This window comes from Emys orbicularis, chromosome 9 (assembly GCF_028017835.1).
Source record: "Emys orbicularis isolate rEmyOrb1 chromosome 9, rEmyOrb1.hap1, whole genome shotgun sequence".
NCBI classification, from domain to species: domain Eukaryota; kingdom Metazoa; phylum Chordata; order Testudines; family Emydidae; genus Emys; species Emys orbicularis.
This window is the reverse complement of record NC_088691.1, coordinates 18,456,297-18,600,475: the sequence shown is the minus strand read 5'-3', so window position 1 is coordinate 18,600,475 and position 144,179 is coordinate 18,456,297. Positions and strand designations below refer to the sequence as shown.

At 41.9% G+C, this 144,179-nt stretch overlaps 1 protein-coding gene across 2 annotated transcripts; it reads left to right on the top strand.

Annotated features, from left to right (window-relative positions):
• The first annotated feature begins 34,232 nt into the window (after positions 1 to 34,232).
• Positions 34,233 to 140,742, top strand: AMMECR1 (AMMECR nuclear protein 1). 2 transcript variants are annotated; one of them, XM_065410359.1, is made up of 6 exons: positions 34,233 to 34,693; positions 79,488 to 79,598; positions 114,142 to 114,256; positions 122,984 to 123,074; positions 124,999 to 125,095; positions 136,343 to 140,742. In XM_065410359.1, the coding sequence occupies exons 1-6, from the start codon at positions 34,233 to 34,235 to the stop codon at positions 136,455 to 136,457; spliced, it is 990 nt and encodes a 329-aa protein (XP_065266431.1). In that variant the 3' UTR covers positions 136,458 to 140,742. The 2 variants fall into 2 exon arrangements, with proteins under 2 accessions (XP_065266431.1, XP_065266432.1); XM_065410360.1 differs by lacking the exon at positions 79,488 to 79,598.
• The last annotated feature ends 3,437 nt before the right edge of the window (positions 140,743 to 144,179 follow it).

Here is a 144,179-nt window from a genome sequence, read left to right as displayed (position 1 = left end):
TCCATGTTGTAGCTTTACAAAGCTCTATTTGATGGGAATGACCTTAGGTTAACTACTGACGCCTCAATGGATATGATTGACTGAGCCTTGACAAGATGCTATTATTTCTGGATGCACTCATCCATCCTCTTCTCATTTATGAATTGGTTTATTCCCTGCTTGGATTAGGATTTAGGTCAAAAAGAAACTGACAGTAATGCAAATGGAAGAAGTAGTATTTATACCTCTAAGGCACCAGATGTATCTTTAACGGTTTTGCTTTAACTAATTGAGCAATGAATTGCTCCCCAGAGCTAGGCCCTGTAGGCCATGTAGACCTAAAACATCTATCTTCAGCTAATACAACTTTCAGAGAACACCATATGCCCCTCCACTTTTAATTGTATTACCGTAGAACAATGAGAATTATTAGCTACCTTATTAACCAAATAGGGTTTCATCAAATATAACAGATGCCTAGACTTTAAAGTTACTTGTCTGCTTCAGCTTTAATCTGAACTTTTTTTTCTAGGTGAGCTCATGTCTCAGGTTTCATGAAGATGGGCATGAGGAAAAAACACTCTATAGCAGACCAAATAACCGATTATAATGGAATTACACAAAACCATATTGGGCCTACTTCATTCAGTGAATAAGCTTGACTCCAGTATAAGCTTCACCTGTTTGCACCAGTTCTGAATTTGGTCCAGTGTCTTTCTAGTATTTAGTATTGAATTACACCTGCCTTAGATAATACTCATTCTTTTAAACAAAGTAACCATCCCCAAAGAGAAGCAAATTTTCACTGTGCTTTTAGAGAGTAAGATTGAGTTCAACCAACAAATGAAAGACTGGATGTTATAAATAAAAAGCAATTAAAAAAAACACACACAAACGTAGAGGAATGGTAGAGAAAACTAGTCTAAAACCATCCATCCTTTTGCTGCCAGCATCAAACAGAAGGACTTAAAGGTTCCTTATTGGCCAAACTAAGCAAGATCTAACACTCAACAAGTTAATTTAAAATTTAAAAAGTGAAAACTGGAATGAAACTTGTTGATTTTATCAAAATGGGATATTTCAATTGACCCAAAATGATTTTTTTTCAAAAATTTTGTTTTGTAGAACATTTTCAAATATTTTAGTTTCATTCCAATCAGCAACAAAAGCAAATTTAGAGGCATCAGAATTTCCTATAGAATGGAAATTCTGAGTTTCAACCAGCTCTATTAAAAATATTTTATTTTAGGGAGTAGATGAATTGAGTTACTGTGTCTATTGCACCAAAGTGCCTGATTCTTCATTCTGCCCCAGCTCCTTTTGGCTGTGACAGACTGTCAAGGCTGATTCCCCACTCTGACACTTTGAGTGCAGAAGGTGGGGGCCAGCAAGGATTCTAAAAAATAATACTGGCCACTACAGGCTTGTATTAAACTCCCAAGGTTACAGCTTCTCTCTGACCTTGGATGGGTAGATGCTGCCACCACCCAAATGCAAAACCCCTTGGAACCCAAGAAAGCGCACTTGGGAATTCCTTCCTGTGGGGTACCCTCGAGCCCTTTCACACACGCCCCCTCTGGGGAAGAGCTGAGAAAGAAAACAAAGGGAATTAGCTGTTGCCCCCAGCTAACTAAACAACATATGCACAAACCTCTTAGGACACCAAAAATCCAATCTTGTTCTTAAAAAAGGTAAATTTTATTAAAAACAAAAAGAAAGAAAATACATCTGGAACTGAGGCTTTTGCTAGATTTAAAAAACCCACTTACAAAAATTAAACATCAAGAATAACCTTCTTGAGATCCAGCTTAAAGGTTACAAGCAAAACAAAAAGCATTTGGGGTTAGCACAGAGGACTCCACAAGCCAATAAGAAATAAACAAAAATAAACCTAATCACGTCTTTCTAAACATTCCTGATCTACTTACATATCTGTGTTGTTAAATAAGTAGTTCTAGATAGGATCTGATGATTTTCATATCTGGCCTTCAGCTTCTCACAGCATAACTGCTCCCTGTTCCCCTCTTTCCTGGAGAAGAAAAACAGCACACAAAGGGAAAGCTTTTTTCCCAATTTTAAGAAGTTCTAGCCTTCTCATTGGCTCTTTTGGTCAGGAGCCCACTCCCTTCCTTTTACCTGGACTTTTTTAACCCTTTACAGGTAGAGCAGGTAGAGAACAGCTACCTAGAGAGGCTTTATAGCTAACTGGCTGGCTAGGTGTCTATAAAAAGGAGCCAACCCTGCCCCCCTTCATTTATCACACAAACATAAGGCTACTCTTACACAGGGAGACACAATAGCTCCCAGCCAGACCAAGAACACTGTAACTGCCAGTGTCTCCAAGCTCTTGATCCTATATAAAAGATTTTTGGTCATGCCAATTGTATGTTCCATAGATTGGATTTAATAGAGTATCTATCCAGATACTTATATGGTTGTCTTCACTATAACTGAGTGTCTTTAGCCACACAACACCCCCGGTGAGGTAGGCAAGTATTATTCTCATATTTGACAAAATAACAACTGTGGGACAGCATAAATTAAGTGATTCTCCCAAGGTCACACAGGAAGTCGTGGGCTGAGCGAGGAAATGAACTCCAGTCTGTTGAGGTCCAACCCAGTGCATAGTCCACTAGACATGGGGTTCTCAAACTTCATTGCACCACGACCCCCTTCTGACAACAAAAATTACTACATGACCCTCAGAGGGGGGACCAAAGCCTGAGCCTGCCTGAGCCCCGCTGCCCTGGGTGGCGGGGCCAAAGTCAAAGCCCAACCCCCACTGTCCCAGGCGGGCGGGGGGCAAAGCCCCAAGGGCTTCAGCCCCAGGCAGGGAGCCTGTAACCTGAGCCCTGCCACCCAGGGCTGAAGCCCTCGGGCTTCAGCTTTGGCCCTGGGCCCCAGCATTAAAATGGGGTCCCGACCCACAGTTTGAGAACCACTGCACTAGACTATCCTTCCTACCTTTAAGGAGAATCTCTTCCTCCACTGCACCATGTACCAGTTTCTCCTGGGCAATGCTGATATTAATTATTATTGTATTTCATATGTGTATCATGGTGGGGCCTAGGATCCCCAACCAGAGATTGTGGCCCCTTTGTGCTAGGTGCTGTACACACATACACCCCCCAAAAGACATTTTCTGCCTCAAAGAGCTCACAATCTAAGTTTATGAGGATAGACAACAGGTGAATATGACAAACAGAAAGAAGGAGCACAATGAGACATTTATGATTAGTTCAATAAGCAGAACACCAGCTTTGGATGGGGTTTGGCTATAAATGAGTAGGTTCTATGTGGAATGGTTTATTGGTTTGTTATTTGATGATGGTTGGTTTATAGATGAGGCTATCTGAGTAAATTCCTATGTAAATTGTAGATGTAGCTAAGTAATGGGTAGGTGCCCAGAGTTTGTGTTATTTATTATTATTAAACTTTTGTATTGTGACAGCACCTAGAGGCCTGAGCCAGACTGGGACTTGCTGTGTGAGACTCCATCTGAGCATACAGTCAACAAAAATCCTGGAGCTAAACTTTTATAAATTAAAATAAATAAGAATAAAATGACTTTGTACTAAAGTCAGGATTTGAACAGTAAATTCTCAACTGTCAGGCTGTTTACTGTACTATAATAATAACAGACTAAAGGTTAATTCCAGTTTAACAATTACTGCACAAGGAAAAGAAAAAATAGATTGGCACAGAGTCAAGTCTAACCTTGATTGGGCTCCATTGCATAAGCAGAATTGCAACTTCCTGCCACTAGAGTGTGTCAAAGCATGCATGAGAAATAAACCTCTTTATACTTTGTGTAATTTCTTTCAAGTTGCTACCAACACATTAGATAAAGTCAAACTGCATGAATGTATCATTTGTGCTGAAAATACATTGCTGCATGAATTGCTATAAATATTCCTAAAGGTTACATAAATATAGGACAGAGTCTCATGACTTCAGTCTGCTAGTGCAGGGCATAGGGATTTTGACAGGAATATTGAGCAACAATACAGTAATCCAGAAGCAATGCAGCCAGTTTTAAGATCCATTATATTATGATTGCCTTTTCACTTAAATGTCAATAAAATATCCCTTTCAGGCTGAGACTCTCACAGTGGTGTAATACAATGACCCAATTATTTTGTACCGAAAAACTAGCACATCCAGTGTGTGTGTGTGTGTGTGCGCGCGCGCGCACTGCCCATGAAATGGATGGGTGTAGCTGAATAGTTACATGTATAATGGAAGGAAAACATTACAGGACTGATTTTTTAAAAGTTAGGGATATACACAAACTGAAAATTTGCTACTTTACTGACAGTCTAGCTACTATACTGTATTTAGACATCTAGTAACCAAATTGAATACCACCTGCAAAATCTGCTGATTTTTGCCATCAGCCATCAAAACAGCTAAGATTAGAAATCTGTGCATATAAAATGTCACAAGTCAAACTTAATACACTGAAAAATTCAAGTATGTAGAGTCCTCACTGATTTCAAATGGACTACCCATGTGCTTAGAGTTAGGCACATGACTGAGTGCATTGTTGAATCAGGGCCTTAATCTCTCCGGGTATGTCTGCACTGCAATAACACACAGAGTTGGGCTTGCAGGGCTCCGTCTGCGGGGCTATAAAACTGCCAAATCTCCCAAAACTCTCTGTGCTGTTGTGACAAAGAGGACCACAGCTTCCTCTGAAGTCCATCAGGATCGCTCCTGAGTTGACCCACTGGGGTCATTACCGAGTAACAGGTGATGCGTCTATTAATTTCCCATCCAGCGCCTGAAGATCATAGAATCATAGAATATCAGGGTTGGAAGGGACCTCAGGAGGTCATCTAGTCCAACTCCCTGCTCAAAGCAGGACCAATTCCCAGCTAAATCATCCCAGCCAGGGCTTTGTCAAGCCTGACCTTAAAAACCTCTAAGGAAGGAGATTCCACCACCTCCCTAGGTAACCCATTCCAGTGCTTCACCACCCTCCTAGTGAAAAAGTTTTTCCTAATATCCAACTTAAACCTCCCCCACTGCAACTTGAGACCATTACTCCTTGTTCTGTCATCTGGTACCACTGAGAACAGTCTAGATCCATCCTCTTTGGAACCCCTTTCAGGTAGTTGAAAGCAGCTATCAAATCCCCCCTCATTCTTCTCTTCTGCAGACTAAACAATCCCAATTCCCTCAGCCTCTCCTCATAAATCATGTGCTCCAGCCCCCTAATCATTTTTGTTGCCCTCCGTTGGACTCTTTCCAATTTTTCCACATCCTTCTTGTAGTGTGGGGCCCAAAACTGGACACAGTACTCCAGATGAGGCCTCACCAAGTCGAATAGATGGGAATGATCACATCCCTCGATGTGCTGGCAATGCCCCTACTTATACAGCCCAAAATGCTGTTAGCCTTCTTGGCAACAAGGGCCACCGTTGACTCATATCCAGCTTCTCGTCCACTGTAACCCCTAGGTCCTTTTCTGCAGAACTGCTTCCTAGCCATTCGGTCCCTACTCTGTAACAGTGAATGGGATTCTTCCGTCCTAAGTGCAGGACTCTGCACTTGTCCTTGTTGAACCTCATCAGGTTTCTTTTGACTAGGTCCCTCTGTATCCTATCCCTACCCTCCAGCACTCCTCCCAGATGCAGCCTCTGAAATGTTTGAAGCCCTTTTCAGCTGCATAGCATCAGCTAACTGCGGATCTTGAACTCTGATCTTCCTCTTGGTAACTTTGTGTGTAATTTTGTAATGTAGCTATTGAAACAGCCTCACATCAGAAGAGGTGTGCAAAGTGTAGGGAAAAGAACAGTGACTGGCAAGCTCTCATTTTCACAGCCTATGTTTAGAAAGTACTTCATACTTCAGGGGCCTGATCCTGCAGATCTAAGTGGCCACCCATGCAGAGCCCTACTGAATTCATAGGATTTTCCAGACTACATCCTAATTTCCCCAAAGAGTAGGACAGGACACAGGAACAGTAAGCAGCTAGGCTCTGTGGGAGTAGTACAATGAGAGGTATGTGTCATGCACATAGCAGCACAGAGGAGCTTGACCTCCACTACGGAAATCAAACAGGTGGAACCAAAGTTCTTTATATGTCCTCTGGTAAAAATTCTGAGGAAAGATAAACCTCACAGAATGCCCAGCATCTTTGTTTTACTCACCTACAGAATACATAGTAGTATGGAAAGTTATGACCCTACTATCTTGGCTAGGAAATGAAATGCTTAAGAAACTACTTCCATATACCTTTGCGTTTCATGCATTGTTCACTTTAGTCATGTCCTTTCCAGTGGTAGCTGTGCCCACTGTAAATGTCCTCACTAAACATTTTGTAGCCTGAGACAGATAAGGCTAGGAATTGAACTTGCGGCTTTTACACAGAAGGAAAAACACCCAGCAGTCGATATTTAAATTCTGTCCTGAGGCAGAAAGAATTTGATGTATGTGAAGGATTATTTTTACCCCTCCAGTCATCTGGAAGTTATGCAGCAACCTTTGCATAGTCACAGACATGCAGCACTTCACTGTACAAGTGGTATGATGAGGATGGCTACAATCTGAAACTAAATTAAGGCTATCAGCAGGTGGAGCTCTGCCCTTCCCCAGGCTCTTTTGTTTAGTTCTTCTGGAATAAGGTTTTCTGACACTATATGCTAACAGCCACAGGCGCCGAGTACGTTGTCAACTTTGGGACAGATTCTCCATTACAATCTAGCTACTTTGCACTACTTAGGCCTGGTCTACACTATGACTTTAATTCGGATTTAGCAGCGTTAAATCGAATTAACCCTGCACCCGTCCACACAACGAAGCCATTTATTTCTAAATAAAGGGCTCTTAAAATCTATTTCTGTACTCCACCCCGACGAGCGGAGTAGCGCCAAAATCGATTTTGTCATTTCGAATTAGGGGTAGTGTGGCCGCAATTCGATGGTATTGGCCTCCGGGAGCTATCCCACAGTGCACCATTGTGACCGCTCTGGACAGCAATCTGAACTCGGATGCACTGGCCAGGTAGACAGGAAAAGTCCCGCGAACATTTGAATTTCATTTCCTGTTTGCCCAGCGTGGAGAGCACAGGTGACCACAGATAGCTCATCAGCACAGGTAACCATGCAGGCCGATAATCAAAAAAGAGCACCAGCATGGACCGTACGGGAGGTACTGGATCTGATTGCTATATGGGGAGAGGATTAAGTGCTAGCAGAACTTCGTTCAAAAAGACGAAATGCCAAAACTTTTGAAAAAATCTCCAAGGGCATGATGGAGAGAGGCCACAATAGGGACTCAGATCAGTGCCGCGTGAAAGTCAAGGAGCTCAGACAAGCCTATCAAAAAACAAAGGAGGCAAACGGTCGCTCCGGGTCAGAGCCGCGGACATGCTGCTTCTACGCCGAGCTGCATGCAGTTCTAGGGGGGGCCGCCACCACTACCCCACCTCTGACCATGGATTCCCAGGCGGGGATAATCTCATCAGCTACACCTGAGGATTCTGTGGACGGGGAAGAGGAGGAGGAGGAGGAGGACGAGCTTGCAGAGAGCACCCAGCACTCCGTTCTCCCCAACAGCCAGGATCTTTTTCTCAGCCTGACTGAAGTACCCTCCCAACCCTCCCAACCCAGTATCCAAGATCACGACCCCATGGAAGGGACCTCAGGTGAGTTTACCTTTTAAAATATAAAACTTGTTTTAAAAGCAAGGGTTTTTAATGATTACTTTGCCCTGAGGACTTGGGATGCATTCGCAGCCAGTACAGCTACTGGAAAAGTCTGTTAACGTGTCTGGGGATGGAGCAGAAATCCTCCAGGGACATCTCCATGAAGCTCTTCTGGAAGTACTCCAAAAGCCTTGCCACAAGGTTTCTGGGCAGTGCAGCCTTATTCCGTCCTCCATGGTAGGACACTTGACCGCGCCATGCTTGCAGCAAGTAATCTGGTATCATTGCATGACAAAGCCTGGCAGCGTATGGTCCCGGTGTTTGCTGGCATTCAAGCAACATCCGTTCTTTATCTTGCTGTGTAATCCTCAGGAGAGTGATATTGCTCATGGTAACCTGGTTGAAATACGGGAATTTAATTAAGGGGACAGAGGTGGCCGTTCCTACTGGGCTGTTTGCCTGTGGCTGAAAAGAAATCCTTCCCTGCAGTTAGCCAAGCGCGGGGGGGGGGGGGAGAATTGGCCCAGAGCTTTTCGCGTTTGGCTAGCAGGGATCTTCCCTGATACCAGCCACGCGGTGGGGGGAGGGGTAAAGCGATCATCCCAGAGAATTCATGGCGGGGTGGGGGGTGTTAGTTTGGTTCCTGCAGGGATCTTCCCTGATACCAGCCACGCAGTGGGGGGAGGGATAAAGCAATCATCCAGAGAATTGGATGGGGGGGGGTTAGTTTGTTTTCTGCTGCTGAAGGTTAACAGGAAAACCGCAGCACTCAACGGGCTTTGCTTGGTATGTGGGAAAGGAGGGCACAGAAGCCGAAAGACAATGGCTTACCATGGCTGCATGCAAGCCGAATTCTGTTGCCCGGACCTGCGTCTGTGATCTCTAGCAGCAAAGCCACAGGCACTCAATATTAAGAGGCAAAATGCGACCTTGCACAGAAATCACATGTGCTATGTAATGTGAATAGTGTTGGTCACCATGAAAGAGTATAAGCATTGTTCTGCAAAATGTATCTTTTTAAAAAATTCTCTCATTTTTTCCCTCCCTCCAGCAGCTGCAAATTCTTCAAGCCTCCCTCCTCCGTCCCGAAGGCTATCACAGATAAGGCGTCGGAAAAAGAAGACGCGAGACGATATGTTCGCAGAAATCATGGAATCCACCCGCAGTGACAGAGCTCATCTGAATGAGTGGAAGGACACGATTTCAAAGTATAGGAAAGAAGCCAGTGAACGTGAGGACAGGAGGAACCAATGTGAGGACATGAGGGACCAACGTGAGGAGAGGAGAGACGCTCGAGATGAGAGGTGGCGGCAGGAAGATCAGAGGAGGCAGGATGCAATGCTGGGACTGCTGCGTGAGCAAACAGACATGCTCCGGAGTCTGGTGGAGCTTCAGGAACGGCTGCTGGAGAACCGAGTGCCGCTACAGCCCCTGTATAACCCCCCCTTCCCCCTCACCATGTTCCATAGCCTCCTCACCCAGACGTGAAAGAACGCGAGGGGGGAGGCTCCGTACACCTTCCCATTCCACCCCAGTGGACAGCCCAAGCAAAAGGCTGTCATTTTTTTAACCTTTTTGTAGTGGCCTTTTCCTTCCCTCCTCCCAAACCCCACCCGGGTTCCCTCCCTCTTTTTATAATCTATGAATAAAGAATAAATGATTTTTAAACGATAGTGACTTTATTTGGTTTGAAAGCAAGCTGGGGGAAGGGGAAGGGTGGGTTCCTTACAGAGAATGAGTCAATAAAGGGGGTGGATTTTCATGAAGGAGAAACAAACAGATATTTCACACTGTAGCCTGGCCAGTCATGAAACTGGTTTTCAAAGCTTCTCTGATGCACAGCGCTTCCTGGTGTGCTCTTCTAATCGCCCTGGTGTCTGGCTGCGCGTAATCAGCAGCCAGGCGATTTGCCTCAGCCTCCCACCCCGCCATAAAGGTCTCCCCCTTACTTTCACAGAGATTGTGGAGCACACAGCAAGCAGAAATAACAATGGGGAGATTGGTTTGGCTGGTCTGAGCGAGTCAGTAACGATCGCCAGCGACCTTTTAAACGGCCAAATGCACATTCTACCACCATTCTGCACTTGCTCAGCCTGTAGTTGAACAGCTCCTGACTCCTGTCCAGGCTGCCTGTGTATGGCTTCATGAGCCATGGCATTAAGGGGTAGGCTGGGTCCCCAAGAATAACTATTGGCATTTCAACATCCCCAACGGTTATTTTCTGGTCCGGGAAGTAAGTCCCTTGCTGCAGCCCTTTAAACAGAGTAGTGTTCCTGAAGACGCGAGCGTGATGAACCCTTCCCGGCCAGCCCACGTTGATGTTGGTGAAACGTCCCTTGTGATCCACCAGTGCTTGCAGCACCATTGAAAAGTACCCCTTGCGGTTTATGTACTGGCTGCCCTGGTGCTCTGGTGCCAAGATAGGGATATGGGTTCCATCTATCGCCCCACCACAGTTAGGGAATCCCATTGCAGCAAAGCCATCCACTATGACCTGCACATTTTATGAGGGGAGGGATAGCTCAGTGGTTTGAGCATTGGCTTGCTAAATCCAGGGTTGTGAGTTCAATCCTTGAGGGGGCCACTTAGGGAACTGGGGTAAAAATCTGTCTGGGGATTGGTCCTGCTTTGAGCAGGGGGTTGGACTAGATGACCTCCTGAGGTCCCTTCCAACCCCCATATTCTATGATTTCCCAGAGTCACTACCTTTCGTAGCAGCACCTCAGTGATTGCTTTGGCTACTTGCATCACAGCAGCCCCCACAGTAGATTTGCCCACTCCAAATTGATTCCTGACTGACCGGTAGCTGTCTGGCGTTGCAAGCTTCCACAGGGCTATCGCCACTCGCTTCTCAACTGTGAGGGCTGCTCTCATCTTGGTATTCTGGCGTTTCAGGGCAGGGGACAGCAAGTCACAAAGTTCCATGAAAGTGCCCTTACGCATGCGAAAGTTCCGCAGCCACTGGGAATCATCCCACACCTGCAACACTATGCGGTCCCACCAGTCTGTGCTTGTTTCCCTTGCCCAGAATCGGCGTTCCATGGATAGAACCTGCCCCATTAACAACATGATCTCCAAATCACCGGGGCCCGCGGTTTGAGAGAATTCTGTGTCCGTGTCCGTGTCCATGTCCTCATCACGCTTGTCGCTGTGCTGCCACCGCCGCCGCCTGCTCGCCTCGTTTTTCTGGTCCTGGCTCAGCATAAACTCCACGAGAACGCGCAAGGTGTTTACAATGTTCATGACTGCTGTCTTGAGCTGAGCGGGCTCCATGCTTGCCGTGGTATGGAGTCTGCAGTGTTCACCCAGGAAAAAAGGCGCGAAATGGTTGTCTGCCGTCCGTTGCTTTCATGCAGGGAGGGAGGGAGGGGTGAGGCTGTACCCAGAACCACCTGCGACAATGTTTTTTGTCCCATCAGGCACTGGGATCTCAACCCAGAATTCCAATGGGCGGGGGAGACTGCAGGAACTATGGGATAGCTATGAGATAGCTACCCACATTGCAACGCTCCAGAAATCGACGCTAGCCCCGGTACATGGACGCACACCGCCGAATTAATGTGCTTAGTGTGGCCGCATACATTCGACTTTATACAATCTGTTTCCCAAATTCGAATTATATAAATTCGGATTAATCCCGTAGTGTAGACATACCCTTAGGCAGGGCAGAGGAGCTGGATTCTGGCTGCAAATGACCACTGGAGAATTCTACTGGAGGAGGGGAACTCTCGTAAAGTTGGCAGAATTGGCTCCTGGGCCAGCCACACTACTCTTGGCATAAGAGGCATGTTGGGGACAAGAAGGGGGCATGGCAGAGCTTTACTAAACTACTTTGATCCTCCATTGGCATAGGGTCCCTAGGCTGCTCTAATTTACACGGGGTCCGGCACAGACTAGCTCCCAGAATCTCTGATGTTCCCATCCCTCCCTTTCCCATACCAGCTCAAACACAGCAGGGAATCCAGCCCCTTTTCTCTAAGGCCCCAATTTAAACCCATTGTCATGAATGAGAGTCCTTCCATTGATTTCAGTGGTCTTTGGATCAGGCCGTAAGTCCATTCGTTCCACAGAATGAAGAGAGAGAAAAATAAATTGTTACTTATGAAATTATCTCTGGAGGATGAATGCTCACTGCCATGGTACTTCTCCCTTTGAGAATATGGGCAGGTCTACACTACGGCATGGATCAATGCTCTGAGATCGATCCACCAGTGGTCAATTTAGCGTGTCTAGTAAAGACCCACCAAATCGACTGCAGATCACTCTCCAGTCTATCCCTGTACTCTACCCAGATGAGAAGAGTAAGGTAAGTCGACAGGAGATTTTCTCCTGTTGACCCCCCGCGGTGTAGACCCCGTGGTAACTTCACCTAAGGTACATCGACTCCAGCTATGTTATTCACATAGCTGGAGTTGCGTAGCATAGGTCGACTTACCGTGGTAGTGTAGACATAGCCTAAGAAACTTAAGCACAGAATTGTATACCTTGTAAAGGCCTGTATTCAGCTCTTTGAAGGCATGTTATTTCCATGTATAGATTATGCCTAAAATTTAGGTTAAAAAAAAAAAAAACCCAAACAGTAAAATGCTTTTAGAAAAACTAATATATAAACAAATATTTCCATGTAATTCAATAAATTAAATGAAGATAGTTTTTGTTTGGATTTTAAAATTCCCCTCCCATGTTTGCAGTGCAGGGAGAAGAGAATGCCTATGGAAAGGTAGTTTTACTTTCCCTTGAACTACTTTCTTGTTAAAAATCCAGACTATTTTAGAAAAGACCTTGACTATTAATTAAAGTTAGCTCACTGGTGATTGCAATTGTTTTAAGAAGAAAGGTAAACTAGTATAATAAAACAATAGCTACAAGGAATTCAGCTTTCATGAGCAATGTCCCACCCGTACATTAATATAACATTGATCCAAAATACTTCAATATCTTGGAAAGTCAGGAGACAGAACTATCTGAACATTTCAGACTTGATTTTTACCTGTTATTTGTGTGTCTCCATATCAGATAGATATCCATGTTTTCCAAAATGTAGCTCTTTCTTTGAGCCCTGCACAGCTGGAATCATGATAACAAAGGGAATTTGGTTTAGGGTGACCAGACAGCAAATGTGAAAAATCGGGACGGGGGTGGGGGGTAATAGGAGCCTATATAAGAAAAAGACCCAAAAATCGGGACTGTCCCTATAAAATTGGGACATCTGGTCACCCTAATTTGGTTATGTACCTGAAGTGACACAAAACATATTCCCAACGAAAAAGACTAAAACTCTAGAACATTTCTAAACTATCTTTTCTATTAAATATGTGGTATGTGTATATATATATATAAAATACACTAGCATGTTCTTTCCTTGTTGCCATGGAAGGGAAACTGAGTATACTCTATCTTGTAGATATATGTAATTACATATGAATAATTAGTTTGCTACATATTAAAATCAAACATTTTATCTTTCAGCCCACTACTGTGTTTACTTATTTTTTTCCCCATTAGAGGAATCCTATTTTATTCCCAGGAGATCCTGAATAATTAACATGCAGGTGGAATTTGCTCAGTAGTCTCTAAGAAATTAGCCTACTTTTTTAACCCCATTTTGCATACACAAACCTGATAAACAGACCTTCTGTGAGTGAGTTATTAGCAATTAGCCCTAATTTGTTTAGAGTGTACTGCTGCAGCATTACAGTGGTAGACAAATGCATTTTGAGTGAGGCTTGTTCTTTAGCAGTAAAATAACAGGCTGAGGTCACTGTAATTATAAACAAATGTTTGAAATGCAGACTATTATTATTATTATTACATTCACTGCCAACAGCCTTTACTTACTGTAATTACTTTTTCATAAGATTAAAACCCCACCATGTTCTGCTATATATTGCAAGCCAACAGCTCACAGAATGAGGTGATTCATAAACTGCGCCGCTTGTCTTGTTATGAGCATGCTCTAAAGCCAAGCCAATCCCATTGTAAGATGGTGGAGCTCCCTCCTAGTGCCACAAAAAACCTATATGCTCTTGTAGAGCCAAAAATGCACCGCACCAATGGGGCAGTTTTATGTAGTATTATTTTGGAATTCCATTTTTTAATCTCCTCAAGCATGGCTACTCCTAGGGTTCCTTTACACAAGATATGCCCATCCCAAGCCCTAACGCCTTCTGTATGAGAGCCACCTCCCTACATTTCAATATGGAGTCTAATGAGCTATACTTGCCCCAAGTTATCAGCAATAATTAATCTGTAGCTCCTTGCAATCTTCCATCACCTGCTCACTGGGTGGGTTCTGTCATTTGCTCTTAGAGTGGGGCAACCTGCCACCATTTCACCCAGCACAATTAATGTAAAACTGGAATAAAACAGTGGTGAATCAGGCCCTTGGCACTGAAATGGGAAATTGACTGACTGCTGCTAGTATTTTTTTTTTTAATTTGCCCACTGAGCCATTTGGTGGCCAGCAGTGGTCAAAATGGATTGAGCACAGAGCCAGGAAACCAGTGACCGTGGTGAAATCTTGCCCCATTGAAGACAATGGAAGTTTTGCCATTGACTTCAGGGGGGCCAGGAGTTCACATCTGGATTTTATTCCTGACTCTACTGTTGACTTGCTATGTGACCTTGGGCAAGTCACTACGGACAACATTTTTAAACGATGGTCCAGCTTTTGAGTGCCCTGCTTGAGACACTGTGGGTCTGATTTTGAGAGGCGAGGAGTAACCACAGCTCCCATTGACTTCAGCAGCAGTTATGGGTTACTCGGAATTTTGAAATAGCTGTTTCCAGATTTTTCTATTTGAGCATTTGATATCCGTAGCCCACTTTTGAAAATGTTCCCTGTAGTCTCTCTGGGACAGAATGTGGTATCAATTTTTAGCAGACTCCCATTGATCTCAATGTGATGATATGGTTGTCTCTGCATCAGTTATACAGACAGTTAACTTATATGGAGCTATTATAAGGTGGGTGCATAATTGTTTGGAAAACCATTCCCAGAGAGTAGTTATCAGTGGTTCACAGTCTGGAAGGGCATATCAAGTGGGGTCTGGTGGGAACAATTCTGGATCCGGTTCTGTTCAATATCTTCATCAATGATTTAGATAATAGCATAGAGAGTACATTTATAAAGTTTGCGGATGATACCAAGCTGGGGACTGGACTAGAAAACCTCTTGCAGTCCCTTCCAGTCCTACGATTCCATGATTCTATATATTCTGTAAAATGGGGATAATAAAAATTACCTCAAGTATTTAGGTATTGACATCTGTAAGTAGTAGTTAATAAGTAAGTAAGTAAATATGTAGGTAAGTAGTATTAAATACTGTATAAATAAATAAACGCCTTTCCAAAAATTGCAGTTAATTTTTTTTATTTTAATAAAATAAAAATATAAAGTCTCATAGCAAGTATATTCATAAGAGCCCGGTTTTGCAAAAGGAATTAGGCAGGTATTTGCTATCCAACCTAGAGATAACCATAGAGAGCCAAATTAAAAGTAATACAATCCAACTGTTAATCAGATTTACCCATGGACAGCTGTGCTACTTTAAAGCTCAGCTGGTGTTTCTTATTCTAGAGCAGTACAAAATCTTCCTGAATCTCTTTCATTCCCTCAGTACAATCTGTGTAGTACAGGGGTGCTAGAACTACGGCTGCTCGGCGTGTGGGAGCACCCCCTCACTTGAAGTGGTTTCCATCATATTTACAGTTTTGTTAATTGGCTTTCAGCCCCCCAACTATAAAATTGTTCCAACACCACTAGTGTGGTACCTTTGTTTCTAAAGGACTTTCACAATTGTTTTAAATAGCACAAGTTGCTTTCCCAATACTTGTCTTCATTTCCCTAACAAGGATAGTTATCTAGGACCAGAGCAGGAAATTATTAAATTATATGACTCTCTTTTGGTTAATTTGCTTCCTGACTCCATGACTCACTCATGATTGTATCACACCATGGCCTTCACTTTCCTCAGCACTACGAGCCCGCACTGTTTTTGCTTTTGCAGCCCTTCAGAGACAGAACTTGTAGAATGTCTGTAGTTTCAGGCCTCTGAATGAAACTTAAAGCAGGTCACATTTTATATGGCAACTTTCCTTTCTGATGTAAACAATGTAAGGACTCTATGGCAACATGGCTCCTACAAGAGCAGGGCTGCCATGGGAGCGGGGGGATGAAAACTCAGGGAATTCTGTGGGCAATTTTCTCCATGTCAATGCTCCTATCTTGTACGGATGTCCTAAAATCCTCACATATTCTAGTTCTCTGTGGCTTTCTGGGATGGAACCACCAGCCAGTTTCATGGGGGAGTGAAAACAACCCACTGATAGAATTATTCAAAGGAAACTAAGAAACATGCTGGTGGGGTTTCCCACCCCCTATAAAAAATGTGAGGAACCATGTGGCCAGATCATGCCCTTGAAATCTGTTTGCAGACAGGGCCTTCCACACATGTATTCCCCTGCTCTGCGTAGTGGTAGAGAGAGAGTCACATCTAGCATTACCTTCCTTATTCCTTGGAGAATCACAGAGGCCTCTCCAATGGGTCAGAATCCATGTGGTGGAAGTGGATGGACCTGGACTGGAAGATGGTGACCATGGGTGGGCCAAGGTGCTGAATCCCTGCCCCTCCACCCCTATCACCAGCACTACACAAATCACTAAGGGTATATCTAGACTGCAATCACTGGATGTGGTTGTAGCTCGAGCCAACATACCCGAACTCACTTTAATCTAGCTAGATCAGGTCCCAGAGCACTGACACTTTGGCAGTGTGACCTCAGCACAGACTAGCCCTGTTTCTAATTACCCAGGGTTCAGGGTGGGTTTGGATAGCCTGTGCTGAAGCTTGTGCTGATGTGGCTTCCCTGCTCCAGGACCTGAGCTAGTCTAAGCTAGATTTTAAGATTTTGGGGGCAGGGTTTCTGCTGTCCATGTGGACAGCACCCAGCACAGTGTGTGTGCTACTGAAATTTTAGTGATCAGGTGATCTGCCTCTGATCTCTTTTCTGCTGATCCTTTTGGTGCTGGGAGTTCCAGGAGCAGCCATAGTTTTTCCCTATATAATTTTCCCCTTTCCTCTCCTTCTCCTCTGCTCTTGCTCTGTGTTGTCCTCTATCCTCTTCTCCTTGGGCTGTCTCGCTTTCTTCCATGTCAATCCATTCTCTTCTTTGCCTGGGAAGGCAGAAAAGTTAACCTTACTGTTATGCTCTTAGTGTCACCACAGAGCAATGCAGAGGTCAGAATTCAAGTAAGAGACATTCTCCTGCTAGACGATCAGCAGAGTGTTAATGCAGTGGTTCTTAACCCACGTACCCCTGGGGGTAAGCAGGTACATCAACTCATCTAGATATTTGCCTAGTTTTACAGCAGGCTACATAAAAAGCACTAGTGAAGTCAGTACAAACTAAAGTTTCATACAATGACTTGTTTACATGGCTCTATATACTATACACTGAAATGTAAGTTCAATATTTATATTCCAATTGATTTATTTTATAATTATATGGTAAAAATGAGAAAGTAAGCAATTGTTCAGTAATAGCGTGCTGTGACACTTTTGAATTCTTATGTCTTATTTTGTAAGCAAGTAGTTTTTAAGTGAGGTGAAACTTGGAGTCCACAAGACAAATCAGACTCCTGAAAGGGGTATAGTAGTCTGGAAAGGTGGAAAGCCACTGTGCTCATGTGAGGCCGCAGCAAGCATTTGAAAATGTTGCTCCCAGGAAAGTAATAATTTTCCTCAGTGGTATTCATTGTATGTATAGGCCCATACCATGAGCAAAATAACCCTACAAAAATTCAGGTCCAAAATATATTTCAAACTGAGTGTTCAAAGGAATCAGAACTTCAGACTTTATGCATGTCAGTGACCAGATGCCTCTATCTCTTATCATATACACACACTATTCCTTTTATGCTCCATACGCAGTTATCCACACCCTCCTCCTATTTCAGGCACAAGATCTATCTGTAAGTTTCATACCTAATTCAAACACATTAAACAGAGTAGTAAGTCTTCATTAGTTTGATTAACAACCAGCTAAAAGCATGTAGCAAATGACTGAATTCTCAGTCTGTCATTCAGTTTCAGCTACATGCATTGCTACAATTTCATTTCATATTCTTCGTAGCCCTGCAGCTGAATTACAGTCTGGGATTTAATGCAGTACTGGAGAATATGTTATTTTAAATGTCTAATCATTATGAATTCATTTGCCATTCTTTTTAGAAGCACAGATCATAATGAACTCATCTGTTATTCATGTGAATGTCACATGTATTCCCACAGGAGTTTTATTCTAATTCACTATGAGTTAGTGGACTCTTAAAATAAAATGCTATCCCTTTTCCACACTGAACATGTTTCACTTTATAATTGTTCATCAAAGGGCAAATGTAATACTTTTCTTTGATAGTTTTCAGGTCTGATATAGTTAGGTGAAGAGCTAGTTCTAAAAAAATAAAGGCCACTTTGGAAATGTTTTAAACTATTGCTTTATATTGTAAACGTCAAATTTAAAATGTAATGAATGAGATCACTAAGTTAGAAATTTAAAAATGTATATGTGTTCTACCATAAGCATCCATACTTAAGTCACATGCATTTTAGCTTTGTAAAATAGAGTACATAATAAACTACACTGTACCCCTTCATATAATGGTGAGTGGTAAACAATGAAATACACATGAATTCAGCACTTTCAGTATTCATGTTGTGGTCACATGGACTTCCATACAGCTGTTCTATTGTATTATAGTTTAGAGATTGGACACTTACAGGCTACCGTAGGATCTGAATGTGATGAAAACTGGACAATGGGACTTTGCCCTATGAAAACAAACACAGAATAAGCAAAGTAGAAAAACTGAAAACTCATACAGTGCAATTGCTTTTCACAGAGGTCAAATTGTCTCTTTGGGGTTTTTTAATGATATGATAGAAAAACATTTTAGAAGTCCCACATCTGAAACATTATATGCAAGAACAAAACCTATGAAAGTAGAGTCCTGAAATGTTCCAGCATTTGGTTACATTTGACATGCTAGTTTTGATTTCACAGTAAACTCTCCTTTGTATGTCACCCTTCAAATATTGTGCCACGTCACAATGACCCTTCTGCTCCTGCATTACGCTTCAGAAATTCAAACTAAAAAATGAAAGATTTATTATAAAGAAATGTTATCAGTGGAGATGGTACCAAACTAAAGCCTCGGTTGCAAATGGAATATAATGGCTTCATTATAGGTGCAGCTACTAGTTACTCACAGCCAAAGGAGATATCTTTTAGTTTTTAGTGTTTGAAGATCCAGGTTCATTCCCCACTGGTGACTATTTAGTCTGGATAAATGTGGCCACTATTCATTAAGTAACCACCCCCACCCCAAGCTTGTGATGTTTGGATCCAAACTTTGTAGCTCTGGACCATATTTTAAGGTTGAGGGCTCAAAGATTATTTAACAAAACAGATGAGCAACAATGTTTTTCTATTCATTTACTATGACTTACTTCATTGTTCAAGAAATATGATTTACTTTACTTTTTTTAGACTAAATAACAGTCGAGTTAAAAGAAAATAAGTTTTGTTTTTAAGAAAGCAATGATGTCAGGTGGAAATGATTACAGGATGTAGTTCATATACAAAAAACAAAAAGAAAAGCTGTTAGGGGTAACAGCCAGCTGTCATTCAGGATAAATGTAAAAAGCAATTAACCTCCTTTATAGCAGAAATAATAGGCGCCACCTCCCAAAAAACAGGCAACATGCAAAGCTGGCATAGGAGTTGAGTCACATGGTGTGAGGCTTTTTCCATGGGGTCTGACTGCAAATGCAGGGGCACTGGGGATTGTTTGATGGAGAGGTGTATGTGTGTGAGGAAGGGAAAGGGAAGAAATGCCACAGAAACACACAAATAAGGCAACAAGGAATTCCCAGAGAAAGCCAGAGAATCAGATCACTTGTAGTGTCACTTTGAGAAAAAGCTAAGACAGACTTTTGGGTAAAATGCTGGCTAAAAAGAGGCTTGGAAATGTGAGCAAAAAAATCTGTCTCCTGTTCTTGGATTCCTTCCATCTTGAGAGAAACAGAACTTTATATTCTTTGTAAATAAGCAGGATGGAGTCAGGTATTTCTTTGATGCAACCATCAATTTCTGCTAACAGAAACAACCCACAAGATCCCAAATATTGGCTAACCGCTCAAGTCAAAAAGGGTAACAATACATTTATCAAGTAGATAAGCAACAAGAGAACAGTGAATGAGACAGGAGAGCCTCTACAAGAGACCACTGGTAGTTTATTAACTAAGGGAATGTTCAGAAGGGTGACGAAAGGAATGCACATATTTTACAAGACAGTAAGAAATATAGAAGGAAATCAGGGCCACAGCATAAGATATTAATAGCTAACTTGACATAGGAGAATCTTAGCAGGAATATTTAAAACTTCATTGGAGTCAGGAGATGTCTCAATAGACTGAAGGGTAGCTAAATCACACCTCCATTTAAGATGGGAAACTACAGATTTATAAGATATACACTTATTTTAAGTGTATAAGATACAGATATACACTTGTTTTATATCCATGAAACTCTATTGACTTCAGTGGATTTACTCTTATTTATACATGTATGAGGGCAGATTTGGCTTTAGCAATAGAAAATATAGTAGAAAAGAAAAACAGGGATACTGCAGAAGTTACTACTCCTACATGAATATTACCAGAAAGCTATGATTTGGGGTATGTCTACACTACGGGATTACTCCGAATTTACAGAATTCGATTTTGGGCAACCGATTGTATAAAGTCAAGTGCAGGCGGCCACACTAAGCACATTAATTCAGCGGTGTGCGTCCATGTACCGAGGCTAGCGTCTACTTCCGGAGCGTTGCACTGTGGGTAGCTATCCCATAGCTATCCCATAGTTCCCGCAGTCTCCCCCGCCCATTGGAATTCTGGGTTGAGATCCCAATGCCTGATGGGGCAAAAAACATTGTCGCGGGTGGTTCTGGGTACATCCTCCCCCTCCCTCCGTGAAAGCAATGGCAGACAACCATTTCGCGCCTTTTTTCCTGGGTGAACTGTGCAGACGCCATACCACGGCAAGCATGGAGCCCGCTCAGCTCAAGACAGCAGTCATGAACATTGTAAACACCTCGCGCATTATCGTGCAGTTTATGCTGAACCAGGACCTGAAAAACCAGGCGAGGAGGCGGCGGCTACGGCAGCGCGGCGACGAGAGTGATGAGGACATGGACACAGAATTCTCTCAAACCGTGGACCCCGGCGCTTTGGAGATCATGTTGTTAATGAGGCAGGTTCTAGCCGTGGAACGCCGATTCTGGGCCCGGGAAACAAGCACAGACTGGTGGGACCGCATAGTGTTGCAGGTGTGGGATGAGTCCCAGTGGCTGCGAAACTTTTGCATGTGCAAGGGCACTTTCATGGAACTTTGTGACTTGCTTTCCCCTGCCCTGAAGCATCAGAATACCAAGATGAGAGCAGCCCTCACAGTTGAGAAGCGAGTGGCGATAGCCCTGTGGAAACTTGCAATGCCAGACAGCTACCAGTCAGTCGGGAATCAATTTGGAGTGGGCAAATCTACTGTGGGGGCTGCTGTGATGCAAGTAGCCAAAGCAATCACTGAGCTGCTGCTACCAAAGGTAGTGACTCTGGGAAATGTGCAGGTCATAGTGGATGGCTTTGCTGCAATGGGATTCCCTAACTGTGGTGAGGTGATAGATGGAACCCATATCCCTATCTTGGCACTGGAGCACCAGGGCAGCCAGTACATAAACCGCAAGGGGTACTTTTCAATGGTGCTGCAAGCACTGGTGGATCACAAGGGACGTTTTCACCAACATCAACGTGGGCTGGCCGGGAAGGGTTCATGACGCTCGCGTCTTCAAGAACACTACTCTGTTTAAACGGCTGCAGCAAGGGATTTACTTCCCAGACCAGAAAATAACCGTTGGGGATGTTGAAATGCCTATAGTTATCCTTGGGGACCCAGCCTACCCCTTAATGCCATGGCTCATGAAGTAGTCAGGAGCTGTTCAACTACAGGCTGAGTAAGTGCAGAATGGTGGTAGAAGGGTCGCTGGCGCACGTTACTGACTCGCTCAGACCTCAGCCAAACCAATATTCCCATTGTTATTGCTGCTTGCTGTGTGCTCCACAATCTCTGTGGGAGTAAGGGGGAGACCTTTATGGTGAGGTGGGAGGCTGAGGCAAATCGCCTGGCCGCTGATTATGCGCAGCCAGACACCAGGGCGATTAGAAGAGCACACCAGGAAGCGCTGCACATCAGAGAAGCTTTGAAAACCAGTTTCATGACTGGCCAGGCTACGGTGTGAAAGTTCTGTTTGTTTCCCCTTGATGAAAACCCGCCCCCTTGATTGACTCATTCTCTGTAAGCAACCCACCTTCCCCCTTCGATCACAGCTTGCTTTCAAAGGAAATAAAGTCACTATCATTTAAAAATCATGTATTCTTTATTAATTGATTATAAAAAGAGGGAGAGAACTGACAAGGTAGCCCGGGTGGGATTTGGGAGGAGGACAGGAGGGAAGGAAAAGGCCACTAAAAAAGTTCAAAATAATGACAGCCTTTTGCTTGGGCTGTCCACTGGGGTGGAGTGGGAGGGTGCATGGAGCCTCCCCCCCCCCCCCGTGTTCTTACACGTCTGGGTGAGGAGGCTATGGAACATGGTGAGGGGGGAGGGTGGTTATACAGGGGCTGCAGCGGCACTCTGTGATCCTGCTGCTGTTCCTGAAGCTCCACCAGACGCCGGAGCATGTCCGTTTGCTCATGCAGCAGCAGCAGCGTTGCATCCCGCCATCTCTCATCTTGAGCATCCCTCCTGTCCTCACGTTGGTCCCTCCTGTCCTCACGTTCACTGGCATCTTTCTTGTACTTTGATACCGTGTCCTTCCACTCATTCAGATGAGCTCTTTCATCGCGGGTCGATTGCATGATTTCCGAGAACATGTCATCTCGCGTCCGTTTTTTTTGCCACCTTAAACTGAGAGCCTTCGGGACAGAGGAGGGAGGCTTGAAAAATTTGCAGCTGCGAGAGGGAGGGAAAAAAGGGAGAGAAGTATTTAAAAAGATATATTTTACAGACCAATGCTTATACTCTTTCACGGTACAAGACTATTCACATTACACAGCACATGTGATTTCGGTACAAGATCGCATTTTGCATCTTAATATTGAGTGCCTGCGGCTTTGGTGTTAGAGATCACAGACGCAGGTCCGGGCAACAGAATTCGGCTTGCATGCGGCCATGGTAAGCCATTGTCTTTCAGCTTCTGCAACCTTCCTAAAAGCAGCGCCCTCCTTTCCCACATACCAAGCAAAGCCCATTGAGTGCTGCGGTTTTCCTGTTAATGTGCAGCAGCAGAAACCAAACTAACCCCCCCCCCTCCAATTCTCTGGGATGATCGCTTTACCCTTCCCCCCACCGCGTGGCTGGTATCAGGGAGTCAGTTATGGGTCCCTGATCTAGGGGTTAGTTTTCAGCTGGCCCAGTCTCTGGCATAGTTTAGAGCAGCTTACCCCTTCCAAAACCTGACACCCTTTTCACAGGAGATGAGGAGGAAGCAGAAAGAGCCCAGAAGCTGAGTGAGGTCCCAGTCCGCTCCCTCCTTTCTCCTCCCCTCCCATAAGCAATGGGACATCTCCTCTCCCCTCCCTCTCTGGGTACCACATTTCAGCCCCAGAACACCCAGGCCTGGGAAAGTGTGGGGGGGAGGGAGGGGAATGAAGAACCACAGGAGCTGAGCAGATGTGGGGGTGATGAGACCCCCCACATTTTCAGACCCCTTAGCACTGGGAGGAGGAATCTGGGTCTACCATAGGTGGGGAACTCTCTATGTTCAGGGAATCCTTAGTGGGAAGATCTGCTAGCTTTATGACAGACTGGGCAATGGAGGCCATAAGCAGGGGGTGAGAATCTGGCCTTCTGAAGGTAGAATTTGACCTATGAATTTTGGAGACTGTGGTAAGTAAAAGGCCTCTCAGATTAAAAATATCTTGTCTTTGATATAACAAAAACATGGGTTCCAAAAACGTACATTTTACACTTGTTTTGCAAGGAGGTATTCATAGAATAAAGTTAGAACTGCTGTTGTGTAATATCTTCTACAATCCAGGAAAATGGAAAATAAAAATACTAAATTTTGAAAAGACCTTTTCCCCCTCTCCATTCCTCCATTTTTCCACTGCATCATACACAAACTACACATGCTAATTTTTAAGGCCCTGAATGGTCTATCCCCACTCTACCTATCTTCTCTCATTCACTATCAAGATGTTGACTCCCACCCTGTTCTGCCAATGGTGCTAGTCTTCATTGCCCCCTTGTTACATTTTCAAACAAAACACCTTTGTGATTTCTCCCGTGCTCCCACTCAAGAATGAGAGGAGCTCACTGTAAGCATTAGCAAAGCCACCTCATTGCCCCCCTACAAATCCCTCCTTCGAATTATCCTCTGCCATGATCCCTTCAGAAAACTTGACAATGATTAGGCAGCTGGTGTGCTATGACTTCTGCCTATCATGCTGATCAATTCTGTCTCATTGTTTCCTGTGCTTCTGTCTGTTTGTTGAACCCATTTTCTGGCTCTTTCCTTATAATTAGATTGTAAACTCCCCACAGCAGGGATTATCTCTTTATGTGTCTATACAGCGCCTAACACAATGGGGTCCTAACCTAGGACCGTAGTCCCTAGGCACTACCACAATAAATAATCACAATGAAATAAGTATCACAAGGTATATTTTCTGCAATGCATCCAATAAAGTTTTATATCATATTTTTCCTTTTAAAAATGTAGATATTAAAATTGCACTTGGCTGCAATAAATATTTTATAAGAAAGCTTTTAATAATTATTTTCTAAATTTCTTGGACAGCCTGAGCAATCTTTTTAAATCTAGTCATGCTAAAATGTGTAAGCAAAGAGACCAAGGGAGACAAAGGGACTGATCCTACAAAGCTTCCCCATGCAAGTAGTCCTTTTGGACAATTTTTGTACACAAATTTCAACTGGTTCCTCTTGATCACTAGTGAGGCCAAATAGTGGGTAACTCTAGGGCAGCTTTCACAGCAACTACTTGTAATGTACCTGTTCTGTGGAGAAAGAGAGGACTATGGTTGTCCAGGGCTGTCATGAAGAGCCCCATTAAAGTGAGTGGCAGTTTTCCCTTGATTTCAAAGGGAGTTGGATTGCCTTCTGAGATACCCCCTTTTCTAAGCACTAAATTTGCTTAATATTTTTAGAGAAGAGTAATGCTTGGGAGTATCCTTAAATCACTTGGAAGTATCTTCACACAAGTAAGTAAGCGCTTCTTGGTTTAATTTGTCCCATCAGTATTGGTCTAACAGGATTGCCAAGAGCATTGCCGTTGACCCTGAATGTGAAAAATCAATTTAATTCAGTCCATAGGTTTTTCCTATCTTTTCCCTGGATTTTTAAAGTCATCAAGTGGCAAACTCTAGATTCTTTGTGACTTTAGAATATGAGGCTGATCTTGAGGTGAACTCAAGGGAAGAAATAGTGCTCATAAGTACTGGTAGTAAGGAAAAATTACCACATTTACCATTTGTGACTGGACAAATCAGGTCTAAATTGAATTCATTTCACTGAACCACAATGCTAGTGTCTGCTCATATCTTTAAAAGATTTACATTGATGTTCATACTGATTTCACTTACTATATGTAAAAGCAGAGCAGAATCAATATGCAACAGGAAAAGATCTTCTATAGTTAGCAAAATAAAGAAGCACTGTATAAAAAGAAGAAAAAGAATGAACTCAGAGTTCCCTTTAACAAGAAATGTAAAGGGAATTGAACGCTAACAACACATGCACAAGATTTAACTTAAGCTAGGGGCTAATAAAAACAAATCTTAGCGTTTTGCAAAGCTGGCAGATTCTGGGGGACAAAATAACCCTTTTTTTCCAAGCATCAATGGAAATTTTCCACTGAACTTGGCACATTTTTCCACAGGTCTAAATTTCTCTCCAAGCCAAGAAGCTGATAAAAATATTTTATAATACACTTGAATTCTATTGCACTAAAAATACAATTTCACATGTTCTACTTTCTCTATGATAATAAAATTTGACTTTATACATAACCCTGCATACTCAAGGTATGCATACAGAAAAGCTCTTGAATTAGGGAGGGTAGTAGTTCAATGACTACTCAGACTAGTAAGTTTTCAGGCAAATGGAGCAGCCAATGTGGGCTCAAAAATAGCTCATATGCAGCAATGGACAATAAAATACATTTTACTGAGAGAGAGAATGAATATTGCCCAGGATATTGAGTTTTTTTAAAATAATTTGCTTCTCTATTCAAGAAGCGCCATGGACTCTTTAATTTTATCTGGGATAGCCACAGGAGATAAGCAGAAAGCACACCCAAGGGACATCACTTCTATATAATATAGTATTGTTCTCAGTACTGCACTTTGGAGTATCAGCTCTAGGTAAGAACGCCAGGCCTGGGGGAACAACCTGAGCCCTACAATTTTCTGTCCCAAAAGGCAGAATGATCTGACCTGTGCTGTACTGACAACAGTCATGAGCACCATTTCACTATGTGGTTGCACAAGCTAAGCAAATCTAAGTATTAAACTTTTATAATTACTTGGTGAATATTTTTATCCATGCTAATGTTAAATAATGTAGTGTGTTTAAAATCTAGAAAGAGCCAGAACTCAATACCTGCAGAGGCTGTTCCTCCAAAAGCAACAGAACGTGTCACTACTATGAATGAATTTAATAAGTGGAGAAGACTGCCCTTTTTGGAAGAAGGACTTAAATGTTACTTGAGAAAGGAGAAACTGAGTTTCTTCTTTTTTAACTATTCACCAATCCCAACTAGAAACAAAGAATTCAAAGATGGGAAAGGCTAAATTATATAATTTAATTCCTCTCCCTGCCTATATGGGACTGTTCTCTTCATTATTATTGCTTGCAGCTGTGATTGTAACTGGTCTCATAAACAAAGCAGAGTAAGTTTTAGGCAAGCAGCAGATATCATCAATCTGGTCCTCTTAATGTACACTTTCTACACACATGCACATCATCCATCACTTGAAATTTTATCATGTCTACTTTAAAATTAGATATGATGTGGAGTTGTCAAATGTCGTGGTTACCATAGAAATGGGGATAGACGATATCAACATGCAAATATTTCAAAGTGGTCATTTTAACATTTGTTTCTGTTAGTTTAATGATTTTATGTCTTATTTCAAGACATAAAATTGGATTTCTTTTTGACCTGAAAGCATAACTGCAATCTCAAGGGTAAAACAAAATCTAAGAATAAATTTGTACAGGTATCGTGAAAAAGTAATAGCATTGGTGACATTTCTAGTCATCGTCATCAAGATCTTTTTCGTCATTATAATCTCTGGTGAGAACGTGTGGGTTACCACAGTCTTCATTACCTCGACATGTACACAGTTCTGTGCAGGAAAGATTTTTCTAACTACAGACATAGTTGATTGTGCAGTGACCCCTACTGGCACAGGCATAAATAAGGTTTTGTAGACCGTTAAATGCCACTAGCCCCTTGAAGAATAAAGGAAGTAGTTCACCCATCCACATTTTCCATCCATGTTGCAATGGTGACTCAATATTTGGTTTATCTATATGCAAAGATATCCAAATCTTTGTTTGCCAAGATGCTCTTTTGACTTGTTCTGGAAAACTGTCCTCGTACGGTGTGAATTTGCCCAGTGACTTTTTGTTTTTCATGGCTAGATTGAGGAACAAGCAATTCAGGTTTCTGTGGTTTCCTCCTTTTCTTTTTTATTCTGGTCATACAGAACTGCTACCAACTTCCTTGCTGCAGAAATTGTGATCTGTCCATCACACTCTCCAAAGCAGAAGCTCCCTTTGTTTTGACGTTAAACATAGATTTTTTTCCCAATACCAAATATTGATGACAGAGAGTCATGTCCTGTTAATGCACATACAGCAGGAAGTATGTTGCAGAAATCAGGAGTGAGTGCACCATAAATTGCATGCACGGGTATGAAGGGACGCTTGTCTGTTGTGCTGATAATGGTGCCTGTTTCAATCCAGATGTTATCTAAGTGTTCCAATTTTGGAAAGCAGTGAACGGCAAAGACCAAAATATCTGCAACAGGTGACCTAATTACTATGGCTCCTTTGACACCAAAAGATATGGGAATATACAGTATGAAGAAGCATCCTTGTGTCCACTTCGTCTTGAGTACTGTACAAGTCTTGAGCTTCTTCAAAAACTCTACTGCTGATGGACTTTGCTACTTCACCATTGGAAAAGCCTCCAGCAAAAAGGAATGTTTGTGTTGGGTGTGCTCGTACACTCTCAAGTGCATTTTGAACCATATATTCACAGAGCAATCTTACAAGTGACTGATTGTTGAATGCCATGTTTAGAAGCTTTTTACAGGGCTTCCATCAATCACGTGGTATTTCTTGCATCTAATGTTAGATACTATCTGGCACGGTCTTTCTGCAGTTTTCACAGAATTACTGTTGTCATATATGTCAAAGACTTCAATTACAGAATTAGCTTTGTTAAATCCTTTTAGGACCTGCCTCAAGTACTCAGCAGCCAATTCATCGAATGTGTGGAATTTGTCTCCAGCCATTATTTCTATGACAGCGATGGCATCTCTGATGAACACTGCGGTTTCTTGGTTGCTCTTAGCTCATGGATTCTTTCAGTTTTAGCTTCCAGCTGATGCCCTAATTCAATTTTGTCTGTTCTTCTCATTGTTCCATCAGCATAGAAGAGGGACGTAGGTACAGGCCTTATTGGGTGTTGATCTGAATTTATGGGCTAGTTTATTATGGCTCACCAATGATCTGACCAGAAGATATTTAGGTTCTTGTCCCAATTAGGGCTCCAGGGTTAGAGAACACAGAGTTCAGTGTCATGAGAGGACCCTCGGGTTGTGTGGCAAGGACACTTATACTGAGGACAATACCAAACTGTTAAGATCTTTATTAAAATGAATGAAAGAATAATAAACTATATAAAACACAATCACAAAGAAGTAATACAATTCTATGACCCCTAGTAGTAACATCTCTATTCCAAAAGACTACTTAAACTAGCATACTCACACCCTTCCCTGAAGACCTGGTAGTGGGAGACAGAGGACCAGTCTTGTCTCTGGCATGCCCGATGAATGCGATGGTCCAGGCTTCCCAAATTGGTAGGGATTAGGTTCAAGTGTTGAGTAACTAAACTACATTGCAAAGCTGAGCTGATAGCTTGACAGAAGATAGGAAAAGAGCGACCCTCTTGCATGGTTTTTAATTAATTAATTAATGGAGATATCCTATCTCCTAGAACGGGAAGGGACCTTGAAAGGTCATCGAGTCCAGCCCCCTGCCTTCACTAGCAGGATCAAGTACTGATTTTGCCCCAGATCCCTAAGTGGCCCCCTCAAGGATTGAACTCTCAACCCTGGGTTTAGCAGGCCAATGCTCAAACCACTGAGCTATCCCTCCCCCCCAGGTTCTAGCAATCTTGGATGATGACCCAGCATGTTGTCCGTTTTAAGAACACTTTCACTGCAGATTTGACAAAACGCAAAGGTACCAAGGTGAGATTTCTAAAGATAGGTACAGGACTCCACCCAAGATTTAATAATCTGAAGTGCCTTCCAAAATCTGATCGGGATGAGGTGTAGAGCATGCTTTCAGAAGTCTTAAAAGAGCAACACTCCGATGCGAAAACTACAGAACCCGAACCACCAAAAAAGAAAATCAGTCTTCTGCTGGTGGCATCTGACTCAGATGATGAAAATGAACATGTGTTGATCTGCACTGCTTTGGATCGTTATCGAGCAGAACCCATCATCAGCATGGACTCATGTCCTCTGGAACGGTGGTTGAAGCATGAAGGGACATATGAATCTTTAGCGCTTCTGGCACGTAAATATCTTGCAATGCCGGCTACAACAGTGCCATGTGAACGCCTGTTCTCACTTTCAGGTGACATTGTAAACAGGAAGTGGGCAGCATTATCTCCTGTAAATGTAAACAAACTTGTTTGTCTGAGCGACTGGCTGAAACAGGACTGAGTGGACTTGTAGGCTCTAAAGTTTTACATTGTTTTATATTTGAATGCAGTTTTTTTTTTACATAAATCCATACGTGTAAGTTAAACTTTTGTGATAAAGAGATTTCAATTCACTTAATACAAGTACTGTAGTGCAAACTATTTCTTTTATTTTTACAGTTCAAATATTTGTAATAAAAAATAAATATAAAGTGAGCACTGTACACTTTGTATTTTGTGTTATAAATGAAATCAACATATTTGAAAATGTGGAAAAAAATCCTAACATATTTATATAAATAGTATTCTATTATTGTTTAACAGTGCAATTAATTTTTTTAATCTCTTGACAGCCCTAGTTGTAAGGACTCAATGTCTTCAAACTCAAACACCTTTTAAGTGTCAGCCAACATTTTCCAGACAATTGCTGAAACTACATGAATACCTCCTCCCTGCTCACACCATTTAGTAAATAAATAAAGTTTTAGAGCACTCAGGCCTCAAATGCTAGAGCTAAGCCATACAGAACACATTTGAATTGTGTACCATCAAGCATTTGATCTGCAGTGGCCGCTGCATAAACATAAGAATCAACAAGAAAGTCTAGCAATCCTGCATCTCCCCAAATTTTCCCATGCAATAGAACAGCACAGGGTGTAAAAACCACCCAGGCAAATCACATTGTTACCCAGTTAATTTCAGACACTCCATTTCACTTGTTGAGCAACATGCAGCTGCTGATCCGTGGTCTGAACAGCATGCTGCTCTCCTAGAGCTCCTGACATTTCCTTACATTTCAGCACTGTATTATCATCTCAGCTAATCTGGCATCCCCAATAGGTGCATATGCAACTCCTGTGTAGGTGGTCTTCTTTGTTTCAAGCTTGTGGTTAAAACCAGTCCAAAATGGAATCACCTGAGTTTGAACAATAGCAACATCATTTGGTGTTGGTATGACATCATGAGGTAGTCTTAAAAGACACCAGGAGAGATCTTGGACAGCATTCATTTGTAGGTGACAAGAGTTTATTTTCTAGAGTATTTTTTCATGTAGAGTCAGTTCTGGATGTGTTCTAGGTTTTTCAAATGCTGCACACTGTATAAGAGACTCTGATTGCCTGTGGAGATTGCCTGTGCTTCCCACGCTTCAGTGATATTTCTTGTGACATTGAACTATCTGCAGGCTGTCCTTGAATTACCACTCTAACCATTGAACGGAACATATTCTTTCCATCAATGGTCTCTACGTTGATGTCTATATTAGCATCTCCTTCATGGATGAGATTTCTGTCAGCATGAAGTGGTACAATTCCATTTGGAATGAACACGATTTTCTAATTCAGTTTTTGCAGCACTAGTGATGAACAGCCTCAGCTCATTATAACTGTTGCAGAATTCATGAAAGTGTAGAATGCCAATTAAATTGTGAGACCCAAGCTCACGGTGTAGCTGTGCAGCAAGGCTATTACGTGCAGTGGTATAATAATTTTGGAACTGTTAAATACTACGCACTCTGAAACGGAGAGCACCTTCTCTGAATGTTTTCTGAAGGGTGGTACTCATTTCTGGCTGAATTATATGCTGCTTTATCTATCAACCAATATACAAACTCTTGCACCACAAAGGAAACAAAAGTACTGACCTCTGTAAACTACAATCACCTGGCTTTGGATAAGATTTTGAGGCTTTATTTTGGCTATTTCAGCTGAGGGACTGAAGCAACATTATAAAAAACCACTTGTTCATCTGAAATCTGTTCATCAGGCTCTCTCAACAGAACATCCACAAAACATTTGGATGACTTAAGTTCCTGCTTCAGATTACTAGCAGCTTGAATAGCATCAGATAATGTTATTGTGCTGCATGGAACAGTGATAGATTTGCCTTGTCCATGCTGTGAATGAAATGAACTTGCAGAACCATAGCGTTTTTCTAAGCTTGCCTATTATGTGCTACTGGAATAGCTTGCAGTTTCTACATCTGAGGGAAGTAGCATCTTGGACAGAGAAGAGCCCTCTTGTTATATATCATTCTCTCTCTCTTCAATCAGCTAATAAAATGCAATGTCATAAGGTGACTGTGTTATCGCAGTATAACTAGACAGTTTTTTAAGATTTGTTTTACTCAAGTAGGAAGAAAGGCATGTTGTGTTATAAACTGCCTTCTTAGCAATCAAGACTTCCATAGATATTCCATGCAACATGTCATCATCTCTTCTTTAAAGTGCTGCTCGCCCTTAGATTGATTGCTCTCTCAAATGTTTCTATTTTATGAAGTTTCTGTCCAGCACTGGTGACTTTTGACAGTTTTGCATTCTTTTAATTTTCTTGACAAATAACACATTTTTCAAAGTTTTTGAAGATTTTTTTCTTTGATGTAAGCAGAGAGGAGGTATTCATGTAGTTCCAGCAACTGTCATCTCTAAAAGTAACGTGGCCTGTACATACGTGTCACTGAATTAAAAAGCTAGTTTCTAGAATATTTCAAAGGCTAGTACTGCATGCGTAGGCAATTACAAATTAAAACCTTCTACCAGCAGACTAGATGCTACATTGTATGTACAAAAATTTACTAATGGAGAGCCTTTACATTAGGAATTCACATGCATTTACATCTATCCACTATGCAGCATAAACTATGGACATGCAATCTACTGGTGCACAATTTTCAGCATGAGCCTGATCTGGATAGCAAATTTTACTGAAAATATAGAACACTATTATAATCATGTGTGAGATACTTTGACAATTAAGAATATGTGATGTGAAAACATTTCATGTTAGTATATTGCAAAATGCTCATATTTGCTATTTTTGCTGCACACTAAACAGCTGCATCATTTTTGAAAAAAATACTTGCCCATGCAAAACCAATAAAACTCTACACTGTCATTTGGTAGCTTTGACCAATGTACACCACAATTTGGTGTTGATATTAACTTAAACATTAAAAATGTAGTCAGAGTCATGTGGTAGTGTTTCTGGAACTGTGCAATAAATGACACTTTCTCATTTTGGATACCATTGTTTCACCTCGCCTACAGCTTATGGCACCACTTGACAGCTCCACATCAGAGCTCATCTAAATGTACATATGTTTTAAAATGATATATGATGTGGGTGGTGTAGGGTGGGTACATTAAATTCCAAAAATATGGCCCTTTTCTGAGAATTGCTGCATGCCTATTTAGGCCACTTTTTGGATGGAAGCCTCTCCAACTGACCAGGAAGTGGAGTTGTAGATTTAGTAAGTGGTACTCTGATAATAGGCCACCTTAATTGATTAGTTTCGTTAGAGTTAGTATGGCAACACCCATTTTTTCATGTTCTCCGTGTATATATATCTTCCTACCTTTTTCCCCCACTGCATGCATCCGATGAAGTGGGTTTTAGCCCACGAAAGCTTATGCCCAAATAAATTTGTTAGTCTCTAAGGTGCCACAAGTACTCCTCGTTCTTTTTGATGATACAGACTAACACGGCTACCACTCTGAAACCTCTTCCCTTTAAGTCCACAATGAATCAATGCCCAGGATTGTGGTAGGACATTGCTGTAATGCTGTTTTCAACATAAGATGTAAAACTGAGCTCCTGACCAGTCGTGGCCCTAAAAGTGCCCTTAAGATTTTCTGAAGCTGTATTCTAATTTGGATAACGATTTTCTGCCTATATAAATATCCCTGGTTGTTTCAACTACATATGATATTCTTCATTCCCTGCCTAAATAGTTTGGTAGCATTGCTATTCTATGTTAAAAAGCTGCCAGTTTCCACGTCTGCGATAGCTGCCTTTTAGTGATGGGTGAGGCTAGTCCTCTCTCTATATATAGTTTTTAAAATGCTTGATGCTCCTTTGAAATGTAAGGTATAAACATAAACTATTATTCTTCAGTGTTTTGGCCTGGGCAGTTTTAACTGTCTCAAGCAATGGCACTTCCATGTTCCATCAATTCCCTTGGGACAGATCTCATCTTTAGGAACTATAGATTAAAGAAGGGAAGCACTAGACTAGTCCACCAGGGTCACACCCGCTTGCCCCCTTGGCTGCTGGCCTCAGCAAAGTCTTAACTGAAACCCGTCCCCGCTGCCAGCCAGCACAGGACTGCCGGGTTTGTGGGTGCAGCAGTCAGTGCGCCCTGCACTGCTCCCGCTGGCTGACTCAAACACATCCCTCGCTTCTCCTTTTCCCCTCCGAAGCAAAAGCCAACCGAGGTCATTTGCATTGTGCGAGTCGGGCATTGTTAGCCGCCTCCTCGGGCTCGCGCGGCCGGGGCGGGGTTCTTCGGCACGCGGGTGGGTTTCGGGCCCTTCCCCGGCGGGGAGCTGCCGGGCAGGGGCCAGCGAAGGTGGCTGCGCCCCGCGAGGTGCGGGGCCTGGCACGCCGCGGCGGCTCTAACTCCGCTCTCTCTTTCTCCCCATTCATCCTTCCCTGCCCCCTCCCAGTTGCAGGCGGAGCGGGCCCGGGAGGAGGCGGAGCAGGCGGCCGCACGTCCGCCGGCCGGCCGGCCGGCCCCCCCGCTATGGGTCGGAAGCGCTGCGTGGGGGGAGACGGCTCCAAGATGGCGGCGGGTTGCTGCGGGGTGAAGAAGCAGAAACTCTCCAGTTCCCCTCCCTCGGGCTCGGCCGGCCCGGGGGGCGGCGGCAGCAGCTCCCACTGCGGAGGGGCGGCGGCAGCGGGCGGCGAGCCGGGGGCGCTACCCCCGCCGGGGATCGCCCGCCTCAACGGCCTAGGGGGGCTGGCGGGGGGCGCCGCCGGCTGCGTCCTGTCCCCGTCGCTGCCGCCCAACTGCGGCGGGGGCCCCGGCGGCCTCTCCCCCCCGGCCGCCTCGCTGCTCGCCTCCCCCGGGGCCGGCTCCGGCGGGCCCGGCTGCAGGAAGATGGTGGTGTCGGCCGAGATGTGCTGCTTCTGCTTCGATGTGCTCTACTGTCACCTGTACGGCTACCAGCCCCCGCGGAGCCCCCGCTTCACCAACGACCCCTAGTGAGTACCCGGCTCCGGCCCCTGACATGCCCCCTAGTGAGTGCCCCGCTCCGGCCCCCGACATACCCCCGCAGCGCCCCCTAGTGAGTGCCCGGCTCCGGCCCCTGACATACCCCCGCTGCGCCCCCTAGTGAGTACCCGGCTCCGGCCCCTGACATGCCCCCTAGTGAGTGCCCCGCTCCGGCCCCTGACATACCCCCGCAGCGCCCCCTAGTGAGTGCCCGGCTCCGGCCCCTGACATACCCCCGCTGCGCCCCCTAGTGAGTACCCGGCTCCGGCCCCTGACATGCCCCGTAGTGAGTGCCCCGCTCCGGCCCCTAGTGAGTGCCCGGCTCCGGCCCCCTGACATGCCCCCTAGTGAGTGCCCCGCTCCGGCCCCTGACATACCCCCGCAGCGCCCCCTAGTGAGTGCCCGCCTCCGGCCCCTGACATACCCCCGCAGCGCCCCCTAGTGAGTGCCCGGCTCTGGTCCCTGACATACCCCCGCAGCGCCCCCTAGTGAGTGCCCGGCTCTGGTCCCTGACATACCCCCGCAGCGCCCCCTAGTGAGTGCCCGGCTCCGGCCCCTGACATACCCCCGCTGCGCCCCCTAGTGAGTACCCGGCTCCGGCCCCTGACATGCCCCCTAGTGAGTGCCCCGCTCCGGCCCCTGACATACCCCCGCTGCGCCCCCTAGTGAGTGCCCCGCTCCGGCCCCTGACATACCCCCTAGTGAGTGCCCCGCTCCGGCCCCTGACATGCCCCCTAGTGAGTGCCCCGCTCCGGCCCCTGACATGCCCCCTAGTGAGTGCCCCGCTCCGGCCCCTGACATACCCCCGCTGCGCCCCCTAGTGAGTGCCCTGCTCCGGCCCCTGACATACCCCCGCTGCGCCCCCTAGTGAGTACCCGGCTCCGGCCCCTGACATGCCCCCTAGTGAGTGCCCCGCTCCGGCCCCTGACATACCCCCGCTGCGCCCCCTAGTGAGTGCCCCGCTCTGGCCCCTGACATACCCCCGCTGCGCCCCCTAGTGAGTGCCCCGCTCTGGCCCCTGACATGCCTCCTAGTGAGTGCCCCGCTCCAGCCCCTGACATACCCCCGCTGCGCCCCCTAGTGAGTGCCCCGCTCCGGCCCCTGACATACCCCGCAGCGCCCCCTAGTGAGTGCCCCGCTCCGGCCCCTGACATACCCCCGCTGCGCCCCCTAGTGAGTACCCGGCTCCGGCCCCTGACATGCCCCCTAGTGAGTGCCCCGCTCCGGCCCCTGACATACCCCCGCTGCGCCCCCTAGTGAGTGCCCCGCTCCGGCCCCTGACATACCCCCGCTGCGCCCCCTAGTGAGTACCCGGCTCCGGCCCCTGACATACCCCCGCAGCGCCCCCTAGTGAGTCCCCGGCTCTTGCTCCTGCCCCTGGGCTCCGGCCTCCTGCCAGTGCCCCCTAGTGAATACCCGGCTCTGGCCCCTGCCCCTGGGCTCCAGCTCCCCGCCAGTGCCCCCTAGTGAGTACTTGGCTCCTGCCCCCCCGGGCTCTTGTCCCCGCAGCGCCCCCTAGTGAGTACCTTGCTACAGCCCCTGCCCCCCGGGCACCTCCCCCTGCAGCGCCCCTTAGTGAGTACCCGGCTCCGGCCCCTGCCCCCAGCCCCCCCTAGTGAGTACCTTGGCTTCTGTCCTGCACCCTGGGCTTCTGCGTTGGGCATCTCCCCCTCCACGCCTCTTAATGAATACCCAGCCTCACCCCCAGGCACCTCCCTTGCCAGCTCTCCCTAGTGAGTACCTGGGCTCCTACCCTGTGCTCCCTTCCCCACTCTCCCGTGACCCCTAGTTTGTACCCGGGTACTCTGCTCTCCTCACCAGCAGTCCCTAGTGAGAACCCATGCTCCTACCCCATGCATCTCAGCACCCTGCCCCCCTCTCTAGCAATCTCTAGTGAGTATCGGGCCTCTATGCCAACACCCCTGGGCACCTGGCCTCCTCGCCAGCGAGCCCTATTGAGTACCCAGGCACTCTCATGGGTATCCTGTTGCCCTTACCAGTGATCCTTAGCAAGTACCCCATGCCATGTCCCTTGCTTCCCTGGTCACCCTGTCCCTTGAGTCCCTGGGCACCCTATCCTCTCCCACTAGTGAACCCTAGTGAGTACCTCATGCTGTGTCCCATATCCCCTCGGGTCACCCTGTCCCCCATTACCAGTGACTCCTAGTGAGTGTCCCTCTGCCCCCCTCACCACCGAACCATGGTGTGTACCCCATGCGCCCTGCCCCGTGACCCCCTAGTGAGTACCTTGCCTCCCCTATACCAGTGACCCCCTGAGTACCCCATGCCCTGCCCTGTGCCGCCCCCCAGGCACCCTGCCCACCTCTTACCAGCAACCCCTAGTGTGTACCCTGTCTCCTGTCCACCTGGGTGCCCAGCCCTCACCTCACCAGCGATACCTAGTGAGTACCTCATACCATGCCCCGTTTCCCCCTGGTCACCCAGCCCCTCCTTCAACAATCCTTACTGAATACTCCATGCTGTGTCTTGTGCCCCGCGAGGCATCCTTCCCCCCGTTACCAATGACCCCTCATGCGTACCCCACCCCATGCCCTGTTTCACCCTGGGCATCCTGCCCCCTCTCAGCAGCGAACCCTAGTGAGTACCCCACACCATGCTTAGTGTTCTCCGGGCACCCTGTCCACTCTCCTCAACAATGACCCCTAGTGAGTACCCTGGGTACCCTGCCCCATGTCCCCCTGGGCATAATGGCCTCCCTCACCAGCACCCCCTAGTGAGTACCTCAGGGCACCTTACTCCCTTCTTATTAATGACTCCTCGTCAGTACCTCATGCCCTGCCCCGGGTTCTCTGGGCACCTATCACCCTGGGCATCTGGGCCCTGTTACCAATGACCCCTCATGCCATGCCTCGTGTTCCCCGGCACTATGCACCCTCTCACCAGTGACCTGGACACCCTACCCTCTCGAAGCAGTTCTAGGCACCATGCCCGCTTGCCCACCCAAGACCACTAGTGAGTACCCCCAGGCACTCTGCCCCCATCTCACCAGAAACCCCCTAGTGAATACCCCATACCGTACACCATGCACCCTGCCCCTGCTTCAGTGACCCCCTACTGAGTGCTCCTCTCTGTGCCCTGAATATTCCTGGGCACCCTGCCCCCTTTCCCCAATGACCCCTAGTGAGTACCCCCAGGCACCCTGTTCCATGCACCCCTGGGCACCCTGCCACCCCTTACCAGTGACCCATCGTGAGTACCCCACACCCTGCCCCATATACTCTCCCCAGGCACCATGTCCCAGTGCACCCTCTCCTTCCCAGCTGCCACATAGCCCATTTCATCAGTGACCTCTACTGAGGACTCCATGCCAGGCACCATGCCCCATATTCTCTGTACCCCTCACTCCATACAGCTACCAGCCCTCTCTTTACCAATGACCACTAGTGAATACCTCCTACTGGGCACCTTGCCCCCATTTACTCCCTACACCTCACCACATACAACCGCCAGTCCCAGCAGAGCTCCTGCTTCATCAATGACCACTAGGGAGTGGTCCACACTGGGCTCCATACTGTCCCTTTGCATCCCATGCTCTTCCACCCGGTATGGCTACCAGCCGTCAAAGCCCTATATCACCTCCATGGACCCACACCATATATCTGACAGCATCTGAGGAGCTGCCCCACTTCACCAGAGACCCCTAGTGAGTACCCAACACAGAGCACTATACTCCTATCCTGCCCCCACCTATATGGCTACCAGCCTCTGGTTCACCAGTGATTTCTGGTGAGTATCCCACACATTGCCTGCATTGCTTTTTGTACCCCCATCCCCTACACATGGTTCCCAGCCCCTGCGGAGCCCTAGTTTCCTCAGTGCCCTAGTGAGTTTTCCATTTCAGGCACCATAGCCCTATACCACCTCATAGACCTCCTTCCAGCCCTAAACAGCTTGGAGCCCCAGTGAATACTTCACATCAGACACCCATGCCCCTTCATGATACCCTCTGAGTTCCCTACCCCTAGTAAGTATCCGTCAGTGCTCTTGTACAACTACTATCCCATGCAGAGCCCTGGCTTCACAAGTGACCTCATCTGCCCTGCTATCTCCCCGTGTGCAGCTATTAGCACCTGCAGAGCCATGGTACACTTCCTCCTTGCTGCATGACCACCATGCTTGGGAGACCCCCGCCCCACCAACTTCTGCCAATGAATTCCTCTCTCCATCTCCTATACCTCCATGCGCCCTCAGTAGTGCTGCCCGCTACCACACAGCCCTTGCTTCACCAGTGACACTTAATGAATGTCCTCTGTGTTCTAGATATATCGGGCACATGATTAATAACCTTAATGGAACCCTCATTACGCTGACCCCTAGTGAGTACTCTGTGTAGGAGATGTATACTCGTAGTTGCCATCATGACAATCAGCTGCCATAGACCTCCTGCTTCACCTACAACCCCAGCAAGTACTCCCTTCATAACTTCTGTATACCAATGTGAGGGGCTCAGCTGTGATTTTCTTTACATTACCCATTCCTCTCTACGTCCTGTGTGCTCCCCCTTATAGATACCAGTTTCTTAGGAACTCTTGTTTCTCATGATTTGTACTAAGTAGCTATCACCTTGTGTGTGGGATCTACTTCCCTTCTATCTGTTCTCCATCCCAGTCCTACATAGATAACCAGCCTCAATTTTCTACAGCTGTCACTCTGTGGTTTCATTGATGGGGAAAACTGAGTTCTGCCCACAGTTTATTTGCTCTAGATTGATAAAGAATAAATAACTTGTAGAACTCTCTCCAGTAAGCACTTCATCAGCTCTGCTAGTTAAGGTTGATTGTCACTTTCTGTCTAAAGGTCAACTATTTTAAGTGCTCTAAAATCCACATTACTTGGATTGTCTTGAAATTTGCTGTGACTCATGGTTGTGCAGGTTAGGATTAGTGGTCAAACTTAGTGTCATTTGACAAAGGGGTTCCTAAAATACACTTCTAACCTTCTCCCTTAAAAAAAATGTTTACAACATCAACTGGTTCCTGTAACTTTTTTTTTTAAATGAACACCTAGGCTCAAACTATAGCTCTAATCCTCCCTAAACTGATCTCAGCCACTCAGGATTTCTCTCTCCTAGGCCTGGTCTACGCTACAAAATTTTACCAGTAACACTTCCTTATTTCAGCACATCTTTGCATGCATCCACATTCAATTTTAAGACCTGTCAGTAAAACCCTGAGTTTGACAGTGACTGAAAACCACTTCCCTGAATGACACAGGTCCTCTACCAGCACTGTTCCATGGATAAAATGTGTATGGATGCTACATTACATGTACTACTAAAAATAGTACTCCAGCAACTGTCCCTCACAACATTGACCTCTCTGGTCACAAATTTGAACTCTATTGCGCAGTGACTGGAAGGAGACACTCTTCCCCCTCCCCCCCCCTTTAAAATCTCGAGCATGTTTTTGAAACAACCGTTTCCCTGCTAGCCCACTTTTGAAAGCACACAGGTATACCTCTGCATAAAAACTCCAGTTAATGCTCATGCTGCTTACTGGTCCTGGATTTCCTCTGCCTATGGGGAGAACAAATAGTACAAGCCCAGCTGCGGCAAACCCAGTTGGATGAATAGCGTTTTGAAGAATTGACTTTCCAAAAAAGTAGTTTTTCTACAATCCCTCAAATAAAGGATCATTCTCAAAGGGACCTTTGCTCTCTTGGGAGATCAGAAGTGCTGACAGAGCAGATCTGTGAGGGGGAATGTTGGGCAACTTTCCCTTCAGTGATGTTTGGTGAAAAGGAAAGCGTAGCCATCTGTGCCCTCACTTTCCTTCATTCCCCACAGTTCCTCCCCATGGCTGTTCCAGGACTTGGCTGCTCCCTCATCAGAGGAAGGAATTCAGAACTCCTCACCTTCCCCTTCCTGCCTCCAGCTGTGGGGAAGGGGCTCCAGGCTCAGTCTTTCCCACGCTAATGTTGCTTCTAATGGGAATGGGGAAGTCAGAGCAGTGCAGGAGAATGTGGGGTGGAAAGGAAGGGGTCAGCATTGCAGTGAGGGTTATTTGGGGCTTCATCTGTCCCCTTGCAAAAAGTGTCCCCACTGACTCCAGGCAAGTATTGCATTGTTCCAGCATCTTTTCCCTAGCTCTTCAACCTGTGGATCCCATGATGGCTCCCAGGAGATGACGCTGGATCAGTAAAGGACTAACATGCTGTCAGTGCATTCTGTGGCTAGGGTACTCATTGCCAATAGCCAGAAACAGGGGAAGAGAAGAGCTGGGCTGTACATGGAGATGCTGAGCAATTTTTATTAAAAACCTAAGAAATTAAATGTCCCAACATTTTGTTAATGGAGAGTTAAGATTTCGCAGTGGTGCCTCATGCCTTTCCCGAATGTGCAGAGTGGTTAAACTTAAACCTCTGAAAGCCAAGAAATACAAAGTTAAGGTACACGCCACTCTGCAACCTAACTGTAACTCTGCTCCCTTTGAGCAAAGCCCCAATGCTCCAACAACACAGACTAGCTCTCAACTCTTACAGATACTACAGAACACTTCAGGAACAGCACATGACACTGTAAAACAAAGTGTAATACCTCTTTGCTAAGGCAAAACTCAGGTTTATGTCAGGCATAGCAAACAGAAGTTGCTTATGCTAACACAGAGCGTACTCCACACAAACCACTCCAGATTTGCTAAGGATTCTTCTCAGTAGGCCCTGGAGACCACTGTCATGTATGTCACCAGACTTCTGATAATCCCAATGGTTGAAAAAAAGATCCTTGTGTATCTCTGGTGACTCAGTCTACAGGATTCGGAGCTGAAATGAGGCAAACTTGATCTCTGAAGGTACACGTGCACCTCTCCCCATATCCCATTGATAGCTCTGTCATGCTGCTCCCATTAATCCTATCACCATTCAGCATAGCTACATATAACAGAAGGAATGCAGCTGGCATGAATGCAGTTAAATGCTGGAATTCCAGTCTGTGGAATGTACAGCACAAATAGTAGCATGTTCTTAGTCCTTCCTCCTATCTGCTTATTATAGATTCATGGATATTAAGGCCAGAGGGACCATTAGATAATCTGGTCTGACCTTCTGTATAACACAGGACAGAGAATTTCATCAAGTTACTCCTGTATCGAGCTTTATAACTTGTTCGACTAAGGCATCTTCCAGAAAGGCATCCAGTCTTGATTTGGAGACATCCATAGATCGATAACCCACCACTTCCCTTTATAGTTTAATGTTTGCAGCACCCTTACTGAACTGTTCCCAATGGCGGTTTCCTCCTGGCGGGTTGGTATGTACCTTAACTTTGTATTTCCTGGTTTTTGAGAGGTTTAAGTTTAGCCACTCTTCGCATTCTGGAATAGCACAGAGCACAACTGGGCAACCTTAACTGGGTTACCAAAGATTTGGGGCTTTTAAATGTAAGTGTTTTCCCCTTTGCTGATATGTTTTTTAAGCAAGCAAATAAACAAATGACCTGAGTAACTGTTTTGGAGGCTAGGAACTGGGAGATAACAATGGTGGTGACTATTTTAAATACACAGGTAGAATTATAAATTTAATTCTTTCCTTTCTATTCTAATATTTTACTGTTATTAAAGTGGGAAGAAACGAGACACAACCAAATGAAGGACCATTAAGAAAATACTGTACCCAAAACCCCTCTCTCCTTACTGAAGTTTTGTTCAGCAGCCTCTTCCCAGATAATTCCAGTGACTTCTACTTACTATAACATTAAAATAAGTTACATGAACTGGGATCCCTGGTGTCTGTTGACTTTCAGGGTTTGGAAAAGAATTGTGATTTAGCCCAGGTTGAGTGTAAATTGACCCTGTGGGATAGAAAAGGTTCTGGAGGACCCTGCTTGTATGCATTCCCCCCAGCTGCAGCTTTTTTGTTCCTTTGTCTTAGCTACAACTTCATACTGTTGTTACCTGAATAGGGTTTTGCCTCAGAGGACATGGTGATTTGATCATACTTTAGATGGATGAAAAAACCCTTTACTCCTCCACCTACAATCCCAAGACTGGTTTCTCTGAAACTTTAAAACTACTGTAATATGCTTTTTTTAAGACTGGCACTGGATTTTAGTAGAGACAATAATAAATATATACAGGTGGATATTCTTTATGTTTACTTATGGCTGGCAAATCCAAAGGGCTGTATGTATCTTATGTGTGTGTTCTGGTTTTTCACCTGTGCATACAGTCGCCTGTACTATTTCTGGGGCATTTATTCTCTACCAATTATTTTTTTTTTTTTACACACATTTACTGGCTTTATACTCAACACTATTGCCTTCATCAGTCAACTTTTCCAGGAACAATTACATTAAAATGTAAACGTGTGATCAAAGTACAAAACTTCCATGTGATCTAAGAGAAACTCTCAATCTGGCCAGCCCTATACTGATTGTCTAAAGAACTGAGCATGTTATACATGTTCACTTTGCTTTCACAAAAGTTAAACTACACCTCTACCCTGATATAACGCTGTCCTCAGGAGCCAAAAAAATCTTACTGCGTTATAGGTGAAACCGCCTTATATCGAACTTGCTTTGATCCGCCGGAGTGCGCAGCCCTGCCCCCCTGGAGTGCTGCTTTACTGCATTATATCTGAATTCATGTTATATCAGGCCGCGTTATATCGGGGTAGAGGTGTGATATCTTTAATGTCAGAAGATTAAACTGTTCTTCTAGAACACTTTTTTGTGCGACTGTGGAGCCTTTGCTATGTATAATAAAAAATTATCCTTTGCGTGACAAACTAATGTTAGAAGTCACCTGTAAGTATTACCTTAGTCTTCACAATAAGACAAGTCACTTTATACTGAAGTTGTATCACAATATGACATGTCACTTTATACTGAAGGGAATGGGTTCTGTGGTGTTCAAGATTGCCAGTCGGTAGGTCCTGTTTCTGTCTGTGACTGCATCCAAGCTGTTCTACTGTTTGTCATATTTTTGTTTTTCTTATAAACTTCAAAACTTTTACTCAGTTGTAATTGCTCTCTTCCCTTCTACCACTGAACACTAAACATTTGAATGTGAAGCAGAGCCTCTTAAAGTAGCATCTTGTAGATTTAAAAAAAAAAAAATGCAGTACAGAAAGAGGTTCAGGGTATGTTGGCTGCCAGTAGCAGTGTTCTGCAGGGAATTCCCAGCATGTTCAGAAGTAAGATTGATGACTATTCCTTGGTACTGTAGCAGAGGAAAAATGATAGAGTACCAGGAAACTGTAAGAGGCTACAGAAAGAATATACCTTTGCCAATAGGTTTAACTCCTAATGTTCTTGTAAAACGGAGAAAGTGTTGAGATGATAAAAGCTCTAAATACCCGGTCATAGTTTACTGGTATTAGTGACCCTTTTCAGTTTTAATTGAAAATGGGTACTAGATAGGAATTATAGATATTAAACTGTATTCAGCAGGACATAGGAAGTGGGCAAACTGCAGTACAGCATAAGGCAGATGGTCAACAGGTTAGTAAGGCTTGTAGTGTTGAGAGAGGTGTTTTGTGAGCTCTATCAGCTGCACGTGCTTCTGATTTGAGTGAATTTCCTACGTGCAAATGGGATGGAATCTGCCAGGAGTTTGTAGTACAGGAAATCAAGAGATGTAGATGCTCTTGGGAAAGGACCCAAGATTTCATTCTTTTAGCTGGAAGCATTCACTGTAGAGTTTGGTACTGCTCATATGTCATCTGTGGTCAGTCACCATACTAGCTTTGGAAAGACCGGCTGTTCCCTTCCATCCTAAAGGATGTGTATGTGGATAAACCACTTTTCCTTTGTTCGCCCATTGCCTATCTAGATGTACTTCCTTGTTTCATCTTCTATTTTGGCTAATGTATCCATATCTTTTGTTAGTCCCATTCTCTTCTCCCCCCCCCCCCTTTGGAGGTTTCCAGCTAGAGATATTCGCTGTATAATGTCTTAATGTTATCTTATACCTAAAACCCTGTATTAATCATGATTTCATTAAGATCATAGACTACATACAATACTGAAAATGTGAAAAATCCTATGTGTGTGTGGATTTTGTTGAATGTAATTTTGACGGTGTCTTTTTGTGACACTGTATGTTAGGTTCTTTCACCTCAACCTATTTGCCTTTGAAAAAGGACATATTGGGGCCTAAAATTGAATATTTCATTTGTGCAAATCCCTTTTTGAAGAGTAGTAGTCTAATGTTTTGCTCTCTAGAAATCTCTGAATTGGTAAGAATTTAACAATATTCAAATACCTCTTTTTGGTAGTGATGCGCTGTAAAAGTGTTGTTTTTTCTTGAGCAGTCTTATTAAATCTGTCCTTTGTGTTATATATTAGGCCTTCACAATGTGGATGCTATGCAGCATCATTTAATAATGGCACATATAAGCTTTACTGCTGTTTGGATTTGCTGATCTATATTCTCTTTTTAAGAATCTCAGTGGTTTCCCTCTAAGGGTACATGTACACTTTAACCTGGGGCTGTAATTCCCAACTTGAGGAGACCTACCCAGGCTAGCTGTGAAAACTGAACTATTGCCATAAAAATAGCATATAGCCGTGGCAGTGCAAGTGGCGAGATGGGGGTTAGCTACCCCAAATACATACCTAGCATCTCGAACAGGTGTGTACTCAGGATGGCTTGCCCCTCCTGTCACTATGACCATTCTCTGTTTTTAATGCACTTGCTTAGTGAGAGCTAGTGCAGGTCTGTCTCCTCAAGTTGGGAATTACATTCCCAGCTGATAGCGTAGACTGTAAGTTTGCAGAACTTTTCAGCTTTAAATCTGTATGGTTCTTTTAGCTGCAGATTTCTAGGACCACCAGCTAAGAAAACTTGATGGCAACTGAAGTTCGGTCACGGTTATCAGAAGGTGGTTACTTACAACAAAAGTACGTTTGGAAACGGAATATCTACACAGTGTGGTTTGTTGTATCAGTGAAGTTTTGCTGATGAAGTTACAAGCACAGTGCTAATTTCAAACATAAAGTCAGTTATTTAAACCTAGAATGATGGATTGTCTATTATAGGGTGGCACTTATCTGTGCTACAATTTATGCTGCCTGGTCAAACAGAGCTACATTGCTTTTAAAGCTGACATAGTTAACAAAAGCAGAAGACCTTTCCTCTATACTAGGTTGATAGCTGGTTTTCAGAGGTTTCTGTATCATATTTAACAGAAACAGGCTAACGGGAGTACTATAGGGAGCTATTTACAAGTGTTAATAGGGGTTTTGCATCTTTCAGCAACCTTTAAGCTCATGTGAAAAACATCTCTTCATCTCATACTCAGCCTGCATGTGCCCAAAACTCAAAGCTTGAAATTAGATGGAATATTTTTTCACATGCATGAAGTTCAGTGAGTTGCAGCACTACAATGTACAGTCCTATATAGAAGACCAGCCTTGAGAGGGACAGAAGTAAAACTAGGTCTAACAATGAGGACATATAGCAGTGAGCTAAAATGAGCAAAAATTTAACTAAAAACTTATTCTTTCACAAAAATATTCTAAAAACTCTGTTCCTGCATAGTGATCTCCTGAGATCTATTTTTGAAAGGAAAAGGTTCTCTCCTTGGCAGTCAGTATTCAATCTCTGATGAGGTAGCACGTTTTTTGCTGCTGCTGCCTGCTCACCCCATGCTACTTATACTTTGAGGTGACCCAGGCATACTCCCACTTTGTGTGATTACAGGATATGCCCTAACACCCATGGCAAAGTTCGGCTTTGGTAACTTTCTGGAAAGCAGTTCTTGTTGACGCTACATGGGTGCCCTCTTACAGCACCAAATATATGGAGCCAAGATTATTAAAGATCTAGTTCTTGGATTGTTCTTGGTTCGGTGAGTTGTGCTGATCAGCCTGGGATCATAGGCTTATTGGGACAGCTGTCAGTGCAGAGATGCATTTATATCCTGGGGTTTTTGTTCTCCTTTGGGTTATGAGGAGCGCTCTCTCAGCTTCTCTGGCCCCTTGGCGCAGCTCATTTCATGTCACCTTCCCTTGCTTTCCTTTTAACTCATGAATTATGTGGCCTTGCTGGCAGGGTCCTCTTTAGGAATCTGGGGATCATAACATATGAGACATAAAATACACTGCTGCTACTCAGTCTTCTCACAACTAATATGTTGTCTGTCTCATTTACTGTGTTGTCTCATTTACTCTGCCAGCCTAACTGGAGCATTGTCTTCTCTGTTGGACAATACTTCTGACCACTTGTCTGATTCAGAGGAGGAAGAAGGTATTTGCAATAACCTTCTTTTGACCAGCAAGAAGAATGTTTTCTCCTCCTCAGCTTTTTCGGAGGATGGGTCACCTCCATGTCTCTCTTTGCCACTTGACATTTTGGACAAGAGTTTCTAGGTTATGTGGTAGAGACTCTGGTATTGGAAGCTTTAGCTATCCAAGGCTCATTGGCTGTTGTACTTCCTAAAGTCCAAGGAGAAAGGTCCAGTAGCTCATCATTAATGGGAATTTGCCCTATCTAAGAAAATCTGATTGGCACCAGCCTCCCTAAAGGATCATCTTTATCAAGTGCCACAAAAAGGGTTCCAGTATTTCCTAAAATGTCCTGCTGACTCGTCGTTTGGGGTTAGCTGCCAAAGAAGTTGCAAGGCTGGTCCAACCTTCCCATTTGGATAAAGATGCCAAAAGAGTGACTTTTTGGGGAAGAAAGTCTTCTTTGGGTATGTTGGGTATCCATGTGGGAAAAGAGCAAAGCAGCTGGTGACTGATGGGTATATGGTGTCCAGATGTGTGCTGTGGGTGGCTTACAATACTTTAGACTTTGGTTCGTGCATTGGCATCTGTTGTTTCTCTTAGATGGGACTTCTGGCTGAAAGCATTTGACCTTTTGTTTGAGACTCAGGCCCAGGCCCATGTAGAAGACTTCCTGTTCTAGGGTTTTTAGCCTCAAAACAGAGGAGATGTTGGAGAAAAACAAAGGCTATCAGTGCTTTCCACGTTCCCTTCGATTGACTGGTCCACGAAGTATAAACCCACTACTGCCTCCAGTCATCAGTATTATTTCTTAGGTCAAGTTGGCAGCCCAATTATTGAAGCTGACAAAATTAGTGTAACACTCTCGCATATTTTGATTTTAATTTCTCTCTGCCTCTGTTTTCCAACTGTAAAATGTGTATAATACTAACGTACTTCATAGAAATGCTGTTGTGAAGATAAATTGATTAATGAAGAACTCACATTACAATGAGCACCATAGAAAAGCCCAAGAGGAAATTAAAAATTCAGTATTCAGTGCAGGGTTCGGATGGTATGCAGAAAATAAGCATTGGGGTCACATGTTGAATGAGGGTAAAACACAAATATTGAACAGTTGCCTCACTCACCAAGCACTATCCATCCTGCACATTGAAAAAGATATTAGGTCGCGGGGTGGGAGCAGAGACTCTTTAGTTATACAGCACACTAACATAACAGAAACAGGTTAATAGAATCACCATTTCAGCTCTTCAGAGAGTTTTCTATTTAAAGACATTTTAAATAATTTCATCTGCAGAAAGAGTGAGTTACAGTCTTCAATGGCTGATTCGCCTTTGACCATTTTCCACATGGACAAGGTTGCCCTGGCTCCTCACCCCAAATGTATACCAAAAGTCCTGTCTTGAGTTATACCGGAATTGAGCTAATTTGCTGGTGGTGTTTCCAGAACTTCACTATCAGCTGGATAGAACTAGGTGTGAGGTCCTAGTTGCCAAGAGATTTTTGAGTTTATTTGGGTACAGGGCTAAGGCATTTAGGAAGTCATCAGGACTTATGTAGTCTTTGGGACAGGTGTAAAGGGATACCATTTCCATTCAGCACCTGACTATGTAGATTAGATTGTGAATTGAGAGAGAAAAAGTGTAGCTTCTGACTGTCCTTTTTACCCACTTTTGGAGCCTTCAGTTCAGTACTCTTTTTTTTTTTTTTTTTTTTTTTTAACTTTACCAAAGTAATTTCCCTCCATAGCACTTTTCTTTGACTACCATAGTATCAGACAGTGTGAGCTGAGTGCCAGTCAGAAGAAGAGGACCAGCATTGCATAAGTAGAGTTTCTACATTGGGCAATATCAGATATTGAGGAGGAGAGACAATGGGAGAAACTAGAGGGCTGCCCTGTGGGAATAGCAGAGACCCGTAGTCAGAAGAGAATCATAGAAATGTAGGACAAAAGGAGACATCTAATCCAGTCCCTTGCACTCAAGGCAGGACTAAATAACTAGACCATTCCTGACAGGTGTTTTTCTAACCTGGTTTAAAAAACCTCCAGTGATGGAGATTCCACAACCTCCCTAGGCAGTTTGTTCCAGTGCTCAAGTACCCTGATGTGCAGCCTAAATTTCCCTTGCTGCAATTTAAGCTTATTGCTTCTAGTCCTATCCTCGGAGTTTAATGAGAAAATTTTTTCATCCTCCTCCTTGTAACAACCTTTTATGTACTTGAAAACTGTTATCATGTGCTCCCTCCCCTCAGTCTTTTCTTTTCCAGACTAAACAAACCCAATTTTTTTCAATCTTTCCTCATAGGTCATGTTTTCTAGACCTTTAATCATTTTTGTTCCTCTCCTCTAGACTTCTCCAGTTTGTCAACATCATTCCTGAAATGTAGCGCCCAGAACTGGACACAATACTCCAGTTGAGGCCTTAGCGCAGAGTAGAGTGGAAGAATTACTTCTTATGTAGGCAGCATTACACAATCCCTTTCTAGGCAGTCATTTCCCATTTTGTATGGGTGCAACTAACTGATAGTTCCTTCCTAAGTGGAGTACTTTGCATTTGTCCTTATTGAATTTCATCCTATTTACTTCAGACTATTTTTCCAGTTTATCCAGATCATTTTGAATTTTCATCCTATCCTCCAAAACACTTGCAACCCCTCCTTGCTTGGAATCGTCCATAAACTTTATAAGTGTATTCTCTATGCCATTATCTAAATCCTTGATGAAGATATTGAACAGAACCAGGACCAATCCCTGCAGGATCCAATTTGATATGCCCTTCTAGCTTGACTGTGAACCACTGATAACTTCTCTGAGAATGGTTTTCCTACCAGTTATGCACCTGCCTTATAGTAGCTCTATCTAGGCTATATTTCCCTAGTTTGTTTATGAGGACATGTGAGACAGTGTCAAAAGCCTTACTAAAGTCAAGAGATACCACATCTACTGCTTCCCCCCTATCCACAAGGCTTGTTACTCTATCAAAGAAAGCTACTAGGTTTGTTTGACATGATTTGTTCTTGAAAAATCCATGTTGACTATCACCTTATTATCTTCCAGGTGTTTGGAAATTGATTGCCTAATTATTTGCTCCATTATCTTTCCCAGTGCTGAAGTTAAGCTGACTAGTCTGTAATTCCCCAGGTTGTCCTTATTCCCCCTTTTATTGATTGGCATTGAATTTGCCTTCTTCCAGGCCTCTGGAATCTCTGCCATCTTCCATGACTTTTCAAAGAGAATAGCTAAGATAATAGCCATGGATATCGCCTCAGTCAGCTCCTTGAATATTTTAGGATGTATGTCATCAGGCCCTGGTGACTTGAAGACCTCTAACATGTCTAAGTAATTTTTAAACTTGTTCTTTTCCTATTTTAGCCTCTGCTCCTACCTAATTTTCGCTGGCATTCATTAGGTTCGATGTCCAGCTGCTACTAACCTTTTTGGTGAAACTGAAGCAAAAACGTAATTTAGCACTTCTGCCATTTCCACATTTTCTTTCCCCCTTCATTGAGTAATGGGCCTACCCTGTCCTTGGTCTTCCTCTTGCTTCTAATGTATTTGTAGAATGTTTTCTTGTTACTCTTTATGTCTACAGGTAGTTTAATCTTGTTTTGTGCCTTGGCCTTTCTAATTTTGTCCCTATATGCTTGTGTTTATTTATATTCATTCTTTGTAATTTGACCTAATTTCTACTTTTTATAGGACTTTTTTTTTTTTAGTTTCAGATCATTGAAGATCTCCTAGTTATGCCAGGGTGGTCTCTTGCCATACTTCCTGTCTTTCCTACACAGAAGGATAGTTTGCTCTTGCGTCCTTAATAATGTCTCTTTGGAAAACTGCCAACTCTCTTGAACTCTTTCCCCTTAGACTTGCTTCCATGGGATCTTACCTACCAACTCTGAGTTTGCTAAAGTCTACCTTCTTGAAATCCATTATCTTTATTCTGTTTTCCCGCCTACCATTCCATAGAATAATGAACTCTAGCATTTCATGATCACTTTCACCCAAACTGCCTTCAGTTTGAAAATTCTCAACCAGTTCCTTCCTATTTTTCAAAATCAAATCTAGAATAGCCTCTCCCCTAGTTGCTTTCTCCACCTTCTGAAATAAAAAATTGTCTAATGCTTTCAAAGGGAAGTAAAAAGAGCTCTTCCCAGAAGATGATGCAGTGCCTGAAGGGATGTCTGTAGCTGCGAAAGGATATGTCTTAGGGGGAAAGCCACGGTAGCTTTTTGCCAGCCAAAAAAAGATGGCAAGCCTAGGACAGACAGGCTGTTTTTCAGTATAGCATCCTCCCAGCCATCTTATCTTTACAATTAGTGGGCCACGGACTGGATAATCTGAGTGGAAAATATAACTTATTAAAACAAATGGCCTCTAACAGGGTGACAGAGACCTAAAGTTTTTACTGGTTAGGATTACAATTTCATAAGAAATAGCACCATAATCTGGGCATGTCACCCCTACATGCAATACCGTGTTCATTTCTGGTCACCCCATCTCAAAGATGTAGCAGAAATGGAAGTGCTAGGTGACGCAAAGCTAGGTACTTAACCTACCCATTACCATAATATCTGAATTAAATTTAAGGTCTTCCTGTGAGGAGAGGATGAAAAGATTGGGACTATTTAGTATAGAGAGAAGACGGGTAAAAGCAAACATATATAAAAGAACTAAAGGTTATAGACAAGGTAAATTGCATTCCATTTATCCTTTCATACTAGAAAACCAAGGAGGCATTCAGTAAAATTGTAAAAAATTTAAAATTACTGCAGATACACGTGTAAAGTAGTATGTGTGGAAAAATACACCTTTAATTTATGGGACTTGTTGGCACTAGATTTCATTGATGCTAATAGCTCAGCAGGATTAAAAAAATAGGTTTTAAACATTTAGTAGGCACCTGACTATTGTGAGCCATTCTTCAGTCACCTCAAGACTGAATTACCACAATTTGCCCTACATTGGGCTGCACATTAACATGGAAACTTGAGCTGGTGAAGAAAGCAGCTGTCTGGTTGCTAAGCGTTTTACTGGGAGCTCATGAAATCAGTGCTCCATGATGTTTGCTGTCTGCTACCAATTTTTCTGGAGGAATTTTAAGGTGTTTACCATTTACTTTCCTCCCTCTGGATATCATTGATCATGATGTCCTCCTTCACCTGTTTCTGGGCCTATCAAAGAAGGAATCCATTCTGGAGACTCAATGAGAAGGTCTTAAGTCTGCCAGTTGAGACCAAGGCAGCACCTTCCAAGAAATCAAGGGTCTAATCTAGATTTCCCAGGGTATTTGGTCTTGCAGCAAGAAGGGCTCCAGTCTTCAGAGTTTCTAACATCCTATTAATTACATAATGAAGCTATTCTCTAAGGGTATGTCTACACCCAGCTGCTAGTTCGGCGGCTGGGAATCGAAGTTCTGGGTTCGACTTATCGCGTCTTGTGTGGACGCGATAAGTCGAACCAGGAAGTGATCGCCGTCGACTGCGGTACTCCAGCTAGACGAGAGGAGTACCGCGGCGTCGACGGGGGAGCCTGCCTGCCGCGTGTGGACCGAGGTAAGTTCGAACTAAGGTACTTCGAACTTCATCTACGTTATTCACGTAGCTGAAGTTGCGTACCTTAGTTCGAATTGGGGGGTAAGTGTAGACCAAGCCTAAGTGATGCTTGCAGAATAGCTCTGCTCTGGACATCCCCTTTGACCTCAGTTCCATAAAAACCACTCAAACTGTTTTGCAGCTGAATGAAAAAGATACGGTGGCCTTCCATATCAGTGAGGGCCTTTGGGAGACATGCAAGAAAGTGTGTTGCTATGGTGTCAAAAAGTCAGATTAATTGAATATTGGGGTCCTTTCAGGCTCCAAAATAGATTATATTCCTGTCAATAAAAAACTGAGGATTTTTGGAGCTAACTAGGAAGGTAGAAGAGTTATCCAAACATTCCCATATACAGTCCCATAACAGCTGATATAGATGTTTGGTCCTTAGCCATATCAGTAATTGTCCATAGAAATTCCTGGCTAAGAACTTCAGATCTGTCAGTAAAAGCTTAGGTTATTATTGTCTGATTCTTCAAATGGGAATGAATCTCTTATGTTGTAAAACTGATGAGATATTAGGGAAAAATGAAGGCAACCAGGAGGAGTAGTGATAGCTACTCATAGATCCAAACTGGTTTCCTAGTGGAAAGAAATAGTCCTCCTGATATTGGAGAAAGCATAGTTTAGTCATATCTTCATGAATCTCTCTCTCTCTCTCTCTGCTTGTGTGTTGCAACAAAATCAGATGCTTTGTTTGGAAGATCTGCACTGCGTTCTCCAGCTAGCAGCTCTCGTTAACCCACTTTCTGAAGATGGTTGCTGCTAGCTGGTCTCCTACAGTGCAACTTAATAAGGGCTGTCAAGAAGAAAAAGGTTATTTACTAAAATCATTTTGTTTTCCATATGTTTGCTTTGGCAGAGCAACCCTGACAATCCCACCTATCCTCTGCTTTGGAGTTAGATTTATAAAATCCTGGAGGCAGAGGGGAACTGAGGGAAATGTGTGTCTCTGCAGAGGCAATGTGTTTAGAAAACAAGTGTAATTTATGTAAGTAAACTGGCAGAATTGAAGTTGCTCAGTAATTTATGACTACTGTATGCAGTGCTGGTTAATAAATGTGCTCTCTCTGCTTGAGGTAGTATGCTAAAAATAGCAGTGTAGGAAGAAGGGGTAGCATGGATGGCAGCTCAGGCTAGCCACTTGAGTGCAAACCCACTTGGACCACCTGAGTGTGTGGTTGGGTGTCTAGCCCAAGCTGCCACCCACGGTTCCTCTGGCTACGCTGCTGTTTTTAGCATGCTAGCTCAACAGAGCAAATGTGCGTCTGTCTACCAGCACTGGGAAGCATGCTCCTAGCTACAGTGTAGACATACCCTTGAGGGTTATTAAGAGACAATGCCTTACCTACTAGCTTTGAATATTCTACCTTCTCGCTCCAGCCAACTTACAAAACTGGTTTTGATGAGCAAGACCAGAACCCAGGCACTCACAAGAACAAAGGAAGGCTGGCAGTTTTCAAAAAAGAGGTCTCAAGAAGAGACACAGTTGTTTGGGGGAGCCAGACTGACAGCGTTTGGGGGTGTCTGAAGAAGTTATACCTGAGTAGTTTTCCATCGGGGATGGGCAGACATAAGGTAAGATAGACATGCATGTGGACTTTGTTTTAAACCCTTTTCTCTAAATGCTTTGTTCCTATATTAAAATAAACAATACTTTGGTTTTAAGAAGGCTGTTTGGTCACTATATATGCCACTGGTCAGATTCCTGAAGAGAAGAACAGTATGTACTGGAGCCAGCTGGACCTGCTGGGGAAGCACAGTTAATTAACCAAGCCCTGTGCTACAGTGCCTTGTGTAACTGTGGGAGAATTACAGTACAGACCCATTTATGCGCAAATCCGCTTAATGCGCGGTAGCGCCATGCCTCCCAGTGCTACCTATTTAACACGCGAGACTCGTTAACACGTGGTACAGGAACTTGCTATGCAGCGCTACAGATTTGCTCACTAACATAGAAATCGACAGGAAGTGCAGAGCGGAAACGTGTTGTATGTCTTTACCGCCGACGGGGTTGAGAGGAGGGGGGAAAGGGGCAGCAACGTTAAAGTGCTGCCGTGGCAGCGCTTTAAGGATGGTCCTTTGCTGCGGCAGCGCTTTAAGGATCCTCAAAGCGCTGCCGCGGCAAAAGACAGTCCTTAAAATGCTGCTGCGGCAGCGCTTTAACGTTGCTGCCCCTTCCCACCCCCACCCCACCCCCGCCGTCGGTGGCCCTGCCGGTAGGGACCCTACCAGCAGGGCTGCCGACGGGGGAGGCAAAAAGGGCAGGGACATTAAAGCACTGCTGCGGCAGCGCTTTAAAGACGGTCCTTTGCTGCGACAGCGCTGGGCCGCCGGGGGGAGGGGGGGCAGCAACGTTAAAGCGCTGCCGTGGCAAAGGACCCTGCAGCGCTTTAAGGTCCCTGCCCCTTTTGCCCCCCCTTGGCCGCTGACGGGTGGGGGGGGCAAAGGGAGCAGCTGCCCCAGGGCTGGCGATTTAAAAGGGCCCGGGGCTCCGGACGCCGCTACCGCAGCAGCGGCATCCGGAGCCCCGGGCCCTTTAAATCGCCACGGGAACCCCGGGCGGCGCAGACCAGGCGGCCTGGAAGGGCTGGCTGGGGGGTGCTGACCCCTAGCCCCGCCCCTTCCACCCGAGGCCCTGCCCCTTCCGGGGGCCAGAGCCGCCCCCACCCCATACCGGTAATTGTCCTGAGTTACTTTCACCCCTGTGTAGTAGTAGTAATGTTTTTATTAGATTACACATTTGAATTTATATTCTTGCAAAGCGCCGTTAACAGATCGGCCTGCAGTATTTGGGACGCTGTGAATGCCTATGTAATCCTAGATAATTATACATGTGTATATATAGATATCTTAAGATATTTCAGCATGGCCCTCAACACGCAGTCGTGACGGCTTGACTTCCGACATCAGTGCGTAAATTGGTCTGTACTGTATGCCTTGGGATAGGTATATGCAAGAGGCATGACACCTGAGGAGATGCACAGAGAGACAAGAAAGGGGACAGAAGTGCAGATAGCCCTGTAGCTATGACAACCTCTTTATCAAGGAGTTTATATAGATTACGTTGGTAATCCATTAAAAGCAGGTCACTATTGCGGTTTATTTTACTTCAGAGTGAGAAACAAATAGGTGGTGGAGATTGCTGACTCTCCAGTGCAGTGGGATAAAGAATTAACTAGAGGTTTGGCCTTTAGAAACTTTGATTAATCGATGCACGAATGAAATACTGACAAAATAATATTGCCCTCTGTGTCAGTGGTTTGTTCCTCAGGCTAAGCTTTGTTTTGGAGCTGCTCTCCAGTGTAACAATTGAATTGGGATTTGTTTAGGATTTGCTTATGAATTCTGAGCTTTATTACAGAATAGTGTAACAAAAGCCTACATTTACACTCTTGTGAAATTTCTAGTTTTATTAAAGTTTTGTGACAGACCTGTTGCAGTGTACTATGTATTGAAAGACCTGCACATTAGTCTGAGGAGATGTATATCTTCTACACAATGTAATTGAAGTAGTTTAAATGGATCACTTAAAATATTGTATGATTAATATTCAGAATAAAGTTCTTTATTCCTATTAGTTAATGTACTGCTCACTGGCTGCACAGAAAAGACCACAACTGTCCCCCACAAACCACATCAGTGGTAGTGCATGAAGCTTAATATGCAGACTGGTAGTTTCCTATGTTTCCAGGTTAATGGATTTGTCAAAAATTCAATAATTTAAAGTGTTCTTATTGAAGATTTTATATTCATAATTATAGCAGTGAAGTGTTGGCTTTTGTATTTTTATGGCGTTTGAGAGTGTCTAGTTTAGAAGCAGTGTTTCAAGCTTTGTTATGGAAACTCAAGTCTTTTTGCTTAAGGTCAGTGCTATGTATTTGGAGAATTATTTGACAAAATCATACAATGTTGAATGGTACCCTATCCTGCAACGTCATGAGTAGTAGTCCTGTGGAAATGAGCAGGACTGTTCACAGGAATAAGGGTGTCAGGACTCCTTGCAGATTGTTGACATATTGAGTATTTGTGCAGGTGGTGAAAGAGGATACTTTTTCACTTCCTAGGCTAGTTCCCTCAAAATAAGGGATTTGATCCTAAATTGATGCTCAAATAAATTTGATAGTCTCTAAGGTGCCACAAGTATTCCTGTTCTTTTTGATCCTAAACTTGTCACTATTCAAATTTATATTGGTAAAGAATTGCATTTTCTAAGCAAAAACTGCTTTGAACATGCTATTTCTTATATTTTATAATCACTGGTGCATTCAGTGCTTCTATAACTTTACCAATCATTTATCAGTTCAATAAACACATATCCTAGACCATGTTTGGCATTGACTGACAACATATGTGAAAATATTGTGGTTTTTAAAACGCTAGAATGGACCATCAGGAACTTTTTAGGTTTGACTCAGAGTGTGCATACTGAAAGATGAAACCTGTTCTGTGGAAGTAATATTATGCTTATTAATTCCAATTGACTTAATGTAACTTTAGCATTTATGCTCTGTCTGCATGCCACTGAATCATTGCCCCAGTGGATGCTTTATATTTCCTACTACCATTCTAAGAATGGTACAACCTAGATCACATTAACATTATTTCTTAGGATAAATAAAATTAATTTACTCCAAGGCTAGAATGAGTGAATTGTCATTCTTGTGAGAAATTAGGTCTACTGAGGAGGTTTTTAAAGTTTAGTTTTGCATCATTATCTAGTATGATTTTAAAATCCCTCTGATCCTATTTTTAAAACTTTATAAACACATTTTGAAAAATCACACATTTAAAAAAGTGTTCTACTTTGGTCTAATATTGTAGAATCAGATTTCTTTTGATCTCATATTATGTAGTAGAATTTATAAATCTGATGAAGTTAGCATATTTAAGTTAACACGAAAAGTATGCAGGTAGGTGTTCTGAAAGAATAGTACAGTGGGTGTAGCTGAGCTGTAGCTTGGCCTTCTAATGGCTGGCAGCTGGACACATTAGTAATACAATTAAGCCTGAGTAGCTCCAAACCTCCCTCAGGTTGCTGTAAATATTTCAGATTAATGTGAATTAAGTTTTTTGTTTTGTTTTTTAATGGAGATATCCTATCTCCTAGAACTGGAAGGGACCTTGAAAGGTCATTGAGTCCAGCCTTCACTAGCAGGACCAAGTACTGATTTTGCCCCAGATCCCTAAGTGGCCCCCTCAAGGATTGAACTCACAACCCTGGGTTTAGCAGGCCAATGCTCAAACCACTGAGCTATCCCTCCCCGTCCCCCCCTTATAACCCCAGGGGGTTACAATGCCATTTAAGCAGAAAATTAATCTGAAACTTGCTAAAACTTTGTGAGTTTGACTAATTGCCATGATTACTGGCACAATTTTTCTTTTCGCATAGTTATATATGTTATGTGCCTTGGTGTTTTCTACAAAAACAACAAGGAGTCTGGTGGCACCTTAAAGACTAACAGATTTATTTGGGCATAAGCTTTCGTGGGTAAAAACCTCACTTCTTCGGATGCATAGAGTGAAAGTTACAGATGCAGGCATTATATACTGACATATGGAGAGCAGGGAGTTACTTCGCAAGTGGAGAACCAGTGTTGACAGGGCCAATTCAATCAGGGTGGATGTAGTCCACTCCCAGTAATAGATGAGGAGGTGTCAATTCCAGGAGAGGAAAAGCTGCTTCTGTAATGAGCCAGCCACTCCCAGTCCCTATTCAAGCCCAGATTAATGGTGTTGAATTTGCAAATGAATTTTAGTTCTGCTTTCAGAGTAGCAGCCGTGTTAGTCTGTATCCGCAAAAAGAACAGGAGTACTTGTGGCACCTTCGAGACTAACAAATTTATTAGAGCATAAGCTTAGTTCTGCTGTTTCTCTTTGAAGTCTGTTTCTGAAGTTTTTTTGTTCAATGATAGTGACTTTTAAATCTGTAATAGAATGACCAGGGAGATTGAAATGTTCACTTACTGGCTTATGTATGTTACCATTCCTGATGTCCAATTTGTGTCCATTTATTCTTTTGCGGAGGGACTGTCCGGTTTGGCCAATGTACATGGCAGAGGGGCATTGCTGGCACATGATGGCATATATAACATTAGTGGATGTGCAGGTGAATGAGCCCTTGATGGTGTGGCTGATGTGGTTGGGTCCTCTGATGGTGTCGCCAGAGTAGATATGGGGACAGAGTAGGCAACGAGGTTTGCTACAGGGATTGGTTCCTGGGTTGGTGTTTCTGTGGTGTGGTGTGTAGTTGCTGGTGAGTATTTGCTTCAGGTTGGCGGGTTGTCTGTAAGCGAGGACTGGCCTGCCTCCCAAGGTCTGTGAGAGTGAGGGATCTTTTTCCACGATAGGTTGTAGATCGTGGATAATGCACTGGAGAGGTTTTAGCTGGGGGCCGTATGTGATGGCCAGTGGTGTTCTGTTATTGTCCTTGTTGGGCCTGTCCTGTAGTAGGTGATTTCTGGGTACCCGTCTTGCTCTGTCAATCTGTTTCCTCACTTCCCCAGGTGGGTATTGTAGTTTTACGAATGCTTGATAAAGATCTTGTAGGTGTTTGTCTCTGTCTAAGGGGTTGGAGCAAATTCGGTTGTATCTTAGGGCTTGGCTGTAGACAATGGATCGTGTGATGTGTTTTGGATGGAAGCTGGAGGCATGTAGGTACGTATAGCGGTCAGTAGGTTTCCGGTATAGGGTGGTGTTTATGTGACCATCACTTATTTGCACTGTAGTGTCCAGGAAGTGGATCTCTTGTGTGGACTGGTCCAGCCTGAGGTTGATGGTGGGGTGGAAATTGTTGAAGTCCAGGTGGAATTCTTCAAGGGCCTCCTTTTCGTGGGTCCATATGATGAAGATGTCATCAATGTAGCGTAAGTAGAGGAGGGGCACTAGGGGACGAGAGCTGAGGAAGCGTTGTTCTAAGTCAGCCATAAAAATGTTGGCATACTGTGGGGCCATGCGGGTACCCATAGCAGTGCCACTGACTTGAAGGTATAAGTTGTCCCCAAATCTGAAGTGGTTGTGGGTGAGGACAAAGTCACAAAGCTCAGCCACCAGGCTTGCTGTGGCCTCATCAGAGATACTGTTCCTGACAGATTGTAGTCCATCCTCATGTGGAATATTGGTGTAAAGTCCTTCTACATCCATGGTGGCCAGGATGGTGTTTTCAGGAAGAACACCAATGCATTGTAGTTTCCTCAGGAAGTCGGTGGTGTCTCGAAGATAGCTGGGAGTGCTGGTAGCGTAGGGTCTGAGGAGAGAGTCCAAATAGCCAGGTAATCCTGCTGTAAGAGTGCCAATGCCTGAGATGATGGGGCGTCCAGGGTTTCCGGGTTTATGGATCTTGGGTAGCAGATAGAATACCCCTGGTTGGGGTTCTGGGGGTGTGTCCATGTAGATTTGTTCCCATACTGTAGCTGGGAATTTCTTGAGCAGATGGTGTAGTTTCTTTTGGTATTCCTCAGTGGGATCAGAGGATAGTGGCCTGTAGAATGTGGTCTTGGAGAGTTGCCTGGCAGCCTCCTGTTCATAATCCGACCTGTTCATTATGTGTTTTCTGCACACATTGCAGCATTTTAAATGAACAGATGGACAGAGTTCCCATATGTGGTTAATTGTCTCCAAAATGCATGGTTCTTAATGAAGTACAGTTTGCTTGTTTTTTCCCCCTGAAACAAGACTACATAAATTAAACAACTTTGCCTGCTTTGCTCAATCTAGCACTCAAAGTTTGAAAGGAAAGCTGTTCCTGTCATAGCCCCAAGTGAAATGTGCACTGTTGGTCATCTACAGTAGGGAAGCCCTTTAAGGGTATGTAAGGCAAAGTAAGCCCAGGGCTAGTACATCTCGAATTAGCAGACCCTGGGTTTGTTAACCTTGAGTTTGTGCATTTACATTCTTTTGTAAACTCAGATTAGGAATTGTTGAACCCTGAGTCCCAGTCTGGGGCGCCAGCATCTGCACTGCATTATGCAAGCCCGAGTTCAACCACCCATATCCAAGACTTCCTAGCACCTTCCCAAAATGTGGCCGCTCTCGCCATTTGTTCATGGTGAAATGTTGGAAAACTTGACTGTCCACCAAACTTGACTATCCAAGAAAGTTGCCCTGTGGGATACTTTTGGTGGATTCCCAGAACACAAATCTGGTGGGGCTGCATCTACACTGCAAAGCAATAGGGCTTGAACCCTTGACTCAGGCTCGGACTCTCCACCCCCAGGGGGTTCTGAGATCCTGGGTCTGAGTCCTGGGTTAACGTGGGGGGGGGAGAAGGGTGGAGTGGGTTGGCTTGAGCCTGAGTTTGAACCCTGGGCTTACGTTGCAATGTAGCCATACCCTCTGCAACTAACACGTCTTCAAGATTTCTGGTACAACTTTGACCTTTAAGGATTGCCTCTACTACCTGTCTTCGTTGATGTCTTGGTCGGCTGTTTCTGATAAGAGTTTAGTGGAACCTATTTATTCTGCTAAAATACTGGCTTTCCACTTTCCACGTGGTTATTGGTAATTAGGGCAGAAATACCAACTAATTGAAAGAAAAAATGTTTTGTTTTCACAGTAAGTGTAGCTTTTCCTTTAAGGAAAAATGTGTAGGGAATCTTTCTAAAGGTGGGAGTAATAAATATTGGTTCATTAAGCTCCAATCGAAAGTCTTTACAAAAAGGCATGTTCCTGTGAACCTAGCTTAGGAGTTAATATGCACTGAGCATACAGTCTTTTGTCAAGCAAGCTCTCAATTGTCTCTGAAATCATTTGCTTTCTTTTATTAAAGACAATACCGATGCATAGCCCTAAGTTGTCAAAACTGTCATATCATCAAAATTTGCCTGTCAGTTCTTAAAAACAGATGACTGAATGAGACTTTCAGTGGTGCTGGGGAGGGAAATTAAAGTTAAGGCTGTAGCAAATAGATGTTTGTGCAACTCTTTGTGATGAAAGGACCTCCATTCTTTTCTTTTACAGTGAGGTGGTTATGAGAGCTGCTATATTTGAATTACTTTATATTCTGCAAGGTTTTTGGAGGGCTAAGTCTTCCCCAACCATAGCAGGTAATGTTCCTAACTAAAGTTAGCTGTTTCCAGTCAAACCTGTTTTAAAATGTGTAACCAAAAATTAACAAATAAGATTCTAGGGAGGTGCCTAAATGTGCTGATCATTTTCTTCAGTCCACAAGTACCTTACTGTAATTACAGACTAGGAAAGGACATGCTTTTGGGGGAAAATTACTTATTGGGGCATATATTACCTTCCTGACCTTTAACTTTGAAGTTGAGGCATTATATTGTCAAACTTCTTGATTGAATACCTTGCCCTTTATTGGGAATACTCACTCTACTTCTGAGGTTTGTAATTGGGAATGAGCATATCTCATTCATAGATCTACGCATGTCAGCAGAATGCTTTAATTGTGTGACTTGCAAGGCATTCAGTTATCTGTGATCTTGGTGTCTTTGGGTATGTCCACACTTCAAAACAAAATAATCCCTCAGCAGTGAGTCTCAGAGCCCACGTCAACTGACTTGGGCTCTCTGAAACCCAGTGAGGAGGGGAGGGTCTCGGAGCCCTGGCTCCGCCCAAGCAGGAATGTCTACACAGCTATTTTTAACCCTGTAGTGCAAGCCCCACCAGGGAGACTCGCTGCCATTACTTTTTTTTTTTTTTTTTTTTTTTTTTTTTTGCTGTGTAGATGTACCCTTTAGTAACTTGATCAAAGTCACAGGTTGAATGAGTGCAGAGCTGGGGAGAGGATCAGCAGTTCTTGCCTCTTGGTACTGTGCACAGATTGCTATTATTAGGACCCTACCAAATTCACAGCCATGAAAAAGGCGTCACGGACCATGAAATCTGAGCTCCCCCCCGTGAAATCTGGTCTTCTGTGTGCTTTTACCCTATACCATAGAAATTTCACAGGGGAGAGCAACATTTCTCAAATTGCGGGTCCTGACCAAAAAAGGGAGTTTCAGGGGGGTCACAAGGTTATTTTAGGGGGTTGCGGTATTGCCTCCCTTACTTCTGCGCTACCTTCAGAGCTATGTGGCTGGAGAGCCGTGGCTGCTAGTCAGGAGCCCAGCTCTGAAGGCAGCGGCCCGCCAGCAGCAGCACAGAAGTAAGGGTGGCAATCTAAGTCCCCTCTAAGCTGCGTGGCTGTGCAGCAGCCTATTAAGCTCCATGCAGGTACTCAGAGCTGTGGCAGGAAAAGGCTCCCCAACCCAGCCCGGCCAATACTGCATTTATAATTGCGGCAGGCCCATGCTAAGCAGGGGCCCAGCCCAGCACTCCACTCCTTGTCCGGCCCCTCCCGCATGCTCCTCTAGGCCTACCGGCCCAGGGCTTCTCTCCACACCCCCACACCCCTGCCCATTTGCTCCTCTCAGCTGGCTGGCTGAGGACTCCTCTCTCTGCCCTCCTGCCCTCTGTCACCAGCAGGCAGGAGCTGCTGGCTGGCTGCCAATGACAGGGCGGGGGGAAGGAGCCCACAGCTGCTGCAGCTCCTCTGGGCTGCTGGTGATGGACGGTCTGCCATTTCAGGCTCCCCCAGGGAGCCTGAAGCTGCGGACTGTCACTGGCGGCCCGGACAGCAGACAGACCTGCCGTGGCTGGGGGAGAGACGCCCCAACCCAGCTCCAGTCCAGACCTGCTGCGGCCATGGAAGAGGCACCTATCCTGTGGTCCCAGCCCTGGAGCTGCCGCAGAGGGGAGAGGCACCCCCTCCACCCCAGCCCAAGTGCTGCGGCAGGGAGAGAGAGCTGGGGGGGTGGGGGGAAGTCCTCTCTCCTCACTGTAGCCCCGGGGCAGGCTGCACCCCAAACCCCTCATCCTCAGCCCCACCCCAGAGCCCACCCCCCCAGCCGGAGCCCTCCCCTCCCCTTCCCCCCCGCTCTCCAGCCCTCTGCCCCAGCCGTGATCCCCTCATCCCCGGCCCCACCCCAGAGCCCACACCCCCAGCCAGAGCTTTCATCCCACGCACTCCAACCCTCTGTCCCAGCCTTGAGCCCCCTCCCACACTCCAAACCCCTCAGCCCCACCCCTGCCACATGAATTTTGTTACATGCACCAATATGGAGATGTGTCACACATCACCTCCATATTGGTGCACATAACAAAATTCATTCCGCACGTGGGTGGGAAAAATTAGAGAGAACACTGGTGGCAATACCATACTATGTCATCCTTACTTCTGCGCTGCTGCTGGCGGCAGCTCTGAAGGTAGTGCCGCTGCCAGCAGCAGTGGCACAGAAGTAAGGGGAGCAGTACCCCTACAATAACCTGGTGGCCCCTCACCCCACAACTCCTTTTTGGGTAAGGACCCCTACAATTACAACACCTGAAATTTCAGATTTAAATAGCTGAAATCATGAAATTTATGATTTTTAAATTCCAGTGACACTGAAATTGACCAAAATGGACCGCAAATTTGGTAGGGCCCTAGCTATTATCAAAGGAAAACTGCAGTTTCTAATTTTTGTGGCAGCTAAGCCTATTATTCTTTTGCATACACATACTAGGCCTTATTTTAATAACTTTGCAGTTTGTGAATGGTTCTCTGTCAAAATTTTCAACTTTTAAAAAGCATAATACAGATTTCATTTTAATGACCTGCATGTGTTAAACGAATACATGTATCACTATTTGAATAACTTAAATGACAAATTAATTTGAGGAAGCAGGATTATTTTTCTATGGTATATCTGAGCATGACAAAATGAGTGGTGAATCTTTCTTTACGGGAGTGGCATACTCTGAGAAATGATGTGAAAAACTTAAAATGACACTGAATTGATCTATTAACTTTCACAAGTTATAAAATTTGGATGTTTCTGTTCTGCTTCATAATTGTGCAATTGGGGGAAAGTAGTTTGCTTAAATAATAGGTCAGAGTATAAATTTGAATAGTTGTATAGTATAAACATACATAGTTATGTAATTGTATTAATGTTCTATGCTATGGTAGTTTAATAACCTAAGATATGCTGGCACTGGTACCCATTCTCGGCTGCTTATGATATTGGTGCCAACTTTCTTTTGGTACATACCTTAAACCGAGTGCATATAACAAACTTGTTGAACTGTCTTTACTTGTTGTGAACACTAAGGTCATAGAGTATGAGCATGTGTAAGGCACCAATGGGAAGGTCTTTTTAAAATATGACATTCTGGTTGCTTATAGGGTTTTCGTGCTTTATGGTGTTGGACTGTTGTTTCTAAATTATGAAGAACAGGCTGCAGCCAGAAGTGTAGCCGGGGCTTGAATAAAATTACAAACATTTACAAGAAAGAGGAATCAGCCTAACCAACCAGAAATAGATACGGAAAAAAAAGTGAGGAACCAAGGAGGTATTAAGGTAATGCCCTGGTGAGAAGCCCAGATGTCCTAGTGCTATGATTTAAACCAGGGTTACTGTCCCTTGACCCTGTGTAGGGATTCAGTCTTTTGACTCAGTCGTAGGCTAGCAGATCTGATGAATGTGGTGATTTGTCCTCCTCTAGATGCCGGAAGGAAGAAAATTTCTTCTCTTCTTCCCCACTCCACAGCTTCCTGGCTGCTACAAAGGGAAGGATGGCTCTTCAATTTGATTCCACCCCAGTCTCTTCTCTCATATCTTTGTTACTCTGTACCTCCCTCCTCTTCACTTCTGTGTGGATGAGGGAGGCCTGCCATTGCTCATAGCTTTCTCAAGCAGCAATATGAAACTGAAATGAGTAATAGTTTCCCTGTTGCACCCATGATTCTGAACAGTGAAACTGAAATTGACTAGAGTTTTAATTTCATGCTGCTGCTAAGCTCATCAGCAAAAGTTGTGAAGCAGCCTCTGCAGCTTCCAGTGATACTGCATTGGCTTGCTTGCAGTTCACACTTAAAAAGTTATCTTTGCAGCCGTGTGGGCTGGAAGTGTTTTAAAGCTTTAGATTGAAAATTAGAGAACCTTGCTCTCAGAGAAAGCTTAGGCCCTTCATCTGCCAGGCGAACCTTGCCCAAGTGCTAGTGGTAAGGGAATTTTTTCAGCCTGACTAACTTTTTCCTCGTAGGTATTCAGCCTTATATTTATTTAGAACCCTCTCCCACCTTCCATTAGTATCTTGGGAATTAAACTTAAAAAAAAAATTAATTAAGGTTTTGTTGAGACTGGATAACTTTAAGGATTGATAGATACGAAGCTTTCTTACTTATGAGTCTCTAGTTTGACTCCATAATTAGCTACCATCCAAAACGATTAGTATGACAGCTGTTGGACATGTAAAATCATTTGATTATCTTGGAGTTTCTCGTGATCGTGTCCATGTAATTACTATAAAAACAGCTTGCCTGTGGGCAGTCTCAGCAGAGAAGCCAAGGCCTCAATGGAATATGGAGACTGAGAAATGCACTGTTGCAATTCAGTTGAACTACTGTAATTTGAAACATTCTCACTAATCAACAAACCATCGTGGCTCGTGTAAATTTGTTCAAAAATTGTTGCAGTATCACTGTATTCTGTACCTACGTTATGGTTCCAAACACAGTTGGAGAGGTGCTTTTTCAGTGTTTAAAGAGTATGTGTTTTGTAATAAATAGTATCAGTGTTGCATGAAAATTCTTTACAAGAAAAGCCTTAAGATTGCTTGTAAGGTGCCATATACTAAATGAACTCATATAAACTTAAACATCAATGCTTCAGAATGTCTCTGTAGAAGATGCAATGGTTATAAGCCTTGCTTTGAGCAAGTACAGTTCAAGTGGTGCTAGAAACCCTTGAACTCAATTACAAGCTCATGTGTGTGCTAGCAACATCAAAACGGACTTAAATATAGACAAGGCTAAAGTCTGGTTCTGCTCTGAAAAGCGATTCTGCACAAATGTTATTCTGGGTTTCTTTTGTTTGGTGACCCTTAAGACAATAAATAAATAAATATGCTCAGTTTACACACAAAACATTTTTCTAATTGCCAGTCATGCACACTCAACCTGGAATCTGGTCGTTAAGATAGGTTCTTCTCCTGCATTCTCATTAGGAACAGGTTCTACAAGCTAAGTTCTGTGCTCAGTTACCCATGTGTAACCTTGTTGTCCTCAGTGGGAGGATTGCCCAAGTGTCTTGCCTTATGACTAGTTAATTTAGATTAAACAATACTGCTGATTCACAAGGAATAGAATCCATTTTCTTCAATAGTTGTGTTGGTTGTGCTATACGAAGGGCAAGATGTAGTAAAATCTTCATCACTAGTCAGCAGATGTGCCTGAGTACACACAAGGAACATCTCTGTTAAATAAGAGTTCAAGATTTCAGAGCAGAACCTAACTTTAAGCATCCAGGAATGTCATATACCTTTTTAAAGTACTAAATTGACATACATAACTTGGACTAAAATCGCTTCTAAGTTATTGGATTTTTGTCATTATGTAGGATGTATATTTTTAAAAAGTGAACTCTAAAGGTTAGCAAGACCATATGCAATAGATGCTCATAAATTACTGATGCAAAACTGGCTAGACTTTTTGTAAGAGGTGGGAAGAGGAAATGCAGCGAGAGGACATTTTCAGACAGTGTCTGATATCAGTGTGTGAAATTGCCCAATCAAGGGATGTCTGGGACATAGTAATAAGGATTCAGAACTTTCACCTACTCTCTTCATGGCCACTCCTCAAATCTTCACATAACCTCATTATGCTCCCTAGCCCAGCAGCTAAGCACAGACAGCCCTCTTGTGCAACTCTGCTATTACTTGGTGGCTAGCTGACTGAAATAGGTGCCAACAAATTCTTAAACCAGCTTCTTAATAAAAAAGTATTGTGTACTCAGTCAGGAAGGAGATAGTACAGGAAGGATTTGATTCCACAATTTCTCATTGGCCCTAGTTATAGTCCTGTTTAAACTAGGTTTTAAGATAATAGCTGTTTTCTGACCCTTTAAGGTTAGCTGCTAAGATAAGCAAAACTGGCTAACAAGTATATAAACCAGGGGTCGGCAACGTTTGGCACGCGGCTCGCCAGGGTAAGCACCCTAGCGGGCCGGGCCAGTTTATTTACCTGCTGACGCGGCAGGTTCGGCCGATCGCGGCCCCCACTCGCCGCGGTTCGCCGTCCCGGGCCAATGGGGGCGGCGGGAAGCCACGGCCAGCACATCCCTCGGCCCGCGCCGCTTCCCGCCGCCCCCATTGGCCCGGGACGGCGAACCGCGGCGAGTGGGGGCCGCGATCGGCCGAACCTGCCGCGTCAGCAGGTAAATAAACTGGCCCGGCCCGCTAGGGTGCTTACCCTGGCGAGCTGCGTGCCGAACGTTGCCGACCCCTGATATAAACAGTTCATTTTTAATCTGTTGATTAACTGAGGTACGTAATGATTTAAAGGAAAACTCCAGTATAATGATTCTAAATGCTGTTTGAATAAAGAAAGAAATCCCTAAATGTATGTATGACATATAAGAACAACATTCCGAGCAGTTGCCATCTTGAATCAATGCAAAGGATGACTGAATCAGTTTTTTCCTTTAGAAATAATTGGAAATCAGAAGTTTTGCAGAATTGTAAATTGTGTAATTTTTTTAATGGTTAAACCAACAGTGGCCTAAATTTTTTCAGGGATGGTGTAGGTCTACCTTAAAAATAGTGGCTAGGAAGGGCACAAAGGTTAATTTTTGGCTTCTTTTGGTCTGTGATTCTTTAGTGCTTATTCCTTAACTGAATGGCTTTTTGTGTGTGTATGTATTCAGTTATTTTACCTTGTAATAGGGGAATTCCCACCAAAGATGGCACTAATGGAGGCTATGATCGCCATAAGGTTTGCATTGTAAGTTCATTGTCCATCGATATTCCCTGAGTATTAGAAAGACGACAACTACCTAGTACCTTCATTCCATTCTCAGTGTCACATAATGGGCTGTCATTAGTGTCAAGAAACTGGGGTCAAAGCTGTTCACTTTCCAAAAGAACATTGATATCTAAGGCCGTGGTTGACAACCAGTGGTTCATGGACGCCTGGGGGTCTGCAGACTAAGATTTCCAAAGGGGTCCACACTTCCATTTTAAATTTTTTAGGGGTCCGCAAATGAAAAAAGGTTGAATACCAATGATCTAGGAGGGTATGTAAGTGCTGTAAAACTGTCATATTTAGAAAAACAAAAAGGATGTTTTGCCACAGATGGTGTTAAAAAAGGAAATAAAGCCAATCAGTGACATTTTTCAACAAGTGACTTCGACCCCAAAAAAGTTATTGTCCAGAAGGACTATCATGATACTCTTTGAAGCTGGATGTAAGTTGTGAGGAAATGAGGGTATGCAGAGTGTTCTGGGATGTGAAAAAGACTGTGGGGAAGGCTGGGGGGGATAGAGAGTTGCTTAGCCCATATAAATGCTAAGTTAAGTGTTTACTTCTCCATTTTCTTTCTTTGTTATTGGAATTTTGGAATAGTTTAAAGCGTTTAGTCTTGCCAGAAAAGCAGAGAGTAAATATACTTATGTCATCACACTTTCCTCTTAAAGGGGACTGTGGGTGTACTGGGTTCCATTTTTAGATTGTAGCATCTCCATTTTTAGATTGTAGCATCTCCATTTTTAGGGTGGTTTGTAGTTAGAACATTTTACAGTTTTTAAAACTAGTCTTGCATTAGCGGTGCATTTAAAAATACATTGTATGGATACCAAAGCATGGCCCTGTAAGGAAAAAAAGCTTGCTACTTCTCTCTTCATATGGTAGTCTGCAATACTTACACAATTGATTATATCTAGAAATAACTAAAGTTTATTTCATTATTGTTTTCACTTAGTTTCTCATTACACACACAAAAATCAAGTTATGCAGTGTAGCTCTTTGAGACAACTGCAACTTAGATAGCAAAGTTCCACCTTTTATCAACTGCTTAGTGAGCCATAAAAACTAATATCCATTGCAGTAGAGCAAATATTACCACCTTTGGCGTGGTACTTTGACTGGACCGCAGGGAATGAGAGCAATCCAAACACAGGTGTAGTGGGGGGGGGGGGGGGGAGTAGAGGGGAGGCTGTCCGCCCCCCGCAACAATCCCTCCCTCTTTGGTTCTCTGATTAGTCATTGTCTGAGTAAAGGGGGATGGGGCCAGTTGATTGGCTGCTGTGTGGCCTTGCATGTTTGAGCTAAGCCCAGACTTTGCAAAAGTCTCTTGCTTTCCAGTTAGCTGTCCTGTCCTTCCTCCCCTTAGTTGTAGATTAGGAGCTGTGCCACTTATGATACTGCAGGTCTAACCGATCAAAGTCCAGTAAGGAATTGTGCCCATTGGGCCAAATGGGCACATAGCTTGGTGGGTTTTTTTCAACCTTTCTTGTAGCCTCCCCATAGCACAGTTGGGTTAGAAGCAATAGGATTTGAGGTTTCTATAGTGCTGTTATGATTACTGACTCATCACAACTTGTGGCTTATGCCCAATGCGAGAAGAGGCTAGAAGGGCCAGCTCTCGGAGGTAAATAAGACTGGGATTGCCGAGTTGGACCTTGTGCTCCTAGGGGAGGAGCTTGACATCTTTGCCAACTGAGTTTCCCCCAACCCAGCCTTGTGGCCCCTGTCACTCCACCCTCCCCTTACATTGGGGTAGTTGGGGGGCCGAGGAGGAGTTTTCACAACAGAATTGAGTCTATAGGGCAGACTGAGGAGTGTCAGCCTTGAGTTGATGTTTTGTTTATGGTAAAAGCCCTGTAACCCACACTGGAACTAATTAAATGCCTGATATGTTCCTGCCCCAGCTCTCAGTGTAGTGCACCCTCCTCCCCCCCCCAGGTATAGTGAATAAAGTTGTGGCCTCCTATTTAAACACATCTCATGTGTCCATTACTCATTCACCTGCATGTCGTAGTCATTGTGTATTAGTGAATGATGACAGTTGTTGGAATAGAGGTGCACCTTTATTTAATGCTATAAAGCCCAGCAAAAGTCAGAGCCTGAAGTTGTATGCTATGAGTTTTTCATTTGTGCCTGAGTGCAGCATTGCTAGTTGAACCCCTATTCTTTTAGTTCTTGTTTTTCCTCTTATTTCTGTGAATGGCTGTTCTGCAGTTTAAGGCCACCTCTTAATGCCCCCCTCTGAGATTTATTTAGATGGCTTGTATAGCATTACTGAACTTAATGGAATTGTGATGTTGTTAAACACTGCAGCCCTCCCCCCCTTTTTTATATTTTGAAAAGCTTAAAATTATACAAAAGGAAAAATGTGGAATTCATACTGTCACTGATACAGTCCAGATTCCCTACGGCTCAAAATCTGAATACCATGCCCCATAAGCACACTTGTTTGTGGAAAGGGGTGGGTAGAATCAAATAATGATATGGAATTGGGGAGGAGGAATGCCTAATATGGTAGTACATAATGTTTTTAGAAAAACACTTTAAGATCTATTTCATGTACAATCTCCATGTAATTTTTCCTGATATTGGTTTAATTCATTTTTGTAAATGAAGATGTCTTTATAAATGGAGGCATAGATACACCTGTCAGGGATGGTCTAGATAATACTTATTCCTGCCATGAGTGCAGGGGACTGGACGAGATGACCTCTCGAGGTCCCTTCCAGTTCTTTGATTCTATGATACTGTACTTGCCCAAATTAACACAGTGAGTCAGTGTCAAAGCTCATGGAGCTATTCTCAAGAGTTCATGGCACCTAATTCTGGGCTGTAATCTCTGTCCGACATTGCCTCTCCAGGTGCCATAGGTTCTGGCAGTTTTATACAGAACTCATTAGTATTCTCTATTGTGGCTCTCGCTGCTGCATGTAATGCCTGGTCTGCACTTGCAGCAGCCTGTAGGATATGTGTAGCTACACTGGAGTGAAAGGCAGGCTGCATTCACACTGCAGTGTGTAGCTACACACGGTAGTAAAAAGATTTTGATGGGCAGGCAGTGGGGAAGGCTTTGACAGTTCCCCACTGCTGGAGCCTTTCACTGCAGTGTGGCAAAGGGGAAGCAGTGGGGCTATGACATAGGGGAACCCAGTGAGGAGAGATTAAAGAGGCTAGGACTTTTCAGCTTGGAAAAGAGGAGACTAAGGGGGGATATGATAGAGGTATATAAAATCATGAGTGGTGTGGAGAAAGTGAATAAGGAAAAGTTATTTACTTGTTCCCAATATATAAGAGCTAGGGGCCACCAAATGAAATTAATGGGCAGCAGGTTTAAAACAAATAAAAGGAAGTTCTTCTTCACACAGTGCACAGTCAACCTGTGGAACTCCTTGCCTGAGGAGGTGGTGAAGGCTAGGACTATAACAGGGTTTAAAAGAGAACTAGATACATTCATGGAGGTTAAGTCCATTTATGGCTATTAGCCAGGATGGGTAAGGAATGGTGTCCCTAGCCTCTGTTTGTCAGGGGGTGGTGATGGATGGCAGGAGAGAGATCACTTGATCATTACCTGTTGGGTTCACTCCCTCTGGGGCACCTGGCATTGGCCACGGTCAGCAGACAGGATACTGGGCTGGATGGACCTTTGGTCTGACCCAATATGGCCATTCTTATGTCCCTGTCTCCCCCCCACTAGAGCCTTCTTCTCATGCTAGAGTCATTCACTATGGCAGGAAAGGCTGAGGCAGCAGGACACTAAAAACAGCAGTGTAGGAATGGGAGACACTCTTGTGCAGTGGCTCTCAAACTTTTTTACTGGTGACCCCCTTCACACAGCAAGCCTCTGAGTGCGACCCCCTTTATAAATTAAAAACACCTTTTTATATATTTAACACCTTTATAAATGCTGGAGGCAAAGTGGGATTTGGGGTGGAGGTTGACAGCTCCCGACCCCCCATGTAATAACCTCATGACCCCCTGAGGGGTCCCGACCCCCAGTTTGAGAACCTGTGCTCTTGGGTGTGTAGGGTATATATCCTAGGGGTCTAGCCTGTCTCTGCTCTACTTGCCAAGGCAGTGCGTCACTGTCTGCACTGCTATTTGTACCTGTGCTAGCTGGGAGTGCAGTGTATGTACTGTACATGCCACCTTAAGTGTAGGCCTACCCTAAATGTGAGTACACGTTGGCTTTGCTTAATTTACAGTTGTATTAGAATGAAATCCTGATAAGTATTTTGGAGTATGCTCTATTTTGGGAAGCTTATTTGTGGGAGAGAGATTGGAGGAGAAAAATATCCTCACAAGAGTTCTCTAGAGAAGACAAAAGCCTAGTTTCCACCCAAGATAAAAATCAGCGAGCCAAAGATCTTTCACAGTACTTGAATATCGATTGAGCACACACGCCAAACAGAAACAATTCATACAACAAAAAAACGGCTCGACTGGCCATGAAATTAAAGGGAAACATTTATAGACATTCAGATAATTATTCCATTTTTCATTGTTCTGGAACGTGTCTAAATTGGGTACTTAGACTGATATGCACCGAAGTAATCCCATTCATTGGAGACAATGCATTAATATATATGGGATTGGAAAGATTAGATATTTATGGTAAATTGCACACAAACCCATGACAAGTATTTCCATTGATAACTGAAATTTACAGGTAGGCAAAGTAAGAAAAATGCTGCTTGTGAACTTAGTGTCAAAATCCAATGATTTAGACATTTGAATCAGGCTTGCTAGAAGTGGACTAACAAATGAATAGTAAAAATAGTTATTGGTTGATTTAAGTATATTTACTGTGTTTATTTTGTAATTTGGGCAATGTCGGCAACTGGTGTTAAGTTTATAAGGCTTATTTTTTGAATTTCAGTATCTGCCATTAAATAATTGTCTGCTTCCCTCTTTAATTTCCCCCAACTGTGAACATTTAAATGAATTAAAAAAAAAAACCTAAATTTTTAAAAAATTGATAGTCAAAATTATAAAAAGCAAACTCTGCAGAACCTAAATATACTGTAAACGTACAAAAAAGTGTAAACACTGTAAATATGCAAGTACACGTAATAGAATGGCAACTTGCATGAGTTGTTTCTTTATACTGAAAGAATAGGGATTTCTAAATGTAAACACTTGATGGTGGAAGTATGACAAGTCCTTGGCTCATTCACTCTTGCAGTGATAGCTGACTGATTACTGAAATACCTTGAACTATTTTTTGCTTTCAGACTAAATGCTTTCAGTAATATTGCATAGAAAATAGGTCACAGGTAAATTGTAGGTGATGTCAGCTGTAAAATTTTAATAAGAATACTTGAGTGTTACTATTAACTTACACAGAAATTGTACTACAGTGTGTCATGGCAGAATTAAGGGAACATCTGGAACTTTTGCTGTGACGAGACTGCTTTCCAAGTTTTCTTTCAGCATATATATCAGTCTATACTTAAGATAGCACCCTTCACCCAAAGCTCTCCCAAGTTCTTTACAAGTTCTAAGAAATCAAGCTTCAGAACTCCCCTGTGGAGTAAGATAATATTTCTTTGTGCTTCGTTTACTTCATTAGTGAAAATATTGGGTAAGGAGGGAGGAATGAATTGTCTCTGGTCACACAGCCAATTTATTGGCACAGCCATGGTTAGAACCTTGATTTACTGATTCCCAGGCTTGTATTTCACCCACAGGCTATTGTTTAGTTAATCAAAAGTGCAGTAGTTACAATGGGGTCTCAAATTCTTCAGGTGGACCACGTGTTAGTAGACGCTGTTCTGGGGACAACTTTTTCCCTCCCATTCACAATCACCTAACATCCTATGGCAACTGCAGCAGTTGCCTACATGGAGAAGTAATGTTAGTTAAATATTTCGTGTATTTTAGCTGTCTTTTTAATGATATTTGACAACTGGAAATGAGAAGAGCCAGCAATAAGTCATCAGCCAGCTATCTACGGACCATGGGCTTACAACTTCTGCAGTAGATATTTATGCTTGTACTTTGAGTTAGGCACCGCACTGTGAGAACCTGTGATAGCCACTGGATGGTATCACTTTGCAAGTTTAGTAGTGGCTCTGTGATTTCAAGGCACCTTAAAACCAGTGGCAGTTTTCAAGAGAGTCATGCAAACAAGGGGAAACTGAATATACAATTTAACAGGTAAAAAGCAGATGGATGTTGTAGAGCAGGGATCGGCAACCTTTGGCCCGCGGCCCGCCAGGGTAAGCACCCTGGCAGGCCGGGCTGGTTTGTTTATCTGCTGCGTCCGCAGGTTCGGCTGATCATGGCTCCCACTGGCCGCAGTTCACCGCTCCCGGCCAATAGGGGCTGCAGGAAGCGGTGCAGGCCAAGGGATGTGCTGGCCGCCGCTTCCCGCAGACCCCATTGGCCTGGAGGTGCGAACCGCGGCCAGTGGGAGCCGGGGTGCTTACCCTGGTGGGCCGCATGCCAAAGGTTGCTGATCCCTGTTGTAGAGAGTAATGAAGCTGGTATCATTTTCCTAGTTGACATTTGTTTAGTTTACATTAGTTTTTCTGTATAATCTGTTTGCTGTACAGGGTCTTAATAGCAGGCAAGGATTTAACAGATTCAGAGATTAAGGCCAGGATGGCAATCTAGACTGACCACCTGCATTAGATGGCCTATGAAACTTTAACCAATGATTCTCCCATTTAGCCTAACAATTTGTGGTGGAACTAGAATGTAGCTATGCATCCAGATTCAAATTTGAACTCTCATCATAGTATGAATGTATCTTGAACCCTGCCTATCTATATGTACTTCTGTCAGTGACCCTGCAGGGGTCCATTAACCCCTTTGGCATTCAGCAGTAGTTTATTTACAGACTTCCCCTAGTCCTTTAAAGCAGCCATATCAGTTAATTCTAGCAGAAATCCCCACTTGGCCTGAAAAAGATAACTCAGAACAAAGTATTTGAGTAAACCAGTATATTTGTGTCTGAATTCTAACTTCCATACATTATAATTTAGTATAATACAGCTAATAAATCTCTAACCTTAGACAAAAAGGGTAAGAAAACAGTGCTGAGCTCCAATTAGAATATTATTTCAGACTTATCTGAGCAAGGGGAGATTGTGATGGTTCTCAAAACAATTGAATAATTTCCTTGATCTCTTCAAATCAAGGCTAGATGCCTTTCTGGAAGGTATGCTATAGTCAGACAAGTTATTGGTCTCAGTACAGTGGTAATTGGGTGAAATACTATGTCCTGTGTTAGAAAGGAGGTCAGACTAGATGACCCCAGTAGTTCCTCTGGTCTTAATCTATGAAAAGAGCAAAAAAAGCAAAGATCTGTCTACCTCCTTTTCAAGTTCATCAAAAAGAAAAATTAATAAAATACAAAGTAAGAGACGTCTTAAACTGCCTCCTCAGTTCATCATCACTAGAAGAAGGTGAACTCTTCCAGTCTAATAAAGGAGAGTGACAAGGTTCCATCAAGGGCTCTGAAAGTCTTCTGGATGTAAAGTTTCAGGGCCCATTCAGCTTTGCAGTGACTGAATTATTTTGGGTGGGGGGAAGAAGACCTGATGTGGCCTCAGACACACAAGAACATTGTAACTAAATTGCTACTATAACTCACTCGTCTCTGAAAGTAAGGGATTAATTCTATGCTCTCTCCTCAAAGTTTGCCATGTGATTGGGGGGGGGGACACTAATGGCAGACTCTGCCACCATCTAAACTAGTAATATTAAATAGGACAATTGTTGCCACCTGCCATTCTACAATCACATGGTGGTCTTGCATCTTCAAAGGCACTTTGTATATTTCCGTGGTCTCATGAACTATGATCTTCACACCATAGGAAAAGGCCCTCTAATGGTTGGTTCTTAAACTGCTTCAAAATTGAAATACCTTGAGGTTTTTGAAATATTTTAGGGCTTGGAGAGGAAAGGTGGCAAGGGAGAGGTGACTGTCTTGCAAAAGAGGAGAAACTTCTGGGCTTCATCTGACTAGTCCCTCAAAGAAAGGGAGTTTGTTATAGAAAGTGAAAGGAGAGTGCAAGAAGGTTTTCAAAGCTCATAATGAAAAGTTTGTGGTGCAGTATTCCCAGGGTTATCATCTAGCTTCATGCTCAGCTGATAGCAACACCAAATCTGTTTTGACATCTCTTTTTGATGCAGCCATTTCAGGGCTATTCCTGTACCCATATACGCTTTATTAATCTTGCTTCTTTCTTTAGAGAAACACAGTAGCTGGTGCATTCACCTTGTAATCTCCTGACTCTCAAACCCAGTAGATTAATCTAATGTGAGACATTCCTCCATTCTTAGAAGGCAGTGACCACCTCAGGATATTTTTGATTGAAATATCAGTGGAAAACCAGGTAGCCTTGGCAGTGATGGCTTGTGCCAGACTAGCCTTGGTACCTCTGGGGGGCGGGGGGGGGGGGGGGAACATGACCAATCAAATGACATTTTGAGTAGAAAAATCAGTGCAGCATTCATGAGGCAGTAGCAGCTGGTTTAGATGTATTTATTCAGAGGATTTATTTCTCCAGGATATTGTTAGACTGGATGAAGGTCATGGCGCCATAATGCCTGCCTGCTAACTGAGCTCTAGACAGATGTAGAAAGAGATAAATGCATGCCTTACTGTAGCAGATTTTATATAATGCTTTCAAAGTCTTGATACCAAGTATGGCACACATCTTTTGCCACAATTGTCTATGAACAGAGACATTCCCTGAAATGTGAAGCCAGATTTTACTTGAGATGAACAATCAGGGTCTAGACCAGAGGTACACACTTTTCTTAATAAAGAGTGTCTTGTGTATATCTCCCCTCCTTGTTATTACCCCATTGTGATCAGTCATACATGTGACAAATTGCTTATAGGAAAGATAGGAAAGACTAAAACAAGGACATGTCTGAAGGACTGATATTTGTACCTTCTTATTTGTATTTCACTACTAAGTAATTTTGTTTGCTTTTAACAGAAAACGCAGTAGACTCCTCCTGCTTTTCTTTTTCTTTTCTCTCCCACCCCTATCCCCTCTGCAGACCCCACTGCCCTTTTCCTGCATTCCGGAACTCCCAGCTGAGGCTGTTCATCTCAAGAACTCTGTAGGACTTGAATTCCAACCCTGCATATTTCAGGGGACTGGGGATCCAGGAACTACATGAACTTTCCTCTCCCTCTGCCTACAACTCCACCTGCTCTTGCTCCCCAGGGCTTACCTCTGCTAGTGTCCAGACTCCTTCCCCCATCCAGACACTCTACCTACTGCCCCAGAGAGAGACTGCTTTTTTCTCTGTCCCAACTTGCCAATTTGTTCAGTGCCCATGCCCTCTCCCCGATATACTTCCTTGATCCGCCTATCCCACCCATCATGCACTTCCTGTTTCTCTGTTTGCTTGCCTGCTAGAATCCCTTACCCTAGTTGTTTTTACTCCCTTGCCTACCTTTGGTATTCCTTATCTCCCTCTCGCCACACCCCATGCCCCACTTTATCCCTGCTCCAAACACTGACACTCCCCAGGTTCAATCTACCAACTTGAGTCAAGTTGTCTGCTTCCCTGGCCCCTTCTCCAAGCCCTGTCCCCTTGGTGAAAGCAGGGAGGATAGAACAAGTGCTAAATATAGGAGAAACAGGTGATGTCTCAAGCAATACACTACAGTTTGAGAAGTGTTCAGTCTAGGCCACATGAATGGGGGGGAAGAGCCAGAGCCCCACTGCCCTGGGTGCGGGTGGAGTTCGGGCATCAGCCCTGCATCCCAGCAAGTCTAATGCTGGCCCTGGTGACCCTATTATAATGGGGTTGTGACCCCCTTTGGGGTCCTTACCCACAGTTTGAGAACCGCTGGATTAGAAAATACCAAGTCAACGTAATTTTCTGGTTCTCATGCATTGGCACAATGCTATAATGTTTGGGGCTGTATCCACTGTAGGGGAAAGCTTACATCCAAATTCTTTTTTTCACTAAATAAAAAAAATTCTGTTGATCTTTGTGTTTAACAAAACTAATGTATGTTTTGGCCCTAAACTATCTGACATTATCCAGTTAAACCAGATTATCTAAATGTTAATGTTTAAGAAGCTGAGTTCATTGTCACACGTTTACATAATATAATCTGTCCCACGTCCCCACAAATTGAGGTGGGTAAAACCAAGGCCCCAGTCCTATAGGCACTTGTGCTTAACTTTGTGAACGTCCGAGTACTTCCATTGACTTCAAATGGACTGCACAAACACGAGTGTATGCACGGGTCACCACTAAAGTGGTTCAGTGTTATTGGTAGGAGTCAGTAATCCGTGTTGCCCCTTAGTGAGGCTTGCTTTAAAAAACAAAACAAAACAAAAAATTGAAGCTTAAATTTTCCTGGTATTCTTTGAAGTTTGAGTGGTGAAAGTGGGACTGATAGAGGTTTAGACCAACCTTACCAAAAAAAAAAAAAAAAAAAAAAATCTTACTGCTCACTTAGAGTAGGGGTTTTTTTTTGTTTTTTTTTTAGAAGGGGGGGTGAATTAGCAAAATTGTTACACATGCACAGATTAAGATTTATGTTGAGCTCAGAAAATGAGTGCTGGCTGCTGAATTGGACTGTTTACAGAGAAGATACCACTCTGGCCTTTGCACTACTGATTATCATCTTTCAGAAGCTAGGCTAGTCGCCAAGAGAGACTTGGAAATCATGGAGAAAATTTCCTTTGTACAGGCTTATATTTTAAAATCTAGATAGCATCTGCCCTTAAATGCCTTTTGCCTGCCTTACGGGGGATTCGGTTAGTGCTCAGCTGACAATTAAAAAGAGCAAGGATTTTCTGTATGACTAGTACGAATGGGATATTATCCTTTGTTCTGTGGCGGTCTCATAAGAACTGTCCTTCTATAGCAAAGAGATGTCTGAGGGAAGATTTTTTGGCTTCTGGGAAGAGTCTAATGGAAGATAAGCGAACATACAAAATGCATCATGTCAGCTAGCAAGAGATTTGCTTCTCTGGCTATCGAGTATTGTAGCTAGAGACTAGTCTGGTTTCCAGCATTTGTATCTGAATGACATGGGCCTTTCTACAGTAGACAAAACAGAAATAGTAAAATAGGCTTCCGAATACTATGGCCAGTGCAGAAGCAGCTAATTTGTAGGCTTTGTTTAGTTTTGCAACAGAGAAATACTATCTTATTGAAATACCACTTTGACTATCAATATTGTAACACTTGTAAGAATTCTGCAGTCACACATGCCTTTTCTTCCTTCCTAAAACAGCCCGCTGTTTGTAACGTGGAAGATTGGTCGAGATAAACGATTGCGTGGATGCATAGGTACTTTTTCAGCCATGAACCTGCATTCAGGACTCAGGGAGTACACACTTACTAGGTAAGATCTGGTTTTGTTGTTTCAACTTCTGCATTTAAATATTTTAATAGGGGAATCAAAACAGATCCTGAATTTTGTGATTGCTTTGTTTCTGAACTTGTCAGCCAAAATTTTTAACCCCTTTGACACCATCTAAATTTCTCTGCTATGTGATCACTGGTACTGTGGTATTAATAGCTTAAATTAAACCCATAGCTGGATTCTTTTTCTTTGTCTAAAATACTGTTTTCCAGCAACTTACTATAACTGACTCATAGTAGTTTTTTTCCCCAGTGGATAGACAACTTTTGATCTTAATAGTTACTTTGAGGGCAGAAGACCAGAAAGTCAGTTTTGGGGATTATCATATTCACAGGTCTAAAACAGCAGGTATTCTCACCTCTTCTCCATCAGGTGCTTCCAATCAGCTGCAGTTAATTTAATCCTACAAATTTCCATTACATGTACTCTTCAGATACATCCCAGCCCCTGAGTGGGAAACTTCTGGACTAGGGAGGTAAGTGATAATCCTCACTTCCCTGACAGCATAATCCTTTATTTTTGACCCACACCCAAAATCATTCACCTTAGTGTTTCTTTTCCTTTTGCATAGGGTGAAAAAATAAATAAATACATCACTAGAGCTATAAGTAGGCATTGTACTTGGTTTCCTCTGATTATTTGTGATTTTAGGTTCTCTAAAGGGTGGGTGGGATTGAATTGTAATAGAAATTTTAAAGCAATGTACCGCTTTGTAGCGCTTCAAAATGGAAAATATATTCTGGTGCATGTGGACTTCTAGGATGGTTACCATCCCATCCCTATTACTCTAAGTACTTGGAATTTCTAGACCACTTGCGTTTGGAGACTTGCTTCTAGTGTTGAATCTTCCTCTATTGTTAAAACCCCACACTGCTAATATTAACTGTTGACATAATGGAGTATAGTGATGTCTCTCTCTCTCTCTGTGAATGATTAAGCTAATAAAATCCTGAGGCTACTTCAGGTTTAGCAGGCAAATGCATGAAGGAGCTCAACTATTCATTTGCTTGGGTGCCTCAAACTTGGAGAAAACCTAACTGTCTTCATTGTATCAGTTATAATACCTGGAACATCTCTGGCTATGCTTTAAGATCCTGCAATCAAAAATGATCAGGAAAACAAGACTTGTAAAATATATTATACATTATTATTAGTAGTAGTATTTGTATAACATTGTGCCTAGAGTTCTAAAGGAAGTTAAGGACCCATCATACTAGGAACTGTACAGACAGTGAAAAACTTCCAAAGAGCTTAAAGTCTAAAAGAATATTCTGCTGTTTTGGGTCAGGTATTGCAGGTTTGTGCAGAAAACCTCCCTCAGAGGCTAGGAGGAAGAAGTCAGAACAGAAGTGGAGTCTAATGGCAAACAATAAAACAAAGAAAGAAAATATAAGGAGGCACTTGGAATACCGTAAATACTATAGAATTGGTAAACCTGTGGAAGTTGATGTGAAGAGGCCAGATTACCTAATCTTGAGAGAATCCATGGAAGAGCATTTAAAACATGCAAGTTAACTGCAGTGTCAGTCATAGTCTTTCATTGTCCAGGAGTTGCATGGCACGGTACTCTTTTGTGTTATTTAGAAGATACTTGGAAGACACTTACCATTACATCCCAAATTCAGAAGTTGGAAAGGGTAACAAAAATATTAAAAGTGGCACCTAACATAAGGGCATCAAAATAGCTTAAATGCACTATTTAAATGGACAACTAATATGGAAAATTACACTAAGCTATCCAGAAAGAGGTTTTAATAGAAAGATGCTATCAAACTTGAGCACAGGAGAATGTGATTACAGCTCAGTATTTTTCCACATGAAGGGAAACCTTATACCTCAAGAACTAAAAGCCAACTTATTTTGTGAAATATGGCTCTTTGTAATACAGTGAACATACTTAATTTTCACTCCTTGTTTGAAAATCTTTACTGGTTCTACTGGAATCTCCCATTATTTTTACAGGAAATCTCTCAAACTTGTGTTGTTTTTTAACAGCTTTCAGTATGGTAGAAACATTCTAGGTATGAGCACTGGGATTCTGAGTAAGTTACAGGGTTTCTGGAATTTGATGGCACATATGTGCCGAGAGACTATTGATTCGCATTGGCTAGCATGAGATTGTGGTGGTGGTGACTTTCTGTACAGCAGATGTTTAGAAAGAGGGGGGGGGAAAAAAACTTTGAGTGCGTTATCTGCATTTCCCAGACAAGTTTCCTTTATCTCCAAAAAGTGAAGGAAAGAGTGAAACTATCAGGGAAGGAGCTCTCAGCCTTTAAACAAGGGAACTTTCCAGAAAGAAACTTGGAGAACCAGACCAGAAGAGAGCCTCAAATGGCCATCAACTTTCATGACTTGAGGCTTCACAAGCCCCACTAGGAGGGACCCGAAACTAGGATGTTCTAATTGGTTAAACTGTATGTGGGCTATGATGTTCTTGAGGAAGATAAAAATAGTTCCCAAAAGCAAAGAAAAATTATTGAAAATGCTTTGGAGGCAAACTAATCCACAGGGCAGACTGCTCATGAACGGGCCATCAGCACCCGAGAATGGAACTTGATCATAATAGTCAAAGAACAAAGTTGCAGGCTAAGCTCCTCCTGACCTTGATCACATGTTGCCTTCAAGACATCTTATTCAGCTGTTTTAGAAATAAGGAAGCTCTTGCAAAAGGTTCCTTCTTGATTCATTCTAAGCCTTTTAGTAACTTCCATACTGTGGATTGACATGGATTTTTCAGAGCCCTTCAGCATCCACAGACCTTTGTGACTAAAAAGACTACGAAAGCACTCATCGGATGATTGAAATCCTCTTAAAGCTAGACTTTCATTTTCAAAACTTGGAATTAGGAATTCCAAAAGGTACTCACCATACTAAGAGGCCAACTTTTCTAGTATGTCAGTTGGCTGTGGTTTCAAGGAGTGAGTTAGAACACCCTTGTGCTAATCAAGGTATACTAGACTTCCTTCATATTGGGATGAGATAAAGATGTTACTAACATTTGGCACATCAGGATATCAGACTTCATTAGTTCTGCAGGTGATCTCTAATTCCTTCCACTCTTCACAGTACACAGTAACTTAATTTCTTTTAAATAAAGTAAGGATAGTGGATCTGTCAATCCAAAATGAGTAGCTTTCTCTCCCACCCTACCCTTTTTGGAAGCCAAGCCCACAAGTCTGGAAACTGCCTTTTACAGTCTTAGACCAAAAAAAGGTAGTAATCGGATAGAAAATGAGTTCTGCATTTTGTGCAATGTAGGTTATTAGTGTTATTGCCAGCATGCTCTGAACAGGAAATTTCTGATGTTGAATGACTCATAATTAATTGGATGCATCTGCCCAAGTCGTGAGGAAGGGATGAGAATACCCATAGTTTAAAAAGTTAGTAATGTATTTCTAATAGAATTGAATTCTACAAGATAGATTTACTTTACAGATACATAAAACTGTGGGAGGGGGAAGGAAGTGAATTATTGCAGGATTTCATGAAAGGAGTGGGTGGGCGAGGTTCTGTGGCCTGCAACGTGCAGGAGGTCAGACTAAATCAGCTGTTCTCAACCTATTTACCATTGTGGGCTGCATATGCATCCCGCAATGCGTTGTGGGCTGCATCCAATCCTAGCAGTGTGGCCCTGAAAATGTCACATGGGCCACAACTCTGTGCTGATTGAGCTGCAAGCAGCCCACGGGCCGCAGGTTGAGAACCACTGTACTAGATGATCATGATGGTCCCTTCTGGCCTTTGAGTCTGAGTAAAAGTTTGAATGTAGTGATTGACATGAGTTTAGCAAAAGGCTAACTGGGTAAAAATAAATCTAACCTTTTTCAAAGGCATTGCAATATTTAATATTGTAGGATTTAAGAACTATACCATGGAAAAACAGTCCTTCAGACTGATTGTATGAACTGAGTAATCCACCTGAACGTATAAAATAAATCAATCCAGATTATGAAAAATTACCTTGTGTTTTGCAGCTTCATCAAGAAAATACACTGAACTTGGAAGCAGGTTACTACAACATTTCAGAACAGGTTGACAAACTTTTTCATGTATTCTGTTCAGCAGTAAGACTTAGGTTTTGGCAGTGAAGACTTACAGTTGAGGTGCTCAATAAAATAAAATTGTTTTTATTTGCTAGTACTCCTTTAGTTACCTGTTAACTTGGTTATAATTCACTGTATATTTCCCACTTGAGTCATACCATAGCTGAAAGGCAGATTAAGCTAGCAGAGTACAAAACAATTTCTTCTTGATCTAGCAAGAGCAGTGGCATAAAACTATAATTACATCAGTTTCACACTGCTGTTCCTCCAACTTGTACCATAACTGGTATATATTCCTGGGGAGGCAACTAGTGAGGAGAGGCAGACACAGGAAGATTGATTCTGTGACAGAAGGGGAGAGAGAAGAGCAGTAAAAAAAAGTTGATATTGGAAGCCCACAAACCTGAAGTGGACTGGCCTGGTGGGCTATAATCTGCACATCCATGTTGTAGTTTTTATGCCTTATACCAGCAGGGACCTGGGATTGCACACAGTGCACTTGTTCTCTGAATGAAAGGTCTGTCTTACGTTCTCTACTAACCATCTCCAGCTGAGAGTAGTATCTGCTGGGTCTAGAGGGAGGCATGTTCAACATTCCTCCCCACAATGTTGTCTGTGGGAGGACAGGAATAAAAGGAGGGAGTTGGGATTCTAGCTACAAAATCCAAGGAAGGGGGAAGTGCTACACAATTCTCTCCCCTTAAAACTTAATTTTAGAGGTAGATATATTTGAGTTTTAGAACACCAGTACTGTCAATTGGCATACATCTCCCAATAGTTTATTTAATTAATTAAAAAAAAAAAACCACTCACTAAGTTCTTATTTTCTCTTCCATCCCCATGAAAAATATCAGTTCTCTTCTCCCACTCTACTGACAGGAAACTAAACATGAGAGTATGAGCTATTTTTTCATATTACAAACATTTGAATGATTGATAACTTGAATCCCCTTTCACTGTGATCTAGTAAGTTTCATAGATGTATATTTGTGTTCTGCTTTTTTCCCCCTTCAGTTGAACTTTAGCATTTTTTGTTTTTGTTCATATTTAAGGTCAATATATAGATTAACGTACAACTTCCATTACATCTCTTCAGTTCTTGGACCACCCTTCTTCACACTAACTCCACACAACCATTTTCAGGTATTACCCCCTATGACTTTATACATCTTTATTCTCTTTCACCACACCTAAGCCCCATGCTAGGTTCAGGGATCTACCAGTCCACAACATAACTGATGAAACGATTAACACACAACAAAGGATAGCCAAGGTAGCTGTGACTATGACTTCAGCTTACAGAGTTGAAATGAGTTTCATTCAGAGTCAACTTTTGTTACTCCTGAGCAGTTTGAGCTCCATGGGTTGATTTTTTTTCCCTGCACAAAGTAGAGTGCATCATCTCTGCGTATTCTAGATCCTGCCAGTTCATGAAATGAAATCTTGAGTTTCCAAGGTAATGATTACATTTGAATAAAAGTGAATAAATGGGAAAGGAGTGCTAAAGGTCACTTTGTCAAGCATAGTAAGGAATAGGGTTTATATATAATGGGGCTCTTAAATTCGTGACGTAAGCAGTTCTGACAGTTTGTTTCCAAAACAGTCTTCCATAGGCAAGCTAATTTTGAGTTCAATAGAAATTTTGTTTAGGTTTACAGTATATACTGTAAACCAGCTTTTTCCTTTCCTGGTGGTTATGTTAATAGTCAGGTGGTCTTTAAATGTAAATATCTGTTGATGTTTTCTTCATAAATTATTGAAAGCAGTGTACTTTATATAATCTGATATTACATTCGTTCTTGCTTGTTCCTCCAAATTTGTTATTTTGTGTTCCCTACTCTTAATTATCTTCTGAAGTTAAACTACTTTGTGCATGTGAGATCTCCGTATGAGAGAGGGGCTGCCTGTTTTTGTTCAACATTTTTAATTCGTATTTACTATCATTAAGTAGATGTAACAAAATGTATCCTGTCCTATTAATGTCTTGCTAAGAATTGCTACTGATTGTACAGAATGGTCAATACATCACTTAAACTATTCAAAGACAATGAAGCCAGAGTGTAAGCATATTTGAGGCATCAGGGCTTGCTTTACAAGGTGGAAGACATTAGAAACATCAGTGAACAGCTCCAGAGATCTTTTATTGGCAAAGTAGGAAACCATTTGTGAGGTGAAGCAGTCAGATTAGCACCGTTCTTTTTTTTTTTTTTTTTTTTTTTTAAATACCTAACACAACTATATTTAAGTAATGGTAAGGTCGTGACAGACAAAACTATTGTTCTGGGACTGCAAGTATGTCTGTCTAGGCAGACTATGATCTAGCAATCAGGCAAGTCCATACGTGCTCTGTAATACAGACATGCTGATCTGTGTGCAAGGCTGACTTTACTGGGACTTGGCAATAACTCATGTTTCTAAAATCTTCTTTGAACCAAAATATTTTAGATATGAACTTGATAAATAGGACCACTTCAAGACAAAAGTTTAGGCCTACCATATGTAGCTTGAATTCACTTTAGTAATAAATTGGATTGTCATATAAACCAACAGAACAAATAATTGAGATTGAAATAAGGCATAGAAACCTTAACTTATCCAACTGAGCCTAGTTATTGCATATGACTCAGTCTATTCAATATGATTGTGTTATTACTAAGGAATAATGTGCATGCCACCATTTCCAAAAAAATTATTGCTCGCATTACACCATCATATTATATATTTCCTCAAAAGGCAGAATTAAAGAAACTGTCTTTAATAAAAGGAAAATGATTTTTCTTAAATATTGAATTAAATGCTTGTCTATCAACAAAGTTTCTAAAATAATGTAAGTGAAATCTTGGTGTGTGTCATTAGAGAGCAAACAATGCATTGGGTATGGCACATCAAATAATTGAGTTAAGGGTCTCTTACACATTGGTTTTTGCAGCAATTTTGCCTTAGTGGCAGACATTAGTATTTGGATTAATACCTTGTTTGAATATGGGGGGGAAATGCTTTTTCATCTCCTGAAGGAGCTGTAGCATTCCTTTCACTGGGAGCTAAGGATTCTTGCACTTCTTGAGTGCTTTGAAGTTAGAGAGAGTTGTGGGTAGGTAAAGTTATCCGTGCTTTGTGGAGGCTTTCCTGTATCTCTTTAAAAAAATCGTTTACTTTTTAAATTAAGAAAAAGTAAAACATTTCCATAGAGAAACAGAAAACTTGTTTTAAAAATCAATTAAGAGCTCTTAATTTTTAAAAAAGGGACTAAGGCATAAGACAGTACAGACTAAGATTGGTTTGTTCATCCTGAGGAAGCCTGGCTAGACCCTAGTTCTAAAGAGTGGATGAAAGTCTATTTCCTTAGCAGCACTTCCTGCAAGAAATCAAAGAAAAACATTACAAATAAAAAGGATAATGATGTTTAAATTATTTTGAATTTTACTGGAAAAAGGAAAGTATAAAACCTTAAGGTTTTTGATAAAACAGATCACCATTCTACCATCCATACAGAGAACCAGAATACTTAGCCTTTATATACCTATATGCATAATATATTACTGACCTGTGTGGCAAACTTATTTGGAGAGTTCAGTATTTCAAATGTCTAGAAAAGTGGATTATTGCAATTGGTATAAGTTATTATAGAAGTGGCTTAGTTCAATGTGTGGCCCAACGAAGATTTCTACTCGTGTTTTCTCTTCACTAAATATACACATCAGGACAGTCAGATGCAGCTCAGCATAACTGTTAATCTCTCTCATCTGGTGTGATTGTGTATAACGAAGGCAATATTATCAATATTGGGGGGATTAAGAAGTTTTACTCTGACTTTAAGAATGATAGCTGAAATATAACAGATGTATGGAAAACAGGAATTGGAACCAGGTACGCTTATTATAGAATGCATGCTTACAAAAAAAAGTTTGAACTACTTAGTGCTGATTGATTCTTATTTGTGCTGAACAGTAGGTATTAGATGGTGTTGGAGTTCTCCATTGAATGTGTATTCACGGGTAACTTGGGACATCCAGTGATCACTCAGTTTTTCCAGAGTGATGTCCGGGAGGAGCTGTGCAGGTTGGGACTCCAGTCCTTTCCCCATGATGTTTTCATGGCATTTCAAGTTCTTTCTACACAGTTTCCTTCCACCACACTAGGAAGCTAGTGGATACCTTCTTGGTTCCAAGCCAGAATTCCAATTGAGTTGGGACAATCTTTTGGCTCTGTCAGACATCCAGCTGACTTCATTCATAACCTAAGATTTTGGGGGGCTGGGTGGGGGGAGGGAAAGAGATGTTGAAACTGGAATTACTGGTGTCCAAGTTGTTGTTTTTCCCCCAGAGATGGCTAAAGCACTAAACTTCATTACAATAACCATCTCCTTTCAGTTGCCAAACTGGATCACTGTTGCTAATCCATATTTTTCTCAAATAACTCACTTGAGTTTTGTGCCACTTAAAATTTCCTCAAATCTTTTAGAATGGGAGTTGCTTTCAACACAGTTTTTGTGGCTTGTTGATTTATAAAGCACTGTGAATGTATTTGGTGTTGTACAATAGAACAGCGCCAGAGAAGTTCCCTGTCCCGTCACAGTCTAAGGGCAGAGGCTGAAAAGTACAAGACATTACTGTACATTGGCTTATGAATCTAGTGGCATAAATGGAACTGGTCTCAAAGCAGCTGAGTGTAAAGGATTTTTTGAATGAGACAGGAGGGTTTGGTGTATGTTGGGACACTGGTTTAGTCTGGCTCTGACACCAGAGTGGCATGGAAGTTATTTGCTGCTTCTCGTAGGTGTATTTATGCCTGTTTTTCAGCTTGTTCTCAGTGATTAAATGCCTGTCTCTTTAGATATAAAGGAGGGGGAGTTTCCCCTCAGCTTAGATGCTAGGTGGAAAAAGAATGGATTGTACCAACTAAACAGTACTTATGTGCTGAATATGAGGATGATCTGTTGGTTGTTGCAATTTAATTTATATTTGGATTTTTAAGACAGACTGGGCTGGTGGAGATTCAGGAGCAGTGGTTGTGTGTTGGGAGACCCAACTCAGTAATAAACTAAAAGGCTTGATTTACTTTAGTGGGGTGTTTTATTTGAACTATACAGTTCTTCCATAACTTACCAGGGATGCAAGAGGAAGAGGATAAAGAAAGGGCTCTGAAAATTCCACGCAAGCTGTTAACAGCTCTAAACTTTGCTGCTTTGTGTAGAAGTGACCATGGGATAGGGGGCCTCTTAAATTTTCCTGTCTGTAAGCACCTCCTCCATTTAGATTCTGCTTCTCCCTGGCACTTGAGGTTGTATGCAGAGGAAATGTCACAAACTGGGTGTGATGGACCAGGATTCAAAGGCCAGTGTTCTCACTGTTCAGTAGGACCTTGTAGCCTGTGAAATTGGCTATGCTCCAGTCAGAATAACGGGAATTAAAATACACGTGCTCATAACTTGGCTAGATTTTATACAGTGCTAAACAGATGTAAACTGTTTCTAAAAGCTATTCATGTTGAGACCATGAATGGCAAAGCTACATCCACTTAAAAAGTTGGCTTCCTTTATAGAGCTGCACATTGAGGTAGCCGAAGAGCTCTTGGAAGGGGAAATGGCATTCCCAGCTCTGCAGAATCAGTTACACTCAGAGTGGTCACTTGTCAGTCAAGTTTGTTAGAGCACTCTTCTCCTTCACCCTTGAACCATCTTCCTAAAGGGTGTATATTTGCTGACATTGACAAAAGAAACTTTTGGTGGCACTTACATATATTGTTGACTATTAAAAAATCCTGTTGATCTATTTTATAAACAGCAGTTTAATATCTTTTTGATACTTTTGAGTCATAAATGACATTCCAATGGTACAGTTTAGGAAACCTGTAATATCTGGTTTCCAATTTCTCAGAAACACATCAGAATCTACTTTTACAATGCAGTTTTCAACTTCTGAAAGGTGGTTTTGTGTGTGAATGTTTTGTTTCACTCTGTTCCACTTCAAAATTTAGAAAAGGTATTTAAAAGTTAACTGTTTATGATCCAAGTGTAGTCTTTTAGATATATTTATTAATTCCACCTACACTGTGACTAGTTGTTTACATTCTAGCCTTTAAGGAGATAAATTGAGAAAAAATGGCTACGCTCCAGCATTATAAAATATATTTTTTAAACTTGCTTTTCAATTAACCCAGATTGGGAAAGCCCAATAGTTTAAATTCAAGTCTGCTATCCTATAGTGCTGGTATAGTCCTTTATTTTTACTACAATTTACTAATAGCAAAAGAGTCTGTGGTCCCAAACTTAATCTGGCAGGTTGAGAGGTACTAAATGTAAATAACTCCCACAAGAACTTTTGTAACTCTAACAGTTGTTAAAGAGCACTTTGACAATCATGAGCACAACTAATTGCTCCAGGGAGCTTATCCATCTGTCATACACTGTAGTACCAGCTTCACTGGGATGGGCCTTTGTGAAAACAGTAATTGCTAACATATCCTGTAATTCAGTGTCTGAACCTAGATTTAAACCAGGCTTCTCTTATCAGGGTGGAACTCAGACTTAATTCAAATGAAGAATATTAAAGCTTTTTCTTACATTTTATTCATTTTTCAGTTGAGTAGATTATTTTGTTCTGGATCTGGTTTGATTTAGCAGGAGGAGAAGAAAAAAGGCACTTCTATAAACAGCATAACTTTTAATATGTACAATATTTAACTTCATGTACTTCCATAATATTGCAGGGTAAAATAGATCCCAAGCCACTAATAATTTACAAGTCATTCCTCAATTCAAATACTAGTCTAATTGATATCTAAGTAGTGTTTGCAGTGTTCTGTAATGAAAAGCTAGATTAGAAACACATTGTACATGGAAAGATGCAAGTTATTTAAAGAAAGAAAAGGGTTTTTTTTCCTTTCTCAACAAACCAGCATTGTTAGAGTGAATGGTTTAGAATGTGAAGTATATTTTGTAGATAACTCTCTAAATTAATTTTGGATATGACTTTTTTCCTCAAATCATTGGCTTATTTTCAGTTCAACTAATAGCCAAAAACAGAAGAAATGTGGTCTGACTGTGATTGGTCATTTGTCTGATTTAGCGACTTTAAAGAGACAGGTGGTTTAAATTAGTTCATATCTGGGGATTTAGAGGTCTGAATTTTTTTTTTTTTTTTTAAGTTCACTATGTTAAGATTTTTTTCAAATAGCTTCAATTCTTATAGGAGACCATAAAAAATATTCTCCTGCTGTTTCTCGAGCAGTATATTGCTGACATTTTCACAGCAACCTGGATGGTTTAATGCTTGTGCAAAAATCTAGTGGGGGGGGGGGGGGAAACAAAAACAAAAAAAAACATTTCATCTTTATAAAACATAGGAAAAAGAGGGGACAGCCTTTTCATATGACAACTATTTGGAAAGGATGTGACATTCTCAATCCTCTAAAAGGCTGTGATTGCTATCTTAGACAATTTATTTGAACACGTTCTGTTAAAGAATTGGTGCTGTCCGTTATTTGTCCCCAGAAGTTCCTGCACAGTTTTCAAGCTCAGCAGACTTCCCTTTCTCCTCTGCACTGAGGATGCATTCTGCAGTTCAGCTCCCTTCTCCACAAAGAGGCTTTTTTCCCTTGACCTAGGCCTGGTCCACACTACCCCCCACTTCGGACTAAGGTCGTAGCTGAATTCGAAGTACCTTAGTCCGAACTTACCGCGGGTCCAGACGCGGCAGGCAGGCTCCCCCGTCGATGCCGTGTACTCCTCTCGCCGAGCTGGAGTACCGGCGTCAACGGCGAGCACTTCCGGGATCGATCCCAGAACATCGATTGCCTGCCGTCGGACCCGGAGGTAAGTGTAGACGTACCCCTAGACTGCTAATCTTTTACTGCAAAGAGCAGCAGCTGTGCTTTGTCTGTGGAGGTCTCTGCTCTGCATGCTGCCGCATTAGTTAGGGCAACCCCTCTGTTTGTGTTCTGCTTTCTCATTACTGAAGCAGTGACTTGTTTTCTCATCCATAAACTCTTACCAGGCTTATGAAAGTTTACAAATGTGTGAAAATACATTTTGAAAACATGTAGGTTACCGAGGACTGTTGCATAGTTTCACAAAACCCGTGTGTAGTAGGGATGAATTTCTGACATTCAGGGGGAGACTCTTTGGAGTTCTGCTTTTTAGAAAGTGGCTGAAACCTATTTGTTGTTTAAAATAGAGTTTCAAAGCAGGTGGAATTATGGAATGAGAGATAATGGATATTACATCTATATTTTAAATACCTCGGATTATCTGTAAACAGAATATTTATAGCTGCTTAACAAGTATCAAAATTTTAGTGCTTTGATTTGAGAGAAGTTAACTAAAAGTTTCCTGAAGTATAACCTCCTGAGCTAGAAAATTTTAGTTGTACATGTCACAATTTGTGCAGTAGTTGAAAGATAAGTTACTGTAAGAACTGACCAGACCCTTCATAAATCACTTCATATTTTTGGGCTCAGTCATGCTCGACTGAAGTCAATGGCAAAAACTCCCATTAACTTCCAAGGGAGAAGAATCTGGCCTTTAATTTTTATGGGAAGAACATATTATATAACATATTTTATTAGTATGCACAAGCTTTCCATTTCAGTCTCCTGGCCATGCATATTCTCCCTACACTTTTATGTTCTGTAGTAATCTTGAGTGAGTGAATTTTCAAGTTCACTGGTATTCAGGTGGGTTAAATATGTACTGTTTGAATACTTAAGTTATAGAATTGAGGCAATAAGACAATGTTGTCCAACCGAAGCTTTTGCCTGTGCTGCTTTTTAAAACTGCCTCTTATTTGCACATGAATATTTTTAGCTGCTACTAACAGACTTATTTGGGGTAGGGAATGTAAAACTATGAGGAACTGTAATTGACAGGATTGTAGTGGAAATTTACATTTGGCAGATCTTGCGAGGCTTAAATTCAGCTTGATGGCATTTTTCTGTTTGGGTGTAATATGATAACTTTTGAACACCATAATTCCAAAATTTCAGGGAATGTGTTATGCATCATTGGGCAGAAACATACTGATTTTGGTGACAGTCGGAAAACCAGGAGGAGGAAATGGGGGACACGTGGAGCCCCTGCTATCTAGCTAGCACCATCTACCACAGAAGTAGGTAAACTACAGCTCGCGGCCCTCCTGCCCGGCCCCTGAGCTCCTGGCCCCTCCCCCACTGCTCCCCCGCAGCCTCAGCTCACTGCACCACTGGCGCAATGCTCTGGGCGGCAGGGCTGTGAGCTCCTGGGGCAGTGTTGGATGGGGAGGCAGGGGGCAGTCAGGGGTAGGGGTTCCGGGGGCTGTCAGGGAGAAGGGGTGATTGGATGGGGCAGGGGTCCCGGTGAGGGCAGTCAGGAATGAGAGGAGGGGTTGGATGGGGCAGTGGGGGGCAGTCAGGGCGGGGGGTCCGGGGGTTGTCAGGGAACGGGGGGGGGGGTTTGGATGGGGCAGGAGTCCCAGGAGGGCCGTCATCGGGCGAGAAGCAGAGGGGGTTGGATAGGGGGTGGGGGGCGGGCCACACCTGGCTGTTTGGTGAGGCACACACAAACCCGATGTGGCCCTCAAGCCAAAAAAAGTTTGCTCACCCCGATCTACTGCCTGTCCACCTCTAACTGTCAATAGAACAAAGATCAGGTTAATGCTATCCATTAACATAGGGAGCTTGGAGGGGTAGAAATGAAGGAATGCAAAGATGTGCTTGCCTACAGAGGCAACAAAGTGTGGGATTCCCTAGTTTAAATATACTATGCAGATTGCTTGGCACAGGTACTAGCTAATCACAGCTTAATCTGTAATGAGTTTTGGCATACATTGGCCTTGACTCCTCCATACATAGAAAAAAATTGATGAAGATTGATTGTCCCTATCGCTGGTCTTAAGGAAATATGAAGTGGAGGTTCAGTTTGAGCCATAACATAGTAACTTTCAGCACAGTGCATTAAGGTATCCTTCACCATGTATGAGACTCAGCAGGAGTGAACTGGGATAGAGTCCCATGAGTTGAGGGCTGACTGTGCCTTGTCCTCAGTTTGTATCAGTTTGTATCACATGTGGTATTCCAGAGGGATTGTTTGATCTTATCCCATTTCATTTTGTAAGAAATGGAGATGCCATGGACTCAAATTCAAACCAATATGCCCACACACAGATTTACATCTCCATTGCAAACATGGTGAACAGCCCTAGCACGTAAGAGATTAACATTGTATTGTTATCTTGATATGATAATGGCAGCCTAGATCTAAGGCTACGTTTACACAACACAGCTTTTAGCCACATGGATGCCTTGCTACAGCCATGCTGCTAAAAGTCGTGCAGTGTCGCTGCTGTTTATCAGCCCCCCTGTGGACAAAAAACCTCCACCCCCAACGAGCAGTGTTTGCTTTGTTGGCAGGAGCGCTCTCCTGCCAACAACGTGCTGTTCACACTGGCACTTGTCCCGGCAAAACTTTTGTCTTTCGGGGGAGGGAGGGGTTAACACCTCTGAAAGACAACAGTTGTGTCATTCAGTTGCCAGAGCCTGAGTTATAGCTCTAAAGTCTCACATTAAAAGATGCAATTGAGTATTTCCCATATGTGCCACAGTTACTGCAGTGAAGCTGGAGTAAGACAGTTGTCCCTTATCATAAATCCTGATTTTCATTTTACTGTTTTCTTTCATATTGAAACCTAGTTAAGAAACATCAAATCAAGATGCTATTTTTATGTAAACAAACGGATATAAATTAAGACAGTTCCACTGGCAATAGTAACTAATCTTTGTTTCAGATATTGTTACCTAATCTTTACAAATAATGAGTAATAAGATATGAAGAGTAACCATTTTTTTTCTTAATGTTAATATCCAAGAAGAAAGCAATTGAATTTGAAGCAATTCCCATGACACTCATAGAAGAGGGACAGACTCTTATAAAAGCAGTGAGAGGAAAGGAGAAATTTCCCTAAAAGAAGAGTGCTACAGTTCAGGGCATCTGCACCTTTATTTCCTCTCCATGGCCCCCCAAGAGCACTCATTCTAAGCTCCAGGTTCCTCAGCAGTCACCTTTCTTTGGCAGAGACCTGCCTCTCTCTCCCCCTCTTGAGTGGGGGTTTTTCCCCTAGGCGGCACACTTCCTTGCTTACACTGTGATATTCCCACCAAGCCAGACTGCCTAAGCATGCCAACTGTCTGCGCTTTGTTCATATCCTTTGAAGAGAAAGCAGTGTGATTGCCAGCAGTTAAAAGTTACCACATAGTTCCTTATAAGCAAGGATGTTTATTCTTAAGGTGAAAGCATTATGGAGAAAACATTAAAAATCATAAATGATATGCATGCTGATAAGTTTCAGAGGTCACCCATCAGTCGTATGGCGTCTCAGTAGGCCAAAACCCTTCCAACCCTTGCTAGGACAGAAGGTCCTATTGTCTGTTTGCTGTATCAGAAGGAAGTTCCTGAGTTGGTTTAAACTCGGGCTATTTATCCAAAAGTTTTTTCTGTGTCTATTGGCCTCTGAAGAATCCAGTTGGAACCAGTATATGCAAGCCTCTCTAGGTGGTAGTACCTCTCCAGAGGTGTTGCAACCTGAGTGAATTTGCCTAATCGCACTACACTGTTAATTTCCGGAGGAGCTGTGGACGTCCTCCCCTATGGAATTACATACAGTCCCTAGCCCACAATGATAAACAAACTTAACAACAAGATCTCCCAAAGATATTGCAGGAAATTGCCATGTCGGTCACAGAGTAATATACTTTTTTGTTATTACTCAAGGCAGAAGTGAATAACTACAGTGTGATAGATATACTTTGCTAAAGAGAGAACAAGTTGATGTCTCATCTGTGGTATGGTGTGGAATTCAGGTCTTGTAATGAAATCTGGAACTTTTTTAATTATTAGATAAATATTCTGCCAAGCCCAACCATCAATTATCAGAACAATTAGTCTTAAATGAAAGAAGCAGCTAATCTACTAAATTGTTGAAATTTTCTTAAAGAAGAAATGTATTAAGTGTAAAACAATGTAAATGGTCATGAAAGGTTCTAGAGTGATTATTACAAAAAAACCCTCTAACTCTCACATGTTCAGCAAGGCTGTCAGAGAGCTTCCTCCACATTGATTCCATATGCAGACAGATAAATGTGTCTCTTATGCAGAAAAGCCTGAAAATGGAGGTTTACAACTCTAATTGAAGCCATTATACCATATAATCTACTCAGGTTAATCAAATACATTTGTTAAATATGCAATTTGAAGCATAACCATGACATTTCATGAATTGTATATCCACCGAATACTATTTAATTGTACATCTCTCTTGTTTTTGTTACCTTCTTCCCTTTGCTTCTGCAGAGCATAGATAATGAGCCATAATTATTATTTTGTGGTATGTGGTGAAGAAAATACCCAAACTCCCAAAACAGGTGTGGATGGAATTTAAATCTAACACTAGCAGAACCTTTATAAGCTGAAAAATCTAATGTTGTGGAAAACGTTAACTCAGTCCTCCTAGCTATAAACCAACTTTCAATTGTTTTGTGTTTCAAATTGGCACTTTCTGAATTTTACCTGGCCCACCCACTTCTGTATCATCACATTTAATTAATAATAATTCATTGCACTCTACTAATGGCTGTTGGGCTTTCAGATGGTTGAAGCCATATGCAATGGTTGTAACCTTGCAGAAAGCTTCTCTGTAACAGTAGCATCTAGTGGCAGAAAGACATATTTTACATACAAGAAAGATAGATAACCAACTCCAAAGTGTGTGTAGAAGAGTGAACTCACCACTGGCACACCCTCTCGTGGCTGGGCATATATTCAAGGCTCTGCTCCTCTAACATGCCCTGCTGGCAGCTGTTCCAGCATTGTAGTGGTGTCTCTTCTCATGATTCAGCTCTCCATCCAGGTCACTGTTAATCCCACCCCTTCCAGGGTAAATAAAGTCCAATAAACTAAATTCAAATAATCACCCCCAACCATGCTCACTGTTCTGCAGTCTCTTCATCCCTTCCCAGGCTCTGCAGTGTTGTCCTTTCACTCTTGTGCAGAGTAACAGCTCCCAGAGTGTCCTCCTTGCATCAGTGTTTGTGTGCCATCTTTTCAAGTGGATCAGTAGAGGAACCCAGGCCCTGCCTCTTCTCTGGCTGCCAGTCCAGGAACCCTGTGGCAAGCAGCTAAGGGGCCTGCTCTCTTGAACTCTCTGCTATCTCCATGGACCACTTCCTACCTTGGCCTTCCTTCAGACCCTTGCCAAAAGCATCTCCCTGGATTTAGTGTACATCTGCTGCCTTGAGGCTGGTCTTCTGCACTCTAATAACTACAGAAGGCCCATGAGGTTCTTCCCTTCTTGGCCTGCAGGGTCTTTCTCACCTGGGTTTTCCTCCATTTATGCTCACCACCCAGCTCCTTCCACAGCTGGGCCTTATCTTTGTTTGGGCCTGGCCCAGCCTTCGGGTGCTTTGATTGAGCTCTCCATCTCCAGTTAACCTTTTTAGTTCTACTGTGGGGTATATAGCAAATCACAGAGAGGCTTCCTTGGGGCATTAACCTACTTCTGCTGAAGTCCAAGATAAAAGTACCACTGAATTTAGTGAGAACAGGATTGCACCATATATTAAAATTTTGGTTTCACTTATGTTTCAGGCAGCATGAGTTGGTATTGAATTGGGCTCTTTAGCACTGACCCCCCACCCCCACTTGGGTAAGGCAACTCCCATCTTTTCATGTGCTGTATATTTATACCTGCTTATTGTATTTTCCACTCCGTGCATCTTATGAAGTGGGCTATATCCCACAAAAGCTTATGCCCAAATAAATTTGTTAGTCTCTAAAATGCCACAAGCTCTCCTCGTTGTTTTTGCCCCCTTTGAGCACAGCCATTAAAATCAATGTTTGGTGCATGGTCTTTCCCCTTGCACATGAAAGCCTAAATTCTAAAACTCTGTAAATGACACTAACAAACCCTATAACCTTCTCTGTATGTTTTTAAATTGTAGGATGATGGTGAATTTATAAAAGAACCAATATTCGCTTTTTGAATTGTCGAGCAAATTATGATTAATGTACAATTTAAAGAGTGCAGTATAGCATTGTTTTAACTGAAAAAATTATATTTGTTAGTACTACAATGCATAATAGCTCTTATTAGAGGGACAGTACTGTACATAGTTTTATAAGTGGATTTCACAATCTAATTTGTATGCCACTGAAGACACAATATTAAGCTTGTGATAGCTTTAATTCAGAAAAGTTGTGCTGCTTAGAGTCCAACACATCCTTACTAAGTAATTCATCAAGGGTGTAAGTGGTTAGCAAGGCACCTTTGGTTGCTTTCATAGATTAACTAAACTACAAGCACTGCAAATTGCAGCTAGAAGAGAGAAACCCATAGAAATAGATCAATGTAACAGTTGTATCTAGGATTGTTTTAAAATTGGTAGAGAGTTCTACAGACATTCTTTTATTTTGATTTTTTCAGTTCCTCTCTTTTGGTGTAGGGCCATTGGTGTCAAACTCAGTGAAGAACATCCAATTATACTTATTTGCTTGATTGTCAGACCAGGCTACAAAGTTGGGAACGTACTTGTCCGCTAGATCTACAGCAGAATTTCCATAGTGACAAACATTGCAATGGGGCTGATTAAATATTTAGTTAGAAACAGTGGTGGTCCCATTTCACAGCCCCCCCCCCCTTTTTTTTTTTTGTATGTACAATTACTCATTTGGCATGCACAGTTTGTGGTAGCTGCACGCTCCTTTGGCCAGTTCCCAGCCAATGGGAGCTGTGGGGGGCGGTGCCTATGGGTGAGAGCAGCATGCACGGAGCCTCCTGTCCCGTCCCCCCCCTCGCCCCCGCCTACTAGCGCTGCAACACGGTGTCAGGACAGGCAGGGAGCCTGCCTTAGCCAGCCTCCCTCCCCCCAACTGATCAGGAGCCACGCGAGGTAAGCCCGCACCCCAACTCCAAGCTCCAACCTCCTGCCCCAGCCCTCAGCCCCTGCCAAACTTGGAGCCCCCTCCTGCACCCCAAACCCCTCATCCCCAGAGCCTGCACCCCCAGCCGGAGCCCCTGCCGCAGCCCAGTGAAAGTGAGTGAGGGTGGGGGAGAGCAATCCACCGAGGGAGGGGGAATGTAGTGGGTTGGGCCTCAGGGAAGGGGCGGGGCCTCAGAGAAGGGGTGGGGCTAGGGTGTTCATTTTTGTGCGATTAGAAAGTTGGCAACCCTAATATAGCCAACAAAAGCCATATGGTAAATTTTTGAGAGTGGGATCAATTTTGGAACGGAGGCCTGGATTTGGATGTGCCCACTGGGCTTTCTGCATCCCTTTCACACCAACATCATCCTCACACCATGGATGTTTTCATCTCATCCAGAGATAGAGAATTTACTTTGCTAACTTTATATAACTTGATTAAAAAGATGAATGAACAATTAGATGCAATATTTAAAGTTACTGAACTTGAAGAAATTGTGATCACTTGCAAAGAGGCCATAAGGACTTTTAAATATTAAAGAATTCCTGTCTTCTGGGTTTTTGATTACTTATTTTTTATCTTTTTAATTAAAATTTAATTTAGTCTTTCAAATCTAACTGGACTTTTTGCTTTTTAAAAGAACTCTGTTTAAGTGAACATTAAAGGTATATGGTATAAACATTAAAGGTATATTTAACTGGGGACTAATAGGTCATTCACTCCGAGTTGTTTAAGATTAATATACATTTTTTTCTCTTTCAAAGGTAAATGTTACAACAAGCCATTTTGAAGCATATAGGAAAAATAGAGCAATATGTAAAAGAGCTTGTCTCCTCTTGATAAATCTGAAGAGAGGGATGTGGGTTTTTAAGGGAAGTATGTTATATTACTCCCATTTGGAATAATTATTAATTAATTATATAAAATATAATACCATAAATTATTAATTCCAATAGGAGATGAACAATTTATCCTTTCCAAATTGCTGGGGACTATCACTTCCATCATATTTTTTGTTGCAAAATTATTAAATAGGATACAAACCTGCTTGTATTAATAGTTTTTTCATATTGTCATGTTCATTAATCTGCTTGACTAGAAACCAAGAATATGACATTCAAGATGAGGTGGCTGAATTCAAACTACCAGAAGAATGAGGACATGGATTTCTATGCAAGTGAATGCCAGAATGTTTCCTCCAAATCTCATACTCCTAATTTAAGAAATTTGAGAAATTGGTTAAAAAAGCAAAAATGCCAAATTGATGTTTTTGTCTCCATCACCTGACACTAGAAGTTGACATTGCCTGCTACACTGCACTAATTCAGGAAGGTTTAGCACTAACAGCATGATCTCTGAACCAAATTGCAACGAGACTATTCTAAAAAATTACCACTGTGCCCTGCCAGTTAACGACACAACATTCAGGAAACACAAGTGTTGTTCTTTCCCTGTCTGCCTCACAACTGCAAGGGAGGGTTCAGGAAGTGAAACGTCATTCACAGCTATTTTGTTTCCTGGAAATTTTGCAGTCTGCCCAAAAAGTAAGACAATGTAAACAAATACTTTTCCTTGCATTCAAGTGATTTGATGATACATCTGAATAACTTTTTGCAGTTCATATTTATGTTGGCAAATTTCTGCTGGCAATAAATCAAGATTGTGAGAGAATTGTCAAATGTGAGATTGGTAGATGCATAGATTTCAAGGCCAGAACAGCCCATATGGTGATCTCGTTTCACCTCCTGTATAACACAGGCCATATTGATTTCTCAAAGTATTTTCTTTTGAACTAGAGTATTTCTTTTCTTTTTAATTCAATCTTGATTATAAAATTGCCAAATATTCCAGTAGAGGTCAGATCAGTGCCAAATACAGAGATAAAGTAATCTCGCTACACCTACTCAAGATTCCCTGTTTATGTATCCAAGAATCATATTAGTCCTTTTGGCCGTAGCATTGCACTGGAAGCTCATGTTCACCTGATTGTCCACCAGGACCCCAACATGTTTTTCCAGAGACATTGCTTCCCAGGATTGAGTGTCCCATCTTGTAAGTATGGCCAACATTCTTTGTTCCTAGATGTTTACATTTAGCCATATTAAAACACATATTGTTTGCTAGTTAACTTGCACCCAGCTTACCAAGTGATCCAAATAATTCTTTATCAATGGCCTGTCCTTTTCAGTATTTACCATTCCCCCAATCTTTATGTAATCTGCAAATGTTGTGATGATTTTATGATTTTGTCCAGGTCATTGATAAAAAATTTAAATAGTGTAGGGCCAAGAACCAGTCCCTGTGGGACCCCATTAGAAATACAACTGCTTGGTAATGATTTCCTGTTTACATTTACATTTTGACACTTATCAGTTAGCCAGTTTTTAATCAATTTAATGTGTGCGATGTTAATCATCAGGCTGTCTGCTTTCCTACGCAGAGAAAGGTAGGAGAATCTTACAGGTAATATGCTTGTTCTCTAGAGTGCTGCACTCTTTGCACTAGGTCTTCTAATTTAAAAATTAGCAGCATTGTGTTACATGGTGGAAGCTGCTTGTCTGTCTAGCTTTGCCACGCTGACTTATGCTGATATCTGCTGGGAGGGGGTTCATTAAGAAGATATTGATGATGTGTGTGACAAGAATGTCCTAATTCCCTCTCTGTTAAAACTAAGGGGGGGGGGGGATTAACATCAACCAACAATGGGGAAAAAACAATAAACCTTAATACACACCTGTGAAACTCATGACACCTGTTGTCACTCTTTACCTTCATGCATCTCCCCACTCTCCAAAAGCCAAAAAGAATAGGTGAGCTTTGCAGTGTGCCTTACAGGTCATTAATTCTCAGGGTGTTTTGGACCAACTGGTGCACAAGGTCCAGGGGCCCTTAAGCAACATATCTTTCCAGCAGTCCCCTTTCTTTTACATCAAGGTGTCTTCTGCTAGAGTATTTCTGCTAAATGCAATTCTGGTGGTATGGCACAGAGAATATCTTTCAGACCGATATGAAGCCACTAGGACTTCAAAGAGCCTTTACAATAAATGTCTAATGTACCTTCTTTGTGAAAAGGGGAACTATCTTGCCAAGTTGGGTCTTTAACAAATATTTCATAGCCACTCTTGGGTATATATGAATTGCTGGCTACAGTGAGTGTCAAAACAGTTACCATAATTGGTTGTAAATTTACTATATTTGCCATATTTCCTATTCTAATACACTGCTTATTGTAGCAAAATCAATTACTGCAGTTTGTTATAGAAAATTCCTTTTCTGAAATTGGATTAATCGCATTTGAATTAATTAGTCTTGTTTTGATTAATTCTTTGGGAGCCATACTGTTATGTTCTGCACAGCAGTAAAAGTGTAAGTCCAGTTCCTCCTGGAGGGAGAATTCATGTCCCCTGCAGATTTTTTTACTTACCCTCAGAAAAATGCCTTTCTGATGGGGAAGCAAAGGGCAGCTGCAAGAGCAGTCATGTACACCTCCCCAGAAGTGCGGATGTGTCATTTTGGGGTGGGAGTAGGGCTAGGGATGCCCTGGCTTGTGGCTTCTACCCTGTGCCAGGTTCAATTGCTAGTCCTTGCTCGGCTGGGGGCAGGGGAGGACGGGACTTCCTCTTCCCCTGCAAGGAGCTGCCGGGGCTGGGGCCAACTAAGACCCACCCCAGAAACCTCCCCTGGTTGCAGGAAGATCTGCACCCCCCCCCCTCATGCTTCCTGCCCCCCATCGCTCCTCAGCTGTAGGGGGAAGGGTCACTGTATGGGGAGCAGCTCCCCTGTCTGCCCATCTCTCATGTATCCAGACCACCACCCTGCAGTCAGATCACCCCACACTGAGCCCTCTGTGCTTGACCTCCACCCCAACAAGCCCCACCTCCCCTGCAACTGGACCCCCCTGGACCCCCACCCCACTGAGCCCCAACCAACTGCACCCAGATCCCCCCTGCAGAGCCCCATTCCCCCTGCACCCGGAACCCCCCAATGAGCTGCCTTCACCCAGATTGCCCTACACAGAACCTTCTCACCCCGCACTAAGCCCCTCCACACTTCAATCCTTCCTGGCTGAGCCTGCCTGGCCCATACCTGGATCGGGGAGTCAGGGCTGGGCATGCGTGGCAGGAGGGGCACGGCCTCAGGGTGTTTCTGGACGCCGGGCATGGAGGGGCAGGGCAAGGCCTCAGGGTGTTTCTGGAACAGGCCTGGCCCTTGCACTGTGTCAGGGTTGGGTGCAGCCTCATCACCAAGTCCATGTCCAGAGGGGGGGAAGGACTCAGGGCAATCTCCCATCTCTGTGCAACTAGTGGCCTGTGGTCCCCACTACCATGCTGGAGCCTCCATATTTATTTATTGATAAATAAAATATGCAGAATTTTTGTGTGTGCGTAGAATTTTTATTTTTTTGGCTCAGAATTCTCTCAGGAGTAGTACAGTGTAAAAGAATGGGTGTAATAGAATTAAAGAATAGGTTTTGGAAGTCCTGACATGAGTTCTATTCTTGATTCTATCACTGACTCATTGTATGCAAACCACTTAAATTGCATGAGTCACTAACCTCTCTGTGCTTCATTTATCTTATCTGCAAAAGTAGAATAATACTTGTATTGTCCCTCATCTTTGAATGTCTCCACTGCCTCTCCCTCCACTGAATTATATTTAAATTTCTTGACCTAATTTCCAATAACCTACATAATTCTCTACTCATGGCTACATAGCCTATAGAGATGCTAGCCTCAATGTCCAGTTTGTACAATTCTCCTACAAACCTCTTCATGCCTCTGTCTATGCCACGTATAAATACTGAATGCCTTCCCTGTCCTTATTCAGATTCCTCCTTAAAATTTGGTGTTTCATTGATGCTCACAAGTGAGTCATCAATATATCTTTTTGAATGAAGCCTTTTAATTGGTTCACCAGGATGTTCATATGCCTACATCTGAGTAATATGTGATCTCATTGCTGTAATTCTCATATATTTGTTACCCCTATTTATGACATCTAAAGTTCTGTTGTAAACGTTTGGGATAGGTACTGTGTCAATCTTTGTACTATGAAATGCTGCGAGCATGCTTTTGGGTGCTGAAAATATGATGTCTACTTAACAATGCTGCTGAAACTTAATGTTTTAACTTGCTTTGAAAGTACTACTGTATGTACATTTAATTATGAGTAAAGGGGAGAAACTGGCTTTCTTTAATGCAGAGAGATTAGCTTCTAGTTAATACAATTTTTAAAAAAATAACTTGCTACGTAAATATAATTTAATAAGATCAGTGACATTATATAAAATGTGTCGTGTCATCTTACACAATTCTGATACCTGGCTTAACTGACCATATTAGCTGGTTCATCCCATGCTTTTTTGTGTCCTGAGGTCTCACCTTCATGCAGCCTTTTGGTATCAGTGGTTTTCTTGCCTCGTCTGTAGTGCCTCTTTTGTTCTGCCATCAGCAGCCCGTGTCTGCTTTCCTGACCTGAACACTGATTATTCTAAACACTACCATCAGCTTCTTTAAAAAATTCTGCTGTACTTTTCCTCTTCCTACTCCTTTACTGATAGTCTGTTGAAATTAATGGAACGTTAGGTAATATCAAGTTCATCCATACATGTTGCAGGTGTGTTCTGAAGGACATATTTGGTTTAGATATCAGTCAGCAGTTTTAGTAAACTTTTAGTGGTTGCAAAAATGCCAGATTGGCAACATTGCGGTGTATCCTTTCCCAGGTTGCTCTTTGGCGCTCCCGGGCCGGGGATACTGGGGCTGCACTGCCTGGCAGGCTTGGGGGGAGAGGGAGGGGAGGCGCTAGCCTGGGGCAGGGGCCACAGTGGGGGCTGGGCACAGAAGGGGAGGGACCTTGGGCAGAAGGGGTGGGGCTAGCTTCCCCAAGCCCGGGGTTCACCCACCGCCCATGTGTAACTAGATGAGAATCTGCTTTTTTTTAATTCTCTGATCCCACGTTTGGTTGTGAGGGAGAAGGGGGAAATGAGCCTGGAGCATAAAAAGCACAATGTGTTTAGAAAGCACCAATAAATTAGAACATTTGAGTTGTATTAGCAGCACATTAGTTGTTCAAGTGATCTTTACTCTAGCAGCTCTTATAGAACTTCAAATGTTTTGCATGTAATGGCATCCATTCATATGTAAATAATGGCATATGGGGTGTGGAAGTTTGAATTGTTGTAGGCATATCTGTACTGAAGTGAAAGACATTCTCCATGCTAGGCATTTGCATGTACTTATGATCCATATTCAAATATTGCTGTACGAGGTATCCTAATCCTATTTTTCTTAGTTGTTTGCCTTTAAAAATTGTTTACTTTCCTTAAGTAATGCTTACATTAAAATGCGATAAATACAGATGTAGAGAAAACCTTTCCAAATGAATTCTATTTCAATAAGAAGATACAGTTGCCTGCCAATGTTGTTGGATCCCAATTCTTGTAACAGACATTAATTTTCTATAATGGGTGGTTGTTTCAACCTTCTGCAGAGAGATTTTTGTGAATGAGCAAATATTTTTTTGACCTACTGTCAACTGTATGTAACGCATACAAACCTTAGGATCCTATAATTGCCTTGTTTGTTATTAAGTAATTTGAATACTTCTCTCAGTATCTGACTTGGGCTATATTCACACTACCACATATGCTGGCAAAACTTGTCACTCAGGGATGTGAATATTCCACCCCCTGAGCAATAGAAGTTATACTGACATAAGTGCTCATGTGCATAGCGCTGTGTCGGCGGGAGAAGTGCTCCCACCGACATAGCTTCTGCTGCTCACTGAGGTGGTTTTTTTATGCCAATGGAAGTGCGCTCCCGTTGCCAGGCATAGAGCATCTTCACCAGACGCTCTGCAGCGGCTCACTGTATTGGCACAGCTGTGCTGATGCAGCGCTGTACATATAGACATGACCTTACTTGGATGTTCTTTAAGGGTAGGTTTAGATGGCAGGAAAAAAACACCCTTGCAGCAGCAAGTCCCGGACTTGTGCCACAGTGCTGAAAATAGACCCACCCTGCTCCCCACGCTTCAGCGCCTGAGCGTCTACACAGCTATTTTTAGCACTGTAGTACAGGCCCCGCAAGCTGGGTCTGTAGACCTAGGCTCTGAGATTCACTGGGTTGTTGGGTTTTTTGGTTATTTGCTGTGTAGACATAACCAAAGATCTTGTATGCTGGGATCTAACTCTCAGGGTTTTTTCTTCTCTTGTTTCTGTTTGCTGAATCCATTAAACCCTAGGAAAGATTGGTTTTACTATCAAGATTTACTGGCAAAACCTGAATTTGTAATTCCCGTTACTATCAACCGTTATGAAAACCATGACATAATAATCAATTTAAAGTTTTATTTCATAAATTGAAAGAAGACTCTCTAATTAGTTGCCTAGTCTAAATTCCATTTATTTTTCGCTCAAGTTATTATGGTTACTTTCCTGCTCACGTACAATAGCTTAAAACACGCTACCTTTGAAATGCTTTTGTAGTAAGCTGCAAACAAATTTGTGAAGCCAAATCTGACTAAGGCTCCTTGACAATAAGAATTGAAGTTATTACGTTGAGTTTTACTTTGTTGGGAGGTGAAAGGGACTTATTTTAGATAATTTAAGATAAAATCTTGGTTGTTGTCAAAGATCTTATTTTTCACTCCCTACCACCAAGTTAGCCTTTTTATGGCAGATACAATTGTATCTTTTATAGAATGTCTAGAGTTAGAGGGCTAGCAATCATAGGCAGTCTAGTCTAGGAGAGAGACTTGTAGAGCACTGGGAATCTGTACACCTGGGTTCTGTTCCCTCCTCTACCACTGATCAGTTGTGTGCTTTGGGAAGTCACTTCACCTTGATTTGTCATTACAGGAGTGCGCTTTCCCATTTATCAGCAATTCCTTCATTTTAATCTTTCCAACTATCAATAACACACTCCAAATTGTGCATTTATAGTGTGTATTTTACTTCTTTGGGCTATCTCCATGTGCCGTTCAGCCTCGTATCTCAGAACACCTCACAAAACATGCACTAACTAACCAGAAATGCACTGCCTGTCACTTGTGACTGATTAAATATTTGTCATTAACAAAATTGCAATCCAATTACAACTGGACATATCCATTATTCCAAAGCAAGCACATGCACCAAAATGACTTATTTGAATGCTTTTTGCCTTGAGACTCATGAGTTGTAGCTTAGAGGTTGGATTCCAGGGTTAGGTGCTATCGTGTGGAAGATTGAAGTTTTGATTGCAGTCAGGTAAGTGATGTTTTTAGCATTTCCATATTCTAGTATGTGTTCCTTCATAAAGTCATACCAATTTTTACATAGAAATTACAGATGGAAAATACTTTAGTATTGCAGTTTGCTTTATCCATCTGACAAATTATCCAAGTGGTGCAGCAGCTTTCCTTGGGGGAGATTTTACAATCCAGTAATACTCAGTATTAAGAAATATTACTGATATCAGCTTAATTTTTCTTTGCTAAATTTCATCCTGTTAGTTATTCTTGGACTACCCTAAACAAGTCCTTTTTCTCTTTCCCATTTCTGTGATTTTTTTTTCATTCCCTCTCCTCCCCCTTTGAGTACCCTTCAGCTGCTGTCAACAGTTATGTTTTCTGTGCCTCTCCATATCCCAAATGTGAAGTGTGCTCCAGAATCTAGTATAAACCAAAGTCAGAAAAGTGCATTAGAGAATTTATAGACCATTTTGAATTTTATTTGTGAAAAGCTGAGACTTGTGTAGCATGTCTTGTATGAAGGAAAACTGACAGTAATTCTTTGTTTTTTCTTGATTGACAGTAACTTGATCTACCCTCAGTAGGACACCCAAGCTTGCATAAATGTGCTTTAAGTATATTTGAGTTGCAATACTCTTTTCTTGCTCCATAAATTATGCATTTATCACATTGCATTGTGATTTGGTATTGCTTATGTATTCCATTAAAACTTTTAATTTCAAGAGCAGCAGACTTCTTGCTGAAACATTGCCATCTCTTAAGTGAGTTTGAGCAACTTGAAGCCCCCTTGCTTGGCATTACTTCTTTTCAGCTATTTGGTACAGCATGCCTTTCCTTGATCAGCAGTAATGGATGTGAATGAGCTCTGGGGATTGAGGAAGTAAGGAGCAGTTGATTGGCAAATATTTTTTTTTTAATCAGTTTTTCTTTCCTCGGTAGTTCCTTTGTATTCCACCTTGTTTTTCCAACTCGATATTTTCCTCACTACCTCTAGTCAAGCTGTCATGAATCTAAATTTAACAGAAAAGTTGTAAAACTTGTTTGTTAAACCTACTCTCACCCTTCAAGAAGCAAGTTTGTGTAATGTGCAATTTCATGTCAGTTGCAATTTTCATGTGTGCTATATCTCTAGGATTGAACTGTAACTTGAATGGGAGAAAGTTATATCTTGACCAAAGATTCGACGAAGGCAACTCATATGAAAGCTGTTGAGCCTCTTTTCCTGATGAGAATATAAGGTCCATGGCTCGCTCCCATACAAAAGTGTGCTGATAACACATGCACAATACACACAGATCTTTGTGTGTTCTGTCAGTTTGTTGTTTTGCCATACCCTCTTGCTCAGTCTAGATATTGTTATGGCAGTTTTTTCAATGCAGATGTTGAGTTCTGTTTCAAGTGAGAGGTTGACTGCGATAGAGGACCCCAGGTATGTGAACTCGTTCACCACTTCAAGTTCATAGTTGTTGATCTTGATGGAGGGTGCTTCCTCAACTCCTGGGCACATTATGTTCATCTTTTTTAGGCTTATACTAAGCCGAAGTCTTGGCAGGCTTTGGAAAAACTTTCCAGGAGGTTTTGTAGATAGGCTTCTGTGTGGGTTGTCACTGCTGCGTCGTCAGCGAAGAGGAGGTATTGGATAAGGGCCTCCTGAATCTTACAAGATTGAACAGCTTTCCATCAGCTCTAGTGTGCAAGTAGATTCCCTCAGTTGAGGAACCAAAAGCTTGTTTCAACAGCAGGGAGAAGAAGATCCCAAACAGAGTTGGGCCAAGTACACAGCCTGGCTTAACTCCGCTACGAATCTGGAAAGCCTCAGAGACTGAGCCATCGTATTGAACTGGGCCACACGTGTTTTCATGGAAGGATCGAAATCATGCTTAAGAGTTTGGGGGGGACATTCAATCTTTTCTAGAAGCACAAATAGTCCATTCTACTGACAAAGTCAAAAGCCTTTCTGAGATCGACGAAGGCTATGTAAAGGGGCTTTTTTTTGTTCTCTGCATTTCTCTTGTTGTCTCAGCGAGAAGATCATGTCGATGGTAGACCTTTCAGCTCTGAAGCCGCACTGTGATTCTGGATAGATTCTGTCTGCAAAGGTCTGAAGTCTGTTCAGGACAACTCAGGCAAAGGCGCTTCCCATAATACTAAGAAGGGAAATGCCACGATATTTGTTACAGTTGCTCCTGTCAACCTTGTTTTTAAAGAGAGTGATGATGTTGGCCTCTCTGATTTCTTGTGGTACTTTGCCTTCTTTCCAGCACAGGCAGAGCAACTTGTGAAGATGTTACAGTAGAATAGGTTTTTTGCGTTTCATGACCTCATAACAGCTTATGATATAAAATATTATAAATTGTGATTTAAAATGTATGTAGGTTGTTCAAAATGTTGACGTTCTGCTTTCTATAGAATTGAACTGTTCACTTAGCTCATGTGCTCCCATATGTGTTTGTGTTGACACAAGTGGTCAGATTTTTAAAGTCTGATTTATCTTTTTGCACCTAGGTGTAAATTATTACAGGTGTGGGGCCCAAGTGGGTATTTAGTTTCATATCACTTATATCTACAGAAAGCATGCTCAGAAAGGGAATTTGATGTCTATTCTCCTGTCCCCCATTTTTACCCGAGTGGCTATATTACTTTGTAGCTGCTAAATATGGCAGTTTGGGTTGGTGCTTTTCTTTTCAGTTATGAAAACAAAGTTAATCATCATGATCCAAACAAGCACTACTTATTTGTAATTAATACCGTATTAATGAGCATGAGGAGCAAAGCACGGATCCCAGATGTTTTAGTTTCCTTGCAAATGGTGTTTTAGAAAAGCTCAGACAATCAATGACAAATTTTTGAATAGGAGTTACTTTGGAACTCTTATTGTCTGTATCAATCCATTTTTCATCAGACCATCATGAAAATATTAAATCATACTTAGTTTACTTTCTGTATTTCACTTACTGGCACTTCAACTGACTTACAAAATAAAGGTTTAAAGCTTCTATTATACTGAAAACTTCTGACTCATTGTTAACTATAGAGTTGTTACCAGCACTTCCATAATATTGTGTAATTTTGTGATAATGATATAACTGGGCAGTTACAAGAGTGTACAGTGAAGGTGCACATTAATGATATACTATACAAATTACAATTAATGCTTATTTTCCTAAAATTTTAAAACCTTCAGTCAGCTGCCAAGTATGAAAATAACATCAAAGGGCTTTTTCCTGCCACAGACTTCAAATTGAGGTGGCCGTACATTTTCATTTTTATTATTGTGCACTTGACTTTCATCTTATTGTGTTGCTGCATGTGCCTTTTTCGTCTTTGATAGGTTCGTACTAGGATTCATATCTCAGTTCTCGGGCATTACTCAATGTTGTTATGGTTTCATATTATCTCTCAGAATGTTACTTGTTTACTATTGAAGTAGCACATAACCACACAATAACCGCAGTTAGAACTGAGGTGTTATTGTGGTGACTTCTGCATTAAACATATAGGATGACTTCTGGCCTCATTAAAGTCAAACGGGCAGATCCTCAACTAGTGTAAAATTGTTGAAGTCAGTGGAGCTTTGACAGTCTGCACCAGCTGAGAATTTATACCTGGGACTTTGGCCACTAACTTCACTGGGCCCATGATTTCACATATAGTGAGATATTCCTTGCCCCAATGAGTTTAGTCTTTAATTTGAAGCAAGATGTAACAAGCAAATATGATGGATGAAATAAAAGGTGGAAAAGGAGAGGGAGAGTGAAGGTTACAAAAATAAGACCATGTGATTACATAGGTTCTCTTGCACAACTTATTGGTTCCTGAAGGTATCAAATTCAGTTGGTACGGAATGCGTTTTACATGACAAAATTACTGCACAAATTAAGAAAGGTGGATCGGAGCATACACAGTACCTAGAAGATTGTTTTCTAATAACAGTCGTCTGTACAGGTTGGTCCTGAGAGAATTGGAATTTTTGGTTTAGATTTAATAATACCCACCTCTTTTCATCAGTAGAACTCAATAAGCTATTAATACTGTAAAGGCACATTATGTTACTGAGAAACTAGAAATCTAATAATGAATTGCCATAATCTTTAGCAGTATCTTTTCCTGTGGGATGGGGGAAACGTCCCAAAAATAATATGCAGTGAAACTCATCAATGAATTTTAAAAATAAAAAAGTGAACAGTTCCAAACATATTAATGCAATATAATAAAGCATATTCACAAAAGTAACAAGGAATCTTAATTAAACATAATCTTTCTGACTAAAAGAAGAAACAAGACTATCAATTTAATTTAAAAAAATCGGACTCATGCCTTAATATTTTGACTTAATCACTTACCTGACCCAAAACACCAGGATGACTTAAGTCTCTCAGACTTACAGATGCCAGTGTATTCGACCAGTGTATTTTTACACCAGTGGCACAGTGTGTGTGGGGAAAAAAAGGAATGTTAAAGTGGTGAGAATAATGTAGGCATTGTTAGTTAGTAATAAATCACAAACCTGCATATGTCAGAAAAACTGAACTATGATTTTTAATATAGGCCAGGTTTAGGTTGGCAATAGATTTATGTGGCCTACCATCTTGATTTTTTAAAATTAGAAATCAGTAATATCAAATTGAGATTTGCCGCACATAATTTTTCTTACTGTATGGTTTTTAAGAGGTGCAGGAAAGTGTCTGGATTGTATATATGTTCGCTTAGCATATTTCTTTATTATTCAGTAATTATCACACTTATAATTACAACATTGCCCTTCTAGAGATGGAAAGGTACAGCAGTAAGTAATGCAAAGTTATTTGATCAACAAAAATGTTTCATTAACTTATTGCTGTTGAGAATTGTTCTGTTAAGTGACACTGAAAAATAGCAGTTTAAGCCTTGAAGTAGTAACTTATAACCAACATCAGGTTAAACACACGTTATTGCAGTGGTACTCAACCATAGATGAAGAATACATAATTATACAGAGATTACAACGTAAGCAGTATTTATGGCTATGTCAATTCTAATTCCACCAGTGTGAAGAAGTCTGGCTCTACTCATGTTCTTGTCATCTACTTGTCTATTCCTAAACTGCCACTTTTTCCCACTAGCATTTGTGCTAGTTGTCATGATGTTGTGAAGTGCCTCACTCAAACCCAGGAAGAACAGCACATGGAGAGCTATAAAGGGTGAACGTGACCTCGTACCCTCTCATTATCACTACTTCATCATGTCTGAAATAGATTTTGTTTTCTGATATTGCTCCATGTCACGGGAACAAGGGAGGGAGAGGAACTGGAGTCTGATTTTTCAATTTGCAGCAGTTGTGCAGCTGGTTTTGCAAATAACTTTATGGGGTCTTGGAGAATATCAATCACCTTCTGAGATGAACTAACGAAGGCAATCACATACACAAATGTACTTTCATAATCCTGCCAAAAATAATCTTAGTTGAGATGTATATAGTATGGTTTCATACAGAGTTTCTCGAGGCTTTACATAGATTGGTATTATCCCCATTTTCCCAGTGGGAAAGCTGAGGCATAGAATGCTTCGATCTTTCCTTCCTAATAAGTATATTCCTCATTCATAAAAAGATACTTAGCTTTTCTATTTGATGTACCCTCCCCATGTTTTCCTGTCTCTCTAATCTCTCTATCGGCCATGGTTTGAAGCTGGGCATCCTAAAATACTCCTTAATGCTTGGTAGAGCAACCCCCTCGTCCTGTGTCAACCTATACAATGAACTACATTTAACTCCATCCAAAAATAAAATTGGACTTTCTCCTCTTCTTTTTGTGTAAAACTACCAATGTTTGACAAGGGGCCTGTAGTAATTCTCACCACCTCAGTAGTTCCAATAGCTTTTCGTTGAATGTTTTCAAGCATTACACCACAGTAAAATATATTGATTCTTTTCAAAATGCTGTTTCATAAGAAGGAATTCACTTTTTACCATTAGTTGGTAATGGAATATTAACTCTGGGTCAAGTATACACACTATAATTTCCCCGTTTCAATTTAAACTTTTTTGAGTCTACTGCACTCTGCACTACAACTCCATCTGAGCTAAATTTAGCTATATGGAACCAATGATAGGACTACACACTGGCTGAATTTGACCCAGAGATTTCAATGAACCCTGAGCACCTTTAGAAACATATTTGTGTATCAGATCCAAGAGTTGTCATTTTACAAATAGGGTTCATAGAACTAATGACTGTATCCTACATTCAGTGGGTGGAAAATGAAGGCAGTTGAGGACTATGTAGCTCCTTAGACTAGGCTTCTGCCCTGTTAGATTCTCCTCCTTTGCTGAAACAACCAGTTGGCCAGATCAGTTCTTTTTCTTGTTAAACATAGGCACATTTGTATACAAGTATCTCCTATCCCAAGCTTAGAAAATAATAAATGCAAGTATATTGCACTCATTTTACCCTTCCCCCCCACCCCCGATTTGCCCAGTTCTCCTTATACCAAATCTTGCACAATACACAATTATCCTTGACATTTGTTTCGTACATATCTGGTTAACCATTCTCTCCTGTTTTCGTAATGCAGATGTTACTGAGATGAATGTAGATGGTACCACTTTCCCTTTGATGTGGCACTGCTACATTGCACACCTGCCCACTGGACCTTACGTTATCAGTGGATTAGCTTAGATGTTCATTAGCTGCTCTATTACTTATCATACATCTGTTTTGCAGAATAGTTTCAAGTCCTATAGTTTCACAAATCTGAATCTCTTTGATGGTACCATTATAAGTATTTTACGTTGACATTTCTTAATTTGCATGAGTATTTTGCTCATTCAGATTGTCTACATTGATATGTTAAACACAATAGTTCTTTATAGAGTTATCATTCTGATTATTTTCAAGATGTCAAAATATATTTTTCCCAGCATAACTGTCTTCCCCTACCCAAAATTATGTCATTTAATCTTTTCAAAACAGATTTGTCATTGATCTGTTTTTTATATATTTTCCCCCAAAATTTGTTCCTCCTTAAGACTGTCCCAGTAGCAAAACCAACTCAGCAAGGAGTGACCACCCAAGAAATCTAGTCAATTGGTGTAACCATATAACTTGTCCTGCCATGAAATCTGGAAACCATTTGTCTAAGAGAAAAGGATTTGCAATACTGGGGTATTGCACTATTAAGAATTAATTGTCAGAGTAATCATCATTCCATCAGCTTTTATTTTTGCTGTCTCTTACCTTTTTCTTTTCCAGTTGGTTCATTAGGTAGTTCAATTTAGGCCAAAAAAAAAAAGTGCTATAAAAATTTGTTTTGTTTTCAACAGTGCCCTTAAAGATAGCCGTTTCCCCCCAATGACGAGGGATGAGCTGCCACGGCTTTTCTGCTCAGTGTCTCTACTCACTAATTTTGAAGATGTATGTGATTACTTGGACTGGGAGGTAAGGATTCCAGATCTTTTTAAAGAAAGTTATCTTGATACCAGTATCCCCTAGTTCCTCCCAACTAATAAGAAAATAACTGAAATTTTGGAATATTTAGTGTAGTTCTCCTATTGTCTTAGTTGTCTTTTATACACATAAGATGAGGCATCTCTGGTGTTTCCTGGGAGATGTGGGGTTACCATGCAAGTTCTCAGGGTATGAAAACCATAGAGTGGAACTGAGCCATTTTCATGCCCACTGGATGATCACAGTAAACCTGTGTTCTTAAAAGAGAGACATGAACAAGACACCATTGATGTCTGGTGGTGTTTTTTTTTGTTCTGTTTGTTTTTTGTTTTTTTGTTTTTAGATTAAATTCTGCAATATTACAATAGACATCGTCCAAAATACATCCTTAGTTTTTGGATCAAAACTTTCTGTAATATAGTAGTTATAGAGGAGACCAAGACAGTCATAGTCCATCGCTCTGCTAGAACAAGATAAGTCTCTAGAAAGAGGCTGTACCAGACAATATATACTGATACTACATTTGACCTTAAGCTGCTGGAATCACATAGTGCACTCATTGCACACACACACACACAAAAAGGCCCCACACAGCTGCCTCATTTAGATATAGGAATAAGCATGGATGGCTGAAGCCAAATAACACTTTATCTAGTGAAAATGGTGCAAGCCGGACACTTAGAACCTGTCCCCACTAATCCCTTGAAAACAACGAGAACCAAATATACCATTTATTTTTTCAATTTAATACTTATCCTGTGAAGAGCAGCATCCACTTTACTTGTTATGGTTAAAAGGAAACTGCACACATTGTCGGCACAGCAGCATAAAAACCTCACAGGTTAAGAAGCAATTGCTGTTATGTCAAAAAAAATTTTTTTTTTACAATGTATATTTCTGAGTGTGACAGTTTTACTGAAAATTTGTCACTTATGAAAATGATGGACATGTTCTAGTCCACTACAAAGAAAACAAATTCCACTGTCTTGTGTTAATAATGGTTTAACACACATAAAAGAGCTCTAATGCTTAGTGTTCGTTTTTTAAAAATTGTGAACAGTAATGCTTTTCTATTGGCTGTATGTGCAGGTTGAAAACTGGTGTATAGTCTCCACAATTGGGTGCTCTCACTGGTAAAGGTCATAAGGGACCTCATTTTCATTGGGGTGACTGTCTCCAGCGTTCGCCTCAGAAGTGCCAATTGTACAGTAATTGAAAGCTTAAATATAATGCATTTCACAGTTAATTGGTAGTGCCAACGGCTTCATGTCTTCTCTACTGCTGAGAAAAATGGGTGCAAGTTTTCTTTGAGGAACGATCAGTGTTTTCACCATAAACACCATTTTTCATGATTTATCTCTCGTCTGTCAAAAATTTACTCTGAGCTGAAGCTTCGTCCTAAACCAGGAACAGTTCTTTTTAGACAATCGAATTGTTGGTCTCTGAGCTACAGAAGTACAATATATGTTTGGACCACAATTTTTCAAGTGTTAATAACTACAGCGACTTTTTAAATGAAACTTTACAGGCCAATAATTAAATCAATGTAGTAAATAATTTAAACTGTCTGGTTGAGATTTTGTCTAGTCTGCTTGCTACAGTTTAGCATGTTCAGAAACTGTTTTTCATAACGTTTTAAATGCACGCTAATATTTTATTGGCTTCATGCTATCGTCTAGTACAGTACAATGTAATGATCATTATCTTCCCAAGTTGAAATATGCATTTCAAGTTTCCAGATAAATACTTTTACATAATGACAAACTGTTTCAAAGCCTATCAAATAAGCATATTGCTTAAAAATGACCAAAATACATATTTGTTCGAGAGAGGGGCTTAAACCAAAACCCCAGCTCAGAACACCCACCAAACTCTGGGAAAGTTTGGATCTGAATGTTGTGATCTGGAGCCCATCTTCTAATTTATACCTTAAATGTCTGTATATATGTAACTTCAGGAATTTCACTTTCTGTATTTTATTGCAAAGTCCTATAGAATTTAATAACAAGAAAAAAATATGATATGACAGAAATTACTTTAGATAGTAATAAAATATAAATTCCTTTCGATAGAATTTGTAATCCTCCCTATAGAATTAAATAGAGAACTATATCCCAGCTATAGAATTCTATACGTTGGTTTAAAAATTCTGTAGAAAAATATTCGCTATGAAATTTCTCAAGTCACTTCAATAAGGGAAACCACTAACCTTTTTTGGAAGGGTGGGAAAGGCAAGAGTACACCTCTACCCCGATATAACACAAATTCGGATATAACGCGGTAAAGCAGCGCTCGGGGGGGGGCGGGGCTGCGCACTCTGGTGGATCAAAGCAAGTTCGATATAACGCGGTTTCACCTATAACGCGGCAAGATTTTTTTGGCTCCCGAGGACAGTGTTATATCGGGGTAGAGGAGTATTGTCAAATATTTTAATATTATACTTTTAAAGCCTCTAACGTGGTAAGGGAATCAAAAGAGGTGGCCATAATATAATGAGTCTCCTGAAACATGGCAAAATCCTGTAGTTCTTTCTGCCATGCTTTTCAAGTGATGGTGCTGTATATAACTATAAATGACGTACAGGCATTCCATATAAAGTAAGAAGTTTATACTGAAATGTTAGTCCTTAAAAGAATGATGTGTCACTGTACATGCCCCTTACAGTGAGACAGCTTATGTCATCCATGTTTCTTTTAAGGGAACTGCAGTTATGCAATGTCAGTGGCAAAAAGACATTTCAAGATGGCTAGAATATGACCTAAAGAGAGATTCTGGGTCTTCCATCTGGTATAACTGCTCATTTCCAGATCATCCTGAAAAATCATCAGCCTGGTTAGGAGACCTTACTTCTGTAGGTATGCTATTGAGATCTTGTGGGAGCTAATTCAGCAATTTGCTGACAGAAGTCAAAATATTTCAAAATTGCAGATCCAGACAGCTTGCAGTGCTGTGGTGGTTTAGAGACGAGATCATTTGAAGACATGGCTCAGGACAGGAGTGCCTCCTATACCCTGAAACAGACTGATAGATCTTCCTTCCACTGATTAATGAATTGTTTTCCCAAACTGAAGAGATCAGTTTTTCAGTTGCAGCAAGCAGTGAGAGATCCTCTTTGCAGCAGAGACTTCAGGCGAGTAAACAGGAGACATGAGTGAATTGACTGCCATTAGCTCCCATATGATTTTTCAAATTGCCACCATTTTCACCTCTTATAAAGGTTTGCACCTTTTTCTATTTACTGTCGAAGGATCACTTCAGTACAGTGGTTCATGAAGACACTTCATAAAATACACAGGGTTTCCATTCACGCATGACTGTATATGATTGCACTATGCATCAGTAGTTCACACACGTGGTGGTTTGAAATGGATGCTGGGCAGATATGCATTGTCTCCTCATTTCTCTAAACACAGAGTCTTCCTCCCACGAGACATCTCTCCACTACCCCTGTCAACGACTACTTGTGTGTAGTGTCACAGCCTTTCCATCAAAAAAAGGTCTGAGACAGGCAGTGTCATGAATTCTGGAATATGTTTTTGAATGATAATACTTTAGTAGAGAACGTAGACACCAGAGGGCAAGTGGGGAAGCAGCTCATGGAGGTAAAATACTGTTTAATGCTACTGACATGGAGGCAGTAAGATCTGCACCCTTTCACATCCACCAGTGTATCTGATGGGACTTTTTCTCCCATTCCATTTCCCCTTGCAGCCATCCATCCCCAAAGCAAACTCAGCTTTATTCCTCCCTTCACCCTTCTTACAATCACCTTCCTAATTTCTCTACCCTTCCACTAAGGTCATCCCTGCCCTGCACAGACTGCAATTCCCTCTTCTCCAAAATTATTATTTTTTTTTGCTCGTTGCTTTTTTGCTCTTGAATTCCTTTACTCTCAACTCATGTCAGAGTTGGAATCTTTAAACTATTTAGCGAGACATTTCCTTACAATACAATGCTCCACAGAGGAAATCAAACACAAAAAAAGTTCTGCTAGGTTACTAAACAATACAGTGGGTTTCAGAATCCTTTTTTTAAAAGGGAATTGTTTGGTTTGCTTAGAGCCTAAAAAAAAGAGGAGATTCCTATCCATTCTGCATCTCAGGCCACTGAATCCCTTACCCCATGAGAGGGGTTCAGGATGCTGTATTAGGAGCCCCTGGGAGGAAAAAATTGAATCCTACAAATGGATAGGACAGGTATGAAATATGCTTAAATGTTTCATGAGGCAAGCTTTGGTACTACAGACTCTGGCTATTTGGGAGTAGATACCTTGTTAATGTGTGAAAGACAAACTAATTTATACATTTTCTGCATTTCTCTTCTATGAAAATACAGAAGGAAGCAAAAGCTATGCTATCATTTCTCAGTCACTCACACCCAATCGCAGATGGGTTTCCCCAGTACTTTTCCTTTCAGTTTTTTTTTCTCCTGTTAAGATCATCTGTGTCTTCTCACCACAAAGTGATTCAGATTCCTTGAAAAAGCTTTGGGATAGTGAAACAAGCCTTCCTGACATCAAGAAAAGTCAGAATTCAGACAGAACAGAAAATTAGCCAAGTTTCTTCAGTAGTTCCACATTAAGCATACTGTCATACAAATTCAGGCTACTTAATGGCCAGTATTTTGTCAGCTTCTGGTTCCTAAAATAATGTGAAATGGTCTTCTATCCTGAATTTGTTGTCCTTCGATGAAATGCTACCAATCTGTAGAAGACTCTTGAGACTGTGGCTGTGGGGTTTGATGATGAGATGAAAGTGAATAGTAATGACTGAGAGATGGCCTTTCATCAGTCTGTACGAAATTAGATAGTAATTTTAGAGTTTCTGGTGAACAGATGCACCCAGGAGACAGTTTTTAAAAAAACAACCACCCAAAATTTAAGCCTGTTCCCGTCAACGTAAGCAAAACTGAAAAAAAAAAAAAAAACCACACTTACACTAGAAGAAGAATGTCCACGCAGAGGTTTGCAGTTGTTAGCTATAGTGGTTTAAATTCACAAGTTAGGTTATACCAATGCAATGTTCTTGTGTAGTTGTGGGCAGGGTTAGTAGTATGTCAGGAGTGTGTTGGACATCATAATTAGAGCAAGACATTTCCATGAACTCTGTCAGTTTAATTGGTTATGACACACAATCTACGCATCAATGAGAATTATGTTTACTCTCTGTTGGAGTGCAGTTATTTGTTGGTTGGGTATTGAATCATATTCAGCACATCATCAGTATAGTAAAAGCTGTGTTATCTGGCACTTTATCAACCGGAAAGCTCTATTATCCGGCATTTCCGATATCTCCCAATACAAATCTTCAGTCTAGTAACGGGGACTAGTATACTGCCCAGGACGTTATGCAATTGCACATTTTGCACTCTACTTTTATGCAAAAGAGGCAGAAGACAAACAAGCAAGCTGATATCAGGGATTTATTCAAAAAAGCGTTTTCCAGGGTGTGTCATAGGGCCATTACAGATTCAGCCTAATCTACTACACCTTCCACATCTACAATGATCATGATGGCCCTGAGGCACTGCAAGAGCCTTGAAGTGCCTTCTGAATCACCAAAGAAATATTAAATTATGTTCAGTATAGTTTTAGTGTTAAGTGTATTTTTAGTGATCTGGGTGTACGCCATGCACTGCCCATAGTGATATGTAGTGTCATTAGATAAAAGTTTTCTATACAGTAGGTTCACCTATATACACCTAAGTGCTTCAAGAAACCAACCACTCTGCAGTGCAGTACTACTACTGGAGTGGTGAATATCTGTGTACTGCACTACTGTATTTTATACTTTATTCATTTTATTGTATTCTAATTCTTTGAAAATTGGTATTCCATGTATAACTCTCAGTTAACCAGAATATTTGATTAACCGGCACCCACCATTCCCCCAACATGCCAGATAACAAAGCTTTTACTGTATTTCTGGTTAATTCCTCATGAATATTGTAAACTATAGGTTTTCATGATCACCTCTGTTGCACAGGATATTAGCACAGGAAGGTGGACCTTACTTTATATATTCTACAAAATTTTAAAATTTGATTTTGAAGACATGCTAAAAATAAAACATATTTTACAAAATACCTTAAGTAATTGAATATATACCACCGTAAGTACTATATCTGTTCATCTAGATTCTAATCCCACTGCTCTCCTTATCTGTTCTTAGGATCCATAAAAGTATTGTCATTTGTGAATTAAAACAATGAGAATGTCAATAGCCTTCTAGCTTACTATTATAAAGCAGGCAAGGAGAGTGATGAGGGTGCATATATGTTATCACAGCACAACCAATACCCTGGGTGACTGCTCTGTGGGTTGCCTAATAGAAGCAGCGTGGAAACAGGTAGATTAATAATAATAATAATAATAATAATAATAGCCTGAAAATTACCACATGCAGAGGCTAAATAAAATATTTTTGTACAAATTGGAAATAGGAAAAGTTAAAACAAAGTTAAGGTTTAAAATGGAATCAGTGGTCATGTTGTATGCGCCTTAGGCTACATAACTTTGACAGGCTCATGTCCTCCCCTTTCTACCTCCAATTGCTTGCTAAACCCACTTGTTGAGCCTTTTCTTAAATTGGATTGTAAGCTGTTCATGGCAGTGACCACCCTGTACTGGATTTGCATATTGTCCCGTTGTTCTAGACCCCAATCCCGATCTACATGCTGTAATAAAAAGAGATTTCAGAGGAGTTGCAGTTGTTGTGTTTGAGGACTGATAGATGTTTTTTCAGTTTCTGGTATGTAGGAAAATTTAAAACTGGTAGTGTTTGTATGTAAACACAAATGTTTTGGTCAGGATACATTTTGGGTTTTATTTTGGCAATTAGTCAATCTGTAATTACTTTTCTGCTCTAATCAATTTGTCTTGCAAATTTGATCTGAAAAAGATGCAAATTGCTACACTAATAAAAGGGGGCACATGAGCTTCACATGGATGGACCATGTTGATGTGCATCACTTTGTATTAGTGTGAAGTTTCCCATCATTCAGATGTGGTCTTACAGTTTGCATAAAGTTACTAGTTGGTTTCCTTGATCCTAGAATAAATTAGACAAGATCTGCTTAAACTTTTCATTCCCAAATTTCCATTTGCCATAATAGAACCGTCTGGTTCAGAATTACACCTTCAAAGAGTACAGATTTGGCTTCTAAAACAAAGTTACACCTGCTTACTTGAAAGTTTAGGTTCAGAAATGTAAAAGAGATTAATTGAGACTAATTGATATGAAGGAGGTTAGAGATGAAACTTTTCTGAATGAAGATGTGAATCATTGAATGAAGGTGTTATTGATTCACATCTTCATTTCTTCATTCAGAAAAGTTTCATCATATTTAAGACATGGTGCGTTGATAAAGAGGAGGAGGATTTTCAAGTCAAGGTCACCAGAGTAATCTCCCTCCCCTCACCCCACACTCATAGCCACATGAAGATGCTAGAGCAAAAATATCTTTGTATAATATTTAGCTTGAAATATCTGTGTGTTAATTGGACAGTTGGCCCTGGTGAGCCTGTGTGCTCCATTATATTAATCCTTGGTTTTGAATTTGGTTGCTATGCAGTTGTTCTAGAGTAAGTCTTCATTCTAAAAATCTTTCTATACTTTTTGTTGAAATCAAATTAGTTTGTGCCAAAAAACAGGTATCTAAACCAAATAACACTATAAGCTTTTAAACTCCCAATACTCATGTTTCCACCTGCACCTGAGGACTTCCAAATTTAAGGAGCACAAGAATAAAAATCTGAGGCTACTAACATTTTATGTTTACATTTGTGTAACTTAAAAGTAACTGAAAACTTGTTTAAATTTTGGTAAGAAATTTCACTTCCAGCTGGAGGCCTCTTACGACAAACTGATCAAGAGCATGTGTTTACAGCAGAATTATTGTACCCTTGAAAATAGGGAAGTGCTGTGTACACATGCATTACTTTTGCAAACAGTGCCTCAAAGGGCACCAGCCTAGTTCTTATAGGAATTTGGAACATCTCATGAAAGTTGCATGTCACTCCTTTCTGTCAGCAATGTTGGTTTCTTCATTGTAGGCAGTAGACCTTACACTAGAAAACAGTCTTGCTATATATGGAAATTTGAATTTGAAGTTGATTAGCTTCCCAAAGCTTTGAAATACCTTTCCTTCCTGTACCCCTCTTCTTCATACATTAGTGGAAATTTCATGAACTGGAAGGCTCAAGGGATTGGTAATAGCTCAAAACTTTCACCATTAGGTTGCCAGTTCAGACAAGATCCCAGCTGTTAATGGCCACAAGTCATTAGACCAGCTGGTTGCCTATGAAATGGAACTGGTGAACTTGGTTCACTTTCTGGTGGACAGGTGTTCACATCCCATTAATAACACCCCCGTTGGCAGGATCAGAAGAGAGGTTAAGCATTGAATGGGCATGGAGACCAAGTACTCTCACCTCAAATGGTGTTCCCTTCACGTCAGAGATGAAGTACTTCAGTGGGGCATTGTAGGGCATGCTTGCACTGCCACTGCCCTGGCCAGGCTGTCAGTTGGACGCCATTAAAGAGGGCTAAATTCACTTCAGAATTACCTTGAAAATGTTGTTTGTTTTTTTTTTTGTTTGTTTTTTAATCTAAAATTGGGTAAACCTTTCTTTAAAAGGCTCACATCTTGGGATATTTCACGTTAGAAATGTCTTGTATTATTTTTAAATGTACTAATAAAACTGCCAATTTCTTTCAGGTGGGTGTACATGGCATTAGAATAGAATTCATCAATGAAAAAGGATCAAAACGCACCGCCACCTACTTACCGGAGGTTGCAAAGGAGCAAGGTCATTGTTGCACTTTATTTCATATGATTTGGTGAAGAATTTAAATATACATATAAACCTAAAATGCAATATTTGACCTTGCACTGATGTCAGATGATGGAGCAATACTTAACTGTAAGGAATGACTCTTATAAATGCCACTTACATGCCTGTATAAAATCAGTCCCTTTATTGGGAAGATTTCAATAAATTGTAGCAGTTTGTTAAGCAAGTCATAAACAAACAGTAAAGTAGCAGCAATATGCAAAATAAAAGAGGTAGGGGGTGGGACAGTGCTAATTAAAAGCTGCCATTTTTCATACACCCAACTTGCTACAATCAGTGAAATGCAAAACCCGTTTAACTTAGTGATGGGATGACTGCTCGTGGATCTTAACAGTGGAGTTATTTCTCAACCTGCAATACTGAAGTTTTTCTCTCGTTAGGCTCTCACTGCCGTCACTTAATCCTCTTTAAGAGCTTTGGCTTCCCATTGTTTCTTGGGTGGGTAGAAGGGAGTTGGTTTCATACTGAATGTCCCAAAATACTTTTGTAAATGAAAGTGTGACCCTTTTAAAAGAGGCACAGACTTATAAATTCATCAGTTGGAAGAACAAAATACACTAGTTCTGTTTAATACCAGTATGGTGCTGATCCGCTAACTACTTACTAATGTTTTCTCTTCTAGCTGTGACTCGGGGTTTTTTTTTTTTTCATTTTTGCATTGTTTTTGCATTTGTCTCCTTATGTTTGAATTTGTTGTGTTAAGAGATAAAGAAAAACCTGCACTAAGGATCACCTTGAATATTCAACTCCCTGTCTATAAGTGACCACTTACAATTATCCCTAAGATTTCCAGTACAGTTTTGTTTGTTCTGTAATTATAGTCTGCATCTTTCAGGAAAAAGTGTTTTTTGCTTAGCCCTTATATGGTCACTTAAGACAGCTCATACTATATTTATAAAATGTAATTGTTATGTGAATTTCTTTAGTCAAAATTTTTATACATATAATTTTGGGTTCTTTAAAAAAAACAGGTTTTTATACATGTGGTTTATTAAACAGACAAAGCAAAATGATATATTTAGTCCTGTTAGATACCTATCTGAATAATCTAAGCAATTGTGTACTTCTGAAATACATCTAACAGTTTTATCAATAACAGTTCATTTTCTACATATTATTGAGATACCATGTATTCAAAATTTGATCGTTATATATTGCTTTAAAATAGTGTAAAAGACTTGTTGGAGGAGAACCATAATTAACCTAAACTATTTGTGGGTTAATACTCCAAAAATGTATAAGCCAACCGCCAGCAAACTATTTAATGTTGTAATTCTGAAATTGGAAAAAAAAAATTGCTGTTAACTTTAACAGTGGCACTTACAGAAAGGTCTGTGAGACCCCATACCATTTGGTGATGAGGCATGGGATTTTTCTGTCCTCCACCTGCACCCCTTAAAGCACACTTTGAGCCAGTTAAGATTGCTTACATGCAATATTTCCACTAGAAACTTGATTTTCAAATGGTTCTATGTATTTTATTTCAATATGATTTAAAGGGTTACTGTGATACACGACCTTGCCATAGTAGGATGAAGTCCTTGTTTTCTTTTACAGCCTTTAGACTTTGGAAGGATATAATTTTTGTGTTTTTCCATATCCAGAAAGCATGGCTGTATTGATCTACTTTTAAACTATGTGCAAGAACTTTGCCTTGCACAATAAACTTACTTTGATGTAGGAAGAATCCTGTATATAGTACTTCCTGCAAGAGGCTGTTCTTAGGAACACAGGAATTTACATGTTACAGATCTATGGGAATCTTTATAATGGACGTCAGCAGAGTAGATGCAAAAATATAACATGAAGTAATATTTTAATGTAAAGTCTGTTTAATTACATGCTCTTTGCTGATATTTATTCTGATAAAACTCAACAGGATGGGACCACATTCAGACCATAGATTCCTTATTGAGGAAAGGAGGCTACAAAGCTCCAATTACTAATGAGTTCAGGAAAACCATAAAACTGACCAGGTATGTATTAGGGGCTACATTACAGATATGTTTTGTTATTTCAGTATTGCCCCAAATTTATTTATTTCCTGCAGACATCTGCTAAAATATTGATGATAAAGTCTTCCTTCATAGTAACAGATTTAACAATATCTTTCCTTCTGCAACAGTGGTCCTTTCTTCTTTTGGTGTGTGTCTGTAAATTCCATTAATCATCACAGGAGTTCACAACATTCAGCAAGGGAAGAATGAATTGCTGTTTAATGTAGGTCTTTCCAAGAGTCCTCTGTATATTTTATTTCATGCTGCTGCTTAAAGATTGCAACTTGGAAAAACGATAGGGGTGTGGTAGCTCTTACTTTCCAAAGTTAGTGCACTGGGTGTAATAGATATCTCCTCTAGGGTTCGAGAGAGATTAGGAACTTTCACCATTCAAAATTCTAAAGTTCAGCTTGTGCAGATGCTTCATATGCCCCTGCTAGGAAACATTACCCTCCCAACCTTTCTGAAAGAAAGGTGATACATTACCCCTACAGCTGGGTTAATTAGGCTGACAGTCCCTATATTGTTGGGCTGGGGATGTCACTCCCTCCACACAAACCAGGCAGTGTTTGTTGACTTTTAGTGCTTTGAGATTACCTTCTCATTTGTAGAGGACACACCGTCAACTGGATGATGTAGAAATGTGGTTTTAATAGGGGCAGTTCTGCATGCCCCAAGAGAGGTACATTGTTATAAACTTGAAAAATAAATAAATTACAAAATTGAGAGACTGCAGAACTCTCCATTTGATCAGCTGATTATCTACTAAGAGTCAGAGAAAAAAGAATTACAAGTAAGTCATTTTCACTTCTCCAAAGGTACCATTGGTAATAGTTAACCATTCCTGGAGACGGGAAAGCTAATAGAATGTCTCTAGAAAGATTTTTCCTAGGTGACAATTACTTCATTTTAGACACTTAATTCCCTTCAAGCCTCAGTGACTAGACCCACTTATACAAAATGGTTTAAGGATAAGGTGGTGCTACACACTTGCCCTAAATTCCTTCCAAAGGTGGTAGCGACGTTCTACACCAGTTAACCATCGTGCTGTCAATACTTTTCTCAAGCCATTATGTCTATTCAAATAAGATCTTTCTCTATATGTTGATCATCAATGGGCCATGAGGCTGTAGTAAAATAAGGCCTTCTAAAGTCCATTTGGCACTAATACCCCTGGACATGTTGTTCCCAAAAGAACCATGGAGAAGAATCTCTCATTACTACTCCTTTGCAGAACTAAAACTTAAAGATCCTCTTAAGGCACAACAAGAGTAATATATGTGTCCTTAGCAAGCCACTGATCTCTTTCTGTCTGAAATTTTCAGGGTAGCCACGTGGTAACCACCCACCTTCATACATTAGAAGGAACAGAACTTAGGATCTTCAGCACCAAAGGATAGGCTACCTATAGCACTGAATTAAGTATTGGGCTGCATGGTTTCCGAGAAAAGCCACTACAGAGAGTCATGATTACCCACACTAGGCCAATATATTATACAAAGCATTATTGCTTGGGCTCAGTCTTTGAGCAAAAGTCAAATTTGGTCTATCTGTGTTACCAGAACCTGTTTCTCTACTAAAACTGCATGAAATTTCCTGCCTCCTAACGAACGCTTAATTTAATTTTTGAATGTCCCCATAGATTAAGAATTTGTTTTGAAGTATCTTAGACACTTTAAAAGGAAAGACAGGTTTGTGTGGGTTTTAATTTTCTTTTCTTATAATTTGTGTGTCTCATTCCTATTTGGATTCTCCCTTCTGCATGCAGGTAGATTTGTCACTCAGATTCATAACAAAAGCCAGTCCTCTGTAGAAAGCTCCAGATGTCATTACTCCAACAGTGATACCAGTACAGTGACCGCTAAATATAGAATTACTTCCCTCATCTTTTTGTAGACAGCCACTTTTTTTCATTTATTTCAATATAGCAACATGAGAGAGAGATGTAGGAATACTTGTCCCATTTATTTTTATTTATTTATGTATATCACCCCAAGTACTGAAACTAGAAGAAAAGAAACTAACAGGCAGGACAAAATGTCTGTCCTTTATTTTCATGTGTGACCATCCAAAGTAGAAGTAAGATCCCAGTAGCACAGAACTGGCCATCTGCCCCTTTGCTGGCTACCCACTGGACTGTTGTGAAGGGAAAATTCTGTGTCTCTGCATTCCTGTGTGTTTTAAGCCGCTGGAGCCTTAATGAAGTCCAGCCACGGCTCCAATCCTTAGTTCCCTAAGCATACTGTTGAGATGCTAACCTTTTTTCTGGCACCCTCTTCTGAAAGCAGGAACCTGCTGTCAAGCTGCCTACCCCCCTGAGCGCTGTGCTGACCCTTCAGACTCCCCCGTGCTTAAACACACCCTCTCCTAGAACTTCACCCTAAAGGAATGAAGTTTCTGATTACAGTTTAGTTCTCTCTCGAGGAACTGTAGTTCCTGTTTGAGTGATTGCACGTGTGCATTGCACCGTAAGTCTGTAAGCGCCCCGAGCACAGTCACCAGAAATTTTTCCCTCTGTGGTACCCGTCAGGGCGGCTCAAGTGCCCTCTGATGCCATGCGCCTATAGTTCCAATATAAATCACCCAGCTGGCCCCACACCCCTTCAGTTCCTTCTTACCGCCCGTGATGGATAGCAGTTCCAGTGACCTTCCTTTGGCAAGCTGTATCAGTGGTCTTCTTTTTCTTATATTTGTATAGTTAGTTGTAATTCGTTTTAGTGAAGTTCTGTAACTTGGTGATTTAGCAGAGTTTTTGTCTGTTCTCTGGTGCTGAGGCATGCCTCGGTCACCGGGCTTTGAGCCCTGCGCCTCCTGCAACAAGGCTATGCTCCTGACCTACCTACACTAAGTGCCTAGGAGAAGTTCACGTTGGGGACCATTGCCAGATCTGCAGAGACTTTAAACCTCGCACAAAGAAGGATCGGGAGGCCAGGCTGAAGTTTTTGCTCATGGAGCCGCATTGAGACCTCCATCTGAGCCAGGTTGGTGAGTCTCGGCACCGAGTGCCTGGGCGTTGGTAAGGAGTGCTTCTCCTGCCATACCTGAGTCCTGGCACCAATCACCAACGAGGATGGCCAGGCATGGAGACCAGAGTAGAGTTAGATCTAAACCAGGTCACTCCTCTGGCTCAGTACTGCAGAAGTCTGCACTGTTGACTCTGGCACTTACGCAGGCACCTTCAAGTCCAGTACCGGATGAGCCGTTTACATCTGCAACACAGTGCAGTACCAACACTATATCGGTACCGACCATGCTGGAGGACACCACCATCTCATCTGGCAGCACCCGGTCTTGACTCCCGTACCGAGTTCAGTACCATATTACAGGAGCCAGCTTAACAGGATCCTGCCGAGCCAACAGGGACAAAGAGTATCCACTGCTGATGCTGGCCGCCTCCTCCATTGACAAGGCAGTCTCAGGGACGGGCGTGTCAGCTCCCCCGATGACTATAAGGCTCACCAAGACTTGTTGAAGAGGGTGGCCTTAAATCTGGACATACAGGTGAAGGTAGTGAAGGAATCCTCCCGTAGCCTACTTGACATTTTAGCAGCTGCAGGCCCATCAAAAGTAGCCCGGCCTCACTGAGAGGCCATTATGGACCCCTGCATCACTTCCACCCACGTCAAAAACGGCTGAGCGAAAATACTTTGTTCCTTCCCAGGGTTACGAGCACCTTTACACCCATCTTCCCCTCCCTCCCACACGGGATCCCTGCTGGTATCCGCTGCCAATGAGAGAGTAAGACAGGATCATCAGTGACCAGATGTCCCAATTTTATAGGGACAGTCCCACTATTTAGGGCTTTTTCTTATATAGGCTCCTATTACCTTCCCTTCCCCCCCCCTCCCAATTTTTCACACTTTCTATCTGGTCACCCTATCAGGGTGCAACCCCAAAATCAAAGGACTCAAAGAAACTGGATTTGTTTGGTAGGAAAGTTTATTCTACTAGGGGGGTTACAACTCAAAATTGCAAACCAGCAGGCACTGCTGGGAAGGTATGATTTTAACATGTTGGACTCCATGCAGAAGTTCAAGGACTTGGTCCCACAAGAGGTTAGGCAAGAGTACTCCTCACTGGTGAAAAAGGGAAAATTAGTGGCAGGTGCCTCATTGCAAGCCGCTTTGGATGTGGCTGGCTCGGCTTTGGCAGTGGACATGTGCAGGAATTCATGACTACTGTCCTTGGGACTCCCACAGGAGGTCCAGCAAACCCTGCAGGATGTACTTTTTGAAGCTTCATGGATTAAGAGACTCCAGGGGAACCCTTAAGTCCCTTGGACTGTACACATCAGCACCCTTCAAGGAAGCACTATAGGCCCCAACAGCCCGCCCAGTACTGTGCTTAAATTGCAGCAAGGGCAGTTTAGGTTGGATATTAGGAAAAGCTTCGTAACTGTCAGCGTAGTTAAACACTGGAATAAATTACCTAGGGAGGTTATGGAATCTCCGTCAATGGGGATTTTTAAGAGCAGGTTAGACAAACACCTGTCAGGGATGGTCTAGATAATACTTAGTCTTGCTTTGAGTGCACGGGACTGGACCAGAAGATTTCTCGAGGTCTCTTTCTGTCCTATACTTCTAAGCCAGACCCTGTTTCTCCTTTGTTCACAAACTGCCTTTAGACTTTCCCACTTGCTCAGCGTGTGGTCCTGTATCACCATGGACCTTTGGGTGTTGAGCACAGTGGAAGTGGGATACACCCACCAGTTTATTTCTACCCCTCTTTCCCACTCTCCCTCCTTCCCCCTCTTCAGCAACCCCTCTCACAAAGAACTTCTGGCCCAGGAGGCTCAATCTCTGCTTCGGGTGGGAGCTGTGGATGCGGTTCTGCAGAATTTGAGAGAAGGGTTTCTACTCCCATTATTTTCTAATCCAAAAGGCAAAGGGAGGTCTCAGACCGATTTTAGACCTGCGTCAGCTCAACAATTATTCCCTTTCCGGATCCCAGGGATTGGTACACCATCCTCCATTAAAGGGATGCCTATTCATATATCAATACATCAAGGACACACAAGGTTCCTCAGATTCATAGTGAACCACTTGTACTACCAATTTACGGTCCTCCCATTCAGCCTGTCTGCAGCTCTGTGGGTGTTCACAAAATGTATGGTGATAGTGGGCGTCTTCCTGAGGAAGTTTAGAGGTGCAGGTCTACCCTTATCTAGATGACTGACAAGACAAGAGCTGGTCCAGGGCTCAGGTAGTGTTCAAGTCCCTAGGCCTTCTGATAAATGTAGAGCAGTCTACCCTCACTCTGGCACAAAGGGTAAAGTTCATTGGATCAGTGTTCAACTCTACTCAGGTCAGGGCCTACCTCCCAGAGGGATATTTCCAGTCAAGCACATCCCTGATAACACACCTCAGAGGTCATCCAATCACAACAGCCCAAAATTGTATGAGACTATTAGGTCACATGGCCTCATGTACTTACGTGGTACAACATACAAGGCTGCACCTCAAGCTAGGGTGGGGAGCTCACCTATGGCCCCTCAGAACTTGAGACCTTTGGTCTCTGGAGGAACTTTCACTCCACATCAACGTCAGGGAACTCAGAGCAGTTCACCTGGCCTGTCAGACCTTCATGCCCCACATTATGGGCAGAAACTTGTTTGTTCTCATGGCCAACACTGCAGCCATGTTTTATCTCAGCAGGCAAGGAGGAGCTTCCTCTTGCCTCTTTTGTCCAGGAACACAAAATGAGATGGCAGATTGCCTCTGCAGGTCTTTCTCCAGTCACCAAGAGTGGTCCCTTCACCCAGATGTGGTGAGGGATGTATTCCAGCAGTGGGGGACTCCCCACATAGACCTATTTGCAATCAAGTACAACAAAGGGTCCCCAATTCTGCTCCCTACAAGGCCACACTCCAGATTCTATCACAGAAACCTTTCTGCTACTGTGGATGGGACATCTTTACTATGCTTTTCGCCCTATCCTGTTCATGCACAGAGTACTGCTAAAGATCAAGCGGGACCAAGACCAGGTCATTCTGATAGCCCCAGCATGGCCCTGCCAACATTGGTTCTCCACTCTGCTAAGCCTCTCAGTGGTCACACCAATCCTGCTTCCGTTACCCCCAGACCACAGTCGACTGTTCCACTCAAACCTGAGCTTCCTTCACCTATTAGCCTGGAAGCTTCATGGCTAAATCCTAGAGAGCAGGCTTGCTCAGAGCAAGTTTGTCAGATCCTATTAGGTAGTAGAAAGTCCTCCATCAGGACTACTCACATTTCAAAGTGGAAGCGGTTCTCTGTCTGGGCGTTGCAATGTGGAGTCTCGCCCATGCAGTCATCCTTATAAGAAATAGTTGAATATCTATTGCACCTGAAGCAGCAAGGCTTAGCTATCTCCTCTATCAAGGTTCACCTTGCAGCAGTATCAGCTTTCCAACCCCGGGTGGATAACCGATCCATTTTTTCAAATGACATATCTGCCTTTCCTAGCCCAGATCCCTGTTCAGGATATTTGTAAAGCAGTGAACTGGTCATCAATGCACACGTTCTCCTCCCATTACGCCATCACTCAACAGGCCAGAGATTATGCCAAATTTGGGCAAATTGTTCTGCAGTCAGTGTGTCCATGAACTCCGATACCTCCACCTGTTCAACTCTTTGGGAGTCACCTAGAGTGGAATGCACATGTGCAATCACACAAAGAAGAAAAAATAAACAGTTACTAACTTTCTGTAACTGTTGTTCTTCGAGATGTTTTATGTGTGTCAATTCCATGACCCGCCTTCCTGCCCCTCTACATCAGAGTTTTCTGGAAAGAAGGAACTGAGGGGTCGATTGGACGCTTTATACCGGTACTAAGGCATGTGACACCCTTCGGGTACCACTGAGGGGAAAATTTCCAGCGACTATGCTCAGGGCGCATGCAGACCTAGAGTGGAATGGACATGTGCAGCACATGAAGAGCTACAATTACGGAAGGTTAACCACCGTTTTTTGTGCAAAGTGTCTGTGCTAAATGCTTCACAAGTCTAACATATAATCCTCTTTTACTTAATCATATAAAGCACAAGAGATTACAGATCCTATAGACCATAACTAACATCCAAAACACAATGCGCCTTGTTAGATCACCTGTCTCTTGGGAGTCCTTGGAGGCCATCTGTATCCAAGGCAGGAAGGCAGGCAGGGTTTTCCTGCTTTAGGCAAGCTGTTACATATAGGGTAGCTTTTCCCTCATGAAGTTTCCTTCCCCCAGCTTGCGACTTTGCTTTCTTCTGTCCAATGCTCCCTCTTCCTGTCTGTGTCTTTCTGTTGCTGTTTGTTCTGTGGTTGGTAACTTTCCTTCCCTCCACAACCCTGCACCCTTAGAGGATGGGTAAAGTTGGTTTTCCCCTAGGATGCATCCATTCTTTACCATAACTTTGTGTGATTAAAGCATGATCATTAAGTATGCCCCATTGTCTCTTGTCAGGTGTGTACCCCCTGCAGCAGGTTCTGTCTGCAGTGGAGGATCCACATATATACACACACACACACACACTTTTATTTATATATATATATATATATATATATATATATATATATATATATATATACACACATACACACACACACACACACACACATATATATAGGTATTCATAATCACAGCACTTTTCATAGTAACATTTCATAATAACTCCACAAATCAACCAGAATTCATAACTTGTACTAGAGAGTTTTCCTGATCACCCCCAGGGCAGGGGGAAATCACTGAGAATCATTTCATTTAAACAGTAAATTTGGATAAAGGCACTAAATTACTGATGTGGTATCAACTGTAGGCCCAAAAGCCATATAGTGGGTATCTGTCTGATGAAAATATGAGTGGGGAACAATACTGTGATCTTGCAGATCTTATCAGAGAATGCATGAGATTTGTCCATTCAAAGGTAGCCACCAACTTTGACTGAGTGATCGCCAGCTTCTAGTGGAGGAGATACGTTTCTGAAGTGTATACCTTAATCACTTAGCTATATAGAAGCTGCCTTCTTAATGTGGTGAAAAACAAAGACTGAGATTTTCTGAAGAGTTGGGTTCTCTTTAAGATAAATACTCAGTGCTGTAGCCCACCAAGTTTGGCTACTGTGTTTTAGATTCAGAGAGGAGGAAGGCAGAATGATATTGTGATCTGTGAAAATAAGTGTTTTGGAGGTGAGTGAGGACATTGTCATTGAAAAATACAGTGTTTGTGGCTCACTGACAACTCACGATCCAAAGTTCTCCTGGTGAACTTGATCATTGTGAAGAATACAAATAGAGAAAATAATACAGTCCTGAGGCTCAAGGGGAGGAGCTAGTCTTTGCAGAACCAAACTCAGTTTCCAAGTATAGAAAATGGAACCTTTATTTTTTCAATTCTATAACTTTTTACCTTTTGCTTAGAAAGGAACTAATTGGAGATGGTAGGAGAGGCTCCTGCTGCTAGAGTTAATGGTATTAGAGCTTTGATATGAGTTTCCACAAGTCACAAGAACCTAGGAATATTAATCTTCTACTGTTTTCAGAGAATAAGACTTACAGGGAAATGATTGTACTCAAGGTGGCTAACCCATCTCACTGCCCATGCCGCTGCAGGTACACTTCTGTTTTTAGTGTGTTAGCTTGATCACACCTAGCACACGTACAACTACCTGAGCCGTAAATAACACCTCCAGCTCGAGCGTAGTCTTTCTTTACATCTACAGCACCCAAACCAGTGAAGAATTATTGGCCCTCATCAGTGAAGTAAGTAGTCAAAAATATGTATTTAGAGGACTGTTCCTTTCTTTCAGTATTCCACATCTGCTAGTTGTGTTAGTTTAACAATTCAAACAACCCCTACTGACATCTGGGATATAGGGTAACAGTGAAACATTAAACACTTCTTGTCAGATAAGATGTCTTGAAACACAGCTCCAGTTGCTTTTTGTATTGAAATAATTGTGTTGTCATGCAGCTTCTGCTGCCCCCTTTACCTCCTAGACTACTGAGAGAATTCGGGCAGGAGGCATAACTGCTCTCTCTACTCAAGATGTTAGGGGTGAAAAAAGTTTTAAATAGACCAGCAGTTCTCAAACTATGGGTCGCCACCCTGTTCTAATGGGGTCACCAGGGCTGGCATTAGCCTTGCTGGGACCCGGGGCCAAAGCCAAGGCCCGAGCCACACTGCCTGGGGCCAAAGACCAAGGGTTTCAGCCCTGGGTGGCAGGGCTTAGGTTACAGGGCCCATGCCTGGGGCTGAAGCCCTTGGAATTTGGCTTTCCCCCTCTTTTCCCTCCCCCCCACTCAGGGTGGTGGGGCTAAGCTTTGGCTCTCCACTCCTAGGATTGTGTAGTAATTTTGTAGATAGAAGGGGGTCATGGTGCAATGAAGTTTGAGAACCCTTGAAATAGACCAGAACTGGTCCATTGCTGATGATCCCCACTTCAGAGTGATGGCAGTAGATCCAGCTATCCTCTGAGTTCTAGTATTGGCATTAACTTTAATTCTCTCCTCTCTCACAGAGGATGTCTAAAAAGTGGTTTAGGAGGCAGGATAAGGATAGCAGTAGCATTTTGTTTTTCCATCTGGTTAAACAAGCAGATGTGATTCTAGTTTCAGACAGACTGCCCTTGGCCTGCTTTGACACACATTCAAGTAACTTCATTAGCTGCCAAGTTGATGGTTTATTTTCAGAGTGGAAGGGGCAGCATAGTAAGTGCCACACTTCATTCACATCAAACTGAGGAGACGCATGACTCATCTTTCAGCCAAGGCCGGAAGCCATTTGATGAATTAATACATCACTAACAAACACTATGGTGTCAAGTACACTTGTGCTTCCCTTATTTTTGGTCTTTCGAATCAGTTTGTGGCAAGAGCGCGAGGTATAGTCTCAACATAAATGCACAATTCCCAATTTTACAGTACAACAGCAGTTTGCAATTTTGTTAGTAAACTTTTTTTTTTTTTTTTAATAAAGAGAGTTTCAAAAGAAACTACAGGGGCCAGATTCTTCTTTGTTATACTTGGGCCATGTCCACACTCTGGGTGCTATAGCGGCACAGGTTCAGCACCACAGCTATGTCACAATAGTGCGATACGGTAGATGCCTCCGGCAGTGACAGAAGGGGTTTTTCTATCACTGCAGGAATGCCATCCCTGAGGAATGGTAGTTAGGTCAACGGAAGCATTCTTCTGTCAACCTAGCTGTGTCTAGGGATTACATCGGCAGAGCTACAGTACTGAGGGGTGGGAATTTTTCACACCCTTGACAGACAGACTATGTCAACCTAACTTTTAGGTGTATACCAGGCTTTGGTACAAAAAGGTGAGTAACTCCGTTTTGACTTCAATGGAGTTATTCTGCATTGGCACCCGTATAGAAGCATAATTTGGTCCAGACTGGGCATTTACAACTAAAGATGTTATGTGAAAGGAGGCCACATGGATTTTGGGCCACGTGTGGTTCTTGCATCTTCTCCGACTTCGTGGGGAGAGTTGGTTAAGGATATGGAGTAACTCTAGTACAAACTGCTGTTGCTTTATTACCACCTCCTTGGATAACTACCATTAATGGGCAACACCTTCTGAAGACATTTATACTTTTTGTATATATTCAGTTGTAAAACGTCACCCGGCTAGGTGCTTTAAAGAAATTGAAAAAGTAATCCAAGTGACCCCAGTGAAATCCATGGAGTTACTCTGGGTTTGCATCACTGAAACTGAGGTTAGAGTCTGACTCCCTAGTAGCAAAATGATGGAATCTCTATTTTTGGAAAGCACATGACTAGTACCATAACCTCAGTTAGTACTGGCAGAATTGGATTTTTATTTTATTGTTTGTCATTTTGGTGGATAATATCCATGTTTATTTGTAATCATTTTTTCTATTTTTATCTATTTAAATTTTCACAGTAGTGGGATAGTGGTAGTGGGATTATGTGGGTAGTGCAGACAATTATTTAATGACAGTAGATAGAGATTCAAGAAGTAAAGCTTTTTTTATTAACACAAATTGTCAACATCACATGTCAAAATATATAAAGTAATATCCTTAAATCAAACTCTTAAGTTCTCAAGCAGCATTTTTCTTACATTGCCACTCTGTACATTTTAGCTTTTAATCAATGGAAATATTTTTTGTCGGTTTGTGTGCCTACAGTGAAGTTGATGTTTACCGATGAAATCTAATCCTTCCAAGCCTAACTTCAGTGTTTGTAATGGTTTCCTTTAAAAATCCTTTGAGACTTTTTTCTTTGCCCATTTTTAGGTACCGTAGTGAGAAGATGACTATGAGCTACACAGAGTACCTTGCCCATCGTCAGCATCATCACTTCCAAAATGGCATTGGGCACCCCCTTCCACCATACAACCATTATTCCTGACACTGAGCCACATGACCAGTCACTGGACCTCTCTGCAGACCTCTTCCCAGGAGACCCCGCCCCTTCCTGGTCTAGCTATCTCTATTACTGTACCATTTTATGATGATAGTTTCCGTTGCCACGTTGACGCTTCCCCTTGGTTGGTCAAGTTCATCGTGGCAACGGGTGAGAAAACTGCATTATTACAAACTCCCATAATTCTTTTTTATTGAGTCACTGCGGGGTTTTTTTGCAGCATATATAACCCTTGTGTTTTTTTATAAAATTTGAAATTTGTACTACATTAACATTGAATTATATCAGTCAAGGTTTTCTGTGACTGTGGATGGAAGGAAGACTTTAATGTTTAAGGGTTACAATTAGGGATATCCTTTTTTTGAGTAAGACATTTGTTGCTGTTGCATTAATAGTTGTAACAGGGAATGAAACATATCAGAGATTCAGGTATTAAGCATACATTCCCCACCACTGTAGTAAAGGCTCTTTATTTCATGTAGTTAAATACATGAGCTTCAGATTCAGTACTTACAGACAGAATTTGAAGGGCGATATTCCAGATGAAGAGAAGCTGTTGCACCTAGCATAAGAGGCAATGATGATAGGAAGTATTTCAGGATCAGTTGGTCTAATTGATTACAGACTTAAAGTGCCTGATCCAGCAGGGTACTAAGTGCCCTCAACTCTCATTCTATTATATGGGAATTGAGGGTATTCTGCCCCTCTCAGGATCAGACACCAAAACAGTGTTTGTAACGCAGAGAAGAGACTACTTTCTGGCGTTCTAAAAATAGGAGTCACTTTTGTTTTAATAATGGTTGGTGAATAGGCAGTGTTATATTAGGAAGAAAATGGATTTAGATTTTTGTGCCTTTTGACTAGGACATAAATATAGTTACATAAAAATCATAGGAAGAATATTAAAAGCACCGGACAGCTTAGCAAACCATGCTCAATTCTCTACTGATCTGGTGTAAATTATTTTTTAAACGGGGATTCTTTTGAGCAAGCAAATCGTGAAAGAATTTCTCTTCTCTCCCCATCTTATTCTTTCTTTTTAGTTGTGGGTTTCCTAAGTTTTATTATGTCATGATTAGCCAGATAACAATTAACTTCTGTTTTAAGAAACAGCGTGAGTGTTGGAGAAAGAGCACAGGACAAATATGCCCTGATTTCAGATGTCTTCATTTATTACAGGAACAGTCCTGGAGAGTTGTAAGTACTGTGAAATAGTTCTGGTAACTTTACTGCACTAAGAAGAGGTAGAAATCCATTTACTGTATTGATCAGAATGTTTTGTTTTGTTCCAACTGTAGTAATGGAGATGGGATTTATAAAAGGTATGTGTGGTAGAGTAGCAAGACCTGAACATTTTGGGGCCTATTCTCTCCTTGCTTTGTGTGGCTGTAGAACTCTCACTAGCACCAGTAATAGTTTACTGCATATTCAAGAGGAGAATATACCCATGCATCATAGAAAAAGACCCTCTACATACGGGTGAGTAAAATACATTAAGCAGAAATCCCCAGATATTTCAAATAATGGATGTGTGTGTATAAAACAAAATATATATTCTAAACAGATAAGAGGGAAAAAATGGCGCTAATAATACTTTTGCTGTAGCAAATGGCAGACTGCTAGTTGATAATTCTAAAACTTTTATATTTTAAAAGATAGTTGGGTAAATTGTTACTGCTCACCTGTAATATGAGGCAGGTTTTGCCGGGTTAGTTTTAAGATAGAAGATCTTTGGTATTCCTTCATCCACAGCATTTGATGTCCAAATGTTAACACTTTCAGTTGTGATGCCTTAATTTATAAGCAAACAAAAGGGCCTGAAAATTCAGTAGCCAAGAGATATGCCAAGCGGACACTGCAAAAAAATCAATAGATGTTTATATAGAGGATATTTTGGATGATACTATTGTCTTGTTTCTACTTGGGGAACATTTTAAAGTGGATTAGCTTTTAAGTGGAAACTGTAAACAAGTGGCTACTTGATTGAAAGTTTTTTTTTTCTTGCCCTTATAGGGAAACTGAGCACAAGCTGAATAATATTGTCTGCTGCAAAAAAAAAAAAAAAATAGTCACTCACCCCATCTTTACCCATCATCTCGTTACAGCATGCTCATGCTTCTGTATGAGCTCCTCGTTAGAAGTTTTTTAAAAAAAAATCTATTATATATAAAAATATATATGTATTTAAAGGTGCTAATCAACCTTGAGCAGGTCACGTGACTGGTCATGCGGACTCTAAATCATATCAGATTTTTTAAAAATCCTCAATATATGCAGATGTTATACAGAATTTCTTACCAGTGTAATGATGATATACTGATGAAATAAACAATCCTGCAGGTTTTGAAGGACAAGGTCAGCAATACTTCCCATCATGGCTTGGGGGGGAAAAAAAGGATAGTTTTGTCTCCTTTTTGTACACAGCATAATGCACAATGAATTTTTGTCTATCTTTCAGTAGCTGTTGCTTAAAAAGAATAGTTCAAAGAGTGTTATACAAATTGTAAAGGTGTGCTTTAAAATCAATTAACGCCCAGGTCCTTCTGGACCAGTGTCTTGTGTCATTCATTAAAAAACTGTTACAGAGATGGGTCAATCAATCAGTTTTCTATGAGCTACATAGAAATACACTGGTTTTTCATGCTTAGAATAATCAAATCTATCTACTGTGTTTCAGGGGCACCTATCTCCTCGATATGTAAGGGCCGAGAATGCTGTTGATTATGTTTCTTATATACTTACGGGTATATTTGAATAAACATACATGTATTTCACTCAGACATGCCCTGGGACAGAATAGGTCTGTTTTTCTAAACCTGATCAAGAATAGTGTGTGAAATCAGTTTCACAAACATTCTTATTTAACTACACTAATAGCCTTTTAGATATAGTTCAGTGGAAATATTTTTATGTTGGGTACTTTCACTGGGTTTTTTTAAGTTAACGTTTTAGCTTTAGAGAAACACTAATCAGTTTGCTTTATTCCATTTTAAAAGGCTTTAATTGTCACTTTGAAGTGTCTTCCTCAGAGCCATGTGCTATTAGCTGAGTTAGACAGCGAGCCCCTCTAACTCACACAAGTGTTGCTCAGTCATGCTTCAAGTGGCCTTCCTTCTGCCCCAGACTGTGCTGTCATACTGACTTCTCCAACCTCCACCCCAGTGCTAGATACAGCAGGTGAAGGGCACAGTAGTGAGTTTTGACCTGGTGTATGAAGTTAATCAAGGCAATTGATGTGGCACACCCTGACATTTGTATATTGACCTCTTTACTTGTCTTCAAATGTGCGGTTTTTTGAAACTGTTGTCTGGAGTAGGTTACATCTCTTGTGTATGTTAGATCGAACCAAAGAAGCCTCCAGCCATGCACAAATGCTGCTCCTAAAGCCTGCCTTCTAGTCCTTACAAAAGCCCTGCAGGATTAAATGTTAACTTTTTTATTTTTGTACAGTTTCTAACTGATTTTTGCTAGTGATGTTAATTGAATTAAGTTTATTTGAGGAGTCTGAGTACCTCCTTCATTTAAATAAACTGGTGACTTTCCTTTTATGTTAAAAATAAATATAGAAACCCAAAGTGTGCCTCTCAGATTTAAGGGTTTCTGGTTACATTTATTCTTAAAACCAGCAATGATTCTTTATATACAAAGATATGTTTTCCTTGTTTTTTATTACTGTTAAAGAAAAAAATAAAAACCTCTTTCTTTGCTCTGGATCCAGTAACTGCGCTGGTACATAAACGCACTGAGAAGACAAACTTTTGTTTGAAACTTTTGTAACAACTTATGACTGTTTTTGTATATCAAAGTTGATTCTTTTCAAAATATTTGGATCTAGTTTCTAAGTTATTTTAGTGTTTTATATGTTATGAAAAAATTACTTTGAATTGTTCACCACCAGAATGAGCTATCTGGAATGCAATGGTGACACATGTAATGGGCTTTGAGCTACCTGGAGTAGCTTATAGGGCCCCTATTTTTTCCTTCCTTATTAGTAACTTGATTATTGATTACAATAATATCACAGATTACCTGAACCCCCTTCCATTATAACTAGATCCTCCCTTCCAACATTTAATTGCTATTAGTGTGAAGAAACTGTTGAAATGGGCATTTTACTATGAGTATGGCTTAAAAAGGTAAAAATGAGGAAAAAGCAAAAAAAATATATAGAAGGTTATATGTGGGTCTGTGAGATATGGCTGTGGAAAGATATTGTAGTAGTTTTAACACTATTGTTCTTACCTTTTAAATCATTTACCCAATAAAATAAGGAAAAAGAATCACCATTTCCTGTTTTCATGTTTCTTTGCTAAATTGTGGGGCCTGCTCAGTTACTTTTTTGAACATTTGCGATTAGAGAATTCCAAAAGGGAATTTGGATTTTAATTATGCATTTGGAGGTACATTTTGTTCTAAATGAAGTCGGTCTATTCATTTTCCCAGCTAGAGGAATAAATTGGGCATGAACCACTTGGTATTTTTGTGGCAAAGAGAAATGGACAATTTAGCTCAGAAGTGATGTCACCCTTCCGAACATGTAACACTTCAGTTCCTTCAGAGCTCGATTTACTGAGTGTATGCCACTTCCATTGATTTCAGTCAGTTTTAAATCAAATCCCCCAGGATGCGGGAGGGGTCTGGTCTTTTATACATAGCCGCCTTGTTGCAAAACCAGTCAGAGTGGTACAACTTCAGCTATCATTTATCTTTTATATAGTACATCTTTGGGAGATGTGACAAAACAGTGTAGAACGGGTTCTCAAACTGGGGGTCGCGAGCTGTCAGCCTCCACCCCAAACCCTGCTTTGCCTCCAGCATTTATAATGGTGTTAAATATATTAAAAAGTGTTTTTCATTTATAGGGGGGGGGGTCACACTCAGAGGCTTGCTATGTGAAAGGGGTCACCAGTAGAAAAATTTGAGAACCACTGGTGTAGAACTCAGGAAATGAATATACACAGTAACATCATAAATTCCACCTAAAGTAGAATCATAGGACTGGAAGGGACCGCAATAGGGCATCTAGTCCAGTCCCCTGCACTCATGGCAGGACTAAGTTATCTACACCATCCCGGAGGGTCTAGATAGTGATCAGTGTTAATTCATTTTCTTTTCCCACACTACTTCTTTAGCATGCATCATTTCAAAATAGACTACTTGCAGTGTTACTAGTCTTGCTTAATTCTTCAAATGGTTTGTTTCATATTGTGCTAGTACAAAGTACAACTTTGACCACGTTCCACAGCAAGGGTGAGTGATGCAGTTGTGAATACTTAAAATTCCAGCAACCCTGTAAATTTAATTCTTCATTTATACAGTTCATGTAAAAATGATGCAGCCCCTCCTATGGAGCAGATGGGATTAGACAATTCTGGGGAGACTATGCATTTCTTTCCCCAAAAACCTTGACCCCAAATTTCCAAACTTGGGTGACTAAAGTTAGGAACCAAATCCATTGAGAACAGCGTGCTCAGAACCCTTGCCAATCAGACCACTCTTACTGAGGTGTCTTCTTTGGATTTAGGTGCCCAAATGTGAAAATTTGGGCATATTCGTGTAGCTTTTGCATGTGTGTCAGTGGGTGGCTTTGTAAAGACAAGCTATCAGGCTAGACATCTACACTAATAGCCCAGAGGATGTTCCCTTTGCTGTACTCCATGTGTTGTAGGATTCAATTTCCTTGATGGTTTAAGGTTTCTCCCCATTTTTGGAGATTGGCTTCTTCCCAATTGTAGTGCTCATAGAGCACCAGCTGCCTACAAGGCAGAAGAGTAAAATTTACATATTCTGTCATTTTTCCTTCTCTTAAGTGGGCTCCATGAGACCGCCTCCAAAGTGTCCAATTTTGCATTAAATTCCAGTTGGAGAGGAACTCTTGATCCTTCCCTTTTTCCCTCCTGGAGTATTCCTTCAGAGAGGGAGAAATCTTGGGATTCCCTCAAATTGGGATCTGACTGTGCCATAAGTCTTCATTTCCACTTTTTGTCTAAAATAGTAAGTAGACGCAGTCTCCTGTCTGGAAATACTAATATTTTATGTTTAATAATCAGAATGTATAGTTTGTCTTCTAAGTTAGGGCAGTTCACTGGTGAGTTACAGTTCTCAGAACAGCTCCACCTGTTGGCGTACATTGTACAGCTAGAGAGAGTTTTAAAACAAAGACGCTTCTGCACTTGGAAGACTTGGAGAAATAACCCAGTTGTAATGGATCACAGAACATCAGGTCCCAACTTCAGAAAATGAAAAATTAGATGAGTAAATTTTACCTTTTTTGACATCACCGTAGTACTTTCAAAATTGTGACTAATAGCATCAAGCAGCAAATCTGTTTTTAATACTTTGTTTCTATGAAGGATTAATCTAGTCTGAACTGTACCTTAAAACTGTTTAATAATCCTTTCCCCAACTCCTAGCAGTTTTACATCTGGACATTCTGCAGGAAGGCTTTGGAGGTACCCTTTAGCTGGGGAGGGGGGGGGGGAGAGAGAAAGATTTCATAGAAATGCCATCTTTGGCAGGGGGGCATGGGTGTGTCTTGGGGAAGTAACAGAGTGGTCGTGATCTGGGCACAGGACAGTTTGGGGAAAGTAGTCATTAGATTGGTAAAAAAGCCTTTATACAAACATTCACTTCATCACTAATACACAGGAATTGACTTGTTTTGATTGCTGTTGCTAAAGTAAAAAAAATCACTCAATGCATGCAGAATACTAAGTATTTTCCCCTCGTTCTGCGACCCATATACATAGGTAATGCTCTGGCAATCAATCCCATCCTTACCATACCTGACTAAAGCTTCCATCTTGGCATTTACAAGATTTTGTCACCTGTATAAAGGCATGTTTACAAAGTAGTATTAGTGACATATGTATGCTCTTCTATCCTGCAGTATTCAAGTAGAGAGCCACTCTCCTTTTCCCCATGGTAATATTCCCAAATGGTGCATTCCCAAAGTGCGAAGGACTCATGGGTGGCTATACCTACCAATGAAAAAATCCCCACCACTTGATCACTGCTCCAGTCTATGAAGCAACTTGCTTTTTAAAAAAATCTGTGGTACTGTGAGCTAAGGCTATGGCTCTTGGGTGACAGATTAAAATTGACAAACATTTGCTATTAAAACAAATATAAACAATACAATTGATTGACGATTATAGCTACGTCACCTATTGGTAGGGAACAATTTGATTAATTTAGCCCCTTGTCTGAGTTATTATTCAAACTTCCAGCTTGGTAAATTAGTTTGCCTCTCATTCACATAGGTTGAAATCTACTCTGGTGGCTTGAGCTATGCATTCAAGTTATTAGCGCCAATGGTTTCAGTCTTCACACATGATGACTGGTCAGCCCAAGATTCTGCTCCTTGACTGGATGAAAGCCACAGCTCATGATGGCCTCTATATGCATAATTTGTCAGTTTCCTTTTCCATGAACACTATTTGCAAGTTATATAGTAGCCTGTCACAATGATACTGTTCATGGGATTGCAGTGAAGATGCTAAACAGCTTTTGTAATAAAACCACTGCTGGTCTGAAGTGTAGTCAATCATTCCACTCATGAAGCGTGAGGATTTTTTAAAAATAAAAACCTGCTAATTAGGGCTCAATGTCATCTGTAATGACAAACTAAAAGTTAGGATTTACCTGTCCACTGCAGCTGAGCAGCAGTGACAAAATGTGAAAATATTGCAGAATAAAACGTCCAAA

Bases quoted from the DNA above. Each gene is read 5' to 3' on its own strand.
- AMMECR1 (XM_065410359.1), top strand. From the start codon at position 34,233: ATGGGTCGGAAGCGCTGCGTGGGGGGAGACGGCTCCAAGATGGCGGCG. The intron at 79,599-114,141 runs GTAAGATCTGGT...TGTTTTCAACAG, and splicing joins AGGGAGTACACACTTACTAG to TGCCCTTAAAGATAGCCGTT. The intron at 123,075-124,998 runs GTCATTGTTGCA...AAAACTCAACAG, and splicing joins GGAGGTTGCAAAGGAGCAAG to GATGGGACCACATTCAGACC.